This window comes from Rhineura floridana, chromosome 2, assembly GCF_030035675.1.
Source record: "Rhineura floridana isolate rRhiFlo1 chromosome 2, rRhiFlo1.hap2, whole genome shotgun sequence".
Classification (NCBI taxonomy): Eukaryota; Metazoa; Chordata; class Lepidosauria; order Squamata; family Rhineuridae; genus Rhineura; species Rhineura floridana.
In genome coordinates this window covers 36,528,893-36,673,071 of record NC_084481.1, presented here as the reverse complement: position 1 = coordinate 36,673,071, position 144,179 = coordinate 36,528,893, and the positions used below count along the sequence as shown (strand labels likewise).

Here is a 144,179-nt window from a genome sequence, read left to right as displayed (position 1 = left end):
TGCGTGCTATGTGCACGCATCCCTGACTGAAATGATAATCCACATCATCCAAGCACATCCGCAGTTGGCTGGTTACCACTTACTTTCATGTGGATTTTTTTAAAAAAAAATCACAATTGCTGCATTAATATGGAGAATTTAATCTGAGACTGGAAAAATGAGAAATGAAGAGAACTGAAATGTACAGAACCTTCCATTCCCAATGGCAAGATGTACTGTATTTCTAAGCAAATTATAGTCATTTCTAAATTTGCACCTATAAGCATATGCACATTTCATGCAAATCTGTCCTATTTTTGTCCCCCTTTTTGAGATGTGTTTCTTCTTTTTTGGTAATGTGTGAATGGCCACCCTGTCCATAAAGGAAACTTTCACTTGCTAAACTCTGTATGTCAAATACACAGAAGCAGATCTAGTAAACAACAAAGAAAAGACAACTTTATGCATATTTCATGGACAAGTCACAGTTTAATAATGCCTGGGAAGAGAGGCACTTCATTAGATCATTCCACAAGTGATAATTATCTTGCCGTGTGAGCTATGACAGTCCATTCTTTCTTGTGTCAGCAAAGATCCCAGTCTGCATCTGTACTGGAATTGTTTTTTAAGATATTTTTTAAGATTTTTCAAATATGTTTTTAAGATCTTTTGTTTATTATGTTTTTAGTGCTTTATCATTTATAATAATAATAATAATAACAATAACAACAACAACAACAACAATAATAATAATTAGTAAGCCAGTATAGCAGAACCATGAAGATTTAAACTAGGCTAGATTGTGGAACTGAGTTTCACCTTCCATAATTTTTGTCTTTAAAAAATACTGTGAGGTGGCCAGTTTAGAAAAGGCCTCTCTGAAGGGGCTTCACTTCCGTACATTTACAGACTCTTGTCTAGCTCTCTGGCAAGGAAACACAAAAAGAAAAATACAAAAATGATTAATTTGATATTATTCCCTGGAGGAAAACCATTTCTCTTTATCAGTTCGGAAATATCATAGCTATTGGCAAAGCACTTCAAAGCCTTATCATTTTTTTTTAATGGGAAGCAGAAGGAATGTTGGGAGCTAATCTGATTCTCTAATTGTCCTATCAACCATCATTTCTCATTTGCAGTAGCAGGGTGGGTGGTGGAGGGGTGGAGCTGTTGCCAACTATGTTGCAAAGAGGAATCTGCTCTTGACCGAGAAGAAAAAAAAAAAAGAATATCCTGAAAGTTGTGAGTGAAAATGATGAAAAACAGACCCAATTTGTCTGGCAATTTTATTTCCTGTTTTAAGAAATGGATTTAGAGAGGTCATGTTTAAATTTGGAACAACTTGAGAGAGCTTCATTGCAGTGAATGATTCGGACAAGAACCGGCTTGAATCTAAGTGAGACGGCTGACTGGCTTATCGGGAGGAATTTGCCTCTTCTCTTTTACTGTATGAGGTAAGTGTTGATTGATTGCCCTGACTTGTTTTTATATTTCACTAATTTATTTTGCAGAAAAACCCAAGCTGTTGAATAAGGATTTATTTATCTTTTAGCCATATATATCTTTAGCTTACTATATCTTCAGAGCTCACAAGCCTTTCTTATTGGGCAAACGGAATGGGAAAAAAGGGTGAAGGGGTAGAATTTCTTAAATAGAGTGTTGTTCAGTTGGATTGTGGGCTTTTGAGTTCAAATCACACAACTTGTGATTTGAAAACCAAGGGACATGTAATGTGTTACAAAATCCTATATATCTAGAAATTAACATATAACATATATCATATGTGATATTTCTGCATGTACATAAGTCACTGTGACAAATCACCTTGGGTTGTATCCAGTGGTGGCCTTTCCTTCATGGAAAGCACTTCTCTCTGATTTTTAACATCCCTTTCCATACTCACTTAAGCCCCTCACCACCCCACAAAAGCTGCTCCAGAGGTTTGAGGGACCCTCCAGAACACTATGGGTTATGGTGTGAAGGACTACAGCAGAGAGGATCTGTGAAAAGTGGGTGTTCTGACTTGTGTAAGTGGAAATGTTTCCAACTAAGGTAAATTGGACATACACCATTTCTCTTTCACTTAGCCGCATCTGGTGGAAATAGTATAGGGGAGGAGAGGATTCATGCATCTTTACAGATTGGGTAGCAGATGCAGTTTCAATGAATGAAGCTTCTCTCACCATCATAAGACAAGGTGTACCAGCCTCTTGTTTGTAGCTTTTCGTTTGCATTGGGCCAACGTATAAATTGCACAAGAAATGTATGGTCATTTTGAAATCTCTGTTGAAGGGCAATGCAATGGCTGCATGGACCCGCATCAGTGTGATAGCTGTGGAACATAAGCAAGCACGTCATATCCACCTGTTCCATATTGTTTGAAGGTTGATCACTGAAGTGTGACCTCAGTGGGATTTATTTCCAAGCAAGGAGGCTTAGAATTGTCCACACAAGTGCTCTTAAGTGACAGAGGGTCAAATGAGGAGACTTACAATCACTTCCTTGTCCTTCCAGTAATGTGAGTTCTAATAGCAATTAAAAAAAAAATAAAGCAAAAGAATGTGAAGATTGCATTCAAAGACTGTTGAGCAAAACCCACATATAATCATTAAGGTCTTGCGCAGCATTATGAGTGTATAGGTCCAGATTGGACTGGCTACAGGCTGGCAGCAGTAACGCTGTTTAAACAGACTAATTCTCTACTGAAATGCCTATTGTATCCTGACATAGAGTCGATCATTACTGCATGCATGCTTACGCAGTTCAGCATTTCATTGGGAATACATTAGGGTTTCATTGGAAATATTAATGAATAACTATGCAAAAGGAATATTTCAGTTGTGTTTCCTTTGTTCCCTGTGATTGATTGTTTTTTCCCCCTTTGGGAAGCTGAAATAAAACATTTTTAGTGCGTCAAGTGTCCAGGAAGGCACAATTAAAATCAGGCTTCCTTTCACCGCTGCCATCCTAGTCAAAATATCCAGAACTCTGAAAAATCCCGATACTTTAATCGCACTATATTATATTTTAAAAAGGGTGAGGATCTACTAACATTTTTTAGAGATGTTTTGTTTTAATATGTTTTTAAGGATGTTTTGTTGTAACATATTTTAAAGTCTGTTTTTATACTGTTTTAGAGTGATTTTAGTGCTTTTGCTTGCCACCCTGGGCTCCTACTGGGAGGAAGGGCGGGATATAAATCTAATAAATAAATAAATAAAATTGCAGCTTGGTTGTATCTTCTCTGCTTTGCTAAAACCACTGGAAATGACATTGGGTGAGTAGGGGAGGAAAAAATTTTGTCAGTTTTTTTGGAAGTCAAATATTTTCCTAGCAAGGCAAACTGCATCACCTGCTTCATTTTTTGCCAAGTTATACAGTTTAAGGAGCAACCTTCAGATGCAGTATGAATAGGAATCCTATCATTCCTCTAAATCAGGGGTAGGGGACCTTTTTCAGGCCGAGGGCCATGTTCTCTTTTGGACAACCTTCCAGAGGCCACATGCTGGTGGTGGGTGGGGCCAGAAGTGAAAGGAACAATGAATATAGATTTTACCTTTGTACAGTAGGCTGCTTTCTACACACACTCACATACCCCTTGCCTTCCTCCATCCAGGCAAGCAGGAGGCATTATTAGGGTTCCAGGATAGATTCCAGCCAAGCAAAACACTCCACAGCAGCCTTTCCCAAGCAGTGTGCCTCCAGATGTTGTTGGACCACAACTCCCATCTTTCCTGACCATTGGCAATGCTGGCTGAGGCTGATGGGAGTTGTGGTCGAACAACATCTGGAGGCACACTGTTTGGGAAAGGCTGCTCCACAGTATGAAGCAGGGCCAGTGAGGTGTGCAGCCTGAAGAGAGGGGTGTGGCCTGGGGAGAGTTCTCAGGGCCACACAGAGACATCTGGAAGGCTTCATTCAGGCCCTAGGCCTGCGGTTCCCCAGCCTTTCCCTAAACCAGCGTTTCGCAACTAGTGGGCCACCAGATGTTGTTGGACCACAATTCCCATCTTTCCTGACCTTTGGCAATGCTGGCTGAGGCTGATGGGAGTTGTGGTCCAACAACACCTGGTGGCCCACTAGTTGGGAAAGGCTGCCCTAAACTCTCACCTTGGTTAAAGGAGTTTAAGGGTCTGACACTGGGTGTCTCCAGACTGCCAGTATTTCATGGGAGGGATTCCCATGCACACCGGGAAATTTAGGTTCATTTAAAGTGGAATAAAGTACTTGGTTGCCCAAGTGCAACAGATCAACTTTTAGAAAAAGAGCCAGACTTTATGCAGTTAAGAAAGTGACAGGGAAATACACTAAAATGTGTGGAATAAACAAATGACTAACGCGAAGACATATAAACACCCCCTAAGCAAATCAGGGTGAATGAAAGGTGAATGCTCATTGCCATATAAGTGCCCTGCAAGCAAATCAGAATGAATGCTCAGTCAGTGAAGACCAGACATAGTCCAACCACTGTGTAAGCTTTGGGCAAGCAAATTGGGTTGAATGCTGAATAAAGAGGGCATCTGGAGGAGCCCACTGTCTTGAAATGTATTGAAACGAGCAGGGTTGGCACCAGGCATGACTGGGCCCTTGGACACCAGCCTGCCCTGGGCTCGTGGCTCCTGCCTGTTCTACCTCTCTGTCTCCTGTGTTGTGCTGTTGTGCGCACAGGGCTACAGAGGCTTCTCTAAGGGGCTGATGCCTCTCCTGCCATAAACCAAGCCTGGAAGCTCTGTCCCTGCAATCTGTGGCAGGGACCCAGCCGCGGATTGCGGAAGGGGAGCGCTACTCTCCCACCCGAACAGTGGGCCCTTCAGGATTCCATCTGAGCCACAGAGGCCCTTGGCCAGGGCCTGAACTGGCCACCCTTTCATGCCGGCCCTGGAAATAAGGCAGGGTTTTTGGAAACGTAGAAGGACCATTATATTATCAGTCTGTTTTTCATAGCCAGTGTGGTGTAGTTAGGGTTGCTAGGTCAGAAGCATCCCAAAACCTGAGGTTTTAGGGGCGGGCCCAAGTGATGTCATGGGGCAGGCCCAAGTGATGTCATTAAGCATGATACATCAAGCATCAATCACAGTTGCTTGGAGCGTACAATTAAAAAAAAATCTGACTGGAAATTAAGCTAGACATCTTAGCTAAAAGATGGAGCCTGGGTAGGGAACATTTACTCTAGCCTACTTGCTTTCGGCAAGTAGGGTTTAAGTGCCTTCAGACCAGGCCAGTCACCAGAAGGTCACTGTAGGAAGACAGGAGCCTAGTGTTGTGGAGATGTTAGATGGGAGCATTCAGGAGTAAAGACGGATGCCCCCGAAGGCTGCAATTCTAAACACACGTACTAAGGGAGTAAGCCCCCATAGAACTCAACAGGACTTACTTCTGAGTAGATATAGTTTGGATTGTGTTGTGGGTAAAGCTTGACTAGGGATCCTCTGCAAAGACATCCATATCCAAGCAGGGTTGGCAACCCCCTGCCTGGAATGCCCTGCCCTTATCTTTTAATGTGACTGCTCCAAACTCCTTTACAGATTTGACCCTTCACTTCAGAAAGAGGTCTGAGAAATGAGTAAGAGTAAGAAGATTCTCTACCCTTTCTGTCTGCATAGATGCCCTCGTCCTTCCCCTGTGCCCAGCAGAAGCTCTGGGCCAGACGGGACACAGTGGCATCTCATAGAGAACATCCTCCCCTTTCATGGAGTGTATGATTTGTCCTGGCCCAGAGCAGATTTTGGGGTGGGCACCCCCGTTACTTATTTTTCCTATATGTCTTTTTCTGCTTTGATTTTGTATAGATGCCCTCTTCTGTGCCCTGCACCCAGCAGAACCTCTGGGCCAGGTGTGATGCAGTGGGATCTCATAGAGGACACCCTCCCCTTTCCTGGGGTATATGATTTGTGCTGTCCCAGAGCATATTTAGGGGAGGGTACCCCCAGTTACTTATTTTTTTCTATGTGTTTTTGTCCATTTTGATTTTGCATTGATGCACCCGTGTATGCCCGGTGCCCAGCAGAAGCTCTGGGCCAGACAGGACGCAGTGGCATCTCGTAGAGGACACCCTCCCCTTTCCTGGGGTATATGATTTGTCCTGGCCCACAGCAGATTTTGGGGTGGGCACCCCCAGCTACTTACTTTTTCCTGTATGTTTTGGTCTGCTTTGATTTTGCATAGATGCCCTCCTCTGTGCCCTGCACCCAGTAGAAGCTCTGGGCCAAGTGGGACGCAGTGGCATCTCATAGAGGACACCCTCCCCTTTCCTGGGGTATATGATTTGTCCTGTCCCAGAGCAGAGGTTGGGGTGGGCACCCCCAGTTACTTATTTTTTATGATTTTATGACATCATAATATTTATGACAATATCAGAAGCCTGATTATTTTGATTGCATAAATGTATTGTTATTATTGACGGGGAAAGTCCCCCGATCACAGTGATATATCACACAGGGTACCCCAACATATATTGTGGGGTTCAGAGTTTGGTTTGAAGTTAAGTTTGGTTTGAAGTTGCTGTAGTTGTCAACTCTTCTTCTTTTTTAGTGTTTTGAACTTTCAAGCAAATAAGGAACTGGGAACTAGGAACCAACTTCAGCGTCATTATCAGTTAAATAGATTAAACAGTCTTGGGGGGGCTGATGTTTTGGTGTATATTTCAGGAACCAGACCACCTAGAAACTTAATTTTTTTAAAATTGAAGCTGAGAGTCTGGAGATTAAGGGGTGCTAGCCGGAGAGCCAGAGGGCCCCCCAAAAAACCGGAGACTCCGGCCAAAAAACAGAGACCTGGTAACTCTAGGTGTAGTGGTTAAGGAGTTGGACTATGACCTGGGAGACCAGGGTTTGAATCCCCACATAGCCATGAAGGTCACTGGATGACCATGGGCCAGTCACTGCCTCTCAGCCTCATGAAAACCCTATTCATAGGGTCGCCATAAGTCAGAATCGACTTGAAGGCAGTACACACACACACATCAGTCTGTTTTTCAATCCATGACTATAATGTCTTTTTGGTGTATAATGTTGCGCGCCTCCCCAATCTCCGAGCGGTGAGATTTCAGGGGTCCCTGCGCTCATCCTGGGTTTGGTTTCCTTTGGGAAGAAGGTCAGCGGAGACTGTGGGGTCTTATTGAATTATGGTTTATTTATTTACACACATTCCAACCTGAGCTTAGGATGGAGGGGTTCAAGGCATCAGAAGTCCAATATCTAGCTTTTCCATCAGTGTTACAGGAGGCATCCTAAAGCCATTGTGCAGAGAGATGGCTTCTCTGCCTGCCTCCAGTTCCCAGCCTTTCTCTAGACACCTCTAAACACACTCAAAGCACAAACTTCTGCTAGCCATCAGGAAGGGGGGAGAAGGTTCTCCTCAGAGTTTAAATGACAAAAGGATCTTCCTGGCCCATTCACCAGTTGCTGGGCACCTAATAGGCCCATTAACTACCTGGCCACACTATTAGCTTACAAAAGAAACTCCAGCAGAGCCAGCCGCTCCCCCAAGGCATAGGATTCCAAATCAGAGGCTGGAAGGGGACCCACAGGAATCATCCATTCCAACCCCCAAACAATATACTCTGATCGTCATTAATTGGGGAATGCCTCTCTTTCTGGTCCCAGTCCCCAGCAATCCTGTTTGAACCCTATTTTTTCCTGTCAGTATGCCTTATTAAAATGTGGCTAATGTCACTTTCTAGAGTAGGCATTGTTCTTGAATGCTAAGGCACTGTGTAGTGTGCAGACTGCCATGTCCCACCCTGAGGTATATCTTTTACTTATTGGTAGCTGTCAGGAGCCGCTGGATCAATGTGTAGCTCCTGTGGGATGAATCACCAAACTGCAGGTCTGAGCCCTGGATCGACTCCATCCATCCAGGCTGGCCATTGGGTCCTCCAGGTTGGGAGGAAGGACTATAAAAAGACTTCTTGTTCCAATTGAGCTTTGCTTGAGTAACAAAGTATTCTTGAGCTTGAGCAGGAATGGGGAATTTGTGGCCCTCCAGATGACATTAAACAACTCCCATCAGTCCCAGACAGCATGTTTGATGGTCAATGATGATGGGAGCTGCAGTCTGACAACAGCTGGAGGCATCCACAGCTTCCCCATCTGTGAGCTTGGGGATATTTTGGGCCTGACTCCTGGCTTGTTCTTCAGTCCTGATCCTTGGCATGCTTTTCAGTCTTGCTTCCCGGTTCTGACACACTCTTTGGTCCTGAGTACTGGCTGATTTCATGGTTCTGGAACTCAGCCTAAGCTACCGTCCACCATAGCTCATCCCTGACAGTAGCAGATTGTGGTGCTATTATGTTTTTCTTAACCCAAGAAACAACCTTAACCTGGGTTTTAAATTAGTGGAGGGCAGGCTGTTGCCGATGAAATAAATCCAACATACAACAGAGAGAGTAGAGCTTTCAGCAATTAGTAATAATTTACTATTTATTTATTTATTTCATTTATGCCCCACCTTTCTTTCCATGATAGAAACCCAAGGCATATGGTTTCCAGGCGGTCTCCCATTCAGACACTGACCAGACCTGACCAGAACTTGGAAGATTACTTTTAAAAAGTAATAAATTACAGTTACAGTTACATGGCTCAAAAAAGTAGTAATCACCATTACAATTACAATTGCTCTGAAAGTAACTGATTACTTTACTTTTCCTCCAAAGTAATCACTACAATTACATTTCAGTTACTTTAAAAAATGCCTGCAAGGTGCTGGCCTTGGCTGCTGCACATTTAAGTAGCCTAAAACAACATTAAAAATAAACAAACACATACAGAGGTAGTAGAATAATTATTTTTAGTCATAAAATAGCAATGGTGGTCTCTCCGCTGGTAAGGGTGGTGGGGAGGGAGGCAGAGGCCACTACTCAGATCTTTGCACATCAAACCAAGTGCACCCCCCCCACTCAGCCAGCCAGCATAATCTCTCTCATTTAACCACCTCCTGGACCCTGCCCTGCCACCAACTAAGGAACACTCACCCAAGCACACATTTTCCCCTGATATGCAAAAAAGTTAAAATACTGCAAATGCAGCACAGTGGCCAGAGAGGGTGGTGGAGGCCACTTTGTGTGCCAAGTGCAAACACACACACACACACACACACACATGTTGTCATCTTTCACCTCCATTCTGCTGCTGCCTCCTTCCCCTTTATCCATGTTCTTGACCTCTGGATCCTTTCCCCCTCCACTCCATTCTTCACCACCACTATCCATTTTTTAAAATAATTGTTTTCTCCACTCCACCCTGTCTCACTCTCTGCCTCCTCCCTCATCGCCTCCTGCCCATCCACAGAGCATGAGGAAAGAAGCCCAGTTTGAGGCACATGATTTTCATCCACAAATCAGAGGAGCAGAAGACTTCCCCTGCTCCCCCTCAAGTAATGCCCAAAAGTAATTCTGGAAACGTTACAATTACTCCACAAAAGTAGTAAAATTACTCCTAGTTCTGTTACAATCAAAATGTAAAGGAATTACCCACTCGTTACTCAAAAAAATAATGAATTACAAGTAATTCGTTACTTGTAACTAGTTACTTCCAAGCTCTGGACCTGACCCTGCTTAGCTTCAGCAGGGTGCTGGCCTTATGTGCCTTCAGAACATAGCCTGGGTCCTATGATGGAGGGGAGGCAATCCATTGTTTGAGAATAGGGATATTGCAAGAATCTCTCTATATTCATCTGTGAAGTGTTGGAGGGATATGATGTATTCATCCAGAGAAAAGCATCAGCTGCAGCTGCTGGTTAATGGGGGGTAAATGAGACATGATATAATTCTTCCTTGCCTTGTATTTTTAGTCCATAAAAAGCCTATCATACTTTTGGAATGTGGTTCTATTGAAGTAGTATTAAGGAGGGAAATCCTCCATGCTTAACCAATAGAGACATATGTTATTCCACACAGACACACCCAGTAGGCATGCAGAAACATGGGAGTGGAGAAAACAATGATAACATGGTTCTTTTTAGTGAATGAATGAAACTTCTTGAACCAACCTGTAATGGACAATTTAGTTTTGGAAGTACTTATAAAGGTTTTTGTTTTTGCTAACATAAAACAAAAAATAATTCCAGGAAACAGTTCCATCTGTTGCCTTCTCTCTTTGTTCCTTCTCACTCCCCCATACCTCCAATTTGCAAGTAAAACAAAGCATGGCACAGTTGGACTGTGTATCTGAGAAAGTTTTTTTTTTGACAGTTTTACATTCCACAGTTAAACTTTTCATTATTGGGAATTGGGGACTGGGAGAAATTCAATTCAGTTCACATTTAAAAGTGGACCTACAAAATCTGCACTTTCCAGAACAATGCATGAACTGAAACACTGCCATCCTGTGAAATTTGCACTTCTCTGAATTTTGAAATGCAGTTTTCCAGCTAAGTAATATGTATCAAAATGCATATACTAAGGTAAAGTGTGCATTAAACCGCATATATTGGTGAAAACAACATGCAAAAAAAGCATTATATTGCTTGCAAAAATATGTATATTAGGCAAAATTGCATACAAAAATGTGTATATTAGGAGAAATTTACTAGAATGGATTTTCATAAGGACTTTAAAATCATCATCACCACTACCACAAACCTATTTGGAAATATGGAGGACTGAAGACTGGAAAAATGAGTAACTGAGACAAACTGAAATTGAGAGATTCACCTATCTCTATTGAGAATGGATGGATTTGAATGGATTCCAAATGGAAGCTTCTTTATTTATTTAAAACATGTATAAAAGGTAAAGGTAAAGGTGTCCCCGCACTTATAGTGCAAGTCGTTTCCGACTCTTAGGGTGACGTCTTGTGACGTTTACTAGGCAGACCGTATATATGGGGTGGGATTGCCATTCCTTCCCCAGCCTTTCTTTACCCCCCAGCATATGCCGGTACTCATTTTACCGACCACGGATGGATGGAAGACTGAGTGGACCTCAAACACTTTTACCAGAGATTCGACTTCCTCCTTCCGTTGGAATCGAACTCCAGCCGTGAGCAGAGCTTCAGCTGCGTTACCGCCGCTTACCACTCTGCGCCACGGAGGGTCAAAAACGTGTATACCCAACCCTTAAAAAAACCTCCCAAAAACCCTACCCCAGCGCTGTTTACAATAAAACTGTAAAACACAATAACATGGCAATTATAATCAAAACTATAAGCAGCACAATAATCAATCCAGAGCAGCAGAGAAAGGATGGCATAAAACCAGAAAGAATGGCAGCTCCTCCAGTAGTGACAGCTGCCCTAGTTCTAATGCTGCAGGAATCAGCACCTATGCGGCAAATTCCAAGAGGCTTAAGTGTCGTCCTAACTCTGTGGCAAGTCATGGGCCGGACTGACCATAAACATTTGGCCCGAATGATTGTGTCTCAACATCTTGCTTTGTATTTCTGGGAAGACTCATCGTTTTGAGGTTATTTTTGTATTTCCTATCGCTGACTTCTCACTTGCTGAGCTGTCTCATGCAAAGAATCATGGTCATGAGCTCTTGTGTTTGTTTTTAATATGATAAAGTTAAAGAATAACTAACTGATTACTCTTCATATAATGTAATAACATTAAAACAAACATTCCTTGAAACTTGCCTCTGGGATTCCCAGCAAAAAAATTAATCAAAACCGATTCAAACTTGTAAGCAATTGTCAATTTAAATTTGCCTTTTGGTTATATTAAATCTTACAAAAAACCAAGGGCTGTGTCCAAGTAAGCCCATTTAAATTAATGGACAAAAGTTAGTTAGGGCCATTGATTTTAATGTGTCAACTCTGTGGCATAGTGGTTAGAGTGTTGGCCTGTGACCTGGGAGACCAGGGTTCAAATCCCCACACAGCCATGAAGTGCACTGGGTGACCTTGGGCCAGTTACTGCCTCTCAGCCTCAGAGGAAAGCAATGGTAAACCACCTCTGAATACCGCTTACCATGAAAACCCTATTCATAGGGTCACCAAAAGTTGGAATCGACTTGAAGGCAGTCCATTTCATTTTCACTCTTGAGTAGGACTTAGCTGGATACAACCCAAAGGGTTTAGGGTGTTCAAAAAATTTCCAGAAAATGTATAACAAAGTTACAGTAAACTAGATATCAAATTATAAAGTGTACATAAAACCAAATTATATAATTGTAGATTAACAAGATCAACAAATTATATAATTGCAGATTAACAAGAATTTGCTGTACAAATTTGTCATATAAATCTATTTACTTATAAAGAAGCTATGTGGGGAGAATGGGATTGGGCCCACTTGATTAGTGTCCAACTGAGTTTGTCTTACTCCTCCCAGCTGACCAGATACTTACTTATAAAGAAAGCAGAACTGCTTTGCACATAGAATATTATTATTACAAAACAGACAAACCAACCAGAAATCCTTATTCATATCCATAATACTCTCTCATTACAGACCATTTTATGGATTCAGGATATAAGATCAGCAGTCTTGTGTAACAGAATGCCTGAACTTTCTTCATTTGGACCCATGTAATGGGAAGAACATTTCTTGGTGACTATGGCCTGGTTCACATGCAACACTGAACCATGGTTAACATTAACCATGGTAATAACCCATAAGTAAAGCAGAGGCAACTGGTAGACAATCACTTAAACCTTGGTTTATTACATCACAGAATAGTTAAAAGCACCACCGAAAGTAGCTGAGTCTTGAGAGTGGCTTGATTTTTTTGTTGCTTTTCACTTGTGGCCCTGGAACTATTGAGTGGTGACAGCTTCTTAATCACAGTTAAAGCGGGGGTCTGGGATCACACATAACTCTAAGCTATGGTTAATGTTAACTAAGGTTGACTATGAACCTTGGTTAACAAATGACCTTTAACCATAGTTAATAAACTATAGTTAAGCAGTTGGGCTGTGTTCACACATAATGCTAAGCCATGGTTTAATAAGCTATAGTTTAATAAACCATGGTTTACCTGTATATGTGAATCAGGCCTATGATTAGTATTATGCGGGTCACATTTGAATAGCTAGAACGGCATCTATTGTTGAGAGCCAAGGCCTCTTAACTATTGGTCCTCAAGACCCTTTGTTTCCAATACACTTGACAAATGCCCTACATTGGAGCCAACCAAAAATTTGGTATGGACTTTTTAGTTTTTTGTTTTGACTTTATGCTTTTAAGACTTATGTATCAAACTCTATCTGTATTTCCATCATTAGTATTTTGGTTGAAATCCAGTACTGCTGTTCTGCTCATGTAACAGCTTTTGATCCAGCAGATTCCTCTGCTAACATAAAAAGCAGATTTTCACCTGTTGTCCCTTCCTGCTGCAGCCCCCTGTGCTCCCCCAAAAGCTGTTCTAGAGAGTTGAGGGATGCCCCAAAAGAGCAGTGTGGAAGGTGGCTACCTCTCTTATTTGTGGAGTTGTCCATTGGGGTGAGAGCTATTCCGCCTTCTGCAATTAGTCTTAGATCGTGCTCTTTTGAACTCCACATGCACCTATTGCATAAATATGCATATGGGAATCCAATGAAATGTGTACACGCAACATGTTGCTTGTGGGTCTCTGGTATGCTGAACAGGTGTGCCAATATATATATGGTGGGGTTTTTTTTCAAAAATACTAAAACCTATTTGGCATCCCTGTTTAGCATAGGAACATTTCTTAATAGGAAAATACAGAAAAGAGGCACTCTAGCTTCCTTCCTTCCTCTAGATGAGAACAAAAAAAAAAATCTGCCTTTTTAAATTCCATACTGAAGTGGCTTTTCTTTTTACAGCTGTTTTGGACATGCTACACCTTCCAGTGATACTATCCAGAAACTTATCTGTTTGGGTTACAACATTTTCTTACTTAACACATACTGTCATAACTTCCAGAGTTTGGCAGCCTTTTTAAACAAATATTGTTCCTGAAGATCCTGCTGGTTTCAGTGTTTCATTTTTTTAATGCTCTTGTTTGTCATTAATGGAATTCAGGTACATCAAACTGATCAAGAGGGAGAGGGCAGAGAAAGAAAGCCTTTAAACACGTAAGCAATGTAGCTAGGGACCCACATATTCTTAGTAACAACATAGGAAGCTGCCTTATACCATTGAATCATAAAATTGTCTGTTGGTCCATAGCTCAGTACTGCCTACACTGGCTTGCAGCAGCTCTCCAGGGCTCCTTCCAGCTAGTGGGGGGGGGAGGAATTTGATTCAGTTCTCATATAAAGGCAAATCTACCTAATTCTCACTTTCCGAAACAAAACATGAACCGAAACACAGCCATTCTTTGAAATATACACTTCAAATCAGCAAAGTGATGTGTACACAAATCCATGCAGTATAGTAACGTATGCATAAAATGGTATATATTAGTGAATAACTGCATACAAAAATGCATTATAAATGTAAATGTTAGGGTTTTTTTTTTGCAAAAATGTGTATATTAGGCACAATAACACACACTAAAATGCTAATGATTTTTCATGAGGTCTTTATTTTTAAAAAATTGTAAACTGATGCGGAGATTTAGAGAACTGAATGTAAAACTGGAAAAATGAGAAATGGAGAGGAACTGAAATTGACAGATTCATCCATTCCTTCTCCCAGCCCTACCCAGAGATGCCAAAGATTGAGCCAGGGAGGATTGAGCCATGTGAGGCAGATGCTCTAGCACTGAGCAGCTGCCCTTCCCCAAGTGCCATCAATCACCTGCATTACCAAAAGGGAAAAGCAACAGAGATTGCTTTGACCCGCCATTTGTCTTTGGCATGGCTTTATGTATGCAGGCTATCAGCATTCTAATGGCCTGTACAGTCTGATGTATGACAGGTTCTTCATACCTGTATCTTTCTCCCCAGGTTAGTAAACATCAGGAGCAGTACTGGCTTTTCTGTAATGTTTTTCAGCTTATCAAAGAAAGGGAAAAGAACCTGATTCAACAGTCAATCCAGTGTTTCCTTTATTCTGCCCTATGCATAGGAAATGCAGTATTGGGGAAGAATAGGAAATAGGGCTAAAATGTGTGGAGGTCTGCTGCCTGCCAGCTACAACCAGATTGAAAAAGAAAAGACCAGAAGAAAAAGAAGACAGTCCGAAGGTGATATCTTCCTGAAGGAGAGGGAACTCGTTAGGGTTACACATGTACCAAGATGTACAACACAGTCTCCATCAGTCACAGAAATGCTGCCTTCCTTCCTCCCCGCTCATCCATTCCATTATTTTTTATTGCCCTTTTGTCCCCTTTGTACCACTTCCTCTTGACTATCTATTTATTTATTTATTATATTATATTATTTGATTTATATCCTGCCCTTCCTCACAGCAGGAGCCCAGCGCGGCAAACAAAAGCACTAAAAAGACTTTAAACATAATAAAAACAGACTTTAAAATACATTAAAACAAAACATCTTTAAAAACATTTTTTTAAAAAGCTTTCCACCTTTTTTTAAAAAAAGGTTAAAAACATTGGGGTTTTTAAAAAAGTTTTAAAACCATATTAAAAAGCAGTTCCAGCACAGACGCAGACTGGGATAAGGTCTCAACTTAAAAGGCTTGTTGAAAGAAGAAGGTCTTCAATAGGCACCGAAAAGATAACAGAGATGGCGAATGACAAGGTGCGCCTGGCGCCAACACCGTTCTCTCTTCGACGCCAGGTCAAGACTTTCCTCTTCTCCCAGGCATTTTAGTATGTGTTCTTAAAATTGTTAAAATTGTTTTAATTTTTTTAAATTGTGTCTTAAATTGTTTTTAAAAGGTGTGTTTTAAATGTGTATGTTTGTTTTTGATGTTTTTAGTTGCTGTAAACCGCCCAGAGAGCTTCGGCTATGGGGTGGTATGCAAACACAATAAATAAATAAAAATAAAATAATAAATAAGATTTATCAGTGTCTATTCCTTTTCAAGTTGATAACATAAGGAGAACCCTGCCGGATCAGGCCAAGGGCACACCTATTATTATTATTATTATTATTATTACAAATATATAGACTGCTTCACAGCATGAAGCCATCAAAGCAGTGTATAATAAACACAAGCTCTATAAATAATAAAATCATTCATAAAACTCCAAAAGTAAGCAAACAAAAATCATAAGATATAAAATTGAAATTGCATAAATGACTGGGTTACACCGCAGGGAAAGCCTTCGAAAACAGAAATAACTTCAGTAGGCACCTAAACATCATCACACCAGTCTGGCCTCCTGTTCTCACAGTGGCCAACCAGATGCCTATGGGAAGCCTGCATGTAGGACATGAGTGCAACAGGACTGTTGCCACTTGAGTTTCCCAGCACCTGGTATTCAGAGGTATACTGTCTTCGACACTGGAGGAAGAGCACAGCCATTATGTTTAGTAGCCATCAATAGCCTTATTCTCCATGAAGCTGCTTTGCTTCCTCTCTCATTGCCAATCAACAATCAATCCAGCAGTGCTACTTTCTGCCACAAATATCTTTGGGCATTTCAACAAATCTCATCATTTCCCAGTCTTTGATGTCATAAACCACTTGATTCCTATTTTACCCAGACTCTCTTTCTTACTGATGTTATCAAAAATGCCCAAGTTAGGATCCTAGTATGCTGCCTCAGTATCCATAGGGATGAAGGATGGGCTATAAATATTTTAAATTGAATGAAGTGATTGGGGCTTTTTAGTTTAGAGAAAAGGCAAGTAAGAGGTGACATGTTAGAAGTGTACAAAATTATTCATGGCATGGAGAAAGCGGACAGAGAGAAGTTTTTCTCATTCTCACCTAATACTAGAACTCATGGATATTCAATTAAGCTGAATGTTGGTAGATTCAGGACAGATAAGAGAAAATACTTCTTCACACAATGCATAGTTAAACTGTGGAATTCACTCCCACAAGAGACAGGATGGCCACCAACTTGGATAGCTTTAAAACAGGCTTAGACAAATTCATGGAGAATAAAGCTATCAGTGGCTAGTAGCCACAACGGCAATGCTCAGACCCCACGACTGGAGGCACTATGCTTCCAAATGCCAGTTGCTAGAACTGCGGGAGGGGAGAGTGCTCTTGCACTCAAGTCCTGCTTTGTGGGCTTCTCATAGGCATCTGGTCAGCCATTGTGAGAACAGGATGCTGGACTAGACAGGCCATTGGCATTCACCAGCAGGATTCTTCTTATGTTCTTATGAGTGGCAGGAGGTAGCGCGTATGCATACCAGGATAAATTTTTAATGTTTTTAATTGTTGTAAACTGCCCAGAGAGCTTCAGCTACGGGGCAGTATACAAATGTAACAACAACAACAACAAAATTCACATAGGATGGTCCAGATGATACAGAAGATGAACAAAGTCTACACTTGTTTTTCTGGATCACAGTGTTTCTCCTACTTACTCATGCCCCTCTTAGACCTCTCTCGAGCCTTGTTTGCTTATTTATCATAATTATTATCTGTTCCCTTGGATATTTATTTATTTATATATATATTTATTTATTGAATTTCTTAGTCGCCCATCTGGCTGGCTATCCAGCCACTCTGGGCGACGTACAAAATAAGCATATAGATACAATAAACATTAAAAATCTGGACACAAGATAATAAAATCTAGCCCACCCCAAAAGCCGGCCTGAAGAGCCAGGTCTTCATGGCCCAGCGGAAACTCAGTATAGAGGAGGCATGGTGGAGATCATTTGGGAGGGAGTTCCACAGGGTGGGGGCCACAATTGAAAAAGCCCTCTCTCTAGTCCTCACCAGTCTGGCTCTTTTGACTGATGGGATAGAGAGAAGGTCTTTTGAGGCTGATCTTGTTGGACGGCATAGCTGATGATGCTGGAGTCACTCCTTCAGATAGACTGGGCAGAAACCGTATAGGGATTTAAAGGTCAAAACCAACACCTTGAATTGGGCCCGGCATATCACTTTCCCACAAGATTGTGCCCAAAGTGGCTCAAATGAACAGCAATAACCATTCAAAAAAAGTAAGAAAAACTACAAATAATCATAATGCCAACAAGTAAAGAACCATGTAAAAAATCATTCCACACAACATATTTCATATTAAACAATGCAAATAAACTAACCTAATTTAACAGCTTAAAACTAAACAGGAGAGAGAATAAAGCCTAACAGAAAAAAGCAGTAATATACTAGAAGCAGCAAAATGGAGAGATCAATCTAGTACATTAGTTTTTTAAAAAGAAAAACCCCACATGGTTTCCCAAGTGTCTTTTGAAATGCAGAGAATGTGGTTTAAGAGATGGAATAGAGGAAGTCCAAAGAAATGTAATGGGCGTTACATGTAATGTAATGTAATGGGCCTGAATGGGCCTGTTGTATATTCAGGGTGGAGAAGGGGAAGAAAGCAGGTTCCTGTTTTACAGAACAATTATATGCATATCTGCTCAAAATACATGCCATAGTACTCAGGAGTGAGTAGTATAGGACTGCAGCTTTAACCATTCAGAGGGACAATTTATACAATAGGACAGAATAGAGATTTTAAAACCTTTTATAGAATGAACTTCTAGACTTTATGTGTGTGTGAAACACAAAAGTCTTTTCACTTTAGTATTTTCAAAATGTATATACATATATTATCGTATAACCTTTATGTACAACATTGTACTTTGATTCCATTTAATGTTAGAAGAGAAAAACGGTTTGCCCTTTGAAATTGGTTCAGTTTATAAGACCACTTGCCAGACCTTAAGCATTTCAGTAGTCGTGTGTGTGCGTGTGTATTTAATCTGCTCTTTCTCCCAGAGTAAATATTGAGCTCGAGCACTGTGATATGGCAGAAACATATCTGATCTATTATGTTCAACCCTATTCTGGACTAAATAGTCCTCAGGTACTCGTCATGAAAACAGAGAGATTTGTTCTAGTACCTTATCCAGATCAACACAAACCGGTGTTTGGATATGACTGAGGTTTGTGTGCTGCTGTTGCCTAACAACCGCAGTCATGCGATTTGTCCATGTCCCAAACATGCCAACCTGAGGCCTAATTGGAAAGAAGTAGAAGAGAGGAGCTTAGGTTTTCTTGAAGGGATGGCACCCTGGATAAATTCTCTTTTTTTTCCATGTCCCCGTTGGCAGATGTCAAATGAAGGTAGTAGTGATAATGGGTACAAAACTATCAGAAGTGAATTCAGGGCCAGCTAAAGGCATTTTGCTGCCTGAGGTGAAGGACAAGATGGTGCCCCCTCACAATTCAAAATACAGAAGCAAGTTAGACTGGCAGTTGAATCATCCTTTAACACTGGCAAGAGAGCATTGTCCTCCACCAAATCTGACAGGAGCAGGCTAGCTTAAGGGGTGCATAGCAAGCTGTTCATGGCACACAGTTCTGTCCTCCAGCAACTCACCATCACTCCAGCATCTACCACCTGAGGCAGCCATCTCTCTCTGCCTAATGGTAGGGCCATTCCTTGAGCTGTGTGCACACTGCCTCTGTGGGAAGAAGGCGATGCCTGCAATTTGTATTCTTCTTTAAAAATAGAGGGGTGGAGGGAAACAAACATTCTTGCTGGCCTGGATATGCATTCAATGTCACATCTAGTTTGGCCTTTATATGTACAGTTTGGCCCTTATACATACAGTTGGGGGAAATGTTAGCAATGCATAAATCTAAGGTTTTTTTTAATTGATCCTGAGCACATAGTAAATTCCAGTCAAATCTATGAGAGTTTTTAGACCCACATGATGCTATCAGGGCCAGCAACCAGGCCTGGTGCCAGTGGGCAGCCAGGTCGGGCAAATCATGCTTTGCGCTGGCATGGATCACAGAGCAGGAGCTCCACCCTCCCAGACAACTCCCCCCATGCAGCCAGCATGGGCTTAAATAGGCCCGATTGCCCCATCTCCTGTGTTGCCACATCAGCACGTGTGCACACGTGAGCGCACCATGCTACTACATTGACATGACAGTGCAGGAGGTGGGGCAGCTGGGCCTATTTAAGCCCTTGCCAGTTGTGTAGGACATGTGTGTTTGTGCCCTACACCGCTCTACCATCCCATGCAATGGGTTCTCTGGTGCCCTCCAGATTCTTTGGACTCCAACTTCCATTAGACTTAGCCCACGTGGCCAATGATCAGGGATGATAGGAGTTGTAGGTCATGACATGGGGGGGGTATCACATGGGCAACCCCTGCCTAGGGAAGGGTGAATCTGTCAATTTTTGTTGCTCTTACTTTCTCATTTTTCTAGTCTTAAGGTCAGTTCTCCACATCAGTTTGCAAATTTTTGCTTTAGGAAGGCCTCATGAAAATTCAGCAGCATTTGAGTGTGAATTTCTCCTAATACTTCCCTTTGTGTATGTTGTCTTCATGAATGTATGCCTTTTAAAGGACTCTTAACCTTAGTATATGCATTTTTGTACACATTACGTGGCTGGAGAAATACAATCCTGGGAACTGTAGTTTGCTACAGGTGGTAAAAGTTCCCAGAATTCCCTGGGAAGGTGGCTTGATTGTTAAACCACTCAGGGAAGTGTAGCTCTGTGAGGGGAATAGGAGTCTCCTAACAATCCAACTCCCATTAAATAAATACATAAACACATGCATACAACTCTTGGCAGCCTTTACATACCACAGTTCCCAGGATACTTTTGGGGAAGCCACAACTGTGTCAAGCGGTATAATAGTGCTTTAAATGTATAGTGCAGATGGGGCCATAAATAAACACGCTTTAGATACTTGTCCACATTCACTGGCCTGCAAGAAAATTTCTCTTTACCATAATGGACATGAATAATGTAAACAGGAAAGGTGAACTGTGTGGAATCTCTTTGTTTGGCTTCTCCCAGAACATATATATATATGCATTTCTGAAAGGAAACACCTGCTGCAGTCCTGACTCTATTTTTAGCATGCAATTTGAAGCATACAAGGCCACCTGCCCAAAACTAGCCTTGACCTCCTCCATTTTCAGATGTCTGCAGAATGCATCTTATTCCCAGCTCTGGCACCCATGGATTTTTGAAGGAACTTTCATTTCTGTTTCATCACTAAATCAGTTCAATACTAAACCAAGATCAACAACTGAAATTACTGGCAGCTTTTTTTCATGGCTCTCAAAATTTGCTATCTGCAACATCCCCACGGGGTGGAGCAAATTAATCTGCCTCTTATGGACAGGAATGGCATAAATGTGGTGTCTGCATATCTGTGAATCCTTTTTAAATGGTAAACACAAGTAATCATGATTCATGGGGAGAGGGGGTTAACAAAAATCTTAACAAAAATCTTAACAAAAATCCTCCACACCTCAAAGCTATGTACCCTGGCTCCAATGGAAGCTTCTCCCCTGGAAGAAGACCATGTTTGTTGGGAATGTAGCATGGAAATGTTGGGAATGTAGCATTAATCCCTCCTTCCGATGCACCATGGTCCTGGTCCTGACTGAGTTTTCCCTACCTGCTGTTTACAACTTTAAAAAGATTTAAGAAATTGCATTTAACATCCCATGTGGTTTGGTCCTCTCTCTGTCTGCTACTCATCATGTGTCTCTATATAAACCATAATGGATTTGAACAGAGCTTCCTTCATCAAGGGTGCTCTGGAGCATGATATTAATGTCAAATATCACAGATGAATAGTGTGGATTTTATGAGCCATCATTTTCCTCAATGGATGAATTACCCTTGTGATTTCCTCTGTGTGTGGGAGGTTTACAGTGTTTTTGTTTTTGTTGTTGTTAGAATGATTTCATTCATTATTTTTAACTAGGGGCTTTGTTCCTTGTGCTTTGCACACCAACTCTCCCCACACACACACAGAGGGACTCCTAATACACCCCTGGGACACACACACAGAGAGAGAGAGAGCAAGCGAGAGAGAGAGAGAGACTCCCAACCCCCCCTGGGGGTTTCAAAACTGTGGGGAACGTTCTCAGCAAACGGGATGGAATAATGTTTTGACAGTGATTTTAAAAGCAATGATGCCACTGGTGGTTGTTAATGCATTTTCCTTCGTGTTAATAAATTCCAGGCTGATGTCCTTCTCTTGGATAAACCCTAGTGTAGATGAAGGTTCAGCTGAGACGGCTAATATTTTCTGAGATCTAGCTATGAGGCTCTGTTACTGATTTAGAACACCCTGTCCTCAAAGTACCTTTCATTCCTTTTCATGGTTAAAGAGTTGCATAGTATCCAATTTTCACTTTTGTATGTTTGCCCCTAAGCTAGTCTTAAAAAACCATCTGTACTTTATGGTTTCTTATTTATTTATTTATTCAGAAAAGCTTAATGTAATCTGAATCATGATGCAATTTTAAATTTGTCTACTATATTTCCCGCCCATCTGTCAAAGGGGGAGGGGAAGTTCTGGATCAGGTCCACTAGTTAGATCCAGTTCCACATCACTGGATTAGAATGAAGAGGGCAGTTAATTTTTTTTCTTTTTAATCAGGCTTTTGAGCCCTTCCAAATATTTTGACTACTGTGTTTGCCATAGTTTCTTTCTTTCTTTTGGTTATAATGTATTGTTTTTACTGCATGCTGGTCTGATCTCCTTAGGAAGAGCGGAATAGAAATGATTTATGGTGGAGTCACATTACCAGATTGTGCCATCATAGTTTGGTGGCTTTCTTCCGCTCAATATAATGAGATCCTAATGACATTAACTGACCTGAATAAATATAAAGAACTCTTTGTCCAAGCTTTTGTGCGCTTCTAAGTCAGCCTTTGCTGATCTGATGGTGTGTTTTGGACTACAGCTCCCATCAGTCCCCTAGCCCTAGCATGGCCAATGATGGGACTTGTAGCCCAATAACATCTGAAGGGCACTAGGTTGGGGAAGGTTGCTTTTTCCTTGGCAAAGATCCTTCCTCTCCTCCATTATGGATTGACTGCTGCTGCTGGGTGACTCCCACAGTCTTAAAAAACCCTTCCTCACTGTTATCCCAAGTCCTCGGACAGTGATTTCTTAAAACCTTTTATTTTGCTTTTACAATATTGGTATGACACATTATGTGAATTTGTGATACATGACAAATAAGAAGAATAGTTTTTCTTTTTCCTTCTCCTGTAACAAGTACCATTTGTAAAATAATGGTGTGGTTTTTTTTGTCCCAACCCAGCAAATCTCTCCATAAAAGTTAGATTAGTAGTTGGGGCTGAAGGTCTGTTTGGTTCAGTTCTGGCCCATCGCATGAGCCCAAACCATTGTCCATAAAACATGTTTTCCTGTCTTGATGCTTTTATTTGCTTTGACAGTTTTTCCAGTAAAGCATATTGCCCTATTAGAATCATTCTTGGATTGTGCCTCCTCATCCTGATTTGCAATTTCTTTCTGTTGTTTGTCTAGCAGCAGCCAAGAGGAAAGGTAATGTTTCTTTGTAGGGAATGTCAGTGTTTTGTCCATCATATATGGTCAGAAGTGCCAGTGAAGGTGTTACATCAATATGATGATTTTTACTACTACCTCATTCTGAACTGATTTTTTCCAGAATACTTGAATAACCCCACAACTCCACCAAATATGTGTACAGTCCTATTTCTAGACATCAGTGACTCCAGCAAAGGGGGCTAACGGAGGTATACATTAGACTTCAGTTTTCTAGGGATAAGATACCGAGAAAATTTTGAGACTGCTCTTCATAATTTTTGCCGAAACTGATCTTATGGGTTTTTTTTCTTCCAAATTTCATCCCAGTGTTTCTCTATAATTGGGTGACCTATGTCTCTCTCCCAGAAAGGTTTTAGACCTGTAAATTGTTCCACCTTGACATTTTGGAAAGCTGTATAAATGTTAGAAACTAGGCCCCTTACCTGATTTTTGTACTGAGTGTAATGGTTAAAGTGTTGGACTATGACCCAGGGTTCAAATCCCCACACAGCCATGAAGCTCACTGGGTGACCTTGGGCCAGTCACTGCCTCCTAGCTTCAGAGGGAGGCAATGGTAAACCCCCTCTGAATACTGCTTACCATGAAAACCCTATTGACTTTAATGCAGTCCATTTCCATTCAATTAAAATGTTCATGCTACTCAATGGCCTTGTTAGACAGGATAAATGAGGGAATCCTTTAAAAATGATTATTTGAACATAGAAAAATCTTAAACATCAACATCTTTCTTGTTTTGTAGTACATCATGGAATTACTCCAGACTTCAGTTCTTAGTGTACCTATAGTATAATTTGTTGCGAACTGAGAGCTACAGGAAGCTTTCCTAGATCAGTGAGATTTGCAAGCTATTTCCTTCATTCAGTCATTGCTTGGGGCAGGGGGCAGGGGAGAGTGAATGTTTCACCGTCTGCTTTCACTGAAATGCTTTGTATAAACCTTGAGACTTCCTCTGTGCCTTTCCATTAGACTTCTTGTTATATGCCTTCAAGTTGATTACGACTTATGGCAACCCTATGAATAGATTACTTAAATGTTAATCCAGTGGGTTCTGAAGCTTCTATTCCATAAGCAAGAGAGAGAGAGAGAGAGAGAGAGAGAGAGAGATGAAAGGCACTGACCTGAGAGCACATGATGAGAGCTAAAGCTAAGCAGGGCTGCCTGGGTAGGAGACTATTTGGTAATCCCCTGGCCTCTACTTTGCATTCCATTATGGAAGAAAGTGGGATAAAACATACTAAATAAATATTTGTTTAATATAAATTAGATAAATAAAATAACTAATGGTCACATTGGAATCTCCCCCTGCTTCATTTAGTGCCCATTACCACCATTCATGCATCATGCCTTTCCCCTTTTAAGTGTCATCACAGTTCCTCCAGCTGTCTGCCCCAGGTGCTAGCTCACAACTAGTTGCAGATGCAACCCCGTCACGATGTGAATGGTGACACCCAGACAGTGTGTAACTCTCTTTATTGCATTCTCTGGGCTCCTGCTGGGAGGAAGGGTGGGATATAAATCAAATAATAAATAAATAAATCCTTGCCCGCTTGCACAGTGGGTTATGTTATGCCCCTCATGCCCTGCTCTTTCTCAACTCTTGCTCCAGCATAATCTAGTGACGGAGGGTAAAATGGCATATGGTGTGGGAATGTTGGTGTGGTGGAGAAAGAATATGGGTAAAGCCCCAGGACTTTTCAGAGTGGGAGTGATGGCATCGTCTGCTGGAGCATCAGAATGCACCCTTCTTCCTCCATTGAGGTCAGGATGATATTTAGTTATTTATTGTATGTATATACCGCTTAATCATTAGCATTTCTAAGCGTTGTATGTAAAAATAAGCCATACAGAGAATAAAACAATAAAATAATAATAATAATAATAAACTTTATTTCTACCCCTCCCTTTTTCCAATAGGACTCAGAGCGGCTTACAACTAAAAACAACACCAATTAAAACATACAGAAGTATACTATTAAAAAAGAATTAAACTATGAGAAAAATTAAAACCATAAAAAATAGGTTAAAAACAGCGGACAATTTAAAATAATAAAATCATATAAAGTAGTCACCAGACCTATGACGCTTAATCCTGGTCGTTCTCCATCCCAAATGCCCGTTGAAATAAAACAGTCTTTACTTGTCGCCGGAAAGACGGCAAGGAGGGAGCTGATCGCACCTCACTTGGAAGGGAGTTCCACAGCCTAGGGGCGGCCACCGAAAAGGCCCTATCTCGTGTCCGCGTCATATGTGCTTGCGAAGGTGTGGGGAACACAAGAAGGGCCTCACCTGAAGATCTCAAATCCCAGACAGGTTCATGTAGGGAGATACGATCTGTCAAATAGCCTGGACCTGAGCCGTATAGGGCTTTGTAGGTCAAAACCAGCACTTTGAATTGTGACCGGAAACAAATTGGCAGCCGGTGGAGCTGTTGTAACAGGGGAGTTGTATGGTCCCTGTAACCAGCCCCGGTTAGCATTCTGGCTGCAGCTCTTTGTACCAATTTAAGTTTCCGAACAGTCTTCAAAGGCAGCCCCACATAGAGCGCGTTACAGTAGTCTAAGCAGGATGTAACCAAGGCATGCATCACCCTAGTCAGATCAGGCAGCTCCAGGAACGGGCGCAGCTGGCGCACCAGTTTTAGTTGGGCAAATGTGCTCCTGGATACAGCAGCAATCTGGGCCTCCAAATTCAAAGCTGAGTCCAGGAGTACACCCAAACTGCGAACGTGAGACTTCACGGGGAGTGCGACCCCATCCAGCACTGGTTGAATCCCTATTCCCTGATCTGCCCTCCGACTGACCAGGAGTACCTCTGTTTTGTCAGGATTTAATCTCAACTTGTTTGCCCTCATCCAGTCCATCACTGATGCCAGACACTGATTTAGGACCTGTACGGCTTCCTTGGCTTCAGGTGGAAAAGAGAAATAGAGTTGAGTGTCATCAACATACTGATGGCACCGAACCCCAAAACCCCGGACAACCTCTCCCAGCGGTTTCATGTAGATGTTAAATAACATGGGGGACAAAACTGAACCCTGAGGGACCCCATAGGTCAATGGCCAAGGGGTCGAGCAGGAGTCCCCCAGTACCACCTTCTGGGTTCAGTCCTCCAGGAAGGACTGGAGCCACTGTAACACAGTGCCCCCAAGTCCCATCTCAGCAGGCGGCCCAGAAGGATACCATGATCGATGGTATCGAAAGCTGCTGAGAGGTCCAGTAGAACCAGCAGAGACACTCTCCCCCTGTCCAGTTCTCTGCGTAGGTCATCCACTACCATCTTACAACCGAACACTACCTTAAAATGCCTGCTGGAATAAGGAAGTCTTTGCGCCTGAAGTTCAGCAAGGAGGGTGCCTGTCTAATCTCAGTTGGGAGGAAGTTCCACAGGCTCAGGCTCACTACACTGAATGCATGGCTTCTAGTCGTTACAAGCCGTGCATCAGAGCCATGGGGGACCACCAACAGAGACTCCCCTCCCCCCAAATCTCAGTGATTGGGCTGGGATAAAAGACATCAGGCAGTCCTTAAGATATCCTGGACCCAAGTTGTTAAGGGACTTGTGAATTAATATACGAACCTTGAACCTGGCCCAGTAACATATGGGCAGCCAGTGCAAGCTTTTAAGTACCAGTTGGCAGTAGTCTGTCCCCATCAGCAGTCTGGCTGCAGTATCCGTTATCTTCATGACAGCTCTGTGAAATAAGCTCAGACAGTTCCTGGTCCATGTGAACTTCATGTCTGATCAGGGATGTGAAGCCGTCTCCTCAACCAAAATCCAATATACTACACCAACCTTTGACAGCTCACTGTTCTACATCTCTCAGCTGATCCAAATAAATTGGGTACTGTGCTACTGTATGTATTGCGGCTCTTGGGAGGGTATAACCTATATTAAGGATGTGGGTTGGACCTTGATTCAGCACCTCATAAAACAAACCAATCCAGTCCAAAGTACTTTGGAGGCTACCCAATTTGATTTGGGTTTTAATCTGAATCCCAATTCATAAAAACAAAGCTTTGCACCTCCCCCATTTCATATGGGGAATTAAACAACAGCTATAACTCCCCCTCCCCTTTTGATAGAATTAGATGAAATTTTCAGGCATAGTAGGCCCTCCTGAGTGGATAAAGCCTGACAAATTACAAATAGGTTCAAGGATTTTTGTGCTGGGTATTTTTAAAGAAATCATCTGTAATTTATTTTTATTTGTGGCAGAATTGGATGAGATTTGCGGGCAGGTTAGCCCTTTCTGGTAAGGAAATTAATCTTATTAGCTTTCAGTAGGACAGCTACATGGGTTTCTTGCAAAATCAGCTTGTACAACTTTGTAACCCATTTGAGGTAGTTAAAAAGAAAAAAGGACTCTATTGTTTTGTGGGCAGCTTGTATGAAAATAGCATACATGAGAGAGGTGCCCTTAGGTGAGAAACCTGCCAGATTATAGACAAAGCAGTCCAGAGGTGTTGCTGTTTTGTGCTAAGTGCTTTTAATGTTGATTGGGTGGTGGTGGTGGTGGTGGTAGGGGGAGAATTAAAAGGGATTTGATCCCTTCACCCCGTGGTATAGCTGCTTATTATACAGCCACAAGAGTGGCTGTATACTATAGCCAGCATGGATTTTTCGCATTCTGCAATGTTAAATTGAAAATACCCCCATGCCATTCTGATGCTTCCCATAAGCTCATTTCAAAACAAACCCTTACAAAACTTATAGTCCTGAACCCAGAAATGCTTGCTTAACAACTTTCTAAATTTTCATGGTGATACACATGTTTGCACAGAGGCACGTTACCAAATTCTTCCAAGCTACACAGGAAGTGGATTGGACTGTGAAGAACCAACCCAAACTGTGTTTGCAGTTTTACAAATTTGTAGGGCAGTACAATATCTCAGAGAGGGGGTCAGGTCTCCTGCTCCCCTGGTGCATTCACTATAGCTGCCCAATTTTCCTGCTTTTTAAAGTTTCATAGAAATATCTGTGGGCTGTAGATATGTTCTTAAACCGCAAGGGGGTTTTTTTGGGCCTATTAGTAAATATATTTGGATTCTCCCTGGGCTCTCATGATGAGCTCCTACACTTCACCACTATCCACTGCTTGGGAATATGACATTTGGAGTTTCCAACATCTTTTTCTTTCTTAAAAAGAGGTGGGGAGATTTCAGTTGAGGCTATGGCATGCCACAGTCCCAGTTCCAATCACACATACCAACAAAGCTGCTGTGAGCTATAGAGGGAAATGTTTTCAGAGAACTGGCACAGCAGCAAAGAGCTAACCTCCCCTCTCCACAATATGACCATGATACAAACTGCATCCCTCCCCACCTCCCACCTACTTTTTCAGAAAGATGATGATGATTAATAATTAGGTTTCTATCCTGCCCTTCCTCCCAGTAGGAGCCCAAGGTGGCAAACAAAAACACCAAAAACACTCTACACATCATAAAAAAAGACTTTAAAATATATTACAACAAAACACCCTTAAAAACATATCCAAACAAAACATCTTTAAAAACACTATTTTAAAAAACCCTTAAAAGCACCTTTTAAAAAAAAAGCCTTAAAAACATATTAAAAAACAATTTCAACACAGACGTGGAAAGATAAATATCTCAGGTGTTCCAAACCTGGCTCTCCCACATCATGGGTTGTCTGGCCTCAAATTATGAATCAGGAAGTCCCCACTTTGAATCTTTCCTCTTCCATTGATTCCCAAGGCGGGTTTAGCCAAGCAACTCTCAGCGTCAGTCCACTGCCTACCCACCTACAATATAGAGATAAATCCTACCTTACAGGGTTGTTGTAAGGATTACAAGAAGACAATATTATGAGTGCAAGAAGAATGCTCTTTGGAGTACTTTGAACACTGAGTATACTTAGCATTATCATGCTAAGCATGATAATTAATCAGTCAAATGGGACTTGTGTTGGAGTAATGCTTGATGGATGCATCTGAAGAAATGCCAAATTTCCAGCGCAACATGAAATTTGCACTCTTGAGTCTTCCATTCCTTTAAACTTCTATTTTACTGTAAGTGGTGCAGCAGACCTCTGGCTTTTACTTGACATATTAAACTGTTTAGTAATAGTAGCTTTATGTGCAGCTGATGTATTTTGTAGCTCCAGGGAAAGAAAAATCAAGGCCACCTTGATATTGGTTCAGGTATAATAATTCATTTCTCAGAAGTCTACAGGCCATTAATAGCAGGAGCATATCTCGGAATGTTTTTCCAGCTGGCCCTTTCTCAGGTACTGTGTCAATTACAGCTAGTTAATTATTACAGTGAATTTGCATCACTTCAGGAAAGAAACACACAGGAATATTATTTCTATGGGATATACTCTTTTCTGTTTTATGGAAATTGCTTTTGCATACCATTCTTAGTTCCTCATACTGTCTAATGTTTTGTTTTATCTAGAATTATGCTTCTCTCTTTCTCCTTTCATTGGTTGGCATATTCTGGGTTAGAAGTAAGGATTGGTGGGCAAACAGAATGTTAATGTTTAATTTAATTTAATTTTTGTTAAAAAAAATCCCTTTTCAAGAAGGTTATTGGCCATCTTATGTTCAAAGGAGAATTTCCAATTCTAAAATCAGCGGTAGATTTTAGTCCTATTATACTAGATTGCTGCTTGGAATCTTCCTGTTAATCACCAGGAATATACTTCTAGGAATTGGGAAATGAAAGGCAGTTGGACAAGGTGCTAGTTAAATTATTCCCTTGTGTAGCAGACACCAAGGAAAGGGGGACTTCAGACTGATGATTACATTGAACTTTAATTCTACTAGGAGAATGTTGGGTAGCAGGATTTTGGTTTAGGTAACCATAGAATGGAAAGTTTGCCCTTGAGTGTAGTATTGCAAGCTGCTATGATAATCTGTTGTATGTGAGCTATTTTAGTATTAGTCATTGTCAGGATGACTTCTAGAGGTTGCTGCTGTAACATGCAGAGTCAGCTTAGCCTGGAGGATAAATACAGTCAGTTAATGGGTTCCACTTTTGGCCCTGAGTGACACAGACACACCATGTGGCCTTGGGGAAAGTCACAGCCTCCCTGTCCTTCCTTTTCCATTGTCCTTTTTGAGCTAGGTGCCTTTAATGTTGATTGGGGGAGGCAGGTGCTGAGAACTAAAAAGTATTTGTATACACATTGACTTTGCAGGAATGCAGAATATGATTTAATCCACCAGGAAGCATCATACCAGCACTTGTATCACACATCAGCACCAAGGCTGTCTAGAGTTAAGGTTGGGATGACGATCTAATGGAAGGAATAGTGAAAAACAAAGGACAGACATGGAGAGGGGTGGTATTAGGATGGGGAAAATGAGAAAATGATGGTTACTCGAGTTCATTGCCTCTTTATTTATTGCCATCTCCCAGGCACTTGCATTATGTTTTATAATACGATAGCCATAATTTTGTGAGGTTCCCCTATTGCTGGCTGGGGGAGGAAAGGATCTAGGTTTCATAAGGGTTTTTCCCTTCTACCTCTTGCAACTGCAAAAGGCCACTCCACACACCGATCCAATGGAGTGCTTCCTACATGCATAAGAGTTCTGAAGGAAGTTATGGCACAATGGCTGCTCTCATTTGGCTGTGGTCAGCTTATCACTGCTTTCAGAAACACCCATTATGTAATATATACACCCAAATAAGGTCTGCACAACTTTGTGGCCCATCAAATCAAAGGAATCCACTGGCATTGTTGGGTCAAGGTCCTTGACCAGGGATGGGGAACCTGTGGACAAACTCCCACCAGCCCTGGCCACCATGGCCAATGGTCAAGGATGACGGGAGCTGGAGTCCAGCAACATCTAGAGGACCACGGGCTTCTGATCCCTGGTTGATACCTTATGCCAGTCACATGAATGGCATTTCAAAGCACTTCTCTGTGATGTCTACTTCATGTTGTGAAGATAAGTGGATGTACCAGTTCAGCAAATGGAGGGCCTCCTGTATCTCATGGAGGCTTTCTATATAATTGATCCATGTTCCCAGCAACTCATGTTGATCACTTAGAGCCTTATGTGATGCAGGGAATCCCTGCATCAAGCTCATCTTGAAATTATGCCTACAACTGGGAGAGGTTTCCAGGTGAAAGATGTTTCAGCTAGCTTCTGTGTGGGTAGGCACAGGGCCAGTGCCAGAGGGGGGCCAGGTTGGGCCCTGGCTGAGGGCCCCGGATCTCAAGGGCCCCCTGAAGGGCAGGTGGGTGGTGGTAGCTTCTGCAACCCGTGGCATGGATTGTGGGAGGGAGTTCCGAGGCACCTCCCCACTGCCATGCAGGCCCGTGATGGCCGCATGCAACATGCCCTGCCTATCTCTCAAAGTAAATGCTGGTCATCAGGGCCCGTTGCACTGTAGGCTTAAGTCTGCCGTCACCAAGTTGGCGAATGAGGTTTCCCAAGGGGCCTGATGCCTCTGCTGCCATCTTGATTGATGGCAGAGATGCGCATACTTCGAGAGGTAGGCGGAGCGTGTTGCAGGCAGCCGTCACGGGCCATGGCAGCAATGGGGGGGTGTTTTGGAACTCCCTCTTGCGATCCTCACTGCAGATCACAGAAGCTACCACTACCCACCCACCCTAAGGAGGAGCCCTTCAGGGAGAGGTAGGTGGAACGGGCATGCATGTGCGTGGGTGTGTGCCAGGGCCCAGAGCAGGCTGGTGCCCAAGGGCCCTGGCATGCCTGGAGCCGGCCTTGAGTAGGCATACACCATCTAACAAGATCCTCAATATCCAACAATTCAGTTGTTATAAGCTGGTTGAAGTAAATATCTGCCTCCAGGGAGCATCATCCAGTCCCACCCCCAACCCCAATAGAAATATATTGTTATGCTGTCCCTATTTCTCTGGATAGTGAGAACTTGCAGAGGTGCTTGGGTCTGGTTTCCTTTGGAAGGAATGTGTGTGTGTTATTTATAAATAGACAGAGCATAGATGGTGGATGCACAGCTTAAACCTTTAACAGATAACCCAAAGTCCTCTGGTCCCACATCAGACCTCCAGAGAGAGGGGTCCTGTATTCACTGATGCTGTTGTCTTCAGACCTGCCAAAAACTCAGCTCTCTGTGTGCCTTTCTCTGTGCTGCACTTGAAAACTGCATTATTAATTGCTTCTTTTCACCATCCTTAGTGGAGAGATATGTTCCCTACCCCCATTTCTCATCTGGTTGGCCACTGTAAGAACAGGATGCTGGACTAGATGGGGCATTGGTCTAATCCAGCCGGGCTCTTCTTATGTTCTTATGTTTCCTATACAGAACATTGCAGAGTGGTCCTGTATTAAGAAACAATCATCTAAAAATGTTCCCATGAAGGCACATCACCTGAACATCCTAGGCCAGGGGTCACCAGAATGGCACCCATGGCCATCAGTGTGCCTGCCACTACTTCCTATGCTGCCCAGGGCCAGCTCCAGGCATGCCAGGGCCCTTGGGCATCAGGTTGCCCTGGACCCCGGCATATGTTGAGCCCAGGGGTGTTGAGCCCAGCCTCTCTCCTGAGGATCAAGGGGGGGAAGGCATGAGTTGCAGGCGCCTCAGCTGTCAGCGGGCATGGACGATCCAGCTGTTGTTGAGTCTAGTCCAGACCTTGAGGAAGAGAGCGAGTTAGCCGCCCCGCCAGTTCCCACGGATGGCCCTGCCCCTCAATGGGACAGCGCTCAGCCATCAAGCACCCCCACGGAGCCGTTAGGGGAGGATTCTGAAAGAGCAGTAACTCCTCCTGTGCCAAGCAGTATCCCAGAGACACCCGACGCTTTCCAGCCCTCTGCTTCCCCGCCTGCAGATAAGGACCCTGTTCTGTCAGATGAGTCCGTGGAGACTCGCCCCGCTTCACCGCGCTCACGACGTAGGGAGAAGCAGACAGGGCAGAGGGCGTGTGTGCGAAGGAGTGAGAGGTTACGCTCCAAGACCTCTCCTATTTAAGACTGCCGCGCTGTGAATGGGGCATTGAGTCAACTTTCATCACACGTTGCAGAGCATGTCTAGAGGGTAGTTAGGGACTTGCAGTGAGTTAGCATAGGGTCTTTTCTATGAGGCGCTCAGCCTTTGATGTATCCATTACGTTAATAAAGCAAGAGTTCCTTGCACCCTCATCTCCGACTCATAGTTCCTGCTCTGAACCGGACAGTGTGTGCGTGTGTGTGCATGTGTGCGCGCATGCAGCCCCCCACGCCCCCCACCTACCTGTCTGCTGTCTTTAACCATTGCCCTTAACAAAGATGGCGGCCGCAGTTTCCGTAAGGGGATGATGCCTCCGCCACCATCTTTGTTGATGGCACACGTGCGTGCTATGTGCGTGCATCTCTGCCATCAACTAAGATGGCGGCAGGGGCTTCAGTACCTTAGGGAAACCGTGGCCGCCATCTTCGTTAAGGGCAATGGTAAAAGACAGCAGACAGGTAGGTGGGAGGGCATGGGGGGCCACGGATTGCAGAAGGGGAGTGGAGGGGCGGCTGAGGGGGCCCCTGTAGCTCCAGGTGCCATTGAGCCAGTGCCCCACCTGGCCGCCCTTTAGAACCAGCCCTGATGCTGCCCACAAACGGTCTCAGTAAAAATCCTCTCAAAACTGCACAATGCACAAGAGAGTGTTTGCTCTTCCTGCTCAGTTCCTATTTGCACTGGTTCAGCCTCTCCAATATTGAATACCTCTCGAAATGCCAGCATTTCACTGGATGGCAGGATTGAACACCCACCCTCCCATCCATTCTGAACAGAGGAGAAATGCAAAAGGTTTCTCTTTGTGAATGACACTGTAGTGCCTTTCCCCTGATTGACAGGGTGGCTGATGTGGGGGACAAGGGCACGCCTGTACTATTTTGAAGCCCTATCTCTTTTTCTGCTCTTTTAGATGTAGCAGCCATTTTGTGTTATGCCATATCGTCTTGGTAGCTATTTTGTGATTGGCACTCACAACCCTTTCTCAAAGTTCCTAATGTGCCCACTAGCCCAGAAAGGTTAACCTTAACACTTCTCTTCACTCCTTTGTCAAGTCCAAGGCTCTTACCATAACTCTGTTGAGGGCTGCATTTCTTTGGGGTCATCTATCAGGGGGCTCATCTCAACTATAGATTTGGGGTTTACTATCTGATTCCATTCTGTTTTTCAGTTCATCAAATGGGCTGCCAGGTCCTATTCGCTGTAAATTGTGTTCCGCTAGTTATTGTGATTCCAGGTTCTCCCTTTTTTTATTTTTTATTTTAAAAATTACATAATTTTCTCAGTTATTCCTTATGTTGCTGCATATTTATATAATATATACAGCAGCGGCAGATTACAAAAATAATTATGTAAATCATTATGTAATTCTTGCCGTGGTTTTTTTTTTTTTTTAATTACAGTGTCGCTAACAGCTGCAAATGCACGCAAAGAGTGGGAGCCTGTTCAACGATGAGGCAAACTTGCGGATTATCCCAGAATTCGATACCAAATCCAATTTTGCAAATATTCTACACTATCCCAAGTCAACTGCGGGTGGGACAGGAGCCAGCAGTGGCTGGAGCCATTCCTTACTGTGGGTGGGGCCATCCTTTTTCTCTCTTCCTCCTTCTTCCCACCTAGCAGGCTGCCAGAGAAGGGGCAGATCACTTTTGCTAGAGGTCTGACCTGAGCTTGCAGAGGACTTTTGAAATTAGGCCAAGGGCCACATGTGATTAGGCTGAGGGCTGTATGCAGTGCGCATTGCCTACTCCTGCCTTAAGGCAACCTACAGGGATTGGTTGCATTCAGATTTTGATTCACAGATATCTGATGGCAAACTCTGTGTTATCAACACACAAAATAAAATGATGGAGTTTCCACCAATGGGCTTGGAATTACATCTTTGTAATGCAGGCCAGCCTCAGCTAATGTGATTCTGCCTTGATTGCCTCAGCATCAATGTATGAAAGTCTGTGTCCAATATTCATGGACCAATATAGTATTAGTGCATGGTGAGGAGTCACCAGTTCTTGACTTTCAGGAGCTGAGTGCTTTCATAGTAGCACACCAGTAATAATGTATCATAAATGGTGCAATGTTGCAACACAAAATGGGATAATGACTTCAAAGGAAATAATTAGCTAATGACTTTTTAATGGTAACATATCACACAAGAGAGAAACAGTTGTAGCAAAAAACTGTGATATGTTAAGGAACAGTTGTGCCATTTTTCAGAGTGTTTGGGGGTCTTTTCTTTTAGGAAGAACTGAGAAGATAGGCTGTACCTTTAATTTCCATGAAGTTGCCCTTCCCCTTAATAAAGTCAATTTCTCTCTCACACACACACTTGTTATATGATGCAAAAGATCAGAGAAACAGCCTTTATCGTTGGTTGGTTGGTTTTTTTATAGTCATCTAACTGCAAAAATTTCTACACCACCAACATTAAGAAAGAAAAGTCACTAGTGAACAGCATAAAGTCAAGAATAAAACGGCATTCACAAAACAAGCACAAAATACATCACAAATCAGTAGATCAGCTTAATACATCAACATAGCTGGATCACCCCTCAGGGAAAGCCTGGGTTAGCAGATGGGGTTTGTAGCAGGTACCCAAAGAATCCTTGAGTGAATGGCTCCCCAATGATTATTGTGTCAAACTGCTGCTAAAGTCAGGTTACCAAGCGGATTCCACAAAATACTTCCAAGTCAGGCTTCTGAAACTCTGATCTAGAGCATCTGCCAAGGTTAACAAAGCAAGATTCAAGACTCCTGTTGTACAACTGTAAGAAAATTAAGACTGTGGCAGGGGTGCTGCTAGGTACTTAGGGCAGAGGCCAAGGATACAAATTTGCCCCTGATAATTTATATGTATATATGCCTCTGGGAAATTCATATGGTGGGTGACTTAGGATTTCACCAGCAAAACGGTCTTATATGCAAAGTTTGTCTTTTTTAAAAAAGTTTTTAAAATGGGAGAGGAAGGGGTGGGAGAACTGGGGCTTGCTGCAAACACCAAAGAGCTTAGGCCTCCTGGGCGGCTTCCAAGAATGGGGGAGAAATGCAATTCACTTTGCATTTAAAGATGAATTTGCACTTTCAGAAACAATATGCAAACTGAAACACAGCCATCCTTCGGAATTCACACTTCTCCAAATTTTGCAGTGCAATTCTCCGGCCAAACAATGTGTACAGAAATGCATATACCAGGGTAAAGAGTGCAAAGAAATGTACATATTAGTGCAAATAATATATAAAATGCATATATTACAGGAAATTGTTTTGCAAACAATGTGTAGGTTAGGCAAAATTGAACACAAAAATGTGCATATTAGGAGAAATAGGCACTAAAATGCTGATGAATTTCAATGACTTAAAAAAAAAGATTGCAAACTGATGAGGAAATGTGGAGAACTTGAACTTAAGGTTAGAAAAATGAGAAACAGAAAAACCGAAATGGTCAGATTCACCCGAGCTGACAAGATTTTTTAAAATGTCAACACTCACTGACCTAATGCTAACATAACTGAAATATATAGCGAACAGAATTAGGGACAGAATTAAGCCAATTTGGAGGCCTTCACTATATCCTTTATTTTGACATGCCACACTTTTCCTGATACTTTCCCCAACTTTGCAAAAAACAAAAGGTGCCTTCAATGCACTTTCTCTGACTTTCAAAAGATGGTGTAAGCATTTAATTAACACCTCTCTGACAAGTGTTTCCCAATAGCAGTTCTGCCAAATCAGAAAGGTGGAGCTCTGAGCCATTATTTATCAGATTTTATAACTGCGTTGGTGCAGTGATTAGCTGAGACATGTTGAGTCAAGTGGTATCTGCTTTCACTCATCCAAATATGAAATCTCACCATAGAACCGTTTATTAGTCTGCTGCTCTTTAGTTTAGTGAACCTTTTGCAGAGTTGAAACTGCATTGCGGGTTGGTTGTTGGGTTGGTTGTTGGGTTGGTTGATTTAAAACCAATGGTATTTTTACAGCAGGGAGGGGGGAAGCTGTGGCCCTCCAGATGTAGCAAGACTCCATCAGCCCCAGCCAGAACAGCCAATGGTCAGGGATGATGGGAGATGCAGTCCAACAACATTTGGAGGGCCGGAGGTTCTCCGCCCTTGCTTTACATAAAGTAGCACAAAAATCTGCTTTCTTTTCACCAGAGGAAAACATGAGTGTGTTCAGTGAATATTCAGAAAGGAGAGTTAACTCCGGCAGCCAGCAACACAGCATATATAACTGTAGCCATGGGTCAGTGAACTACAGGCAATCCTTTCATACATTATGGAATTCTTTATTGTTTCATAGTTCACCCATGTGGGCCTCATATAACAAAATGGGTCAACTGTCTCAAAGGCACCAGTCTTTGAGGATTCTTTCCTTGTTTCTTGATTCTAGTGGCCCTGAGTTGATATCCTTCTCAATTAAGTCCCTGTAACTTAAAATAGGGAGAGGTGAAGGGGGTGGGGATGGAGTGGATGTCAAAAAACCACACATTGAGCATCTTGGCCAACACAGCCCGTGCTTTCTCATGAATGTATAACGCAGCGATGGGGAGCCTGTGGTCCTCCACTTGTTGTTGGACTACAACTCCCATCATATCTGACCATCAGCTATGCTGTCTGGGGTTGATGGAAGTTGGAGTTCAACAACATCCAGAGAGCCACCTATTCCCCAGCCCTGAGACGACAGTTTATTAACCCACCAAATTGCAAAGGAAGCTTCTAAAGTTGTAGCTTTGAAGAAAAGACAGAATGAGCAGCTGAATGAACTTGTAAGATTCTGCAGACAAACCTGTGAAGGTTGAAGCTGCTAAACTTTTTTTTTAACTCTAAGGTAATGGAATTGCTTCACACCCACAATAGTACATTTCCTAGTGTACTCCATGCTTGGAGTCATAGCAGGCTGTTAAAATATGACTGACTCATAAAGCAGGCAATGAGTCAGAACTGCTTCTTTTAAAATGTCTCCCTCAAAGATAGCTTTGTTCAGAAGAAATGTGGAGCATGTGATGCATTGGTGGATGCAGTGCCAAACAATGTGGTCTGTTAGAAAATCCACAACGGTGATTATCAGCAAGCACTGCACCTTGCCTGTGGTTTTACACAAATATTGGATAGTATTCTCCCTTATATCGAGGCATGCTGTTTGCAAACAGTGGGGAGGTGTTGGCTTCATCTTGGGATGATGGTGGTGATACAATTTCATTTATGAATTGCTTGCCATAAGGCAACCAAAAGCAATTTCCAAAATAGTAACAATGAGAAGGCTGTTGCATAGTGACATTTTCTTTCCTTTCTGTTGCGCTGAGACTGCCAAACTCACAACCAATCAATGTTGTGCACATCATCCCCATCCTGAACTGAGATGCTAAATACCTTTTACTAGTTGCTGCACAAAGGTATTCCCCATACATTGGTTTGCATTCATTTATGAGATTCATTCATTCCTTGTTTCTTTTCCCTTCTTGCTTTTTTGTAATCCAGTCTTATTTGAGAAAAGGAGTTTGAACTTTATAACTTTTGCACATACTGATCACATTCACTTTTGTTGATTCAAGCAGATCAGACAGAACTGATCCTGAAAGTGCCTTGCCTCATGAGTGTGTGGCTGATCTTGAACCCAAGTTAGACTGGCATCACATTTTGGGGTAGAAAGCATGGAAAGAAACTGAGGGGACTCAGGTGATGCAAGGCAGGAAATCCAGCTGGAAGATGACTGGACAGGATGGTCTGCCCCTGCTGCAAAGAGGAGCTGCCAAGAACCCATGGTTTGTGCCCCATACCTGTAATCTCTCTGTCGTCCCCTTTGCCACCTCTAATGGCACCCAAGATAGGTCTCCTAGAGCAAACTGCCTCACCTTGCCTAATGGTAAGGTCACCCCTGAATCCCTACATAAGTAAAAATGGCTTACTTGCTCAAGAAGAGGGGGATCAGAGCTTGAAGAAATTTGAAAGCAGGTCAACAGTCCACTGGTAAGACCAAGAACTCTTGGCTCATCTCCCCCCCCCCGCATCCTGAGATACAGGATCATCATTCTAAACAATAGCAGAGTCATTACTTTTGGCATGCTATGTTGGCAGTTCCAGAGTCTCAGATCCTAGGCAATTATTTGATGATGATCCAGTGTAATTGAAGAACGCCTGCACTCACATCAACCTGCCCAGATGATAAGATCTTCTGCTGAGGAACCTCACTGGGTACCCTGCCATCAGATATAAGGTGACTAGGGTAAGAAGAGGGATTTTTTCAGCTGTGGTGCTCCAGTTATGGGACTGCCGCCCCAGAGAAGTACACCTGTTACCATCTATGTTATCTTTTAGGTGCCAGGCAGAATTTTTTTCTGTTTTCCCTGGCTTTATAACTCTACCTCTTATATACTTGTAGATTTATTACAAAACTCATGGTGTTGTTTTAAGTGCTTGTGTGTTTTAAGTGCTTGTTTGTGTTTGTATTTGTGTTTTTTTTAAATCATATTTTATTATTTTTAATTTGTGTGGTAAACTGTCCTGGGAGAGATATTATAAAAAGTAGCACATAATTGATCTAAATTAATGAAAAGTGAATGAGATGACATACCCTGGAGCTCTCTGACCCATGGCTAGGAGAAAGCTCTGAGTTTTAACTGTTTAAGCAAGCCATGCAATTGGATAATGGTGGAAGGGCTGTAGCTGAGTGGCAGAACATCTGCCTTGCACACAGAAGTTCCCAGGTTCAATCCCCAGCATCTCCAGGTAGGGCTAGGAGAAAATCCTCTCTGAAATCCTGGAGAGATGCTGCCAGTCACTGTAGCCAATACTGAGCCAAATGGACCTATGGTCTGACTTGGTATAAGGCAGCTTCCTATGTTCATGTGTTGATTCAGAATCAACAGCATAGATATCAGTGCTTTCATGCTCCTCAAAGAACTATCTCAATAGGCTTCTTTCAAAGGCTGATGTACACAGTCTGAATAAAACAGGAGGCTGGGAAAAGGCATGGATGGATTAGGTCCAACTTCAGCTAAAGCAAACAAAAGAAGGGGACGCTTGCATCATTTGTCTTTGGGACTTGTTTTACAAACAATAACTGGCAAGTTGGGGGAAGAAAAAAATGACTTCAGTACAACTTTGTTTGGGTTTAATAGTGCCAAGCTGACAATTGTCTACAACATGCAGGTATATTGTAGGCACCTGGTAGTTTTTTCTTAACACACTGATAAACAGCAGACATCTTAAATGGGGATTGCTTTGTTTTACAAACACTTCAATCTATTCTAGAGCAAGGGATGGAAAATAATATAAGATATAAAAAGAGTCCTGCTGGATGAGTCCAAAGACCTATATAGTCCACCATGTTGTCCCCAAAGTGATCAGACAGGTGCCATCCAGTCCACAAAACCTTACGCCACAATACATCTGTTAGTCTTTAAGGAGGCACAAGAGCCTTTGCTGTTTTTACTTTATTTTACTGTTTGTATTTATTTATTTTAAAAAGCTTGGTATTGACTTATCTTGAATACCCTAAGGCTGTGATCCTCTATACATTTTCCTGGGAGTAAGTCCCACTGGACTCAGGAGATCTTACTTCTGAGTAGAAATGAATGGGATTGCACTGTCAGTGAACCTGTAAATCAGGGGTGAGGGACTTTTTTCAGCTCAAGGGCCACATTCCGTTCTGGGCAACCTTCCAGGGGTCACATGGCAGTGGTAAGCAGGGCCAGAGGCAAAAGTGAACAGAGCGTTAACTGTGAATTTTACGTTTTGAACAGTAGATTCACTTCTTCACACTCACATAGCCCTCTCTGACCTCTATCCAGGCAACCAAGAAGCATTATCAGACTTCAAGGACACGTTCTAGCCAGGCAAAAACACTGAAGGAGGCTGCCAAGCAGGCCTGGTGAGGCACATGGCTTGGAGGGTGTGTGGCATGAGGAGAGCCCGGAGGACTGTTGACCCCTGGGCCTGAGTCTCCCCATTCCTTCTGTAGGCCTTCCTTTCTGTAGACTTGCTTGAATAATAAGAATGTAAGAAGAGCCCTGCTGGAACAGGCCAAAGGCCCAGCTAGCTCAGCATCCTGTTTTCACAGTGACCAACCAGATGTCTATGGGAAGCCCTCAAGTAGGACATTTGTGTTCCCCATTTGTGTTCTCCTGTAACTGGTATTGAAAAGCATGCTGCCTCTGACCAAGGAGGTAATATAGCCATCGTGACAAGTAACCATTGATAGCCTTATCCTCCATGAAAATGGCTACCCCCCCCATGAAAATGGCTAACCCCCTTTTATGGCTGTCCAAGTTTGTTTCCCTCATTACATCCCTGTAGTAGTGAATCCCATCATTTAACTATGTGCTGAGTGAAGAAGTACTTCTTTTCTGACCTTAAACTTCTATCATTCAGCTTCATTGGATGACCCCAGGTACTACATTTTGTGACAGGGAGAAAAACATCTCCCTATCGACTTTTTCCACACCACACATAATTTTGTACACCTCTATACTCATCTTTGTTTTAAACTAAAAAGCCCCAGATGTTGTAACCTGCCCTCATAGCCTAGGGGACCTGCTCCACCCCTCTGATCAGTTTAGATGCTCTTTTCTGCTCCTTTTCCATCTGGCCTGTGGAACACTGACAGTCTCTGGATTAGTTGATGGGCAAAGCCATGCAGGGCCTGTTATATCATCCTCTGAATGTGATATCAAAGAAGATGAAGGATTTGGAAGTTCAGTGACAAAGAAATATCTCAGCAGATATGATGCTAGCACTGTAATGAAAAGTCCTGGGTTAAAATCCTGTTAAGTGATGAATTTATCTAAGATTCTTAGCCAATTCATTCTGTCTCTCTCTCATTCTCTTCTCTCTCTCTCTGCCTCAGTTGTTATCCTGATCTAGAAAAAAAATGGGAACATTAGCAGCAGTTGTCTACCTATCATGCAGGGCTATTGTAAAAATTACAGTGCAAACATATGCATGTCTGCTCAGAAGTAAGCCCTATTGAGTTCAATACCTACCCAGGTAGGTGTGTATAGGGTTGCAGCCTTAGAGTTGAAAACACATTATCACCAGCTTTGCATGGTGTATCTGGTGTTGGATTGTAATATTTCAGATTACAGGAAGGGGCTTAAATATTCTCTTTTGTAAAGGTGCTGTGGAAATTATTCAAATCAGTATCAAGTGCTTTTTAACACATGAACTCAATTTTCTGGCCTAAAGCAGCCTCCTCTGGCCTGGTGTCCTCCAGATTTTTTTTTTTTTGCACTACAACTCCCATCATCCCCCACCATTGACCATGCTGGCTGTGGGTGGTGCAAGCTGGCTGTGGGTGGTGCAAGCTGGCTGTGGGTGGTGCAGGTTGTGGCCCAAAACCTCTGGAGATCACCAGGTTTGGGAAGGTTGTCCTAACATTAACAGAAAGAATCAATTATTTGTACCATTTTCAGAGTGATAATTCTCCAGCTGCCATCAATGTACTCTAAACCGTATCAAGATATGGATGAATAATCTCGTGGTTTTGTTTCCATGAACATAAGCCACAAAATGAGGACTGGCATAAAACACCTCATAGAATCATAGAACAGTAGAGTTGGAAAGGATCTCTAAGGCCATCGAGTACACCCCCTGCTCAATGCAGAAATCAATTGATCTGCAGAGACTGTCAACAGTTTGTAGAGCAGTCTCAGGCCTTCCTCTACTCCAGGTATGGGGAACCTGTCATCCTACAGCTGTTGTTGGACTACAACTCCCATAACCCTTAACTGCTGACCCTACTGGCTAGGGTTGATGGGAGATGGAGTCCAACAACATCTGGAGGGCCACACGTTTCCCTTCTCTGTTCTGTTCCAAAAGCTCCTTGTGATCTTAGAGCAGACATGGGGAACCTAATTAGGCCTGTGAGGTCATTTCAGCCAAGCCATGCTCACCTGCCCTATGTCATATGTGGGGCAAGCAAAGACCTGGCTCATCTGAAAGTGGGTTTGCAGGCATATGAAATGCCCTATGTAAACTGCCGTGCACAGGGCTTCGCAAGACCTGACAATCAGATGGTTGTGGGGTGTTGCGAAGCCCCTTGCAAAGCACTCTGCAAGACTGTCTAGTCTTGTGGAATGCTTTGCAAGACCCCCAAATCAACTGGTTGTCAGGTTTTGCAAAGCCTCTTGCAAAGTGCTCAGCAAGATAGCTGAGCATTTTCCAAGGGGCTCCACAAGACCACCAGTCAGCTGATTATCCTATCTTGTGAAGTCCCTTGCAGACCACTCCACAAGACTCAACATTCAGCTGAGGGCATGTCCACCATTTACCAGCTTCTATGAAAAGGGTTGGCTAGTGTCCCAAATAAGGGAATGTCTCTAAATTACAAAGTATCACTATAGGTAGGGCTTGGAAAGACTGGATGAGAGTTGATGTATGCTTCTGCCATGAAAGTTTGTCACCATCCTACTTCGCCTGTGCTCATTCTTTCCTGAATAGATGTAGGGAGAAAGGATGAGATTCAAATGTATAGGTATCAGCAGGATGAGGGATTCTCACTTCCACGATCTTTTTTTCTCCTGTGAAAAGGAGTCAAAGGGAAAGAAGTGTTGAATTTGCAGGTCCTTCGGAATCATACCAATGAAATATGTATATATATTTATCATATGACATAATTTTAATGCAGTCAAGGCTGGTGGCTCCATGTGTCCTGCCCGAAGCCAAGAGATGCAGACACACATGGTTCTCTTTTTATTAAGGTTACAGTTATGTCAGAAGCTTTCTGAGTCATTCATCTAACTATGCTTCCTAGGAACTAATTCCCTTTCTATCACTGACTAAGCATGTCTTCACAGCCACAGACACTGATGCAGCAACTCCCCCCCCTTCAGTGTCCACTTAAGTAGGCTTCTCTTTTGCACAAAGATGACGGCTCCTCCTTAACCTTGGCCATTGCTCTTTGTGTCTCAGAAGCCGCTGGGAATGGGGCGAAGGAGGCTGGACCTAGCTTCTCCCTCTGCATGATGGGGGCTAACAGTCTGTTCCAGCATGGGAAACAGCTGGGTGCTTCGCTGGGGATCAGCAATTTGGCAAGGCGGCGTTCAGACGCGGGCAAGGGGGGAGTGTCCAAAGCAGCATCCTCTGACAGCTCAGGTTGCACTTCTGTGGGGGGGCGGGTGACTGGGAGTGCTGCAAGCCCTCCTCCCTCAAGTCATCTCTCCAGTCCTCAAAGTCAGAATCCCCTCCTTGAAGCCCCCCCCCCGGTCGTGGGTCATAACACAATGTGAGTGGGGGAGCAGAATCCACTCAAGGTTTTAATCTCAACTTTCTACTCTGGGTTTTAGTCTGAACTTTCAGCACTTTGGACAGCTCCGTGAAAGTTCAGACTAAAACCAGGAGTGGATTCCACTGCCCCACTCACATGGATGGACATGGACTCACAGTGATAACTGTTTTTATAGAGTAATCAGCTTGCATAACAAGCTTATGAAACTGCACTCCAACTACTGGAAGTCAACAAAGATACTTTTCATTCACTGAGAATCTGGCACAGCTGGATGCAAAGGCATTAATTGCTATACCTTTGGAAGAAGCCTAGTCACTCCTCTTTCAGGTATAGTGTTTGATCTAGAGAAACCAATTTGTCCTTGGAGCCATGAGCTCATAAATCAGGCTCATCCAGCCTTTTTGCAACTACAGATTATAATTTTCCCATTGTAATACGAAGACATTTCCCACAGAAACTGATTATCTCATGAAGCAAGAAACAGCTTCTCAGCCTGTGTTACCCTATGAGAAATGAGCTTGTTGAAGGAAGATCTTTTTTCACCATTCACAGCATCGTGTAAGTTCATGGCAATAAAACACTTTTGAGGAAAAGTAGATATTGAGTGCTTTTTAACACATGCAAGTCCACAAATTTTGAAGCTTAGAAGAAACAGTGGTGAGTACTTTGGTTTTGTCTTAAAGAAATTATTTTATTCATACTTTTTTTCAGGGGATAAAAATGGGGAAAGACATCTGCAGGGGTTATAGAGGTCCAGCATTTGAGGATGCTGAAATTTTGCATAAAAATATGAAATCATAATGCTTTTCTTAAAAAATCCAAATATATAAATATAATGTTAACCACAAACATACAGTCATATTCAAAAGAGATCAATTTAGAATGTCTTTAGTTCATCACAAATAGCATCATAATTCACATTAAGTCAGAATAAACAAATGTGTTATATCTTCCCCTCATATATTTTACGAGTTTATACAACCAGGGCTCATTTGTCATGTATATCAGGGTTGGGAAACTTATGGTCCTCCAGATGTCGTTGCACTCTGCTTCCCATCAGCCCCTGCCTGCATGACCAATGGTTAGGGATGAAATGGGAGCTGTAAGTCAAGCAACATCTGCAGGGACACATGTTAGCCCCTCCCCCCATGTATACTCTCCAGACATCTAAAGTCTTTTTATTTGGACTTATATGCAGTTATCTCTGCCATTTTAATAGTTCTCAAGATTTTGTTCGATTATCCTTTTTAAAAAAAAATCCTTTTTATTTCTTAATACCTTGCATATATTTATTGTAGTTTATTTTATTTTATTTAAACTATTTCATCAAAATGATCTCAGGGCATGGTGCAACAATGAAAACATACCTATACAATAGCACAAATGTAATACCACAAGAGCAAACAAAACCTCTTCCTCTGTATTTTTGAGAACTACTTCTGTAAATAATAACACAAAATTAGGACTTACTAGGCACAATGTGCAGATGGAAAATGGGAAGCTTGCAAGAAACATCTAACAGTGTGGCACAATGGTGCTGTAGTATAGCACACATATCCTGGTACTTGGGGAAGGGCTGTAGCTCAGTGGTAGAACATCTGCTTTGCATGCAGAAGGTCCCAGGTTTGATCCCTGGGAGAGATGTCTGAAACCCTGGACAGCTACTGCCAGTCAGTGTAGACAATCCTGAGCTAAATGGAACAATGGTCTGGCTCAGTATAAGGCAGCTTCCTATGTTTATTAATTTAATTATTAGATTTATATCCCGCCCTTTCTCCCAGTAGGAGCCCAGGGCAGCAAATGTTGCTACATATATCTAAGATATCTTTGGAAGAATAAAGGACTGCAAACTAAGCAAGCAGATACAATTTACATATGCTACTTAACCAAATTTTTAAAAGGGATAGTGAAGAATAATACAAAACAAATCTATGTATTTATGTTTTAGCAGAGTCAAGGTTACTGTTATATATTGCTATTTCAGTTACAGCCTGAAACGAAATTATTTGGACCCTGTTTTTCTTGATGTGGGATGATGCTTGAGTCCAGTTTTATGTGACGATTCCCCATTATATTATGTTATGTTGTATTGTATTACATTATACTTGTAGCAGTAAAGCCTCTGACAGCTGTTAGCTAAACTGAACATTTTAACTACTTGTGAACAAAGTGCTTTGGGAATATTTGCTGTCCAAATCCTTTGAGGGAAGAAAAAAGTTGTCAGTTTGGCCCAGATTAAAATCTCATGCAATTTGTAGGTACAGAAGCTCAGCCTATGCAGCTGATAGGTCCACGACCTGACATGCTTTATGGAGCAGGCTGAGGACTGGGCAGCAGGAAGGTGCAGAAGCAAGGTGGCTGAGTAGGCAATGGACTGATGAAAAGGAACCTGAGAGAAGAGCAGGGAAGGAGGTTGGGGAAGGAAGGAAAGGCAGGGAACTGAGGCAAGAAAGAGGAAGATCAAAGAGCCAAAGAATTGCTAGGCCTCAAATCTAGATCCTGCAGTAACGTTGCACAGAAGAAGTATTCTGACCATTTTGGCTTCCACTTGCAACCCTATAGAGGCAATTATGGCCACATAGCAGGGACAGGGGCTACATTTTACGTATTGATTCAGACTAATCCTGGGGCTACAGGCTTCTAGTGCAAGTGTACCATGGGTATTGGGGCAAGCAGCGTAACTGCATGCTGATTATCTCAGGAATGGAGACTCTACTTATAAACCAAGCACTCTTTTCCATATCTCAGGTTGATTCAAGCAACCAGTCCCATGGAGACATTCCCAGAGAAATGCTCTATAGGCATGACACAGGCAAGAGGCCATACACTCAGAGACAGAAGTTCTGGTTCCTTGCCAGATCCAGGATTCTGGAGATCCTGGGTCAAGAAAGGCTCTGTGTTCCCTACCACAGATTGAAAATGGAGAGTTCTCTCATGCTGCCTCAGACATTCCTGGGGGCTCAATGAAAGGGAGTGGTACAGGTGGGACAGTGGGCCTTTACTAGTCTTGAAGCAACTCTGCACAATGTCACCTGCATTCCTCTGGAGCCAACTGTGTTCTGGTTTTACAGAGCAAATGAGAATCTTATCTTGGGAATCATGGCAGGATGTATCCTAAGAAGGGAAATAAATGTTGTATCAACTAGTTTTTATACGTTTTGTGATTTGTTCTTGGTGAGCACAGAAAATGCTCTAGAAGTGGTCAAGCTGATGAGCCTGACTTTAAGGAGTGCTTGAATAATTTAAAGAGCTGGATTAAACTACTTGCCACCCACCCCATGGATTCAAACTCTTCAGTGTTTCAGTTGACCAACTACCAAGCTTAGACTATTTGAGCAGATGCTGCTTTATTGACCTGACTGATGTGATGATATCTTCTGGGACTACACTTGTCAGGCAGGTTGCTGTTTTTACATACATGAAATACTGAAATGTTTTGTGATCCATTTAAGAGTTTGTATTTGGGTTGTACAAATAGTTGTTTCAAAGCCATCGTTTGGCCCAAGAGATTGTTCATTTTCTGAAAAGGAACTATTTATACTTCAATTAGTAAAACATACTGAATTCATTAACCACACTGGCCATAATCCAGAGATGCACACACCCTGGATTGTGGTGTTCAACAATGATATTTCTTCTTTTTAATCACAGCAGGCCTCCACCACAGTCTTCTATATATTGTACGCACTTTTTAAACTTAGGGTTTTTCTTTATTTACTTACTTACAGACCCCAACACATAAAGTCAAAATACTGCATATCAGTCAATGCCAGGAATCTTTGGTTATGCATGCAGCTGCCCTGTGTGTCCACATTTTATCTAATTCACACTTCCCAAAACCAAAACACAGCTATCCTTTGAAATTCACACTTATTCTAATTTTGCTCTGCAGTTGTGCAAGCAAATAATGTGCACAACAATGCATATATTAAGGGAAGGGATATCTCTGTTTGTGAAAATAAATGCAAAAATGCAATGTATTAGGAAAAAATTGCCTATAAAAATGTATATACTGAGAGAAATGCACATTAAAATACCAACAAATTTTCATAAGGACTTTAAATAATAGCAAATTGTTGCAGAAATATGGCAAACTGAACTGAAGACTGGAAAAATGAAAGAGAGAAAGGGGAATAGAAAGAAACCTAAACAGAAAATGACAGATTTGTCCATCCCTAATGGTGAGCTGTCAAAACTATAGCTTAGAATGTTTTCATGAGTTGCAAGGTGTTCTCAGGCTCTGGACTGGCCCTGCCCACTCATACCGGACATTGGGGCCTCTTGGACAGGAAAGGCTATAAAAGGCTATCAAAAGCTTCCTGTTTCAGCTGAGACCGTGCCTGAGCAACAAAGTCTTCTAGCTATGGTGTGTTTCTGGATGTCCCTTGGCTCTGACTCAACTCTTGGCTCACCTTCATATTGCAGCATAATCAGATTTGCTGTAAATAAAGAATATATGTGACTTTTGCTTAAGAACTGGCTAGTTTCCAAAACAGCCAATTCAAGCTAAGAACAAAGAGACTGATAGTACCTTAAAGCTAACAGGGTTTTTTTTGTGTGCTGTAAGATTTAATGGACGAAGATTGCTTTGGTGTCCCAAGTTTGCAAAAACTTGGAAAAGCACTACAGCCCCGTAAATGGATGATTGGCTGAAAAGGATCTTGAATGTTATGGCAATGAATAAAATTACTAGCTATATACAGTTATGGGAGGGTAGAGGTCAGAAAACTGAGATCTTTCACAAGAACTGGATACTGTTTAGTTTGTATTGAAATCAAAAGAATATTGAGAAAATGGCTATTATGGATATGTTAAGCATGATATGATTTGTATTGATATTGTAAACAAAATTAAGTAATAATAATATTAAACATCTGAAAAAATTGGAAGAGACTAAACAGATTTTAGTGATAATGTAACACTTCTTGGTAAGATTCTAGTCTCATGCATTTCTTAACTAAGAATGTCTAAACTATCAACTCCCAAAAGGATTTAAAAATTATTCTAAAGCAGATAATTCAAATAGAGGCTGGTTGCCCAAAGGACCAAATCCTCCACCATATATTGTTGGCCCAAGTGGCAGCACACTGTAAAGGAATTGCTACAGGTCACAGTTGTAGTTATGCTGAAATTCATTCCAGTGGATTACGAAGATTTCAGGTTGGATTGATGATCTGAAGACCTGATGCACAGTCCCATGGCCAAAGGAGGGCTAGCCCTACCATTAAGCAGAGTGAGGTGGCCACCTCAGGCCGCAGATTCTGAGTGTTATGAAAGGGCAGCAAATGGATATTTATTTATTATTATGCTTTTACTACCACAGAGGGGGAGAGGTTCTTGTGTGAATTTCTGTCTTAGGTGCCCAAGTAACTTGGTCAGACTTGAGTTCCATGTACTTTAACTTGGGGAAAAGGGTGCCATTAGTTGCTCCACCTCAAGAGAGCCTTCTGTTGTATTCCAACTGTCTGTGAGCTCTATTTCTGATAATACTAGAACTTACAAGTGCAGGAGAGGAGTTCCAATGATTAGTGGGGTGTTTTGCCACCCATATCCATCTATTTCTCATTCAAAGCCATACAAATTCTCCCACAGTGCTGATATTTACAGATTCTTTTGCAGTTGTTGCTGGATCTTGAGATTCTGAGAATATCTAATTAAATTATGGCTGTTCCTCCATTGAGAATGATTGCATTGCATGGCATGTGTCTAGTTTTCTTCTTCTGAGTAACAGCTATGAACCTCTAGTTAGGACTAGGATTGTAGTGTGTGTGGAGGTTAGCTGTAGCTCCGTGGTAGAGCACCTGCCTTGTTTACAGAAGGTCCGTCTCAGGTTCAATCCCCGACATCTTCAGTTAGGGTTGGGAGAGACCTTTGCCTGAAACTCTGGAGAGCTTCTGCCAGTCAGTGTAGTGAATACTGAGCTAGGTGGATCAATGGTCTGACTCGATAAAAGGCAGCTTCCTGTGTTACAATGCTTCCCTGCCATGTCCCAATGAAAGCACCACCCTGAAGTTCCTATTAGATCCCAAAAGCTAATGCCATGTCTAGTTTTGCCTTTAAGCCAATTTTAAGTTTTATCTGATGAACTGAATAATCATCAGTCACATTTGCATCAATTTGTATATAAATAAAACAATAGTTCTGAAGAAATAACTTGTTTTAAAGGATGTGATGCAGGCAGGCAGCTTCTTAGAAAAAAAGTTCCTTGTATATGAGAGGGAAGGAGGAACGGCCCTTCTAAGATGGTCTCGGGCCATTTGCCCACCCTTAGAATAAATCAGCTTCCCCATTAACTAGAAGCTTCTTTTTAATCAGTCAAAACGTCTCACATTCTGAAAAATGTAGGCTCTCAAGTAAGAAAGTAGAATCATTTGGTAGTATGGGTATCCTATACTGATGTTTCTACCACTACCACGCCTACACTGTGCTCTGCATTCATGTCCAAAATGCATATTAGGACAAAACATTTGATCACGGCCATTGCGATTATATATTTAAAATATGTATAGCCTGCTTTATACTTGACTCTAGACACATGCACCCTCCAGGTTGGCTGACAATGAGGGAAAATATATAGATAATTAATGAAATATTTTTTTAAGGCAGTAGTGATTTATGAAGCCATGGGGTGGAGGTGGGGGCAATGACGGAAAATGCCCCTCTTCATACCTTCAGTGTATGCAGTTGCTGATGCTGGTGTGGTTATTGTTATTGCTGCTCTTCTACGTGACCCTAGAGGATGATCTTCCTGCCCCCCATACATTCTATGTAGCAACTAGGGACAGGTAGCACCAGATGATGCTGGATAACTCCCATCATTACCAAACACTGCCCATGCTATCTGGAACTGATGGCAGTTCAATAACATCTGGAGAGCTACAGGTTTCCCATTGCTGCCAAAAACGTTGCTTAGACATTGTCAGTTATTTAATTTGGAAATTGGATATAAGTTTATATTATGGCAGTGGTGGGTTTTTCTGGAAGCTCCAAGTTTCAGATTTAAGAAGCATTTGTTCTCAAAAGGAATCTGTTTATGTACCTCGAACTCAATGGAAAAAACTAAATATGGCAATTGGTTTTCTGTGCTTCACCTTCATCAGTGGTGGTTGTACATGTGCATGTTGAAACAGAAAAGTGCCCAAGCATGTGCATGCTAAGACATTAGCAACTGCAGACTACCATGCAAATTATCTGGGGACTGAAAACTTTTCATGCTCTGGTTGCTGGCTTGTGAAGTCGGTTGTGTCAAACACCACTTGCTACATCTCTGAATGAAAGCTATCGTCTTCCTGACAGAAGTGAAACAACAGGTGCTTGCCAGATAAATATTTGTCATATTCCCCATAGAGCAGAAAGACTGCAGTCAAAATGGCTCAGGATCTTCTGAAAGTGAGGTGGAAAGCAAATATGCACAAACTATGCCCATTATTGTGTTTTCATAGATAAAGCCAACAAAAATACGCTGTAAATCCTCAATGTACAAACATAAGAAGACCCTGCTGGATCAGGCCAGTGGCCCATCTAGTCCAGCATCCTGTTCTCACAGTGGCCAACCAGATGCCCATGGGAAGCCTGCAAGCAGGACCTGAGCTCAAGAGCACTCTCCTCTCCTGCGGCTTCCGACAACTAGAAACATACTGCCTCTGACTATGGAGGCAGAGCACAGCCATCGTGGCTAGTAGCCACAGATAGTCTTATCCTCCATGAATTTGTCTAATCCTCTTTTAACGTCATCCAGGTTGGTAGCCATCACTGCCTCTTGTGGGAGTGAATTCCATAGTTTAACTATGTGCTGCTTGAAGAAGTCCTTTCTTTTGTCTGCTCTGAATCTACCAACATTCAGCTTCATTGGGTGTCCATGAGTTCTACTCTAATGAGGGGGAAAACTTTTCTCTATCCACTTTCTCCATGCTATGCATAATTGTAGACACTTCCATCATGTCGCCTCTGACTCCCCTTTTCTCGAAACTAATAAGCCCGATAGAGGGGTTGCTGATAGGGGGGTTCTTCCATGAGGGGGTCACTCCATTCCCTTGATCATTCTGGTTGCCCTCTTCTGAGCCTTTTCCAACTCTACAATATCATTTTTGTGGTGAGGCAGCAAGAATATGGTAGAAGGGCCTTTGGATGCTGAGGGTGAAACAAAATATGCATTTATTTTCATGTGTGATATATACATATGTGACTTTATATATAAAGTAAGGGTGTGATGGGGCATACTGTAACATTTCAAAGAGCTTGTTGGAGAGGGGAGATTAAACATCTCGTGCACTTTATCACGGTCAGTAAATTGCTCCAGATACTTTTCTTCATTCCTGGATCACTTCCAGATCAGAGCCAGGAAGGAAGAAAAGGTAGCTGGAGGAAACAATTATGGGAAGGTAAGGCATATGGGGTGAGGAAAGATTCAGGACCCCTCTCCCACATGCTAAGAAGGGATCATGTGTCCCATTTTACAGAGGACAGTCCTTAAAGGGCTGCCTGATCCAAGTCTGCTTTAAAGATAAAACCCTAAGAAGGGACAGTAGGGCCCTTAATGTTATTCATCTATGGCAGGTGTGGGGAAGCTTTGGTCCTCCAGATGTTGCTGAACTACCACTCCCATAAGCCCTAGCAAACAAGGCCAATAATCAGGGTTGATGGGAGTGTTAGTTCAGCAACTTCTGGAAAGCCAAAGTTTCCCCACCGGATCTAGAGTTAGCACCTGGATGGCTGACTTCGTGTAGGGGCACAGGTCACTTGGTCACAGTCTTCCCAATTATGGTGATATGTATTTTTTTCTATTTCATTTATAGAAATCACTTCTAAATTTGCATTTATACATATTAATTAGCATATTCAGATTTTATGCAGATAAGCACCATCATTTTTAGTGATGTATAATTGGACATCATACATCAGGGGGCACCAATGCGGCACCTGTAGGTGTCACTGTGCCCCCCATTACCTTCTATGACACCGCAAAAGGTCTCAGTAAATATCTAAAAAATCCAGAATGCATGAGACATTGCTTGCTCTTCCTGCTCAGTTCCTGTCTGCATTGGCTCAGCCTGTCCTGCTCTGAACATAGCCCTTTAAGCATGCCCACATTTCATTGGATGCCAGGATTGGACACCTAGTTACCCATTTCCATGGTGGGAAATTTGCTTGATAGGGAGAAAGCCACAAAATGGAATATTTTCCCTGCGCTGATTAAGATGATTATGCCACAGGATTCCCCGATATGTATTTTGGATCTATTCCATCTACCTGTTTATCTAGCTTTATACTAACTTGCACTTTTAATTTCCATGCTTAATTGACTCCCTCCTCCAGCATGTGCCATCACTATTACAGTTTCGGCACATACTGAAGACCTTCTTATTTACCCTAGCATTTGCTAGTCCTTGATGCCTATTATGGTGAGTCTTACTTTTATTTGGAGTGGACTACTGAGGGTATATGGATTTTTTAATGTTATTGTATTACAGTGCCTTGTAAAAGTAGTCACACCCCTGACCAATGCTCTCATATTACTGAATTACAAATGGTACACTGTAATTTCATTCTGTATGATATTTTATTCTGAAACACTGAAACTCAACATCAATTATTGTAAGGTGAACATTGGTTTTATGTTGGGAAATGTTTGTAAGAAACATAAAAAATGGAAACATGGTGCTTGCATAAGTATTCAACCCCTGTGCTGTGGAAGCTCTCAGTTTATACACCACCCAGGCACTGCCAGGAAAAGGCCATCCCTCAAAACTCAGCACTAGAACAAGAAAGAGACTTGTGAGAGAAGCCACAGAGAGGCCAACAATCACTTTGAAGGAGCTACAGAGTTCAGTGGCTGGGATTGGAGTAATGGTGCACCAGTCAACCATATCAAGAGCTCTGCATAGCACTGGCCTGTATGGGAGGATGGCAAGAAAGAAGCCATTACTCAAAAAGGACCATCTGAAAGCACATCTGGAGTTTGCCAGAAAGCATGAGAGTGTCCCAGCTGCGACGTGGGAAAAGGTTTTGTGGTCAGATGAAACCAAGATAGAGCTTTTAGGCCAAAACTCAAAGTGCTATATGTGGTGCAAACCTAACACCGCCCATGCCTCAAGACACACCATCCCTACAGTGTAGTATGCTGGTGACAGCATCATGCTGTGGGGATGCTTCTCATCAGCAGGGACTGGGCATCTTGTTAAAATTGAAGAATGGATGGAGCAAAATACAGGGAAATACTGCAAGAGAACCTGTTTCAGTCCACTAAAAAAAATGAAGCTTGGGAGGAAATTCACTTTTCAGCAGGACAGTGATTCCAAGCACAAAGCCAAAGCAACACTGGAGTGGCTCAAAAACAAAAAGGTGAATGTCCTACAGTGGTCCAGTCAAAGTCCTGATCTCAATCCCATTGAGAATCTGTGGTGCTCTTTGAAAATTGCAGCAGTATTTCAGCAACCTATTCAGAATGGATGGCAAGAAAATATTTGGGATAGAGGTAATTCCCATCAGACTCTTACTATATGACTATGGCTTTGACAGCAAGATTATTATGGAATACTGATAATGGAAGATTGGATACTGAAATTACTGGACTTAACAAGACTACTGAAGATGGAAGATGGAAAATGGAACTAATAGGGATAATAGAACAATGGCTACTGAAATTACTGAACCTAACAGATTCTGATGTGATGGATTAATTGAAATGTTTATTTTGACTATGGTTATGACAATAAGATTATCATAATTAGTAATGAGATGGATTAATCGATATGCTTATCTGGAAAAAAAAATTGATAGATATATTTCTTAAAGAATTGAAACCTCTCTTTGACTTTTTGTGGAAAGAATAAAGTAATGTTTATGAGATTTGATGATTAAGTAAGATAACTACTGGAGGAAAGTGATTTTATAATATGACTTAAGAGACAGGATTGTTATATATTATAGACTTATAACTGATTTGATCTTTGACAAATGGGAAGTCAATATTTTACTCTTTATTTTTTATTTTTGTTTTTTTTTTTTCTTTTTTTCTTTTTGTTTAACTATTTTTGATTTTGTTTTTTGTCTTTGAATGTTTTATGATTTCGTCTTGTATGTTTTATGAAAATCTGAATAAAAATTATTGAAAAAAAAAAAAAAGAAAATTGCGGTCCACAAGCGACATCCAACTAACCTGAACGACTTGGATTGAATCTGTCAAGAAGAATGGGTCAAAATCCATCCGACACTGTGTGCAAAGCTGGTACATATCTACCCCAAAAGACTTAAAGCTATTATTGCAGTGAAAGATGGCTCTACCAAATATTAATGTGTGGGGGCTGAATACTTATGAAAGCAACATCTTTTAGTTTCTTATGTTTCTGGCAAACATTTCCCAACATAAAACCAGTGTCACCTTACAATAATTGATTTTCAGTTTCAGTGTTTCAAAATAAAATGTCATACAGAACGAAATTACAATGTATCATTTGTAATTCAGTAATATAAGAGCATTGGTCAGGGGTCTGATTACTTGTTGTTATACACTGCCTGAAGATGCTTGCACGACAACTGGCATATCAATATTCTTAACAAATAAATAATTATTTCTCTTGGGCAACAGATAACTTCTGCAAAGCTCAGCTCAGACAAGAACAGGCATATTCCTGAAATAGGTAGTGGGACAAGATGTATGTCTTGAGCCCAAGAAAGACCTCAACAGTGTATTAGTGGAACACCTCCAAAGTAAGATTTTTGTTACAACCAAGCATTCCTAGGCCTTAAGCCTCATTTCTGCCCAGATTTGGATTTCCAGAAAGCATTGGCTACTTTAATCTGCTTAAGTGCAAGTTTTAGGGATATTAAAAGTGTCTCAAATGAATTCAAATAAGAATTTAAAAGATTCCAATTGCCAGCAGTTTTATGGAGTGCTGACAAAAAAACCAGAAGAGGATTATCAGACTTTAGCTCTTAGCAATGAACATGCAGCAGTAAGTCAGGCTGACTCAGGCAAAACTGTTACACTTATTCACCTTTTAAAAATTAATTTGTTCTCGTTGTGGAATCATTGCTTTGTGGGGGGGCTTGAGATATTTTGCTGCATGGAATGGAGAACCAAGTGGTGCCTTGTCAGCGCTGGGGCCTATACTTTTTTTCACTACCCCAGCAGATTCCCAACCTTTTGCTGACTGGGGGTACATTTGGAAATCTAAGAAACTGTCAAGGGCAACACAAAACAACCTTTCACAGAAGACACCCCTACATCCCCTAAAACCCCTACCACGCTTGAAACAGACAAAACAAGCAGGTGATTCCCACCCCAAGAGACAAACAATCCCCAGAAAAGCCTCAAAAGTTTTTTAAAAATAATTGGGAGAGTCAGAGAGTCTTGGCAAGGTGACAAGGGTATGTGTGGGAATGTGGTGGTGTCCTCAAGCACTAGACCATTCATCCAGAAAGCAGCTCCTGCCTAAATTCTGCTACCTGAAGCAGCTTGTCTCCCCTTGCTTCCTGGGAGCAACCAGCCCTAGTACTGTACAATCCCAAAAGTTGTCCTTTCCCGCTTTACCTTTAAAAGGAAGGTTGCTTCCACACTAGCACTTTTCTCTAGTGTTATTCCATATTTACCTGTGAGCCCCCATTATAGAAGGATCCTAGTCCACGTAGGGCATTGTTAGACAATATACTTTTGGGAAAGCAATGATAGTGCTTGTATCCATGGGTACCAAAGGTGTGCCGGTGCTCTTGTGAATTAGCCCACAAGCCCTGGCCCTAGACACCAACGTGCATGCCAGCCACACACCTCTAACCAATGCACAATTGCTGTCAAGTCTGAAGGGGGCCTATACAAGTACAGGTATAGGGTTACTTGGGGTTTGGATCTCTCTGTGGGAGCCCTGTGTGTGCAAATCCAAACCTGCAGACTGACACAGGCTGTTTGTCACTCAGGGGCGTGGCTGGCATGTCTGGGGTGGGGCTTGCAGGCTCAGTCATGAGAACATCTTCAAGTATTCACACTGGGCACCTGAAAAGAGCCAATGTCTCAGCAGTGTAAAAGGGCTCTAGTGTGGATTCAACTGAGGAGGATGATACTATAGCACCCTAATAAAGCACAAACTTTTTTCATGCAGAAGGTTCTTGCTTTTTGGGAAACTAACTTGTCTGGGCCAGGCAGGATTGATCATGTTCACTTGTAGAAAGCATCATGCAGTAATCATCACAATGAGCATTTCATACTGTTGGTTCTGTCTAATTGCTTCTAAATGATGCAGAATGCAGTATAATTATAACATTTGCATTGAGATAATATAAGGGTGTCACCTGGGCAGCTGAATCCCATTTTCCCACAAGGTTAAAAGAACTTACTGTCAGGAAGTGTGCACAGGACTGCAATATTGCTCTGTTTAATACTTCTATAGAGTCATCTCCTAATGCAGCACTCTCCAGGCAGATGTGTTTAGGGCCAAAAGCTAATGCTTTTTGAACACATACACACACTTTAAAAAAAACAGTATCGATGCAACTTTGATCGTTCTTGCAATTTCAATGTCATTGTTTTTATGATGGGCATTTGTGACACACGCCTTGTCGTTCTTCGGCGCTTTAGATTCTTCCAGTGGAAAGCTGGGATCGAAGTACTTTACAATCAATCAATCAATCAATCACCAACACATCCCGGTGTTTTTTTTTTTTTTTTTTAAATAGATAACAAGTTAGGCCGAAATTAGTTTGGGGTGGGATGACGGAGAGAAACCATTTGTAATGAAACTGGGCTAGGTAGGTGTGTGTCCGTCTGTCCATCCATCCGCCCCCCTTTTTGCCTTCCCGTCCGATCCAGCGGAAGGCAAAGCTGCCACCCTTCAGTTTTACTTGTTTTTCAAGCGATAAGGCCAGGAGGAGGAGAAGCCAGTAGCACAGCTTGTTTTGGGTCCCCATCACGTGGGCTGCTGCCGGAACAGCAGCAGCGGCAGTCAACTAGCCTCCCAACAGCTGCGGTATGAGGAAGTCAGGGAGAGGCGCCCTCGCCTCGCTGGTCTCCTGATCCCGAGAGCAGCGAGGGTGGAGAAGCCGAGGACGTGAGTACCGCGCTGTCCCAGGGAAAAGCGGATCTGGCAGGGATGGGGTTGGCAGTGACTTTCCTTCCTCCGCAGGAGGGGTTCTTCCTTTGCAGCAGCGGCGGTGCTGGTGGTTGTATCCCCTCCCGGTGTTATGGCACTACGACTACTTCAGCACGGGCGTCAGTAGTGCCTCCTCCCTTCCAAACTCTGTCACTCAGAAGACGACGGAGGAGGAGGAGGAGGAGGATATTGGCCCCCAAACCCTCTCTGCAGTCCCCTTTCCAAGGGGGAAGAGGAACACCCCGATTGTTGATAAACTCTCCGGTTTCCATGGCCTCTGCCTCTTTTTAGACTCGGTCGGGCCTGATTTTGCTTCTGTCGGTAACGCTGGCTGGGCTCTTGTGCCATTCTTTTCTTTGATGCCCCGCGAAAGTTGTTTCTTCCGTGGGCGGGCCCCGCCGTGCTTTGGCCGACAGCGTGAGGTGGAGTGTGGAGAAGCAGCTCCTTCAGTTGCAGGCGAGGGCGGCTCGAAGATATTGGGGCAGCCGGGAGCTATTAAACGTAATAATTAGTTGTTCTCCCTCCCGCCTCCCCGGCGGATTTGCTTGCTGCTACTAAGTTGCAACTGGAGGGGAAGGGGGGGGGAGAAAAGAATTCAAGATTTTTGTTTTATAGCCCTGGGAGTCAGGGGGGTGGAGTAATGTTGGGTGTTAGACATGCACTAGGGGAAGGCGGTGTTGCTGGATGCCTTAAGCCGGACGTGCTAGGCAGCTGTTGGGTGGCCCCCTCAGCTTCTGCCGCTCCCGGCGGAGCTAATGCGCTGGTAGATGGTGAGTCTCTCATTCTTCCGCCTCCTGTGCAACTTTTGCACAACTCGTACATCGCCACCGACTTGGCGCGCGGCGCTGGGTGCTACTGAGCTGTGCTGCTTCCCGCAGCCCGGCTCCATCGCGCTCAAGACAAACCCTCCTCCGGATTTTTTTTATTACTTTTTGGCTTCCTGCAGGTTGGCGGCGTTCGTCGGCAGCAAGTCAAGTCACCGTGTGAGGGCGAGTGAGCGAGCAACTGACCGAGCTGGCGGCTTCAAGAGCAGCAGCAGATCTGGGGTTCCCGATGAAGGAGGAGGAGGAAGAGGTTGTTGCAGTTCGCGACGAGTGGCAAGGGGTTGCCCAGAAGAGAAAGGCCTGGGCTAAAAGCAGGGACTCGTGGCAAGCCTCGGAGGCCGAGCGGCTCTCTCCAGAGGCAGCTGACCTGGCACCGGAGCAGGAGACCGCCGGTGGAAAGTTGCCCTTGACTGCGGAAGGAGGTCGGTCTTACTAGCAGCGTGGTTCCTCCTCCCCCCCCCATCGTCGGTCCCAGCATTGCTCGTTATACCGAGCACTAGTCCCCCAAGGGACATGCCCAACGTCCGAAGGGCCATGTGGCACCTGAAAGGTTAACACATCTATCTGTGGCATCAGCTTTTGTGTGTTAGAGGCCATGGCTTGTGTGTCTGATGACGTTCACTGAAGCTCATGCCACAATGAAGAAGTTGGTTGGCTTTTCAAGTTTGACAGGATTCTTTATTTGTTCTTGCTGTAAGGACAACCACATAATTGATGGAGGCTGGAGCTGGTCTTTAAGGTTGAGGTCCTAAGCGCAAAGTCTCATGGACCTCTGAGAGTCTTGCTTCCCACTAACAGGATGCTACTGCAATATTACACTTTCCCTAGAAAGAACATCCAAGTGAACTCACAGTGCAGTCCTATAAGCATGTTGGTTTTCTGAGTTCAAAGGCACTTTCTCTCTAGGCTGCTAATCCTAATCTTGTTTACCTGGGAGTAAACCCCACTGAATTCAATGGGATTTACTTCTGAGTAGACATGGTTGGATGGCAACCTTAGTAGACTATCTTTAGGATTAGCCTGCAGAACTCGCAACTGGCCGCATCAGGGCTTTCCTTGAAAAAGTTAGGAAATGTTATGAGCTTTGCTTTGCGCCCCCCCCCCCCCAAGTAACTTGATATTGTGCATTAGCTTGTTTATATGTCATTTAGTTCAGTGGGATTCTTGAAAACCAGCAGGAAAGATATCTTGGTAAACTCTTGACTACTTTTTTAATGTGTTGCTCATTAATTGTAACTCCTTGGTTCCCCCCCCCCTTTTCTATTTGTCTCTGCTTCCTTCCACCTCTCCTCGGCAGGCACTATTCCAAATGAAAAGATTGCAATATGGCTTAAAGACTGTAGGTAAGTACTGCTGTAAAGCATTATGCAATAGTTAAATATGTCTGTCTTTCCTGATTCCTATAAGGTACCTAGAACTACTTTGGCAGAAAGGGTTTTTGAAATGCCGTCAGCAGCTCAATGTTCTCTTGTCCCCAAAAGTGCTTCTTCATATTAAGTCCCATTGATTGGAACGGGACTCCCCCCCCCATACATGTTCAGGACTGTTGGCCACAATCTAGTATGTGCTGTAATCCTTTGCATATTTCTTTGCAAGTAAGCCCTACTGAAGACAATGGGACTTAACTCTGAGTAAATTCGCACAGAATCAGGCTTACAGAGTTGATTTATTTTTACATACATTAATATGGGGAATTCAAGCACTTCTTTGTGTTGGAATGGATTGTGGCTAGAGTTGCAGTTTTGTGTGTGAGAGAGAGAGAGAGAGGGAGAGAGGAAGATGAAGGAAAAATTGCTATTTGGGTAGAATTTTATGTTTTTCAGGAAATAGCAGCTGCCCTTTCGGGTTGCAGGTCCTGTTGTGATAAAGACACAACACACAATGCATAGACCGGAGTGTTGTCTGAAAATACAACCTTTTACCAGAAACAAAGGAAATGTTTCATGCTGGGTCTACTTTGTGATTTCAGCTGAGATCTTAAATGCATTTAGGTTGTAATCCTAACACTTGTACCAGGAAGTAAGTCTATTTGCAACCAGGTAGATTTCCTTCCATATTTGTAAACAAGTTTTAAATCTGGCTGTCACAGCTGTGAACCTGCTTTAGCATGATGCCTTGCGTAGGGTAAAAACATACTCACTGTTCTGCTGGTTCCAGTGTGTCTTCACATCTCTTTTCTGAAAACGGGCACATGATGCTAGTCAAACCCTGCCCCTTTTTATTCTAAAACCTGGTGGGAGCAGGCTGAGTGTTTTTTTTAAAAAATCAGTTTCAAAGATTTTGCAGCTGATCTGCAGATCAACCCATTCCCTCTCCAGGTGTGGCTAATAGAAACACTTTGTTCTGGTGACTAGTGTTTACAACCTTAGCAGAGAGAGATGTTGAAATCAATTTTAAACTGGTGTTTCTCAAGCAGTGGACCAGAACTCCCAGGTGGGCCTGAGTGCCACTGCCTGCCTAGTGCCTGCTCACTTGCCTATCCTACACCATACTCATGCCATAGCTTGGGGGTTCCCCAGCTGTGATCCGCAGGCTTAATTCAGGTGGTCCATGGCATGTCTGCATGTCATATCCATATTGATTTTTAATTATTTTTTATTGTTTATTTTATTTCTTATACTGTATTTTATTGACAAATTAAACCAGAACTGTCACTAGAAGCTAAAATGATGAAACTGAGGTTACCATACTTTGGACACATAATGAGAAGACATGATTCACTAGAAAAGACAATAATGCTGGGAAAAACAGAAGAGAGTAGAAAAAGAGGAAGACCAAAAAAGAGATGGATTGATTCCATAAAGGAAACCACAGACCTGAACTTACAAGATCTGAACAGAGTGGTTCAAGACAGATGCTATTGGAGGTCACTGATTCATAGGGTTGCCATAAGTCAAAATCGACTTGAATGCACATAACAGCAGCAACATTTTTTACAGTTTGGATTTTGTGGAGTACAAATTGTAATACAAAAAACACAAAATGTAAGAAATAAAAGAAGCAGTTAAAAAATCATACAGCATCTAGCACAGTACATTACAATTGCCACAACAGACTGAAAAATTAAGTGGTACGCAAAGGCCATCAGCAATTTTCAAGCAATCCGCGGGGGATAAAAGTTTGGGAACCACTGCGATGGCTTTTTAGCTGGACTGATGCCAGCACCAGCAACTCCTTGCATGCTGAGTGAAGATGGCTGGGGGGAGGGAAGGAAGGGGTGAAAGGCCCAGAGGAGGTGTTGAATGATACTGGACAGTGAGATAAAGGTTGGTGTTTAATTATAAGCAAACTGGGAATAGAAAGGAAAGGGATGAGAGAAGAAAGCTGTCACATTCACTTCTTCATCCTGTAACGGGCCAGGGAGGAGGGATGAAAGAAACGTGATAGTTTTGGGGCGCAGGGGTGGGTGAGAATAAGGTATAAGATAAGTGTGAAAGGAGACTGGGAGAAGAACTTGAAGGACAGAAGTAAAAATACTTGGAGAGACATGTGAGGCTGGGAAGGGGAAAATATAAAAGAATTATCATTTTGCTATATAACAAGGAGGATTTTCAAGATCACAGAAGCCTAGAAAAAGCCACATGAAATGAAGCAATTAATTTTTTTGTAGGGTGGTGGTGGTGAGGTATATTAATTTATAACTTATTAAGAGGCTTGCTGCTTCTGCAGGCTCAATTCAACAGTAGTCATACTTGGAGTCGATCCATTGAAATCTTCTATGGACTTAAGTAACGCAAGTCCATTAATTTCAATAGGTCTACTGAGTACGGTGTTGGAGATCATTCAGTATTTCTAATTATACACAGCCTATTTTGTGCCTTCCTCACTTCCATTCTGCATGGCTTGCTGTGATAAGATTTAAAGCAGGGTTGTGGGGCAGCTGCTCCCTCCTACTTAGCAGTGCATCATGTACAAAGTGTGAGCTAGATATTGTAGCACAGAAAAACAATGCTTGGGTTTTAATATATTTGAGAAGAAATCATGACCTCATTAAGCAGGGATGGAGAACCTGGTGCCCTCCACGTATTGTTAGGCTGCCTATTATCGCTGACTATGCTGGCTGGGATGGATGGGAATTGTAGCCCAACAACATCTAGATGTTCTCTTTCCTTGCCCTCAAGGCTCTCCATCTCTGCTTTAGAGTATTATTGTACATTTCCCTCATGTCCCAAACATTTTTAACACGTAAGTTAGTTGAAGTTACTTCTGTTACTAGTGAGGGGTCTAAAGAACAGTACAGCTAAATTCCGCATTCTCAGGCAGAATTCAAAATGGCGCCTCCACACACAATGCAGCAAATTCCTGTTTAAACTGAAGCCTTTGTATGAGCCTGAAGTAGAGATGTGAAGGTCGGGGGGGGGGGGGAGGAAAATTCATTCATTAAAAAATGTTTTTCCCCTGTTTTTTTTCCTTCAAAAAATTTTTTTTTTCTGCATTTTTCTGGGGGTTTTCCAGGCCTTCATATCTCTAGTCTAGGCTCTTTTGGATATTGGCTATTATCTTAATGGATTTCTCCAGTGTGCTGATGTTGATATCTTGAGGGTGTTCTAAGCAGTTAGTTTACTGATTTTTTTAAAAAACTAGGGGTTTGCCCCTGTGCCCTTTGCACCCCCTCAACAGGAACACACACAGACAGAGGAACTCCCAACACACACAGCTGGGACTCCCACACAGACACAGAGACACACACACAGACACACACACAGAGGCAACTCCCAAAATGACCCCCTTGGCACTCACTGTTGCCCCATTTAGGCAGCTTGCCGGCCTCCCACCTGCCCAGGCTGCTGCCGCCCCCCCACCTCAACCACGTTGTTGCTGCCACCTGCTTGCTGCCCGTGCCTGCTCACCACCCATCCTTGCTTCCCTTACTCCCTTGCCTCACTTGCCTGCCATCTTGCTGCTGTGCTCCACCCCCATGCTTGATGTCATGACAGCTTATAAAAATATTATATAGTTGGAAAGCATAGTTATATGAGCCGGTGAACCCTGTCACTGCAGTTCTTTGACGCTACTCTTGCTGTAACGTGGATACTGACTGCTGTTTCCCTTGTCGCACAACTGGGAACGAATGAATGACGACTCTCTTTCCACCAGCCCCGCCCCTTCATTCTGCCTCATCCTTTTGGCTAGAAATTATCCAGGTTTTGAGCTATAGCCGTCGAAAAGAGCTCATCATTTTCCTCTGTGGCGTTCAGTTGGAATCATTTCCTAAATTAAATGTGACAATATGCTTCACTTTCCAATTTGAAGAGGGAATTTGAAACTCTGCAGAGTTTCCAGCAAGGTAGTATTAAACCTATCAAGAAGCCTTGCAAAACTTGAAATGCTACTGTTATTTCTCCTTCAAATTCAGAATTGGCTAATCTTGTCCTTGCAAAGTGTGGAGAAAGTGGACGGAGAACAGTTTTTCTCCCTCTCTTGTAGTACTTGAACTCGGAGACATCCATTGAAACCGAATGTTGGAAGATTCAACCCAGACAAAAGAGAGGACTTGTTCAGACAGCACAATATGTTCCCCCTCCAGTGTGAGAGGCAGTATGCTTCTGAATATTAGTTGCTGTGAATCATGAGTGTGGACAGTGCTGTTGCACTGAGTTCATGCTTGTGGGGTTCCTATAGACATCTGGCTGACCTCTGTGAGAACAGAGTGGTGGACTAGATGGGCCTCCGGTCTCATTCAGAAGCTCTTCTGTTTTGTGTTCTTGTGTTGTGTCTATGTGCAAGTTGTGATCTTTATATTTTGTACATGATATATTGACAGATTTTTCTCGTGCAGTTATCCCTAGTGGCTTGCTTTCTGTGTCTGCAGAATATGAATCCATGCCATGACCTTTAGTGCTCAACGTCTATATGCCCAAATCCAATTTTCAGATTTATTTAGGAGTTGAGTCTTGGATTCTTGGTTTTCAACGTTAATCTAAGCAGAGTTGCTTGAGATGAAAAATTACCTACAAAGTTAGCAGTCACTCAGCCTATTTCCTTTGTGCAGGAATGGGCAGATTTCAAGCTTGTAGGATCTACTTTCTTTCTTTTTTACTAGAACCCTGAGATCCACTAGCTGGAGCCCGATATAAAAGACCTACATTTAGAATTAAAAAATTCTGAGCCCATCAGTTTGTTTTTTGAGTTCCAGAAAACAGTCCTTCCACACAAAAATCTGCTCCTGGCTCCAGCTTTCTTCATTTCAGGGAGAGTCATTTCACTGGTGCCATTATAAAACAATTGGGAGTCAGAAATCCTAGCTGATTACTTCAAGTCAGCCAGAGATCCCAGTATACTTTCCACTTAACCCTGCCTTAGTAAACCCAGTGAATGGTCTCTGAGTGTTTGATGTTGCAGCACTGCGGAAGCTAAGTGGGTGTAAACTTGATGCGTCCCTTGGATATGAGGCCAATGCGAGCCCTATGCAAGAGATCAATACAAATATCATAAATGTATGTTTAAAAGCCTTCTTCCTCAGCAGTTAGGAACGGGAGCTACTGTTTTTGTAAATAGCTAGAAAAGATGGCTCCAATATAGATCTCACATTTTCATTTTAGGACTTTGTTAGCAGGCTTGTATCAAACACTGGTTCATGAATCATCCGGTTAGACAGAGGGTTCTGGAATTAAAAAGACTTAATGTTTGCTGGGCTTGATGTTTGCTATGCACCAAAAGCTTGGAATTTAAATCTGGCATGTCTCACTGATTTATATCTTAAGTGACTATTTCATCTAGAATGTGCACATGAGGGTAAAAATGCCATTTAACATTCTGTGATTTGCTGGCTTGTTTGAAAGAGAATTACTGTTTTCTGCCGATCTTGGTGGTGGGGCCTTCGTAGCCTGAAGAGGAGCAGGTTTGTCTTCTCCACCCAGTTCTGTTCAACCAGTGAGAAGCAAGGCATTTCTCGGAAAGGAGTATTATTCAAATAGCATCTTGCCTAGCTACAGAGCATCAACTCCAACAATTAGGATAAGGATGGAGAGAACCTGTGGCCCTCCAGACATTATTTGACTACAGCTCCCATCAACCCTAGCCACCATGACTAGTAGTCAAGAGTGATGGGAGTTCACAACAACTGAAGGGCCACAGGTTCCCCATCCCTGACTTAGAGGCTTCTTGGTAGATCTAGAAAGAAACACTCTGAATATCAAGAGGCTCACAGTTGTGGGAGCAATTTGAAACATACTCCCTGTTTGTTTGATCAGGTGGCTGGGTGCCCCACCTCCTGAATTCTACAATATCTACTTTGGGTGGAATCTTCTCCTTCTCACCCACCCCCACTTTTACTCTGGATGCTGTTTGGTTATCAAAGGAGGAACCTGTTCGATGTATAAAGTGGTGGTGTTTTTCAAATGAATTTCTGCAAAATGCATGTTGAACACAAAAGAAGGTAACAAAGTGAGAGTTTGCCTATTTTTTATAGCAGTGCTAATTTTGTAGTTTGTAGCTAATGTAAAATGATTTGCCCTGGCTATAAATCCTGTTTTGATGCCATGTAAGGCTTTGTTGTACTGTGGGAAGCCCAACATATATCGTACCCTTGAAATCATTCTAGTTCTACCCTGGGGATAAAGAGGTATTGGCAAACTGTTCATGCTTTGCTTTTGAAGTTGTTGTGAAGGTTAATTTCATATTCACTAATACGCAAAAAAACCTTGCAGTTTAAGAATGTACCTATAGCCCACAGATATTTCTACCAAACTTTAAAAAGCAGGGAAATTGGGCAGCTATAGTGAATGCACCAGGGGAGCAGGAGACCTGACCTCCTCTCTGAGATATTGTACTGCCCTACAAAGTTGTCAAAATGCAAACACAATTTGAGTTGGTCTTTCACAGTCCAATCCACTTGCTATGTAGCTTGGAAGAATTTGGTAACATGTGCCGCTGAGCATACGGTGAGTGGTGGCAACACCTGTCATCTCCAAAGATGGAGAATTACATGTTTATATCTTTGTTGGTGTTCTTCTTATTTTGCTTCTTTCCTGTGTTACTAATGTTTCTACAGAGAATCTAAACTAGAAAATTTCCCCCCTCCTTATTCATCCTAGAAATCTGTGTCAAATGTATTTTTACTAATTTCAAAGCCTTTTTATTGGTCATTGTCATGTGATGGTGAAGACAGCCTTTTGTGTTTTATATTGGAGGTTATGTTCTATCTCTATTTTGGGTGTATTAACAGTTGAATCTAAGACTGCAGTTTGATGTAAAATCAGACTGATCACAATATGTTGCTACTTCAGCAATGACTCTAGCTGTTGGAAAAAAGAGGATGCATGTTTTCAGCCTGCTATGTTTAAACCACTTTATTTAAGGCAAGGTGTTCACGATCAATTAAAAACATAGAGCACATCTAGAATTTTGCTAGAATATATTTCACCTTCCACTGTCTTATCTTGTGCAAATTGAGATACTTCTGAGGTCCACTGGAGACTGTTTTGCAGAAGTCAGTGCCATTATTCCACAATTATGTTTGGAGTTATTTTAGTATAAATTTTGCAAAGTGTTGCTGTACTTCACATATTCATAGAAACAAAAGCAAAAGAAAATGATTTCCTGTAGGAAACTTCACTAAATTTGCAAAGTAAATCAGACATATTTAAAGTGACCATCTCAACTATATCAACTGTCTTAATAATGTTGCTTCCTCCCGGCTAAAACAAGATCAGCGCAGGACATATCTTCTTTCTATTATTTGGGCTGATTACAGGTGTTGCCACCACTCACCATATGCTCAGAGGCACATGTTACCAAATTCTTCCAAGCTACACAGCAAGTGGATTGGACTGTGAAAGACCAACCTAAATTGTGTTTGCATTTTGACAACTTTGTAGGGCAGTACAATATCTCAGAGAGGAGGTCAGGTCTCCTGCTCCCCTGGTGCATTCACTATAGCTGCCCAATTTCCCTGCTTTTTAACGTTTGGTAGAAATATCTGTGGGCTATAGGTACATTCTTAAACTGCAAGGTTTTTTGCGTATTAGTGAATGTCCTTGCTTTTTAATCCGGGAGGTAAGAAATGGGATCCTGCGCAAGTTTGCTGAGAATGGATTGATCATTTGCATGCTTATTGCGTTAAGTGGGATTTACACACACACACACACACACACACACACACACACACACACACACACACACGGCAATCATGCTTAGGATAGGTGAAACTGACCACAGGGGATGGGGAAGGGAGGAGGGGGAGGGGGGAGGAGGGAGGTGTGAAAAGGCAGAGGGGAGGACTGGGATGGGAGCAGGCAGGAGGGGGAGGGGAGAAGAAGGACAGATGTGGTCATTTGCATGCTTAGTGCGTTAAGTGGGATTTACACACACACACACACACACACACACACACACACACACACGGCAATCATGCTTAGGATAGGTGAAACTGACCACAGGGGATGGGGAAGGGGGGAGGGGGAGGGGGAGGAGGGAGGGGTGAAAAGGCAGAGGGGAGGACTGGGATGGGAGCAGGCAGGAGGGGGAGGGGAGAAGGACAGATGTGGTCATTTGCATGTTTATTGAGTTCAGTGGGATTTACTCCCATGCAATCATGCTTAGGATAGGTAAAACTGACCGGGGGGAGGGACGGAGGGCTAGAGTGGGCAGAGGAGGCGGAAGAAGGAAGAGGGCAGGGGAGGAGAAAGGGAGAGGAAAGGGGAAGGAGGGAAAAGGTAGGTCTGATCATTTGTATGATTATTGAGTTGAATCGGATATACTCCTATGCAATCATGATTAGGATAGGTAAAACTGACCAGGCTGGGCCTCGCAACCAAGATGTCTTCTGTATCTTTCAAAGTTGGGCAGGGGGAAGGGAGAATTCTACTTTGTGGTTTTTCCCATTACATTGTTGCAAGAACACCTGCCCTTGGCTGACTTTCTCTTCTACTAAAGATACAGGATCAGTCTCAGGCCCTGAACCTGGCAACCCTACCTCCCACCCAAATTTAAAACAAAGCTGTCCCCGGCCACATCCACACCAGGCCTCTATTACACTTTGGACAATCATTATTTATTTATTTAATGTATTTATATACCGCCCCATAGCTGAAGCTCTTTGGGCAGTTTACAATAACTAAAAACAATAAAAAGAAATATACAAATTTAAAAACACATCTTTTAAAAACAATTTAAAACAATTTATCATGGCTTCTCTCAAAGCCATGGCTCAAAGCCAATGATGGCTTCTCTCAAAGAATCCTGGGAAGTGTAGTTAGTGAAGGGTGCTGAGAGTTGCTAGGAGACACCCTGTTCCTCTCACAGACCTTCAATCAGAGTGGCTGACTGTTAACCATTCTCTCGGGAATAGGAGTCTCCTCTCAGCACCATTCACAAACTACACTTCCCAGGATTCTTTGAGGGAAGCCATGACTGTCTCAAGTGAAATCAAGTCTGGTGTGGGTGTGGCCCCCTGATTAGCCAAGCCCAGCAGCTGTGAGGCTTTTAGAACACTGACAGTTGGTCCTTACTGAGCATGCCCCGCGTTATAATAGGCTTCCAGCCAAAATTTCTTAAATTAATTAAAAATCAACCAGGCATTTTTTTAACTTTTAAACTGCAGTAGATGAAGGTCAGAGTATGGGGCAAGGTCAGTATTAGGATTACAGGTACTCTGTGAACATGGCTGATTTTTAATGAATTTCAACAGATTATGAGAACTCTGGCAGAAAAAAGTACAAAAGGGCTCTGAGGTTTTTCACTCTCTTTTTAGACTTTGAACTCTTGATTCTCTCTGACTGTTTTGTGTATCGCCATGAAAATTGACAGGGTTGTTAAGCAAGCGTTTCTGAGTTCAGAACTATACGTTTTGTAAGGTTTTGTTTTGAAATGATCTTATGGGAAGCATCAGAATGGCATGCGGGGGTATTTTCCATTTAACATTGCGGAATGTGAAAAATCCATGCTGGCTATAGTATACAGCCACTCTTGTGGCTGTATAACTTCTGAGCTGCATTTGGCCATTCTGCAGCCCAGTCTTGCCTGTTTACACAGAAGTAAGTCCTGCTGCAAATCAGTGGGGTTTGCCCTAAATAAGACTTGCAAGTAAGGATGGCAACTCTGATGGTGGAGGAATGGGGTGGTGGTGGGGAAGCGGTGATCCTGAGAGGTGCAGATTTCTGTCTAACCTAACTGCATTCTGTTTGGGAGTTCTGGTAAAGTCAATGGACCTACATAGAACACATGGAGTTTAATGTGACTTCTAGCTCTGTTTCTAAAGGAAATGGCCTAAGAAGTAGCTCCATTGATTTTGGCTGCAATCCTATACCCCCTTCCCTAGGAGTAAAGCCACACTGAACTCTCATTCAATGTCGGCAGCACTATCCCAGGATAAAGGTTTCAGGGCAGTTGAATCCATATCAGATCAGGGACTGATCTTATGGGAACATGCTCCCTCTAGGGAAATTCCTGGCCTCTTCAGCTTCCATTTTTTAAAAATAAGCTTCGATTCTTTATTTACAGATACTTACAAAAGAAAATCAACCAGTTGCTCAGTGAGAGGTAAATCTACTTCTCTGCCAGTGAGGTCAAAGTTAGTGGATTAATCAGTAGCTGGGCATCTGGCGCATGTGTTAATGAAATAAAATGAAAATGAAAATTGCAGTTCTCTAATGTGTGTGTTTTTAAATTTTTGTTTTATTAGAAAGCTGTGTTAGGCTGCAATCCAATATGTCTATTCAGAAGTAAGCTCCATTGGGTTTAATGAGAGTTACTCTAAAGTGAGTGTGTATTGGATTGCGGCCTTAGTCTGTTACAGTCTTATGGCACCTTGAAGTCCTAACAGATTTGCAGCACACCTTATGCATATTGACTCAGAAATTATTCCCATTTGGTGTAATGGGATTTACCCCTACTTAAGTGTGTTTAGGATTGCAACCGTGTTGTAATTATTGGATTGGGGTATATGTGTGTGTGTGTATGACTCTGCATCTAATCCAAAAAAAGTTTGCCACAATAAACCTGTTAGATTTGAAGGTACCACAATATTCTTTGTTTTAATTTATTATACTATTTGTATTTTGTGGGCATTGCTTGTTTTTTTTATTTTGGCATTGACTTACCTTGAATACCCTGAGGCTGCAATCCTTTACACACTTTCCTGGGAGTAGGTCTGATAGGACTCAGGAGGACTTACTTCTGAGTAAACACATGTATAGGATTATACTGTAAGTGAACACGGAAGTCTGCCTTCCTGTGGGCTGGCTTGCATAATGATGATAATCCTGCTAGATCAGACCAAAGGGCAATCTTGTCCAGTATCCTCTTCTCTTGTCAGTATCCAACCAGGACCTGAGCACAAGCGCACTCTCTTCCCTCCTGCACTTCCCAGCAACTGGTTTTCAAAGGCATACTGACACTGGAGGTAGTACGCAGACATCATAACTAATAGCAATTGATAACCTTAGCCCACATGAATTTATCTAACCCCCTTTTAAAGCTTTTTAACAGCAAATAAGCCTTTTACGTAGATACCTTTAGCCAGTCTACATCTGTATTGGGGTTTTTTTTAGGTTTTTTTTTTTTTTAAATATACTTTATGTCTGCCTCCCTGGGCTCCTTCTGGGTGGAAGGGTGGGATATAAATTAAATAAATAAATGTGTCCAGGTTGGTGGCCGTCACCCCATCATGTGGGAGCCAGCTCCATCAAAGTTAAATGTTGGAAGACTCATAACAGGCCAAAAACTAAGGTGGCACTTCTTCACACAGCGCATAGCTAAACTATGGAGCTGGCTCCCACATGATGGGGTGACGGCCATTTAGCTATGCGCTGTGTGAAGAAGTGCCACCTTAGTTTTTGGCCTGTTATGAGTCTTCCAACATTTAACTTTGATGGATGACTCCAGGTTGTAGTATTATGTGACAGGTAGAAAAAAACTTCTCCTTGTCCATGTTCTTCACACTGTTCATCATCTTATACACCTCTATCATGTCTTCCTTTACTCTCCTTTGTTTTCCAAGCTAAAAAAAAAGCCCCCAATGTTGTACCCTTTCCTTACAGGAGACTTGCTCCAGTCTCTTTTCTGCGCCTTTCTCACCTCTACAATATCCTTCTTGAGGTGCGGTGACCAGAACTGCACAGGTACAGTGAGGTTAGTTCCCCTCCTGTGCTTTTACTGCTGAAGAAAGTATGTAAGGCACAATTTATATTAGCATGCATGGGTGTGTATAGATGCCAAGAAAAATATATGTAGGTATAGTCGGAGGCTCAAGCCACTAAAGTCTGCTGCCAGAAATGTGGCTGGTTAGTCATTTCTACGTCTCTGTTATGGTTGTGTTCCACCCTTCCTCCAAAGAGCTTTTAAGTGGTGCGCCTGAGTGTTGTCTCATCTTATTATATGTTAGAAAATGTCCTGTCATATGTGAATGTGTCATCCTGCCACCACTCCCGGCTCTTTTGACTGTTCTGCAACAGAAATCTAGAAGCTGCAAGCTCTCGTTGCTTCTCTCTCCTTCTCCCCCCGCTTTCCAGATAGTAGCAAACAATTCATTCTCTTCCCATATTGAGTGTTCTTTATACTCTGCTGCGTTCCTTCTGTGCCCACCTTTGTCTCTTGTTTCTGCATCCTTTATCAGGCCATAGGTGCACGATGCACTTAAAGCAGTATCATGCCACTTTAAACAGTCATGACTTCTCTTATTTGTTCCTCCATCTCCTGGGTCCTCTTAACCTAGTTCTTATCGGCACTGCCAGTATAAAGTCATACTGATTTTCTACCCTGGGCTTTCACCATCGATATGCCAAACTGATGGTATCATATATCCATAAAAGATAATGGTCAGCGGTTGGCTTTCAGTTGCATAGTGGAAGTTGAGGCCCACATAGCTTGTCCTCTTACCTAGACCTTGTGTGAAGTTTTTCTAAGCCACCCTGACCTTTCACTTCCTTTAATAGCTCTGTTGTATGTCATTCTATTGCGGACAGTTTCCCCCTTGAGCAAGTACAGTATTAGCAAACACTTTATGACATCACAGTTGCTCAGCTAATCACTATGATTAGCTCTCTGGCAGGTGGAAGGCAGATGGCAGCCTGTGGCTAGCCCTTTTTTATTTGCCCAGGATATAATCAAATGGTACCCCATAGCATTTCGCAGATGGAAATAGCTGACACTCCTGTGCGTGAGTGGGTGAGACTATGGGCAGAGTCCACCAGACCAGCAGTGGCCCAGTGCAGAATGGCAGTGCCAACAGAATACAGACTTTCATGTTGCCCCAAGGAGAAAGTGAGAACTAAAAGTTCATGCAGGAAGATGTCTCTAGATGAGAAAAGTAGAGAGGCAAGTCACAGCCTTCAGGGAAGGTTTAAGATACATGAAGGACATAAACATACATTTCATTTCATTGATGCTATTTGGAGGACGTTAGCTCTGTTGTACCCCTTTAGAATTATGAAACAGCACTTATAGAGTGAGGCCACATCTCCTTTATGAGTTAAAGCCCCAGTACTTCTCTGTTTACAAAGTAAGCACAACTCTACTTCTGTGGTCAGCAAACTGTATTCTGTACTCCTTCACACAACAATCCACTCCTGGTTTTCCCCTTCACTTTCCTTCCAGCAATTCTTCACAAAAACAGATATTTTCTATCTCTCTCACCATCCTACTCTTCATCCTCCCTTTCCTTGTTATAGGAAAGCTCCCCCTCCATTCCTTGCTCCTAGCACCCTAGGTTTAATTTATGCCAAGACTGATCATGACTCAACCCCAGTGTTAAAAACAAATTCTTGGACTGAACCCTGGAAGAAGGGTGGAAGAGTACCTCTGAGGTCAGACTGCCTTTCTTTAGTGGCTCCTTCCATGCTTGTAATAAAGGAGCATCTTGCCTGTGAGCACATTCTTATCCATGGGTTAGTAAGAATGGAGGGTGTGGTTTCACCCAGAGTTGGGCTCTGTCAATCATGGCTGTCCTGGCTGAATCTGATCTAGTTCAACATGCTGATGTCAGGGAATGGATGGTTGTGGTATGACTTTAAGGCTGGGGGCTAATGGCCAGGCTCCACATATTGTATTTTATCCTGTTGGTGTACGTCGCCTAGAGTGGCCGTTAATTTGGCCAGATAGGCGACTCAAAAACAAACTTTTATTATTATTATTATTATTATTATTATTATTATTATTATTATTATTATTATTTCCCATAATCTGAATTATTAGTGTGGACAGGGGGCTTTAAGTAAAGGATGGTAAATGCTGGGGGGGAAATTCTGCGTGGGTAGCAAAAGATAACCTCTTTTAAAGGAATTTGGAATATATACAGCCTCCATACTGCTAAGAAAAAAACATCTGAATGAGAACATTATTTTCCCTCTGTTTCTCTCTCACAGCCCAGCACAGAGATTAGGAGAGCTTAACCCTATTTTTTTTTTTTAAAGGCGTTTAGGTGCGTCTAACTCGGCATAGTTCTACCCATTTGTCAGCAATTTGTGCAGCTGGTCACCACCCTTTCCTACTACAATGAATGAGGGTGTCTGCTTCCCCTTAATAGGCATTAGGGAATTTTATATGTGACAAATTTAACACATACTGACAAACACTGTTTTTCCTGTGTCAAGAAATAGTGGCAGAGAGATGTGAGTGAACGGGTGGCAATTAGGAAGCAACTTAACTTTCTCAAATGTGGACGCCAAGCTGACCATTTGTATATGGGCGTCACTCACTGTGCAAATTCAAATCCCCAGTTTTCAAAATGTGTGGCTTCCCTTGCTGCACTGGACGGTAAGACAACTGTCAGGCAAGAGGTACTCACCCAGTTGAAATGCAGTTGTGCCTTTGCTAACTGAGAAAACTGGGGACTGTTGCAACACCCCCCTTTTTATCCCCTCCTCCCTTTTGGTCCTGAAGCAATGGTTCATAAAGCAATGGTCCGTGAGTTTCCTGTAGTCTTGCCATTGTTTAAAAAAAGTATTCCATTTGCCTTATTTGGTAATAATACCATCCTGTAGTGCTCTTAAGTGTTCACACACCAGCCCTCTGAGGTGGGTTAGTATTAGTCTCCCCATATTGCAGAAGGGAGGAGTAGCTTCAGCAAGGCCTTCTAGTGTAGGGGAAAGTTCTGCTTATTTTATTTTACTAGATTTCTGAGATTCCCCCAACTGGAGCCTGGGGCAAAAGTTAAATTCTGAGCCCGGAAATCTGTTTTGAGTACCAGAACTGAATGGGACTCTGTTCTTCCCCATAAATTTTCCACATAAGAATTCACTCTTGGTTAGCCCAAGCTTTTTACATTTCAGCAGTATAATTAAGATGTGTGTGGGGGGGGATGGGACGTTTTGTTGGCTGCTATTGCTTTAAACAGCTTGAAGTCAAAAATCCTTGCTGATCTACTGCAAAATCACCCAGAGATCTGCAAGTAGATCCCAATCTGCTTTCTGCCCACCCTTGATCTAGTGAGTAAATACCAGCGTGAGGTTTGAACTCGGGTACTATTTGATTCACAGCCTGTTCACATAGTTTGCTTTGAGACAAAGCATATATTGAGCAATCGTCCTGATTTGTTTCTACAAAACCAGCACGGAAGTCATGCACTATCACCATCAAGTAGTTGTCCTGTGCTTTCCACTGTAGTTTTCCATCACTTTTCTTCCTGCAAAATGTCTGGTTTATTATTTTTGGAGAAATGGACTTGTTGCTCAAGAGCACTATTTAGCTGTTGCTATTTGTCACAATATACCTGCTTTCTTTATGGGGAGTTATGAAGATGCACTCTTACTGTGCAAAGAGCATACAGTATGTCTGAATGTGTGAGAGATCCACACAAAAATGTGACAGGTTGGAAGTGCCCTGAGGCTGTAATCCTGGACACATGTCCTTTGGAGCTAGTCCCTTTGAACTTGGTGGCACTTACCTCAGAGTAAATGTTCATAGGATTGGGCTGCCTGCTGCTGTGTTCTGTTATCAAAAACCGTATTAATAAGGTGGCCGGGTGCCAATGGAGGATAGCATAGCTTGCCATGCAGGAGTGAGAGAAACTAATCTTGCTGTAATTTTTTCTTGTGTCCAATGTACAAAAAACTTGTCCTTTGCATCTGGTCATTCTAACCACTGTTGCCTTTGTATTTGGAAAGAGGGCTTCTAGCCCTTTTTTTGTTTTTCTTCTTTCGGTAAGATGCTTGTCCTACCCAACTTGTGACCTTTCAAGCCAAAATACACATAGCCTTGTGTGTTGACCTGCCAGGAGCTTGATAAACCTGTTCTTACTGCTGGCTGGACTGCAGAAAAAGGTGGTGACATGGTGACAGCAGGGTGGTTTTGTTGAGCCACCTGGCTGGCCACTACATACACTTAGTGGGTCACAAGTTGGGTAAAATGGAAATGGACTGCCTTCAAGTCGATCCTGTATGGCTACCCTATGAATAGGGTGTTCACGGTAAGCGGTATTCAGAGAGGGCTTACCATTGCCTCCCTCTGAGGCTAGTCCTCCCCAGCTGGCTAGAGCCTGCTCAGCTTGCCACAGCTGCACAAGCCAGCCCCTTCCTTGTCTGCAACTGCCAGCTGGGGGGCAACTGGTCTCCTTGGGTCTATGCAGCTTGCCCACTGCTGCACAGGTGGCAGGACATCTAGCCCCTGAGCTACTCACTGTGCAGTGATCTGTAGCTGGCCCTTGACACCCAGGAGACACGAGCGGGGATTTGAACTCACAGACTCTGGACTCTCAGCCAGGCTCTCCTCCCCGCTGTGCTATACCAGCTTTGTGTAGGCTTCTTTTAATAGCTGCATAACAGGTAGATGTTCAACAAGTTGAAGTTCTTCTGCACAAAGATACCAAGATGGGGGAAAGCATTGCCTGTTGAACTTTTGCCTGTAATAAAGCCATTAAAGGAACAAAAGCCCTACTGCAAATGGTGGGAGAGAATCGACAATTCTACCTTTTAACAGCTTTCAGTTTTTAAACATTTATTTTAAGTCTCGTGAATGACTTAGCAAAAAAAACCCCAATAGTCTAAATGTTTTTCCTCTGACACACATTGATAATGACACGAAGAATTTTGACTTTTAAGTGAACTTCTTACTTAACTTTTTAAGGACTTTAACTTCGTATGCCCATCTCAGAATCTTTAAGACAGAGAACCTTGTAAGCTAAAGCATTTTGGGAGTGAGACCCTAGTAATTGCTCTGTTGGATTTCTAGGATAGTGATTCTGGTAAATGCTCATTCAGCAGTGCAGTAGCACATTTGTATTGTGGTACTATTGTTAATGTTCAGTGTAAAAGAAATTGTGCAGTCTGATCCCATGCAGAGTTAGTTGTGCAAAAGCCTATTGATGTCACTGGGCTTATATCATGCAACTGTCCATAGGACGTAGCTGTTAGTGTAGTTAAATCAAGGTGACCCTATGTTTAAAAGCTTAGGGTGTTATCCACTAAAATTTAGCATCCTTAAATTATATTTATTCTCTTGGAATATGTAGGATACTTAATTTGGCAATCATGGGCACCCTTGCTTGGGAGTAAATCCCATTGAACACGGTGGAGAATGCTTCTGAGCAAACATGCATAAGATTACACTAAATCATCTAGTTATTTGTTTATTCATCTTTTACGTTTGTGTCTTGCCTGTCCCATCGAATGTCTGCATCCTAGTTATGTCCTCAGTGTATTGAGCTAAACCTGTGCCAAAAGATGTTGGACAGTCTAATTGGTTTCAGTCACTTGTCTTTTGTGTGCTGAGGTAAAGAAAATGGGACTGTTTGCTTATTCAAAGAAACCTTATCCTTGCCGGAATCTAAGAAAAACAAAATCTCTGAATTGTTCTGCAGTTCACACAGGCATTTTTGATTTCTGTAATGCAAGTTTTCTATTCTGCGTCAAGTGTAGTGTTCTTCTTGAAACCGGTATCTAAACAGGATGGGAGCCAGTGACTCCATAAGACAGATATGAGGAACCTGTGGCTGTCCAGATGTTGCTGGATTACCCTCAGCTTGGCCAATTGTCAGGGCTGATGGGTGTTGTAGTCCAAAATACCTGGACAAAACAGGTTCCCCACACCTGCTGTAAGAGGGTTACACTGGAAATAGAAACTGCAGTTTTTCTGTGGGATAGTTATTTATTTATTTATTTATTTATTAGATTTATTTCCCACCCTTCCTCCCAGAAGGAGCCCAGGGCAGCAAATAAAACACTAATAACACTCTCTAACATCATAAAAACAGACTTTAAAATTTATTACAACAAAACGTATTTAAAAACATCATTTTAAAAAAGCTTTAAAAACCATCTTAAACAAATTCCAACACAGATGCAGACTGGGAAAAGGTCTCTACTTAAAAGGCTTGTTGAAAGAGGAAGGTCTTCAGTAGGTGCCAAAAAGATAACAGAGATGGTGCCTGTCTAATATTTTGTTGTTGTTAGATGCCTTCAAGTTGATTATGACTTATAGTGACCCTACGGATCTTTTTTGGATATATTCATAGGGTTTTCATGGTAAGGGGTATTCAGAGGTGGTTTACCATTCCCTTCCTCTAAGCCTATGGCACCCGGTATTCCCAAGCACTTTCCCATCCAAGTACTAACCAGACCTGACCCTGCTTAGCTTTTGAGATCAGACGAGATTGGGAGTGTTCAGGGTAGTATGGCCGTAGGTCTAATATTTAAGGGGAGGGAATTCCAAAGGGTAGGTGGCACTACACTAAAGGTCCACTTCCTGTGTTGTGCAGAACGGACCTCCTGATAAGATGGTATCTGCAGGAGGCCCTCACCTGCAGAGCGCAATGATTGACTGGGTATATAAGGGGTAAGACAATTTTTCAGGTATCCTGGTCCCAAGTTGTATAGGGCTTTGTACACCAAAACCAGAACCTTGAACTTAGCCCTTTAGCTAATGGGCAGCCAGTGCAATTCTTTCAGCAGTGGGGTGACATGTTGGTGATAACCTGACCCAGTGAGAAGTTGCATTGCCCCATTTTGCACCAACTACAGCTTCCAACCCAACCTCAAGGACAGCCCAACATAGAGCACATTTCAGTAATCCAGCCTGGAAGTTACCAGTGCACAGACAACAGTGGTCAGGCTATCCCGGTCCAGAAATGGCTGCAGATGTCTTACCAGCCAAAGCTGGTAAAGGCACTCCTAGCCTCTGAGGTCACCTAAGCCTTTAGTGACAAAGATGGATCCAGGAGCACCCCAAGACTATGGACCTGCTCTTTCAGAGGGAGTATGACACCATCTAAAGCAGGCAATTGACCAGTTATCTGAACTCGGGAGCTACCAACCCACATCACCTCCATCTTCCTACGATTCAGATTGAGTTTATTGGCCCTCATTCAACCCACCACCAAGTCCAGGCACCAGTCCAGGGCTTGCACAGCTTCTCCCTATTCTGATGTTACAGAGAAATAGAGCTGTGTATCATCAGTGTACGGCTGACACCTCACCCCAATTCTGCTGGTAACCGCTCCCAAGGGCTTCATATAGATGTTAAATAGCATTGGGGACAAGATGGTACCCTGCGGCACCACACAGCACAGCTGTCAAGGGGCCAAAAGACAGTCACCCAATGCTATTATCTGAGAGCAACCTTGGAGATAGGATCAGAACCACTGTAAAACAGTACCTCTGATACCCATCTCACCAAGTTGGTTCAGAAGGACACCGTGGCCAATAGTTATCAAAAGCTGCTGAGAGATCAAGTAAGAATAACAGGGTTACACTCCCCCTGTCCTTCTCCCTATAAAGGTCATCCATCAGGGCGACCAAGGCCAATTCAGTCCCATAACCAGGCTTGAACCCAGACTGGGATGGGTCAAGATAATCTGTTTCATCCAAGAGTACTTGCAGTTGCTGCGCCACAACCCTCTCAATCACTTTCCCCAAGAAAGGGGTATTTGTGACGGCGGGGTAGTTGTCACAAACCAATGGGTCCAGGGTGGGCTTTTTCAGGAGCAGTTAAATCACCACCTCTTTCAGGGTGGCTGGAACCTCTGTCTTCCACAACGATGCATTGACCACACCCTGGATCCTCTTGGTCAAGCTTTAATAAGCCAAGAGGGGCAAGGGTCGAGAGGACATGTTGTTGGCCACATCGTCGCAAGCATCTTGTCCACGTCATCAGGCCTCATCAACTGAAACCGATCCCAAGAAGTTGCAGCAGACATAACACTGCACGCCTCACTGGGGACTACATTAGATGTGGATGAGGCATCAAGATTGCTATGTAGGCGAGCAACTTTACCCTCAAAGCACCTTGCAAACAGTTCACAGTGGGCCTCTGAAGGGTCTCAAACTCCATTTCCTGGAGTTGATGTCAACAGACTCCTGACAATACGGGAAAGCTCCACCAGACAGCTACTTGAAGATGCAATAGTGGCAGAGAAGTGGGCCTTCTTCACTGCCCTCACTGCCACACAGCAGGCACAGTTATGTTTCACTCATGCCCAATCAGCCTCAAAGCATGTCTTTCCCCACTTGTGCTCTAGCTGTCATCCAGCCTGTTCATTGCCCTTAGTTCACTGGTGTACCAAGGTGCAAACGTGGCTCCACAATGCCAGAGAGGGCGCTCAGGGGCAACCATGTTAAGAGCCCAACATGCCTCACTGTTCCTCAGCGTGACAAGAGCTTCAACAGGGTCACCTGGGAAAGTTAGTCTTTTTAAAATCTAAATTTATAATGTGTTTCCTTGTATTGATATCAGGGCTGTGCATAAGTTCATCTTTTGTTCTTGCTTTCTAAATTTGTATACCTGTTGTATAGAATGAGCAGTTTGAGTGAAACAATCTTTTAACTTTCCTGAAAATTAGAAAACGCTGGTGGTTTGATAAGGAATTTCTTTTCTAGCATGTTGTGCAAAATGCCATATAGGCAGCATTTAGGCAGTAGGAAAAAAATAATCCTGCAAAACCTATTTCTGAGTAAACATAACTCTGTAAAAAAAAAAAATCAAATGCTTACCCACCTACATAACTGAACTTGCAGTGCAGTCCTATAAATGTCTACTCAGAAGTAAGTCCCATTGAGTTGAGTTGGGCTTATTCTCAGCAGTGATGTGGGGCAGAAAATTTCCCATTTCTAAAAATTCATTGTTTTAATAGCATTCATTAGTAACAGCGAATTACTGCCAATACCATGACTTGGTTCACAAATAACACTGTGCCTATTGTTTATTGAACCATGGTTTGTTTGGTCATCCAAACCCTGCCCAGCAGCATAACTATGATTTGCTTATTGCCAGTAAACCATGATCTGAAGCCATAATTTTTGTTGACTTATGAACCTTGGTTTGTTTTAGCTGTGGCTTAGTATTACATGAAAACCCTGCATCTTCACCATTCTTTAACCATGGTTTGTTTGGCCATCCCATCCCAGAAGCGAATCACACTACAAAAGCATGAGATGAGAGCAGCTGGAAAACAAATCAAACTTTAGAAAAACAAGCCATGGTTTGTTTGACCATTTGTGGGACAACTTGAGTTTAACTCATGAATTGTTAAACAAACCATGCTTAGTGTTATGTACAAACCAGGCCAAATCAGGCAACCACTGCGGTTTAAAAGTTATTAATGTATTTCATGTGTTTAAGAGAGTACATATATCTTTTATTAGTGTGTGTGTAAAATCAAATCAAAATGAAGTCACAAATACATATAACAATCAAACCAAGAATCCTAATTGGCTGTGTGAGTCCAATCAAAACTAGAGATAAATTTATTGTTTAATCTAAGATTTGAAGTTTTTTAAAATTTTGTTTACTAAAAATAAATCAAATAAGCATGCTAAATCGGATCACACTCTAGGGTACAGTTCCCAATCTTTCTAGGTCTTGGACACATTTAGAAAACTGAGAAACTGTTGTATAATTCTGTTGAAATACCTATTTCACAGAAGTAAAACTGGCGATTTTCAACACCTTCCCCCATACCCCCAAAAGTGGAAAAACACCTACACACACTCCAAAACAAATGAAACACAAATGCAAACAATTTCCCCCAAATCACCCCTCAGTTAAAAAATTCGGAGGGGCAGAGGGCCTGGGGCACTTAGAAGGGCGTATAAGGATGTGGTTTTGGGGGGGCAAGATTTAGGAAACTGAAAAAAAAGATATTCAAAATTTTCAGAACACTCAACATCACTGACTCTCAGGTGAATGATTGTCTAATTGCAGCCTTGGACTACAATCTTGTGCATTCTTACTAGGGAGTACACCCCACTGAAATTAGCGCGTAGGATTTCACTGTAAGTGATCTTAGGTAAGTCATGCATTCAGGGTAGCTGTGAATCTTGAAAACTGCTATTCTGAGCATGATATGGGGAAAATGGAAGGTCTTTCTTTTTGCCCAGTTATGCTTATCTTTTTGTGCACATGCATATACTGTGCATTCATTTGCAGAAGAGAAAGTTAATGAAACCTGGCCTAGGTTTTTAATGCTTGTGTTCAGAACTGAGTCACATGTTTGTTAGGAGTGTTGTGGGTAGCCATTAGAAAATTGTCTGAAAATCCTGCATGTGCTGGTTCCCTTTCTGTGGCAAGCCAATTGTATCGTTTTTGCCATGTGCAGGATTGAGCTTTGTGCATGGCGTGACATGTGCTTGATAATGATTTTTAGTAGCATGAGAAAAGGCCTGGAATAACTGCATGTTGCTGTTGGCGAGCTGGCCAGTCATTGTCAGGGTGCTGCCACATGAAGGATTTTCTAGTGGCCTGCTGTATACCCAATAGGACTATCATTTAGGAAAGATGACTGGATGAGGCCATTTGAATGTTATAAGCCAAAATGGTTCATTCTGTCACATTTTAAGGCTGAATACTCATTATGAGCGTGTGGCTGTTTTGCTAGGATGATGAGCACCTTAGGCTGCAACCTTGTATATGCCTTGTCAAGTCCCTATTGATAACAGTGGGGCTTACTTCTGAAGAAGCATGCATAGGATTGTGCTGTTAGTAATTAATTTTCAGAAGTGTGTGAGTGTGACCCTCCCACAAGGGTCGTTGGTTTATGGCCTAATCCTTTATGTTGATGTGTACAGGCAGCGGCTCATAGAACTCATGGCCAGTGTAAGGGGAAAAAAAACCTGCTGGTGTTGGTACCCATGTTTAGACAATGCTCTGGGCCTGCTACACCTTACCTTCTATTGTTAGTGGAATAGCAACTATGTGCTGTTGCTTCCTGGTGACAAAAAGAGTTTGTCAGGGCCTCCCTTCCAAAGCATGCAGCTTCAGATGTTGTGGTGCCAGCCATTGTTCTTGGGGTTGCCAGCTTTTTTGGGGGGGTAGAGTTCCTGTGCCTTTAATAGCTGCATGACAAACAGAAATTAAGGAATGTTGTCTTTATCATTCACTCATAATGATGAGTAAAGCTTTGCCTGTTTGATTTCTTCGTATTTTGCAACTGTTAAAGGCACAGGAGACATGGCAGAATTTTTTTTGACAAACTTAGTTGTTTGCCTCATAACAGTGGAAGTCAATATGTATGGTTGGTCAAGTTGGCAATAGTGCATTGTGATTTTGGTGTGAATGTATTATCTTAACTGCCACTTCGATTCTATTTGGTTTCTTTGCTTTCAAAGGCAGATGGTGGAAGGTGAGATGTGGTTGCCGACTTTGGTGGTTCGTGTCCTTCCCCCCTTTTTTTACTGGCCCTGTTTTTGTAATTTTTAACAAGCATCCTGGCATACAGAAATTTAGCAGGTAAAGCAGGGAAGGGGAACCTGTGGCCCTTCTGCTGCTGGTGGACTCCAGCTCCCATCAGCCCCAGCCAGCATGACCAATGGTCCAGGATGTTCAGAGTTGTAGTCAACAACATCTGGAGGGCCATAGATTCCCCATCCCTGAGGTAAATAATTTCCTACCACTTCTCTCCCTTGTCAGGAAAAGCTGCTAATTTTTCTTTGCCATGTTTCTGATTAAAGACACAGGAACAGGGCTAATTAAAAAAGAAAAACTGACACCTGTAGATTCCAGAGTAGGAAGGAAAGAGTGCAGCCCTCGTATTGATGGAGTCGAAGTCTAATGCACAGGTTTACTACAAGGTACCACTGAGTCGTCATCATCTGTGCTTTTTTGTGATGATACTCACTGCTGTGGAGAACTAGCACCTCTTTTTTTGCTGCCATTGGCAGCCATTTTGTGCTGACACCCATGGCACTTTTATCAAGGTATGAGTACTGGCACCTCATTTTTAAAAATAGTAATATACTATTATATCATACTCTATTGTGACCAACCAAAAGTGACTGTGGAAAAGCTAACTCTGAGATGTGTGGGCATTTCACACAGAAACATAAACAAGGAAATCCTCTAGCCCAAGCCTAGGCTGATTCTTATTGTCTGAACTCAAGTGCTTTTTTGGGGAAGGCATTCATTGCTATGGAACGGCGAGGGATGAGAAGAAAGCATATTTTGGTTGATAAGCACACAGGAAACTGCATAGGTCTTTCAGGAAATGGGGAGTTTGTAAAATACCAGAGAGAGAACAGATTTAATTTCTTAATTGTAGTCTGGTAGCCAAGTTACAGTTCGTCTTTTTAAAAAATGTGCAACTTTGGTGCCTCTTTGAAGCACTGTTTGGGTGACTCTCATCAATTTATTTATTTCATTTGGAGCCACTATGATATAAACAAGCACACTTGGGCACACCCCTTTCTAGAGCTTTCTAAAATACGAGAAGTGTTCAGTGTTCCTCAGTGGAGTCTTGTCAGAGTGCTTTACTGCATGTGTTTTCGTGGGATTTTCTTGTAAGTTGTGTGACAGCCGGAAATGTTTAGGTTGTCTTGGCATGGGAGTGCAGTGATGATGAAAGGAGTACTCGTTTACCTCTGCCTGCCTTGTAGTTGTTCAGCCTGACTCAAAGTAAGTAGCTGCACCCTTCACCTGTGGCAGGTGCAGATTGCAAATAAAGATTGTAAACTGAATGGGGATGGTGTCCTGACTCTCTCGTCCTGTTCTCTCTCTTTATCTCCCCCTCGCCTGAGTAGTTTATGTGCCATATGTGACTTGCACTGGTATGCATTGACTTGAGGGCTAGTAACTTCTGTGAACTTGTTTGCAAGGCTGTTGACGATGAAGATGTAAGGAAAGCAAAGAAGTCCTGTCACGGCAAGAATACCTATTTAGCAGATAAACTGGCTAGACTGGGCTCTTTTTGTGTCACAGCCTTGGTTGGTGCGCATTTGTTGGGGGGGGTGAGCTATTTAAAGCAAAGCAGTACTTTGTATAGCTCTTCTAAAGTGCAAATACTTCAGGGTGGTGGTGGTTGTTTTAAACTTTGGCGCCTCTACAGCAGATTCAGGTGATGTATTGCTGCTGTTCCCATTTTCTGTATGGGAAACTAATATTGGGGGGAAAGTACCTTTCCTAGCTCTGTAGATATAGTAGCTGGACACGTCTATTACTTTGGGGGGGGGGGACAATGAAATATGAAGGATGTTCGCTAAAAATTGAAGACAGGCTGCCTCTGAGCATATACTTGGGCCAGAACAAAAATCCACTCTGGGTTTTCCCCTCATGCTCCCTTTGTTGTATTGGCCTAATTTAGGGCAGCCAGGGGGTGCCTTTTAGAAGTTACTGTTGTTTGATAGAAATCCTTGCTGATTTACTCCAAATCCCCCATAGATCTACTAGTAGATCCCAGTCTATCTTATGCTTGTCCCTGGTGTATATATGATGGTAAGTGTAACCATCAGTTGTGCCAGCACAATATCATCAGATAAGATGCCTGCTGCAGATAAATGTGGCACAGGAGATGTTGAGAACAGTAATACCAAATACTTTCTGCCCCCTTTTAGCTATGTTTCAATTTTTGCAATAGCCTCCCCACCATCACCCATAATGCTTGCTTAACCAACAGCAAAGGAAGTCTTTTTCTTTCTTTCCTGTGCTTGTCAAATGAGTTGTTTCAGTGCATGCAAGATAACCAGAGCCTCCTTCCAGAATCCAGGCTTCCTGTTTTGCACTATAACTCACTTCCAAATAGACTTAGCTGAGTCAAAAGGCCTCGCTGCCATAAAATAATGGCTTTCCAAATGTCCCAGTTGTTCTTCCGTTGGGACCTGAAGGGCTTTCTGTGCTGCTAAATTGCCTGGATTCAAATACACATATTCCCTCCACCCCCTCCAGGACTTTGTTTGTAGCAGGATAAATTACAGTGTTGTGGGTATGTACGAAATGTAAGCAGCAGGTTGTTTGACAGAGCTGTTTCATTGGTAGCTCTTAACAGGCTATAGAGGTGAAAGGGTTAGCGCTTAAGAGTGCCAACTTTGCTGTTCACTTACCATTTTCCTACCAGCCAACTCATGTATCATTGGCAACAACCTAGAAAGGATGTAGAAACACTGTCAGGTGCTCAGAAGCGACTGCTGAGGAAGCAGAGGAAAAGAATGGTAAAAGAGCCATTAAAAGCCCATGCAATAAACAATAAGCACCGTTGTTTAAACTCAAGCTTTAGAAAGACCATCACTTGAAAATGTTTAGCAAAAAAAGTTTTCCTCCTTCCTCTGATCTTTCACCCTTTGATATGCAAGTGCTCCAAGATTCTGTCAGATACAATTTTTCAGAGATTTGTTTACTGCCTGGCACCTATTCCCCTATTTGAACTGCCCTGATGCTTTTTATTGGCTCTCCACATTCAAAAGCACTCATTGCTTGAAGGTTTTGTACTCAATCTCCCCTTAAAGAGAGGGGTGGCTGTAAGCTTCTCATACGATAGGGATAGGGAACCTGTGGCCCTCCAGATGATGTTGAACTACACCTCCCATAGTCCCTGACCAACCACAGACTCCCCATATGTGTCATAGAGCAAAATTCAGTAGGGGAAAGATATGGCACTTGGATTTTGTTATGGGAATTTACTTTGAACATGGGATAAATGTTCTGGGTTAGACCCAGACTAACTGAGGCTGCAGTCTTAATCCTGCATACCTAGGAGCGAGCCTCGTTTCAACAGGAGTTACTTCTGAGTAGACATAGTTAGGATTGCACTGTAAGTCACACGTCTGATTAAAATCTGTGGGATTTAAGTCATGACTAACTTTTCCCCAGTAACTTCAGAGGGAACCAAGTCCGAGTCACTTATGCTGCAATCCTAACCATGTCTACTAAGAAGTAAGTCTTATTGAATTTGAGTTTAATGAGGATTATGCCCAGTTAAGTGATATTACAATTGCTGCCTTAATCTGGATCCAAGTCATTACCTTGTATTCATTTACAATGCTTGGCCAGATTTCTCAGCTTTATCTCATCAGAGAAGGGCTGTAGGTCAATGGTACAGCGACTGCTTTGCAAGCAAAAGGTCCCAGGTTCAATGCCTGGCATCTCCAGGTAGGGCTGGGAGCGTCCCCTTCTTGACACCCTAGCGAGCTGCTGTCAGTCAGTATAGATAATTCTGAGCTAGGTGGCCTAGTGGATTGGCTCACTTTCCCGTGTTCTTATTTAAAACCTTCAGGATCCCATTAGAGATGGCAAGGGTTTTATTTGCAGCTCTGCCTTTCCCTGCTGCTGACAGGAGACTCATAATGAGTCTCTGCCCCCATCTTTCTCTCTGATGGGTTCTGCAAGGACAAAATTGAGACTAAGGAGGAGAGAACAGAGAGCCAGGACTACTCACCTCCTGGACAGATTGTAAGGAAGCAGGCAGGTGGGTTGTCTGGTGGGACAGTGCCCCATTTGTCCTAATGGACCAGCCTCCAATTATATTGTCCATCTGAATACATGCTCAGTTTTTTTTAAAGGTGCTCAGAGCGTAAAAGCTGGTCAGTACTCCAGCTCTGAAAGCCCCACAGATGTCATTAGGCACAAGGCTGTTGCTAATAACCCTTTCCTCTGTTTCTCATTTTAAAATGTGGGCTGTGTGTATTCAAAGTTCATTGTAACATCGACTGCTAGCATCCAGATCTTTAAAATGCATTCTGCACATGTTTTGTCTCCTTTATTCTTGTAGAGCAGGTTCTTGTTTGCTGTGACTTTGCTTGATACCGCCGATACGTGGTGTCCCTCAAGAAGATGTAAACTTGTGCTGTCTTCCATAGAGATATGAAGGCCGGGGGGAAAAAATCCCTCTGGAACAACAAAAACAAAAAAGGCTTGGGGGGGTGGAGAAAGGAGAAAAACCATCCCTCTCCCCAATGTTTCATTCCCCCCCCCCCAACTGGCCTTCACACCTCTGCTCGGGTAGTCAGATCAAAATGTCAGAAATAAGTGATGCTACAGAGCTGGCATACATTCACTATGTGTAACACAGTGGAATTGTATCATCTCTGCTGTTCTGTTGGATTGGCCTTTTCTTAGCTTTCCCCAACTGGGTGCCCACTAGATGTTTCTGGACTACAACTCCCATCATCCCTGACCATCAGCCATGCTGGCTGGGGCTGATGGCAGTTAGAGTCCAACAACATCCAGAGGGCATCAGGTTCCCCATCCTTGCTGTATACCTCCATGCCATGAGAAGCTCTACCTCCTGATTTCTGGGCATCAGCGGGTGAAGCGTTTCATAGCACAGAGGTAAATGGCAACACTTACTAACATCCAAACACCTAACTGCTGTCAAAGAGACAAAGGCAGACCAGGCTCTTCTTTCACTTTCTCTTCCCCTACCCCAAGTCAATGGGCAGCACTATTCAAGGACTATCTCAGGGTCCTGCCTGTCCCTTTAAAAGTTCTAAGGCAGCAAGATGGGATGCAGCTGTTGTATTTTCTTCTCTGCCCCACCAATTGCGGGGACAAAAAAGAAAGTATATGCTATAGCAGGGGATGAGAGGGCTGGTGGAACAGAAGAGTGTGAGACCTAGCTCCCATCTGCACTAGACATTTAAAGCAGCATCATACCACTTTAGACAGTCATGGTTTACCCCAAAGAATCCTGGGGAACTGCAGTTTGTTAAGGGTGCTAAAAGAGTAGTTAGGAGGCCCCTATTCCCCTCACAAAGCTACACTTCCCAGAGTGATTTAACAATAAATCCCTCTTCCCAGGGAACCCTGAGAATTGTAGCTTTGTGAGGGGAATAGAAGGTCTCCTAACAACTGTCAGCACCCTTAACAAAGTGGTTTAAGATTGCACCCTAAATTAAGCTGAGAGAGAGAAAGAGAAAAGTGTTTTGAAACTATTGCACTTGCTCTATATTTAGCCAAACAGCAACTTATGTATATGTATTGTGGAGTCTGGAATGTGCTCATTATGCCCACGTTTTTGGAATTGGGTATAGATAAATGGATGAGAAATGTTTTAAAGTGTGAAATGAATTTCAATTAAACATAGTGCTACAGGTCTCGTTACTCACCAGTTAATATTAAGTATGATAAAAAATGAGGCTTTTAAAAAAAAAAGACTACCGAATCACATTAATGTTCTTGTGCAGTTAAGGTAGCATGTATAATCTTATGCACCCTCATTTGGGAATAAAGTCCCACACAGTTTACTTCCAGCATAGCAGCAGGCTGTTAAGTTGACAGCTGTTACTGCTTTGATTGAACAGCCTTTTCACATCTTGTGTGCCTGTTTAGGGGCTTGGTTTTCTCAAAGCTTGCTTTGTCACTTGTGTGTGTGTCCATGCACAAACATTTTCGGGAAGAGGAGGTGGCGGATGTGAAAGAAGTGTGACTTTAAGGCAGGACATGAAGAAGCAACTTTTTAAAGACAGTCATGCATGTTTTGATCTCTTCTGTGGTTTTAGAACGCCATTGGGAGCCTCCCTAGATGAGCAGAGCAACCCAGCTGTAAAGGGTAAGAATCTGACATTTTAAAGTGCGTTTCTGTTTTCTTGCTTGTTAGTCTGGAAAAGTACAAAAATTATAATTCAAATGTGGTTGTGAGCTGGTGGTGCTGGAAGCCGCTCACAGAGCTTCATTCCTTTACATTATTTCTGAAGCAGCTTGATAGGAAAGGAGAAAAATGGCCTGTGATATATTTTTTTAAAAAGGTAAGAAACTCTTAACGTTAAGTCTTCCCTTGTGGTAAAGGTAAGTTATACTGTGTGCATGTGTGTGTGTATTAGAGAGAGAGAGAGAGAGAGAATATTGTTAGGTACTACGCAGTGAAGTAGGTCAACCCCTTTCAGTACAATCTCTCTTGGCTTTCTCTGACTGAACTTGCCACACCTGAAAAGTTATTACTTGCACAAACCAGAATGCAAAAGTTCAAAGTACAACAAGAATCTGCAGGTAGTGACAGGGCAGATACGAAGACCTTTCAGTAGCTGGAGCTCCTTTCTTTTAATGTGCAGGGAATGTTTGATCCAGTGCGTTTTGTAGGCTTGACACCCCTCGGTCAGATACCTGAAGTATAACATAAGATGCAATCATATTATGTGTTGCATGTTGTACAGCTGTAACCAAAGCAGTCTGAGATTCATGGATCTGAAATGGCCATTTTCTTTAGCTTGAAAGCAGAGCTCTTTAGAAGTAACCTTAATCCTTATTTCTGTGTATTTTAAGACCTGCTCTCTGTGTTAAGAATACCAATATCTCTCAGCTTGAAGCAGACTATGAGACATTGCAAAACATTGTCCAAAACCTCTCTACTGGCTTTCAAAGAAGAGAATTTTATATGAATGATTATATTTGGTGTTTTGGGTTTAAGATGACAATCCAGATTACTGGAAAGTAACTGTGACAGTAGATGTTGATCTTGTCAAATTGACATCTTTTCAGGCATGCTAGTGAGAAATGGAGGAAGCTTTGAAGATGATTTATCCCTGGGAGCAGAAGGTGGGTGTGGCATTAAAACACATGATTATTTTTTTTTAGATCGAAATAAAGCTGGCTGTTAAACCCAAAACAGTGTGTGTTGTTTGATGCAAGGATGGGGAATTTATGGCCCTCCAGATGTTGTTGGACTACAATACTGGGGCTGATGGGAGTTGATGTTCAGCAACAACTGGAGGGCCAAAGGTTCTCCATACCTGTTCTACTGAAACCATATTGGACTACATTGGATGACAGGAGGGAGAGAGGATGGAAGATACCCTTGGAAAAAATATGCATATTTTTTAAAAAATGTACTAACTTGGTATACCTACGGACCAGTGTTTGAACTCAAAGTGAGATGTGTATGTTCAGTGTTATGATTCAGTAAAGCATTAAAATGTTAACACTTTTTGGATGAAATGGGAAAAATAGTTATGGTTCAACAGGGACTTCCTGGTTTAATATTGTTTAATATTGTACCTTGTAACTGAAGGTTCAATAGGGACTTCCTGGTTTAATATTGTTTAATATTGTACCTTGTAACTGAAGGTTCAATAGGGACTTCCTGGTTTAATATTGTTTAATATTGTACCTTGTAACTGAAGGAGTGAAGGGGCTGATTTTGCAGGAAAACAGGTTATCTCTGCTTAACAAGCCGCTATATGATTGTCTGAACTAGGCCAATATATCACTTGGAGTCAGATGTGTGTATTGAGGAGCTGCACCTCAGCCAAATGGGCTTTTCAGAACCTTGAGCACTGTATCAACAATAGTGCCATCATGCAGATATGCCTATTTTCTGTTCCATTATTGACACTGGATTTTTTTAGTGCAGATTTTGTGTATAGCTGCGCATAAGATTACAGAATCCTGTCTGAGTGGATACCATCACATGAGAGGAGTGGGAAGGAAGAATAGCTGTATTGCAGGCAGTAACTGCAGCAGTGAACCTTTTGTACCCAGGATCCAGTGGCTCTGCAGACATCATGTGTTAAGCAGACCCATGGAAGTATTTGCAAATGTACAGGAGAAACTTGAGAGATGTACAGAATAGATCTGAACCATGCAGGAACTGACCAGCATGTTAAAGGCAACCTGTCATCCTCCGTATACTATACCCAGTGCTACTCTTCCAGGTTTATGGGCTTCCTGTTCTGCTGCTCAGTTTTATCCTGCCCATAAAGGGATGCTGCTGTTATCTCGTGGCAGAAATTATGGAAGGAACATTCCCTGTTCTCCTTGTCCTTCCATTTCTCTTTCTCCATATACATTAGTTTTGGAACATATTCTCAGTAAGTCTTGGAGTAGGCTCATGTGTAACCTTCATACTCCTACCTGATTTATATAGTCTGCTGCACATGTTAAGACAAAATGTATTCATAGCACCATACGGTAAAAAATCAATTGATTGTTGCTCTGTTAGTGACTGCATATACTCTCGTGTGAGCAATTTATATATATTTTTCTTCCCTTTCTTTCCTTCAGCTAATCAGCTGCATCAAAGCAGCGAACAAATGGAAATCTGGTAAATATTCACACTTCTGTTTTGGGAGCAATGTCTGGCATGGGTTTAAGCTACAGGGCCATTATATATAAAGCATCAAATTCTCTAATGGATTATTATCAAGAGTGGTTCTTTTCTGGGATATGTGTGTGAAAAGTAGTTATCAGACCATGTGGGATCTGAATTAAGTAAATACCAGAAATTGACTTTTTTTTTGTTAATGTAATGATCTTAATTCAGAAGGTCCAGACAGTGATCAAGATCCCTACAAATGTATGTCTCCCACTGCCAATTATAAATGATAGAGTTCCACACATGTAAAAGAACTCTTTAAGATCTAGCTTGCTGAGATTCTGCAGTGAGGGGCTGTCTGTGCCATGATTATATGACTTACTGGACATGTTCCATTCATGGTCTGAGGCTAACAGTTGAATTCAGTAGTTGGAAGGAGACAAAACTACAGCATAGAATGCTTCCATATTGATATCATATATATAAAGAAGCTTCTGAGCACATTCCTATCAAATACTCATGTGTATTTTCCCCCCTATGAGTCAGCTATGTAACTTTCATATATCTGAACTCTTTCAGTCACTGGTGAGGCTTTCCACAGCAAAGAGAAAACTATAAGAAGACCCCAGATATAAAAATGGTACTTTATTGTACTCAAAGTATGAATATATATATATATATATATATATATATACACACACATACACACACACACACACAAAACACATCTAAGAAGACACATTGTATATTGTTTCATGTTACTGTTATTTATTCAGTTTTTGTTGTGTATGCACTTTGAGTACAATACAGTACCATTTTTCTATTTTGGGCCTTGTTACATTTTTTCTCTGTTGCCAAGAGGCCCTTGTCATTGGTTATTCTTCATCTTCAGGCTCTCCACAGGCCATTTTATTCTAATAGTCCCACAAGCCTACCCATAATATACTGATGACTGTTAATCAGTGAGTTTACTTGTAATGAGTGGCATTGTCTTTTAACGTGTGGCCTTCTTTTTTGTTGTTGTCTGTATTTTTAAGTTTATTTCAAAATACAATTCCATGTTTTGAAACTGTTTAATGCAACAATGTCCCTGAACATTGTGAAGAACTGAACGTTGGCTTTTCAACAGAGGAGATACAGAAGCTCAGAGAAGAGGGCGAGTTGTTTAGAGGAGTCATGATCCTTGAGGGTGGACAATACTATAGCTGTCCATTTGAAGTGAAGGGTGTGTGTGTTCCCCAGCCCCCCTTTTTGTATTTATGCAACTGTTTTAAAAGCAAAGTGTTCTTCAGAAAAGAGAAATTGTACAGTCTTGGTTTCTTGGGGTGCTCGTAAAAGAGGAAGGAAGCTTGCTGTTCTTTGAATGCTTGATTCATTTGTGTTATCAGTAATGGCATGTTGGCGAAGGACAAGAGACTTCAGTTTCATCAGAAGGGGAGAAGTATGAATTCCACTGGCTCGGGAAAAAGCAGTGCAACTGTTTCAAGGTAAGTACAGTATTGATAGTCTTGTACTTAGAATAGGTGCAGGCCTGGCATCTGGGATTGGCATCATCGGGCAGTTGCCACTGGCCTGAGACCTTAGGTAGGTCCACTGCCTAACCTGCTGTAGACCCGAAATCCTGACTGTTGCAACCGTGACCCAACACAGTGCTGGAGCCTGGATGGCTCTGCCTGATGCCTGCCATTTTTAATCCTCCGACAATATATCTAGGGCCCCAACATAGTGTCATCACAGAGTAATGTTTTTGCTCTGAGTTTTGGTCCTCCCAAAAATTTTCCCTGACGAGGATCACCAAGGTTTTTTTTTTGCTGATGGCCTGAGTGTCTGCTTTGTGTCCCTTTGAGATATATTCAGCAACTAGCAACTCGCCAGAGTTTCATAACCTGTAGGCCACACTAAACATGATAATGACGGCTCTGTTTGCTGTTCGAATAGCTGCCTTTTTCACATATACCTGATTTTAACACCAAAAGGGGTCCACAAATGATGAGAGCTGAACTGCTCTGTGACTCCCTGCTTTCTCCCTTTCTTAGGCACTTTTCTCTAAGTCAGGTGGGGTGAAGAAGAAGTGCCTGTAGAGAGGAAGAGGCATTCATTCCCTTCATATGTGCACCCCTTTAGAAGTTAAAGAAAGACCCTCCATCTACCACTTTGTACCTGAACAGGACACAGCATGTGAACAACAAACATGGCTACTCCCTTCACATGTAGTCTTGATTCTGTTTCTGTGGCTCCACAGGATTTTTGTAATGACCACTAAGAGCTGTGCATTGTTTTGAGCAGCAGAGAGTACTATAAAACCACATTACTGGTTAACCACATTTATTGTACTTGATACTAGCAAATGTTATGTGCTGTGGCTCCTTTCAATATCCTAAAGCAAACACCAGAAATTTAATAATTTGGATTTGAGATTGCAGTCTCCTACTCACATTCCTGGGAGTTAATCCCATTGATCTGCTGTATTTCTGAATAGATATGCATAAGATTGCACTGTTCAGTCAGTTTGGGTGGTAGTGAGCATAGCACTTGCCTAGAAGTATGTTCAAAATCCATTAGACTTCAGTGATGATATAGTGGGAACCTAAATACTAGTTTTGCATACTGATCCTAGACACATTTCCTTCAAAGCCAGTCTTGCTTTGATTTTGAAGTTCCTTCAAAGTCAGCAAGCTAGAGATCTCCATGGCATGCCACCTTCAGGTGTTACAATGAAGAGTTAAAAAAAAATGAGTGGGAGGACAGTGGGGGATGAGCACACTAGTTCTGCCTTTCCCCCAGTTGTTGTTTCCATTGCTTTCCAACTTACAGAAGGCAAAGATCTGAAGGAGGGAACTATCTTCAATTTGTGAAGCCTTCCTATCTGTAGCCCTGCACAATCAGGGTTCTAAGATGTGTGGGGAGCCTCCACAAATGCAGAAGTGTCCCTGCTGCAGATAGATGCCCTCCATGACTTGAAGGATGAAAGGAACAATGATTTGTTTGGAGGGTGGGGGAAACTAGTGCCCCTCTCCCACCGCCTCTCTCATGTGTATTCACCATCAAAACACCTGAATAGGCCAAATCCCTCATTTCTCAATACATTTTCTTGGAAGTAAGCCTTTGGAGAATCCAAGAAATACATTCATCTTGCTTAAATGCTTAGAATCGCAGCCTAAAACTAGTTGAATCTGAACACTTCAGTTTAACCAGGTGGTGGATCTTGCTTGTACTTAAGTGTGAATCCTAGCAAGACTGAGTCTCTGTGGGTTGCTAGTTCCTTAGTTCGGATAATTGGTCAGTTGCCTGCTTTGGATGGGGTTGTACTCCCTCTGAAAGAGCAGGTCCATAGGCTGGGGGTGCTCCTGGATCCATCTTTGTCACTAGAGGCTTATGTGACCTCAGTGGCTAGGAGTGCCTTTACTAGCTTTACCTGGTAAGACAGCTGCAGCCGTTTCTGGACCGGGATAGCCTGACCGCTGTTGTCCACGCACTGGTATCCTCCAGGCTGGATTACTGTAATGTGCTGTATGTGGGGCTACTCCTGAGGTTGATCCAGAAGCTGCAGCTGGTGCAAAATGAGGCAGTGAGACTGCTCACTGTGGCAGGGTATTGCCAATATGTCACCCCGCTGCTGAAAGAATCGCATTGGCTACCTATTAGTTACCAGGCTAAGTTCAAGGTTCTGGTTCTGGTGTACAAAGCCCCATATAGCTTGCAACCAGGGTACCTGAAAGATCGCCTTACCCCTTATATTCCCAGTCAATCTGTGCTGTGCGGGTGAGGACCTTCTGCAGGTACTATCTTATCAGGAGGTCCATTCTCCACAACATAGAAAATGGATCTTTAGTGTGGTGGCACCTACCCTTTGGAATTCCCTCTCCTTAAATATTAGACAGGTGCCATCTCTGTTATCTTTCTGGTGCATACTGAAGACCTTCCTCTTTCAACAAGCCTTTTAAGTAGCGACCTTATCCCAGTCTGCATCTGTGTTGGAATTGCTGTTTAATGTTTTTTAACCTTTTTTTGAAGATGTTTTAAAAGATGTTTTGTTTTAATATATTTTAAAGTCTGTTTTTATGTTTTAAAGTGTTTTTAGTGCTTTTGTTTACCATCCTGGGCTCCTGCTGGGAGGAAGGAAGGGATATAAATCTAATAAATATATAAATAAATACTTAACCAAAATGAAGGCATTGCATCCAAGTGAAAGAGGGCAGAAAGCAATTATATGTTTTGTTTTTGTTTAGTGTATCTGAACTACTGGAACTATATGAGGAGGATCCTGAAGAGGTCCTCTACAATCTTGGATTTGGCCGTGATGAACCAGATATTGCTTCTAAAATCCCATCGAGATTTTTTAATTCATCATCTTTTGCCAGGGGGATAGATATCAAAGTGTTTCTGAATGCCCAGTTACAGCGCATGGAAGTGGAAAATCCTAATTTTGCTTTGACCAGTATGTATACTTCATTGAAAGCATGGTTTTAAAATGGTTCAAACTGCATTGTCTGCCTCAGATGTTATCCACAAGGGATAGGATGTTGCCAGATGAACCTCTTGTTCCTCAGGTTATTGAAGTAGGGGTTGTAAAAGTGCTAAACAGTTTGAATCCCAATTGTTGTAAGCCCCTGGCCTCCCAGTTTTGAACTTTTCTGAGCCTGGACATCCATGGAGAGGGAGCCATCAACCAGGTTGGCTGTTCCTCTTCCCTGCCTTACTATTTGCCTCTTGCTCTGGAGCTGATCAAGGCAGTTTTTCAAGATGACAGAATGTCTAAATGGCACTTCCATAATGAAGCACTGGGTATTCTAGACTAGAACAGGGTGTGGGGAACCTGTGGCCCTCCAGATGTTGACGTAGTCAAACTCCCATCACTTCTGACCATTCTGGCTTGGGCTAATTGGATTTGGGAGCTGTTGTTGATCTGGAGGGCCACAGATTTCCCACACCTGCTCTAGAATGACACTTAGTGCCAGCTTGAAGACAATTTATCACAGATGGCAGAGCAAAGGGATAGCTGTAGGTAAAACATGGTGTTGGAATGGGGGAGAGGGTCAAGAGAAAAAGGTGTGGGAACTGGTTTTAGAAGGGTGGGGTGAGTTAAGGGGGCAGGGGCTGGTCTGGACAAAGGGGGAGGAAAGGGCCCACACTTCCCTCCCCCCTCCTCCCCCTCCAAAACCTTTTTTCATAAGAACATTGCTAGATATGCCCAGAACACATCGTTTCCTTCGCATGTCTTAAAAGGCACAACTATTGTCAATTGGCAGTAACATCATTTTTCTTTTTCATATAATAGTCAAGGTGATATTCTAAAAATGACATCCAAGGGTATGGAGTACTGGCTAACATCTCAGTTCACGATCATGAACAACGGTTCTTTAAAAGCCAACTTTTTAAAATCAACCAAATTTCAGGAACCCAAGGTTATGGATGCTTCTTAACAGTGACATCTGAGGGTTAGCAATCTGTCATGGTCTTGGCTCTAACATACTGTTCCACTTGCTGTGTTTTTGTTTTTACCTTTGCAAGTTCCAAGTTATCTTGCAGCTTCATTATGGAATCTTAAAATGCTGCCCATTGTTCTCCTTGTCATCTCTTGTTGTTTTGTCCTTTTGCCAGGTCGCTTTCGTCAAATTGAAGTGCTCACTACTGTGGCCAATGCATTCTCTTCCTTGTACTCCCAAGTTTCTGGCACTCCACTGCAGAAAATTGGGAGCATTAATTCAACGGCTTCCAGCAAAGAGGCATCCAGCCCTCCTCCTCTGACACGGAGCAACACTGCGAGTCGCTTTATCAAGACCCTGTCTAAACTCAATCTTTATGGGAACCCACTGGCAGGGGAAGGGGGCAGCAGTGCAGCAGCCTTGCCGGCTGAGAAGGGGAAAACTGAAAATGGGACTGAAGAAGCTGAGGTTAAAAACGAGCCCAAAACTCCAAAACACTTCAAAGCTTCTCCGCTGGCTACAGTGAAAGAGGAGACACCAAGCAATCAGCCCACTGTTGTGGAGGGTCTCAGTGCTTCAGAACTTTCTGCTGGCGAGGACGACTCTGTGTCTCCTGAAGATGAGCAAAATAAGGACTCTCTTGGTCACTCAGATGGACGACATGAAAAAGCTGCTGTTACGAACTCTGGTCTAGAAAGTGATATGTTAGAATTGGCTGGCTGTGAGCTCGAAGGTAACACTGAGCTGCAAACTCCTTCTCCAGCATCGGATAAAGAGCTCTGCGTTCCAATACCCAATCCATCCATTGTCAATCTCATGTTGCAGCAGAAGGACTCCTTTGAGATGGAAGAGGTAAGTGGGAAGACATTTGTTTTGCTATGCACAGAATTCTCCTTCCTGTTTGACACTCATGTTGGAAATGATGAGTTAAGACAAATAAGACTGAAAAAGCAACTAAAAGTGCTTCTTTGAAAAGCAGCTTTCATGCCTGAAAGTCAAAGTGAGACAGTGGAGACATGGCAGGTCTTAATTGGGATTTTAAACCAGTCTCATCTTGGTTAAGAGAGGACTTTCTTTAACCTAGGCTAACTGCAGTGCTGTTGGTATAAATTGTTTAAATAGAAACAGGGTTTTATCCATCATTAGTCATATTCTGAGTAGACATACTGTGAAGTTAATGAACATGAGAAACTTAAGTCCCTTAATTTCAGTGGGTCTGTTTGGAGCAGAAATTCGTTGGAGGTAACCCATGGAATTTGCAAACAAAAGGAAATGGAAGGGGCTGTTGGGAAGGAAACATGAGCTTTCAGGATCTACTCCTGTTTTCTTAATTGGGTTTAAGAGATTAACCCAACGTTACATCTGACTGCAGTTCATGGCAGTTTATATAAATCTGGCCTTTTTCTGTCCAGATCTTCTGTCTGAATGTCTTTCATGATTTTGAAGTTGAAAGACCTTTGAAACTGTTTGTTTATTTCCCCCCCCCATTCTCTTCTCTAACTAGTCATGTAGTTTCTGGCATTTTTAATTGAAGAATGAGAGGCAAGTGCAAGAATAACTTTAACTTTGCAGGGCGGCTTCTTTTGTAGAACAGTTTCCCAGACTATTTAAGGAGTGAGAATTAATGGGCAGCAATGACAGCTCTTTAGATGCTGCCAGACATGAAATTCAGATCTAATGTGAGCAGAGCACATTAGACAGGACATGAATGCAATAGCCCCTTTCTGATTATTCATAAGCATGCTGCCTCTGAATGGCAATTTCTGGGAATTGCAAGTGGGAAGAGTGCTGTTCTGCTCAAGTCCTTCATGTGGGCTTCCTATGGGCATCTGGCTGGCCACTGTGAGAACAGGATGTTGGACTGGATGGGCCATTGGCCAGATGCAGCAGCTATTACGTTATTATGTTCTTATGCATCTGATCTAGAGGTAGCACCCTAACCACCATGACTACTAGACAGTACCAGTGAGCAAAGTACAGCTGATATTCCGGTTATAGGCATTTCAATCCATGAGAGTGAGAAAACCAGCTTTCCACAACAGGAATGAGACTTTCTGTTTTTCATTTGTGATTCTAAAAAAGGCATGTAAAACAATGAAAGGGCATTGGGAGTGGCCAGGGGCCTTCTTGTCTGCCTCTTTGCAAGTGTTGCTTTGGGATGTTTTCATAAGGCATAGCATGGCAAATAAGTTGAATGCAGGTTTTTCCGTGCTGTCCTGGCCCCTCCTTTAGGATGTCTGTTGCTGTCAAGATAGTCAGCATGGGAGTGAGTTAGGGCAAAGTTTCCTCAGGAGCCTTGGCCTCCCTGTTCTCAGCCAATCAAGAGTCTCTGGAGTCTGTATCCCATATTGATATTGGCTAAGAAGTTGCAGAGGGGTGGAGTGGGCAGTGGTTGCAAGTTAGCAGGGTACAAATTCAGGCAGGGCTTTGATCCTGTGGTCCAGGAAAGGGCGGCTGATGAAAGAAGATTAGGCCCTTCCCCTCTCAAAGAATGCAACCAGCAAAAAAGGAAGAAACCAAAGAAGGTCAAATGTACTGACTGGAAGCAAAATAGACCAAGGCAACTTCTCTGAAATTCCAGACCTAGCAAAAGGCTTGTGAGATCAGCTTTTTCATATATGTTTGATTTTGTAGGAAATTGTGTTAAGCTGTTTATGTCATGTGAACACCAGTATGTTTTGGTTTGGTGTGTGTGTGTTAATGGTATTGAAGTAAATCTGTTGCTACTGCAGTTTAGATTGTGACACTTGTGCCAGACAATGATGCGTGGCATATATATTTCTTATAATTTGCAAAGCTGGTGTAGCCAAAGAGGCTAACTTTCTGAATAGTTTCAAATTCTGGACGTTTGGCTTCAAGTGACTTCCCTTTAATTCAGGAATGTTTTTTTTAATGTTTCTGACCTTTGTCATGTTTACAGAGATACATTTAAAAGTGAAGCCAGTGTTTGATGTGGATCCTGAAATTAGAAGGTGTTGGGGATGGGGGAGGACTTCCATTGATGAGGGTAAATTACACTCCTTCGCATATGTCTTGCCTTTCCCCATAGAGCTTTCTATTCTCTACCTTCCGCTGTGGGTCACTGCCTCTCCATTTATATCCCACTCTGTGCCTACTATTGCAGCATTTTGTAATTAGGACCAATGGCACTGGTTCAAATTCTATGTGACCACTTCTTCTGATGCATGCTGGAATTTAAATAATCAACTTTTACTGTTTTTCATTCCATGCGGAGGGAGGGGACTCAAATGCCATACTACAAACTTGGTTGCGGCCTATTGCCGAAATAAAACACAGACACCATTGCTTGGGTAAATGATGGGCCACTTTATTTAAACAGAATCAATTGAATAATGAACCTGCAGAAGGGAGATTAAGGGCGGGGCGTTCTGGAGATCCAGGCAAAGCCTGTTAGCAGCTATCGGGCGATCATGCCCTGCCTGAGCCTGGGGGCTGCCCTGTGCCAGCCCCCCCAGCTCCAGCCACACCCTGAAGATGTGTAGGGGGTCCAACCCGCATCACCGCCCCTCGGAGCCCTGAAACTCTGAGCGGATGAGGCACGTTGGCCCCAAAGGCGGCCCGTACCCTGTCCCCGGGCCGTGTAGCCCTGAGCTGCAGGCCTCCGGACCGCCTGTCACCCCCAAAGGTGCCTAAAGGTGTCACCTAGCTGCCCTTTCCCTTTAACCTTTCCCCGCACTTCTTCGCTTGCATCCAAAAGTGACCGTTAACAATACAAACTAAACAGCCCAATCAGCCTATTGACCCCCAGGGGCACCCGTGCTAACCCTTGACCCCTCCCCCCAACCACAGTGTGGAGTAGGCAAAAGAAACCTGCCAGCAAAGCGAGGCAGGCAGGCCAAAAATTCCTAGTCGGCCCCGTAGCGACCAAATGGATCACACTGCAGCAGAGGGAGGGTCGGGCGGGTGCCGCCGAAATTCAAACTGGATGGCGGGAAGCAGGCGGGGCGGCCTTAAATAGCCTTCAGCCGCCCCGCCTCCCTGCCGCGTCACACGACGGCGCGCCAGCGCGCCGTGTGTGCACGCATCCCATCCAAGATGGCGGCCGGGACATCGACAGCGGCCGCAAGCTCGTCCCTCTGCCCGGTAGGTCCCAGGCGCGGAACGGGATTGCGGCCTATTGCCGAAATAAAACACAGACACCATTGCTTGGGTAAATGATGGGCCACTTTATTTAAACAGAATCAATTGAATAATGAACCTGCAGAAGGGAGATTAAGGGCGGGGCGTTCTGGAGATCCAGGCAAAGCCTGTTAGCAGCTATCGGGCGATCATGCCCTGCCTGAGCCTGGGGGCTGCCCTGTGCCAGCCCCCCCAGCTCCAGCCACACCCTGAAGATGTGTAGGGGGTCCAACCCGCATCACCGCCCCTCGGAGCCCTGAAACTCTGAGCGGATGAGGCACGTTGGCCCCAAAGGCGGCCCGTACCCTGTCCCCGGGCCGTGTAGCCCTGAGCTGCAGGCCTCCGGACCGCCTGTCACCCCCAAAGGTGCCTAAAGGTGTCACCTAGCTGCCCTTTCCCTTTAACCTTTCCCCGCACTTCTTCGCCACAGAAGGGGGACAAGCCTCTGCTTAGTCCCCCTTTACCCCACACCCGATAAGAATCTGGTGTAAACCCTTCTGCAGGTCCCTTAGAAAGATGTCGTTGCCCTTGTCCGTCAAATGGACGCCGTCAGGCCGAAACAGCTCAAGCTTGTTGTGGCCCACCTCTGGGTGGTGGATGACAGAACCTCCTAAGTCCCTAAGGGCCCTCTGAATTTGCCTGTTCACCTTTTTCCGTGCCCTGTCCATCCCTCGTGGGTCACCAGCACAATTCCACCTCCTGCGCGGCAGGATGTCTGACCACACTAAGTGCACCCCCGGCCAGCGACGTGCAATGGCCCGGAGGTCACCGCATGCCTGTTCAATTAGGGCCTTGCCCTTTAACAGACCCAAGTCGTTGCCCCCGAGGTGGATCACCAGCACCTGGGGCGCTGCCACTTCCACAGCCGGTTGAAACAAGGCTGGCAGGAGCCCATCCCAACGCATCCCCCGACGTCCCAGCCACCGCACTGCGGCCCATTGACTGAGCCCCAGCTGCGTGCCGAAGCGAGACTTCGCCGCCCTGCGGCCTGCCCAGAACATCATACTGTGGCCACATAGGAGGATGCGTGGCAGCTCCGATCTTGTCCGGTGATCTGTTGAAACAACAACGACATTGGGTAACAATGGGGGGGGGCCCTGGGGGGGGGCAAAATCTAGCCGCTGGCGCCGTGTGTGTCAGCAAGTGGTCTAACGTAGGCCTTGTACGCGTCCGAGGACCACCCGCCCACGGCCTGAAGCCTGTCTTTAGTAAAGCCCAATAGGGCCGCCGTGGAGGCCGCGCCTATCCGGAAGGAGTGTGTCCCGAACTTACTGGGGTCCACGCCTAAGTTCCCCAGTGCGGCCTTCGCCACGGACCAGAACTGGTATCTGCTAAGGGGCTGGGAGTTCCTATGTATAAATAGGTACCCTGACTGCGACCCCCTCGCTGCCACAAAACCGCGCAGGGCTGTTACTGGGCAGAGTTCTTGCTGCCGGCATGGGGCTAATACCACCAGGCGCCCCTTACCATGCTGGTCCGTTTTAGACCGCCTGAGCCGCAGGATGGCCCGCTCTGCCCTCCAGCTGAGGTCGGAGACTAGCAGGGCTCGGAGGGAGTTATCCCTCTTGGAAGCTGCCACCACCTCCCCGATTCGGAAGGCCCCAAAAAACAGAGTGAGGGCCGCAGCATGATATAGCAGGGCCTCGAAAGGGGAAGAACACAAGTGCTTCCACTGTCCCTGCAGGCCAAACAATAGCTCTGGGGAAAAGGGGAGGCGGGCATCCGGGGGGCAAGGGCGCTCGCGGGACCAACCCTCCAGCATCCGGCGCACCCTAAAGTCACCCGTGTAGTCCTGAAAGCCCCGTGCCTTCGCTAGGAAAGCGAGGCCTGAGAGCTTACCTTTGATGGTCCTGACTGAAAGGCCTCTCCGTTTCCCCTCCACGCAGAACTCCATAAGCTGCTCGACCGGGATGGGCCACTCCTGGACGTAACCCCTGGACTCTCTGAAGTTAGATAGATCCCTACCTGCCCCCTGGTAGCTGGCCAAAGTGCTGGGCGCCACAGAAAGGCTTATGGCCCTTTCTGATTCAATCCTCCAATCTCCCATAGCGCTGGGGGGAACACCTCCGGCAGAGCCCTTGCCCACGGTGCCAGCTGGCGAAACTTCTCCATCTGGTTCCGTGATAGAGCATCAGCAATACTATTGTCAATACCCGGAACGTGGCGCGCCAGGAACTGAATATTATAGTGAAGACATTGGAGCACGAATGCTCGCACCAGAAGCATAACGTTGGGGTTTCTAGAGGACAGGGTGTTAATAACGTGCACTGTGGGGAGGTTGTCGCACCAAAAGTGGACTGCGGAATTACACAGCTTGTCGGGCCAGAGGTGTACGGCCACGACGATGGGGAAGAACTCCAAGAACGTCAGGTCTCTGGTCAGGCCCGCCAGTGTCCAGCCCTGTGGCCAGCTGCCGTGGCACCATGAGTCATGCAGAATGACCCCAAAACCGAAGGCACCCGAGGCATCGGAGTGCACCTGTAGTTCTGCCTCCAACAGGCGATCCCTTCTCCATAGGGAGACCCCATTAAAGTCCCGCAGGAAGGTGGACCACACTGTCAGGTCAGCCCTAAGAGCGGCTGTCACCCGTGTGCGGTGGTAGGATCGTGATAGGCCAGCCATGGCATCATATACGCGCCGCAGGAAGGCGCGGCCGGGCGCTACAACCCTGCAGGCAAAGTTCAGCTGGCCTGCCAGCCGTTGGAGAGTGGCTAATGTCACCTTGTTAGAACTGACCACCTCTGAGATCTTCTCCCTGAGGGCCCCCAACTTGTCCTGAGGAAGCCTGCAGCATTGGGCCACCGTATCTATCTCGATGCCCAGAAACGTGATAGCCGTGGATGGGCCCTCAGTTTTTTCGGCCGCGAGGGGGACGCCCAGCTCCCCAGCCAGCCCCGCGAAATGTGCCATGAACGCCCTGCAGGTGCCTGAGTCCGCAGGGCCCGCAAACAGGTAGTCATCTAAATAGTGTACCACTGATTGCAAGCCTGCGCGCCTCTTGACCGCCCACTCCAAGAAGGAGCTGAAGCGCTCGAAAACAGAGCATGATATAGAGCAGCCCATAGGCAATGCCCTGTCCACGTAATATTCCCCATCAAAAGCCAAGCCCAACAGCTCGAAGTCCTGTGGGTGGACCGGGAGGAGGCGGAAAGCAGACTTGATGTCACACTTTCCCATAAGGGCCCCGACCCCGCAGTCCCTGACCATTCGCACAGCACAGTCGAATGATGTGTAGCGGACTGAGCACAGCTCCGCTGGGATAAAGTCATTGACTGACTCACCCTGTGGAAAGGACAGGTGGTGTATCAGGCGAAATTCACCTGGTGCCCTCTTGGGAACGAGGCCCAACGGGGAAACTCTGAGTGAGGGGATGGGTGGTGCAGCAAAGGGGCCCAGAACCCGGCCGGCTACTACTTCCTTCTTAATTTTTTCTCTCAGAACTGATTCCATGCCTTCCACTGACTTAAGGTTGCAGGACATGAAAGGTCGCCTGGGACCTAAATAGGGGATCCGAAAACCCACTGTGAAGCCTTCTAATAAAAACTGGGCATCTAGGACTAGGGGGTAAAGGTGGAGTAAGTGTCGGAGCACGGCAATTTTAATTGGGCTGGGGCCCCTTTCCCTGAGCTGCGCCTGCAGCCCCTGTCCTCCTTGCGCCAGCCGAATCCCTGTTTCCACCCCTGAAGGGGCGGCCCCTGGGGCAGCTAGTGCAGGCGTGGGGGCCCCCACATATGGCACATTCATGTCTGAACCTGCACGGGCTCCGACCGCAAAGGCCACGCGAGCTGAACTCCCAGCAAAGCAGGCGGGGTTGAACCCCCTGCCCCGCAGGCCCGCGGGAAGCAGTTGCTGATGCCTGGCGCGCCAAGAGATGGCCGCTGTCCGCCCTATCGCCTGCCATGGGTCTAGAATGCGCCATAAATTGCAGCCACAGGTCAGCCTCCTTCTTGTCCCAGGGGAGGGATGTATCAAAAGCCGCCCTCATACGGAACGCCTGGTCGTAGTCTAGCCATGCCGTCCCTTGAAACTCCGAGTAGCCCCGGTATATGATATCGAGGTATTTGATTAGTACCGAGGCCCTGTGAGGCTGCCTCTGTATTACCACCCCCATGTAGGTAAGGAATGCAGGCAGCCAGTTAGCCCAAGAGCGCTCTACCCGTCGGCGCTTGGGCCTATCGGGCTCTGCATGTTCTCCTTTATCCTTGTCCTTCCCAACCGGCTCCCTGTACAGGAGCGAGAATAGGTCCACATACTCTCCCCTCCATATTCTGTCCTTCGTAGCAGGCAGAAGATGAAAACCCAGTGGGGCAGACGTTTCCCCAAAAGGTATGGCCCCCTCTCTGACTGATCCCAGGGGGTCGGATATCTCTGCAGGGGGGTTGGCAGACAGGGCGGGCTGCTGTCCTCCTTCCGTCGCCGTCCCAGCAGCGAGGTGCCAGACCTGCTCGCAGGCCTCCCTTAGGGGATGCTGCTGCTGTGGCGTAACCTCCCCCCCGCAGGCGGAGGTCCCTGCCTGCCCATATCCCTCGGTTACCGCTGGTGGGGAAAAGGGCCAGTAGGGGTACCCCCAGGGGGCCCAGCTCCACTGCTGCTGTCCTTGTTGTTGTGGCATGATAGAGGACTCACCCTGTGTGCTTTCCGCCGAAGGTCCTTGTGCGGGCTGCATTGTTGGGGCTGCTTGCAGGGTGGGATTTGCGCCTGGCTCTATGCTGGGCGTCCTCGCCTCAGCCCTGAGCCCGGCCTCCAGCACATCCAGTCGCGCTAAGATGGAAGCAACAGCCCCTGCATCAGCACTGTTCACTGGCCGCTGTGTTTTCCCCCGAGACCGTTTGGGTGGTGGGTCCTTCTTCTTCCCTGTCACAGGCTGGTCCCGGGGTGCATTAGGGTGGCTTGAGCCATGTTCTAGGGCTTCCAACCTGGCTAATATGGCCGCCCATGGTGGCCCCTCCCCACTCCTTGCCCCCTCCGCCGCTGGGGGTGGGCATCTCCCCCCTGCTCTGGGGGCCTTTCCCTTCCCTTTTGGCCCCCCTTGTCCTTTCTTGGGCATACTAGAGGGAGATAGGGGGCCCCGCTTGCAAAAAAAAAAAAAAAAAAAAAAAAAAAAAAAGGACGTGATTACAAAGCGTTGTGAAGGAGCCCGCCTGCTTATTCAATACCCCCACCCGGCACCCAATTATCCTGGAGGGTAGCCTAATTGCCCTGCACGTGGCAAGGGTTGATGGTTGGGGTCGTGCCCCACCTCCCCCGCGTTAACTAAAATTAACAATTAAATTTAAAAGTTGCCGGCCAAAGGCCGCCTAGCCTGTGGTCCTCGCCGTGCTGGATCCGATCCTGCGCTGCCGCCTCGTCGTGACTGCCCCAGGATCCTCGCCGCCTAGGCCTTGTTGCCCGCCGCCACTGCCTCCCTGTCTCTCAATGAGGTTGGGGGGGGGGCGCTCGATGCCGCCCAGCCACCCTGGCCACGGGAAGCCTCCGGAGGCCCACGTGCGCCGGCAGAGAAGCCGCCGCCGAAGCTGCTGCTGCCGAAATTGCGAAGCTGCTGCTGCCGCGATCGCTGCCAAAGGAACCCCGCCGAAGCTGCCGCCAAAGGAGCCCGGCCGAAGCAGCCGCTGAAGGAAGCCGCGCCGAGCCGAAGCTGCTGCTGCTGCGGCTGCCCCGATTGCCGCCGAAATTCAAACTGGATGGCGGGAAGCAGGCGGGGCGGCCTTAAATAGCCTTCAGCCGCCCCGCCTCCCTGCCGCGTCACACGACGGCGCGCCAGCGCGCCGTGTGTGCACGCATCCCATCCAAGATGGCGGCCGGGACATCGACAGCGGCCGCAAGCTCGTCCCTCTGCCCGGTAGGTCCCAGGCGCGGAACGGGACTCTGATTGCAGTGAAGTTGCAAGAGATGCTGAATTCTGCTTATTGAATTGTAACACAACAGTCTTTCATAGCAGAGGAATGGTGGTTGGTAATGAAGAGGGATAGAATAATTTAAAGACTGGTTTGTGAAGGAGCTTTCTTTTCCTGCCGTCCTTGTGTGTCTTTCTAGATGCTCTGGTCCAGCCTTCCCCACTCTGGTGCCCCCAGAAGTTTTGGATTATAACTGCCATCTTCCCTGGCCATTGGCTTGCTGAGGATGACAGGAGTTCAAAGCATCTGGAAGGCACTAGGTTGGGGAAGGCGGCTGTCATCCAAAAGCTAATATTTCACAAGAGAGCTGATATTAAGCAGCATGATTTAAATAATTAAAGGCTGCTGTAAACCCAAAGCACCCATCTCTGGGAGGTTTGTTGCTGCGTCTCTGCCTTATATTAGCCTTCCTTCCTTCATTTCAAGGAAGCCTTTGTTGAGGGCAGGCAATTTTGCTTACTCTGTGTGATGTGTGTAATTGAAGGATACAATAACTCCTCAATAGAGGTTTCTAGTACCTCTTTGTATGAGATCCTGCCCAGAACAGTCAGATGGCCTGCAGATGCCCATCACAGATTTCAAGGGTGTTGCTGCTGCCTTCTGCCTCTGTAGCAAGCCCAAAAAGTAGGGCTTGTGCCTGGTGGGGGCCTCCATCATTGTGGAGCACAGTGAATGGCACTGCTGGGGAGGGACTTCCACATCTGGAATTTGTCTTGCTCTAGTGTGCTGTTAGCTCCATCCTTAAGCAGGGCCATAAGTCCCCCCATTATCATTTCCTTCAAAAAAAATTGATATTATGACAAATACATGCAAAAATGCCCTCATTTTGTTTCCTTGGACAAAGCTCAAACAGTTTTATTTCAATAGCATTTAATCAATTTCTTTTAAGTTGTGATAACAGGGACACAATGCTTCAGCTTTGTATTTTGAAAATATGCTGGTTTCCTAAAAGGAAGTCCTTTGATATTAGATGTTTCTATTTTAATAAACTAGTATTAAGTCAGTAGTTTGTTGTGTGAGAAAAGACAAACCAAGCAATTTTATCACTAAAGAACATCTTAGAATTGAGGAAATGTCTGAAAGTTAGGTAGTTGTGAAATCAGCCACTTAAAAAAAGAGAGAGAAAGTAGCTGACTGCACTTTGATGGCTGCTCCCTTAAAGCCAAAAAGAAAAATGACACTTTGTTTTAATGGTGATTATTCCAGCATTTTATTTTTTGCCTCCATCTCTTGTATATGTTCTTTTTTTTACACAACCTGTTTGAGCTCTGTCCACGTATTACTTTGAACACACATACAGGTAGAGACCAAGATCACATGCATTTTAGGATGCTGTCTGAAAAAAACCTGCATGTGTATGTGCATATGGTTTATATTTGTAAATGTGATGACCCTTGAACAGGCAGCATCCCTAGTCACACACACAGAGCATAATAAAGTATGTACATGCCACATTTGCCCAGATATCTCTACTAGGGATGGAAAGATCTGTCAGTCTCAGTTCTCTGTTTCTCATTTTTTGAATCTTAAATTTACATTTCTGCAGCTGTTTGCGGATTTTTTAAAAATCTGCATGAAAATTCCCCAGCATTTTAGTCAGAATTTCTCATAGTAAACACATTTTTGTATGTAGTTTTGTCTAATGTACACATTTTTGCAATCAATTTCTCATAATATAATGCATTCTTGTATGTTATTTTCACTATTATATTCATTTTTATGCATACTTTTCTCTAATATATAAATGATTGCAAACACTGCTTAGTTGGAGAACTGCATTATAAAATTTGGATAAGTGCAAAATTCAAAGGATGGCTGTGTTTCAATTCTCATGTTCTGGGAAGTGCAAATTTGATAAACTCATCTTTAAATGTGAACTGAAGTAAATTTCTCCCCCATCACTAATCTGCACGTACACCCTCACCCGTGTCTTTCATTCATGTTCATGGAAAGCTGGGGGGACTTAAGCCATAGGGATTATTGCAGTGGACACAGTTACTTCAGAAATACCAATAGTTGTCTTGCTTGCTTGCTTGGGGGAATTAATAAGGACCAACAGATGCCACTCTTAATGACCATATATTGTTTGTTAACACATTTTTTTTTTAAAAAAAATGTTTTTAACCTTTTTTAAAGATGTCTTCAAAGCTTTTTAAAATACGTTTTTAAAGCTGTTTTGTTTTAATGTATTTTAAGGTCTGTTTTTATGATGTTTTGATGTTTTTAGTGCTTTTGTTTGCCGCCCTGGGCTCCTGCTGGGAGGAAGGGTGGGATATAAATCAAATAATAAATAAATAAGTAATGAAATGACGGGCAGTGAGTAAAACTGCTATGGCTTGAAGCACTGATTCAGACATTTTAAAATAGCAAGGTTGTTAGTGAATACAAATGACATAAGCTATCCAAACCCATGTTACCTGGACCATAAGCTTAAACAGTTCCTGTTAGAGAGGTAAATGGAGTGTAGGTGTGTGCTAGGACAGAGTTGCAGATCAGAGACAGGGAGATTAGGATATAAGAGAGGCAGAGAGAAGCAGAGGGGCAAGATACTAATAATTGTCTGTCCCAAGGCAGGGAGGGCAGGCAAAGAGAAGCAGTTTAGTTTCTATGTGACCTACAGGTACATGGTCATGGGGTTACGGATGAAGACTAGGCATGAATTCTTTGGTGACACCGGTAGAGATGGAAGGATCTGTCAATTAAAGTTCTCTTCATTTCTCAGTTTCCCAATCTTAAATTCAGTTTTCCACATTTCTGCAGCAATTTGCATTTTTTTTTAAAAAAAATCCTTATGAAAATTCTTCAGCATTTTATTCTCCAAATAAACACATTTTTGTATGCAGTCTTGACTAATGTACACATTTTTGCAAGTAATTTCTCCTAACGTAATGCACTTTTGTATGTTACTTTCATGAATGTGTTCATTTTTATGCACACTTTCTCCTAATGTATGCATTTTTGTGGTATTGTTTGGTTGGAGAACTGCATAAAATTTGGATAAGTGCAAATTTTGAAGGATGGCTGTGTTTTGGTTCTCATATTGTATCAGAAAGTGCAAAATTGATTGGGCTTCAAGTGAGAAGTGAATTGAATTTCCCCCCATCCCTAGTGACCAGTCTGCCTCGAGGTTAGATAACTAACTTAGCTTTCCTCAGTGTCAAGAAATATCCAGGAAAATGGTTTTAAGGCTCAAGCTATGAGGAGGAGGCCAAAGGTAGGCTAGACTTTGTAGGACACGCTTTGGCTAAGTCTGCTCACTGTTCTGGATTCCCTAGAACCATGGTACAACCATGCTTTTTCACCATTTGGTTCACAGGCTGATTCCAACTTAAATATTGTCTCCTGACAGACCATACCTTGAAAAAAGACTCTGCCTTAAAGCTTTGTTGTATTCTTCCTCTGGTGGCAGAGAGGTTGCTGTCCTCCCTCACGTTTACCACTTTTTGTCTTAGTCACTATATGTAAAAGAATGATCCTTTCCCCTGAATATTTTTTGAAAAGAAAATGCATATTTTCTTTGTGACCAAGCAGTGCAGTTTACAACAGATTACAATTTATAAAATCAGTTCTAAAACGGAACATGAAGCCTTTTCAGTTGTAGCTCCCTGACTGTGGAGTGCTCTTCCTATTGAGGTCCACTTAGTGCCTTCACTGACATCTTTTCAGCACCAGGGAAAGAATTACTTTTTCCCCCCAGGCCTCTCATGGACTGAGCTGATTCTGTTCTATCGTCAGTGTGTTGCCCAAGCGTCCTGTGGCTGTTGTGGGTGGGGGTGGTTTTTTGTATGTTGTATTGAAATGTTAATGTTTTATACGATTTTTTTTAACCTCTATGGTATACTGTATTTGTTTTTAAATATGTCAGTTGGAGGCCTTTGAATAACAAGCGACTAATTAAGTTTAATAAATAAATAAATAATCCAGTGCAAAACATGAAGACGGACTTAACAAATAAAGCCAACTAAAACAAGGGATCAGTCCACTAAAAACTGCAACCTGGTCAGTTCAAATGCCCTGGCAGATAATAGTCATAATAAATATTAACGGTTGGTAAGTAATCTTTTGAAACAGTTGTTTCAGATTTGGGATTGGGTGGTTGTGGGAATCGCTCCACTTCTGAGGGAAAAATCTAGATCCTTCTCCAGATAAATAGTCACTGGTGTTTTCAGTTAAAACGACTACTTGTAGATGAAAAGTAATTAAAGTTTCTTCTTCATAGCTTGTCTACAATTTGGATATAACGTCTGTAATTTAAGGAATGGCTATTTATAGTTTCCTATGGCCTAGACTTCAGAGTAACTTTTTAAAAGCAAAGCCATGTTTTTCTGCTTAGGTAGCATTGCTCTGTTAAGCTGCAATCTTATGCATGCTTAAACGGCAGTAAGTACTGTTGGACTTAGTAGTGCTTGCTTACTTCTTGAGCAGGCACGGATAAGATTGCACTATAAGTCTCCTTTGCAGGTCACCCAGAGTTTTCTTGTAAACACATCTATATTGTAACCCTTGCCATCAAAGCCAGTCCAGACAAGATATTTATACAGTCTCTCTGGTAAGCAGTGAGCAGACTACATCTGAGAGAGTGTCTCATAATTAGTTGACAGACAGCATCATTGGCACTATACATTTAAAGCAGTATCATATCACTTTAAATGGTCATGGTCATGTCTAAAGAATCCTGGGAACTGTAGTTTGCTAAGGGTGCTGAGAGTTGCTAGGAGAACTTCCTCACAGAGCTATAGCTTCAGAGTTCTCTGAGAAGAGGGATTGACTGTTAAACCACTCTGATAATTGTAGCTCTGTGGGGAGAATAGGTGTCTCCTAACACATAGTCCCCTTAACAATCTACATTTCCCAGGATTCTTTGGGGGAAGCCATGACCGTTTAAAATGGTATGCTGCTGCTTTAAATGTCTAGTGCAGATGGGGCCTGAGAAAAACTATTCTTTGCCCCTTTCCCAAGTGTCTGGGCTTGACAGTTCAGAGACAATTGCTAGACTGGGCAATGTGCATACAAACTTGGGGATAGCAGACATTTTTGCATGAGCGCTTGTCTGGACCGGGGCCCGGTTATTTTGACACCAGCTACTTCTCATATTGCTTTTGACAAAAATGTTGACCTGGAGCAAGGCTTCAGACACTGTAGAACAGGGTGGTCAGTTTTGCATAGGTAGCAAGGAGGGGAAAACTGGAAAAGAGAGGTTGCAAAAAGAGAGAAAAGGGGATGGCCCACCCGCCTTTAATTCTCACACCACCCACTGTCATTATATGGCCCCTGACAAAGCAACTTGAGAGAATGTGGCCCTCTTCATAAAAAGGTTTGCCTACCCCAGCTATAGAACTTCAGCCCCAGCCATGTTTTAAGTTGCTTGACTTTGGATTGCCTGTTTCTACGTTGATACTCCAGACTGCATACAGATAAGGCTGACATGCCAGATGTAGTTCATAGTCACACTCTTGAATATCCTGTTTATATATGAGTTCAACACAAGCTGGGTTATGTACCTACTGCTGATTATACGAATCTCGTAATCAGTTGAGTGCCTTGATCTACCACAATCAAGGCAATTCAGTTGTATTGTCACTTTTTGGGGGGTATTAGATTAGATTGTGAGGCTTATGATTATAAATAATACTCATTTTCCTCTTTTAGTTAGCTAATGGTATGCTTTCTCTTTACTTAATTTTGAATTTAATTTGATTCTTAGTACCTCTGGGATGGTTTTATTTTAATAGTCCCTAGACAAATATCTGTGAAATGACTCTTGTTGTGTGCAACAAGAAATGACTCTTGTTGTTGTGTGCAACAACCTTGAGCAGAACCTTTCCTGTCCAGTCCCCCTCCCCCTTTGTTGCCTGAAAATAATCCTCCACAAGAACTGCTTATTTAGCAATTAATTTAGAGTGGCTTTCTTGCTGTTTAAACAAAGAAGTGACAGAACTGTTCTTCAGGCTCAATGTTAAAATGATTTGGACTGAGAGGGATAGTAGAATACTTGTAGAGGGTATTATAGAAGTCCTATGTGCACTATGTTTCAGAGCTTAAGATCAGAAGATACTGCAGATGGGTCTTATACAATGCTTTTTACAATGTTTTTTTTCCTCCCTCCTTCCCTCTTTAAACACAGAACCTGAGGAAGAGTTCAGTGAAATTCACAAGCTAGCTTTAGTTGGTCCTAATACTTGTCTTATGATACTGGTCTGTGTTGATTTCCATCACCACCACCAATAAACCAACATGGCGGTCTGTCTTTTTTTAAATTGGTTTTTGCCTAGAAACAAAAAAGGATCTTCCCAGGATGATTGTGATGATGAAAAATGTAATTGCTATGCAGTGTCTGTCTCTAAAAAGCAAAAACTTTATTGTCCCTGAAATACTGACACAGGGTCATAGTCCCCCAGTTTATCAAGTTCTTTGTGTTCCAATTTAAGTACTTATTTGCTGGTACAGGAAGTCTGAAAGGGATCTACAAATTGTAAATGGCAATAAATGATTACTTTGGATTGCCAAATTTGATTGCATTGGATTGTTAATCAGCTTAAATAAGTAGCTATGCAGGGTATGCAGTTTCACATAAACTGACCAGCTGGGCACACTGTCTGTTAGGCATGACTCAAAAAATGCTTTGATTTTTCTTCTACTGCAGATTCAAAGCACAGAGGGGGAGATTCCACATGCTCTTAACACGAGCCAGCTGGCTTTAACCAAAACTAGAAAAGGTGAGTAGGTTTTGTTTTATTTATTTTTTGCCCCCTCTGAAACAACTCTGGCACAGTCCATTTGTTTCTGAGAGTACTGATTGACATGTTGATTCTAGTAGTTGAAGCTTTTTAAATCGCAGCCCACCCAAAAGATTCTTGTCTGCTTCTCAACTGGATTTAAAATCATAGTGTTTTTCTTGTGAAGTGGCATCTTAAATGAGAGGGGATGAATCATGCTTGTAACCTTAATGAATGTTTCTGCTTCTCTGTACATTGGTAACGGGTTGGAGAAATTGAAAGGATTTGGATGTGTGTGTGTGTGTGTGTATGTATGGAGAGAGAGAGAGAGAGTCCTGTCATTTGAAATAGCCATTTTTAACCTTAAAATTACATATTTTTTTAAACCTGAATTGTGTGGCACCATGCTTTTCACCACATGGGTAGTCTTCCATTACAGTCCTGTGTACATCTTAAGTTCCTCTGTTCGGCGGGGCTTGCTCCTTAGTAGGTCTCCTTTACTGTTACATCATCTTTAGTTTCCCAATGGCAACATGGTGTAACTGATTAAACCAGACATGCCTCAGCATAAACCTTAGTCTCTTTTGGGTGCCCACCATGTTGGTTCATCCATCACTCTCTGCTCCTTGGGCCAGGGAGACCCTGTGAAGCATCAATTTCCCTTTTCTCTGCCAGTATATGGGCAGTGGCATCACCCCAGGGAAGAAATTAAAGGCACTTCGGGATTTCCTGATACAGCCTGCACTACCACTGTTGGACATGAAAGAAAGCATTACCAGAAAGCACAGTTCTTTTTCTCAGCCCTGACTTGTACTTTGAATGTAGAAAGAAGTGTGCCTTCAGTTTTAATCCAGAGAAAAACTATGCCACTCATATCAAAAGTTTTGGGAAACACTGATGTGGTGTGTATGTGCACCTGGTATAAAAATTTAAGTACATACATGCATATGTGAGTGTGTGGGCTTTGTTTAGTTGCAAGCCTGTGCTCTATTTAGTAATCAATAAGCTTATTAACAAGCCCAGATTTTGTTTGTTAGTTACACGAGTCCTTTATCCTCCAACCTTCTTCAGCCTCACATGAAAGCCCTAGCCTTGCGTTACAGGATGTTATCTCATTTCCATCAACCTTTTTTCCATTGCCTGTTTCCAAATAACAAAGCGGGGTCCAGATGCACCTTTCATATGTGTGGCTTGTGACTCTCAGTGGCTGTTTTGATGCCCGTACTAGAACTATGCTCTTTGACACAGAATGTTATGCACTTGTAATATATTTTTAATGGCCATTGTGCCTCCAAAGAGAAGGTCGCCATTACTTTTTGTAACTTACTGCAGTCTGAAAGACATTTTAACAGGGATGCAGTGAAATGTACAATATCTCATTTGTTTTTATAGTCTGTCTTTTTTTTAAGCAAGGGGCAAACCATTCTTAGGATTTTTATGTTAAATGCTGTTAAATTTTACAACTACTGTACCATGTATTAATGCAGGCTTTTAAAATTTCATTGTACTTTTTATGAAATGCACTCTTTTGTTAAAAAAAGCAATCATTTGTCATAATCTTCTGCTTCTTGAAAAAGCAATGTGTTTCAAAACAGTCTTCCCATACATATATGATGTGCTTTTTAGGTGATGCATTTTAATTGCCACAAAATGAGTTTATCTGGTGTGTTCAGCACTGGCATTTGTTATTACATAACCCAAATGGAGATAAGTTTAGTTTTCAGGATTTCTTTCCTGTGAAGTGGCTGGCCATGCCTGGGACAAAACGATTCACTTGCTCTGTGCTATAAAAATGGAAGTGTTGCTGAAATGTCCAGTATGTGCAATGCCATTTAGTTGAAGGAAGCTCATTTCAGGAAAGCAACACTTTTCCCTTACTCCCCCTTTGTTCAGTGATGGCCTGCAACTTAGGGCAAAATCAGTATAGGGTGGATCTTATGCAGATGTTGGAGTAAGACGTCAGAGACTCAGGTTCATATCCCCTCTAAGCTATGAAGCTCACTAGGTGACCTTGGGCTAGTCTTGCCGTCTTTCAGTCTAACCTACCTTGCAGGGTTACTGTAGGGATAAAGGTGGGTTTAGCCAATAAATAAATAATAGTCCATTTGTTCTTACTGTAATCCCAGCTCTCATTTAAAAATAAGTCTTTAGCGAATTAAGAGCAAAGTTAAAAACCTGAGTGTCTTTAAAGCTCAGAAATCAAGGATGACCATATGAACCTGCCTTACAATGAATCCAGCAATATGATCATCAGATATTTATTTAGCATTGCTATCCTATTTATTAACTTAAAAGATTTATATTACTACTACTACTAACACCTTATACCTGTCTGCATCTGTATTGGAATTGCTTTTAAAGATGACTTTTAAAGCTTTTTCAAAAAAGATGTTTTTTAAAAACGTATTTTAAAGTCTGTTTTTTTATTATGTTTTAGAGTGTTTTTAGTGTTTTTGTTTTCCGCCCTGGGCTCCTACTGGGAGGAAGGGTGGTATATCAATCAATGCCTTCAAGTCGATCCCGACTTATGGCGACCCTCTGAATAGGTTTTTCATGAGGCTGAGAGGCAGCGACTGGCCCAAGGTCACCCAGTGAGCTTCATGGCTATGTAGGGATTCGAACCCTGGTCTCCCAGGTCGTAGTCCAACACCTTAACCACTACACCACACTGCATTAAATTTAATAATTAATAATAATACATTTATATCCTTCCTTTCCTCCAAGGAGCTCAAGGTTCTCTTCTCTTCATTTCATTCTTGCTACAACCCTGTGAGGCTGGCTAGGCTGAGAGATTATGACTGGCCCAAGGTCACAGAGTGAGTTTTATTGCTGAATGGGGATTTGAACCCTGGTTTCCCTGGACATGGGCCAACACTCTAACCACTGTACCACATTGACTTTCAAATATGCTACCATTCAGCAATGCTTCCTGGATGGCTTTACAATAGCTTTTCAGTTGAGGATATGAAAACCTGCTGGTGTCCTCTAGAAATGTTGAATCGTTCATTATCACAACCCTTTTTTTCATATTTTTTAAATTTTGCAGCGGGTGCTTCTTTCTTTTAACACTTACTGATTTTAGTTTGGGGAGTTAGTTAATACAACCCTTAGTCACAGGTTCAGTACACAAACAGTTCAATACACAGGGCCAGCAGCTGTTCTCCAAGATCTTGGAAAGAGGTCTTTCCTGGCCTTGTTACCTGAGAGATGCCATCAAGACTGGCCCTACTGACCACCTTAATTAGCAGATACTGGAGGGGAGCAGTGACAGCCCACCAGTCTTTTCTGCTGAGCACACCAGCTGTTCCCCTCTGCTCACCTCAAGTCTGGTGGAAGGCACTGGCCCATTGTCAACATCATAGAGCCCTCTTTAGTGGGGAAGAGCTACCTTATCCAAAGCCTTGCACCAGAGATAGGGGACCTGAGACCTGTGTTGTTGAATACCAGCTCCCAGCAGCCTTATTCAGCTTGGCCAATGATTAGGGATGATGGGAGCTGGATTCGAACCACACTTGGAGGGCCGGAGGTTCGCCGTCTCTGCATTAGAATCAGTCGATGATAAAATAGATCACAAATGAAGATCCTGCTCTTCCAGCCTCAGTTAACTTAAAGGTTGAGTGGAATGAGGCTATGCCATTAACTCACTCCTGTTTTTCTGGTTTCAGCATTAGATCTGAGTCAGCAGAGTGTAAAATTGACTAAGGTAACAGGTTCAAACCCGTTCATTTAGAGGATAAGAATTATTATAAATGGGAATTTGCTGATGTTAACTCTTAGGATCTAGTTTAAGAGTGTTTTTGAATTCATGTGCCCTTTAAAGCATCTAGTAAGAGCATGTGGTGTGCGTGTGAAGTGTTCTGGTTATTTGTTTCTAAACATTGTTTGCCCTGGGCCTTCAGGTGTAAAACAGGCAGCTATCCACATGCATGTGGGTGTTAAATCTTACTGTTTAGATGCTTTTTAATTTGGTGGTTCACAAAGGCCAGCTTAATGAAAACTTGCAATCGCAACTATTTTGGTCACCATGTACTACTCAGTGATCTGAAGATCTCACTGTCCTTTCTGCATTTGAATATCTGGCTCATAATCATCGATCTCATTTAGATACGTTAGTAAGGATTGGTGGAATATTTTTTTACCATCTTTTTGTTACATTTGCAAATAAAACCCAACTACTTTGGTTGCCTATAGGGAAGGAGCCATAGGTAAGTGATAAAGCATATATCTTAATATGTTCCCAAGTTCAATCGCTGACATCACCACCTTTTAAAAATTATCTTCTCATAGGAGAGAGCATTACGTTGGAATCCTTCCCCCTAAAAGTAGCCACTACTCTGAACAACATTTGTGTGAAACCATCAAATTATTAACACTTATGAGCAACAAATGCAATCAGTAGAAATTTTTAAAAGGCTTTCTAAATGCAATCCACTTCAGCAGTTTGGACTCCCAATTTATTTATTTTCTTACATGTGCAAGTTTGTAAAAATGTTCCTATCAGCTCCACAAAACCTTTAAAAACGTTTCATCAACCTTTTAAAAAATTCCACAGGTCCATTATCAGTCATTTCTTATAAATTATACAATTTCTTAAGACAATTTACTTGGGGGAAGAGAAAAGTCGACTTGCAGTTGGGTCCTGCCAGAATGTTTACTCTAGCTGTAAACTTTCATTTCTCATAAGACCCTGAGACCTGTATTGTAAAATGCCTCTTTGTGGCTTATGTTATTTATGACAGGGCATGCAAAGTATATTAAGGCCTGCCCCTCAGGGGATGCAGGCTGCCTCCAAAAACACTAATCACTCCACAGTGTTCTCACTCCACTGGCATATGTGACCCATAGGAACACAGAAAGCTGAGTCAGACCCCAATGGTCCATCTAGCTCAGTATTGTCTGCACTGACTGGTAATGGCTCGCCAAAGTTTCTTTCATGCAAGAGTTTCTCCTGACCTTGTTGTTTCATGGTGGCCACAAATAATAGCTGATTGTTAAGCTGAGCCTAAATCTGTGTCATGAATACTGTCCCTGAGTACAATATCACGTATGTCCGGATCAGCTTTCCCTGGGCATAAATAGGAAACTGCCTTATCCTGAGTCAGACCATTGGTCTAGCTTGATCAGTGTCTACACTGGCTAGCAGCATCTCTCCCAGCCCTACCTGGAGATGCCAAAGGTTGAACCTGGGACCTTCTGCATGCAAAGTGGGTGGTCTGTTGCTGAGTTATGGCTCTTCTCCAAGAAAGGATGCTGAGCTTATCTTGGATTTTCATGAAATGCCCCGCTGCAGCTGGCTGTCATAGGGCATTTGTGCGTTAAAAGCCAATATGCACTAATCATGTATTGGTGGTACTCTTCATACAGCCTACAGCCTCCTTGATGGCTAAATGGGATTGGGGGGAGGTTTTTTTAGCTTGCACTGAGTAGAGGAAGTTGTGTGAGTCTAAAGTCTAGTAGTATTCAAAAGAATGAATGTTTTAGTTTTGCAAGGGAAACTGTAGCTTATCAAGCCTGTCTGTATACTGATAATTTTGTCAACACTTTTTGCGTTTTTTTTTTTTGCTTTGTCTGAAATTGATGTGATTTTTGTTACCCACCCTATGCTTCCTTTGGGAGGAATAAAAGTACAAGGAAATAAATATAATAGCCAACTTCCAACATTGCATTGCACTCCAGCATGACCAAGAAAGTGGAACCCAGGATGGGCTGTGCAGATAATGTTCTTAATGGTTGGGGTCACTCGTGGGGAAGAAACAGGTTTAATTCATAATTTTAGTAGGACTTTGGGACTGTTATATCTTTCTTTATTTGACTGCTGCATTTCAATTTGTGTCCAGGTTTAACATCCTTGACCTGGCATGAAGCTGTATAAATAACTTAAGCTGGGCTGTTTAAACTGATCAAGACCCACTGAAGGCAATGAAAATAAATCAACTGAAATTCACACACTCTTGCTACTAGATCAGGCGAGCACCACTTGTGTTCCATCAGGTGGAAGGCAGCCTTTGTTGAGTTGCTGGTGGGCTTTGGCTCCATGGATCACAAATAGTATAGATCTGTGCACAGAACTGGTGGCTAAAGAATCTTCTAAGTCTCTACAGGCTGTAATTGGGGGAGCCCAGATGGTTAGCAGTGCCTGCCTTGGCTGCATAATGCCTGTCCTGGAATTCATACGAGTTGTGTTTGTCTGACCCACAAAACAGGAATGAAAAGCATGACAGATGGCTTCTATCGCACCACCAGTAGAAATTTCACAAGTACAACCTTTTCGAGAATGTGCTATTTTGGGTGTTAGCTCTTGTGATTTGGTGTGAAAAGAAAAATCATTGCCTTATGATGCTTGCAGTGTGATTTGCTAGTGATTTTAAAATTCCAAGCTTTTGGGATGAGACTGACCAGAGATCTCCGTTCTTTAAATAAGAAGCATGTGTCCTTTTCATGACTGAATGCAGACTTGTGCGTGTTGGTTTTCAATACTTATTTCAAACAAGTATGTCTGAACTTTCTTGTTTTTTTTCTCTCCGTAGACCAACTATTGCGATCAGCAAGTCAGCATTCCGACAGCAGTGGCTTTGCAGAGGATTCTTCCACCGACTGCTTCTTGCTAAATCAGCTGCAGGTAAATTTCCCCCGCTGTTGAGATGTGTTCCCCTTCCTAACCTTCTTTTTGTACTTTTCCCATACTTAGCATTTTGCAGTATGTATGAGATATACCTAGCATATTTGGGAAGAGATGGGCGATGACTTGCTTTCATTCTTTTAACTAGGACTCAGCAGTGAACTACTTCTGTAATTAAATTATCTGGTAAGGCCTTCTGACTTCTTGATGATGATGATGATGATGATCTTTGGTGTATAGTTGTTAATTACCTGATAGCCATGGATGCTTCAGTTTCCTTTTACAGTGAGATAATTGCAAGCCAGAGCTTTGTTTCATTTTATGAACTATTGTGGTTATCTGTCTCCAGACACCATGTTCAAAGGTATCCTAATGTTACCGGCTGTTTCCTTCAGTTCTTTGGCTTTCAGCCAATAACTTAATTTTATTTATCTAATCATTTATATCCAAATTTCTGTACTGGATTAAACCCAAAGTAACTTAAAAATTTAAAATCAGTGAAACATTTAAAAACTCACCAAATTCAAATATGCCAACATCACAAGATACAAAGCCAATGACAGCAGCAGCATAAAAATATCAGCACTCCAACTGACTATTGGACAGACTCTAGAAAGTTAAGCCTCACCAGCTGAAAGCTCACTGCAAATGTAAGGTTTTCCGTAGGTGCCTAAAAGCTTATAATTTTGAGGCCTAGGTGAACCTCTTTGGGAAAGCTGTTCCACTGGCGCTACTACCAAGAAGGCCCCAAAAGGGGGATCCCTGCTAGGCTTCCTTTGGCAATGGCACCCAAAGCAAGGCCTCTCTGGCACTGAGTAGAGTGTATCAGGCCTGTAGCCAGAGAGGGCAATGGGGGCGCTGTTGCCCTCCAAGCTGTGCTTTACCCTCCCTATGATTTTGGGCAGAAATTGTTTTCTTTTTAATTTGTGACATGACAAACAATGACAACCTCCATTTAAAGAATGACAGCTTGTTTTAAGATCAGGAGCAATTTAAAAAGAGGATCCTCTGAAAAATTCAGTGAATAAGGCAGGGTGAGTGCACAACAAAAGCCTCATCTGGAAGAGCCCCCAAAAGTCTGCTCACTGAAGACTTTCCCTGACTGAGGATGGATTTTTCATTATCACAATCGCCCTATAATTACTTAAGTGATCCTGAAAAAGCCAGCCTGTATAGGAACATGACCCTTGAAGAGTTAAATATTTGAACTTTTTATTATTGGCTTCAGTTAAGAGTCCCCCGCCTTTGGACTTTCCTTGGCTCTGCATTTCAAGTTTCAGTTATGCTGTCTACCTAGCCAGCAATAAACAAACATGTTTGTTTGTCTGCAGTAAGAAGTAAAGAGTTTGTTTATTCTGCAATTACTATAATGAGTAGAGCAGGATTGGGTGCTTTATTGCTAAAGGGTGAAATAAAGAGATAATTTAAAGTAATCTGAAAAAATGGCTAAAGAAATAATTTAAAGTGATCTGAAAAAAGGGCCTTTACTTTTTTAAAGCATTCACCATACTCACAATCATACTGGCTATTTTGTTCTTATTTTTCTTGATTGCTTGATGGGAAAGGATGAAAACAGCCCTAGAGGAATAGAAATATTGCTGTGTACACTACAGTTAGCTGGCTGGCTGGCTGGCTGGCTGGATGCCTAGGCTGTAACTGAGACCTAGCCACTGATTTTCCCAATATGTGCAGCTCAGCATAGGACTTTTCAGGGTTTCTGGACAGAAAAACCCCCAGCAACCAGCAAAAAAATATCTAATAGCTTTCCACAATTAGTTTCCAATTGCTTAGTTCGTCCTTTATATAGCAGCCAGTTAAAAGGTTTTCCCTTCATTGTTCAACAGGAAGGAAAATCTAAAGGCTAGGAACAAAACTAGAAGGAGAAAATCTCAAGGAGTAGTTAGCAAATACACCCTATAGTATTTATTTTCTCTGTGCCCTTTCCTAAACTTCTAGTATAGACAAGTTTGTTTTTCAGGAGGAATCTAAAACTGAGATACCTAATGCATCATCACAGCCAAGCTCAGGAGCTCACTGTCTTTAGTTCAGTTGATGAAGGATCAGAACACAGGTGAATGGGGACTGTAACTATAGGCAAAAACAAGTTTTTGAGTCTGATATTCTTGGGGATCTCTCAAAAAAGGGTGAGGCAATTCAACAGATTAAACTTCATTCATGTAAGTTAACACACTCTCTGGATGAAGGAAGAGTTAGGAGGCAGGTCACTGCCTTTCCCTTCCCCAGCCTGGTCCTCATATCCTCTCCACCAGTATGTGTGGGGGATTGGCTGGCGCTATGCACTCTCCCCTCCAATGCCCCTCTTAGAAATGTGGCTCCCCCATCTAACAAGGAAGGCTGGCTACAGAGCTGGAGTGTATGTGGGGACACAGAAGAAGGTATACCTTCAGATAACCTGGTCCTGAACTATTTAGGGTATCAAAGGTCAAAACCAACATCTTTTTAAATTAAGCCCAGAAATAGGCAGCCATGTGCAGATCAAACAAGAACATAATAATAAGCATATTATCTGTTGAGCTTTCTATAGTGTACATTTTCCCTCTACCTCTTGTTAAGGACAGGAGCATATAAAATTCTAGGCATATTTTAAAGTTCTTTACCAGTGCCTGGTGGCTGAGTACCAGTCTCAAAGTTATGGCTATTACGTTTTCCTAGTTTTTGTAGTTTTGCTACTAATGTTGCTTACAAATGATATAGTGAACTCTAATTCATTGGCTAATTCTTGGTCTATTTACATAATATGTAGGTTAATGACTATATTCACAACTATCCTGATCCCACTGTGTTTATATATATTAACTTTCTTTGTACATGAAGATCTTGAGCATAAAATTGTCTTAAGAATCACTTTGTAAATGTATACTTCTGTCCTTTTTTGCATATGTCTCTTAAATTATATTATAAAATCACTTTCCTCCAGTAGTTATCTTAATTAATCATCAAATCTCATAAAAATTACTTTATTCTTTCCACAAAAAGTCAAAGAGAGGTTTCAATTCTTTAAGAAATATATCTATCAATTTTTCTCCTAATAAACATGTCGATTAATCCATCTCGTTAATAATAATAATAATCTTATTGTCATAACCATAGTCCAAATAAACATATCGATTAATCCATCTCATCAAAATCTGTTAGGTCCAATAATTTCAATAGCCATTATTCCATTATCCATATTAATTCCATCTTCCATCTTCAATAGTCCTGTTAAGTCCAGTAATTTCAGTGTCCAATCTTCCATTATCAGTATTCCATAATAATCTTGCTGTCATAACCATAGTCATATAATAAGAGTCTGATGGGAATTTCCTCTATCCCAAATATTTTCTTGCCATCAATTCTGAATAAGTTGCTGAAATATTGTTGTAAAGTCATATCTCTGTTCTTCTTTTTTACAAAATGCACTGGCTCATCTCTTGAGAGTTTTTCCATTGTCACATGGCTGCAGTTAATTCCATAGATTTTCTCTATATCAAGCTCCATCACGTCATTCCAGTCCAGAAGATTATCCAAGCCATTGATAACTTTATCTCTAATATCTTCATTAATTTCTTCAGAGATAACGTTAAATTCCAAACAGTAGATTTTATTTCTAATATCCATAAACTCCAGATCTTTTTCCAATTCCACATTTGTTCCAATCTCCAGGGCTTGTATCTTCCCTTTATTTTTTCTTTTCTCATCTCTGATCTCATTCTCCTCTCTCACAGGATCCCCTATTTCTTTAAGCTCCTGCGTCATTTTGCTCAGTTCAATTTTCAGCTCCTTACTGCCCTGTCACAGGGTTTGTTTCGTTATCTCAATCTCATCCATTATTTTCTGAGACATAATTACTTCCAGATTCTCAGCCACTTTCTTGATTGCCATTTTTAAAACCACCAAAACAAAACAAAACAAAAATAAAGAAGAACCACTTCTTATTTCAGCAACAATTGGGTTAATATTCCAGGCTTGATGACATCACAGTATAAACAGAGCAGCCTGCCTTATCTCTCCATGTTCAAAAATACAAAACAAATTTAGTTCCCAGCATCAAAACAGTTAGTGGCGTCGTGAAGAAGCAGATTCGTCAAAATAAAATAGACCAAAAAGAGAATAGTCCCAGACAATATAATGTTCCTCGGAATAGAAATCCCTCTTCTGTTTATATCTTTAGAATGCACTTCCAGGACAGCTTTTTGCAATAGAAACAGAGATAAGCTGTTCATTTCGTGAATAACAGAGAAGAGTTATAGCTCATCCAGAAGTTCTTTAAAGCTGATTAATTTGACAAATCTCTTTTTGCTGCAACAATTTAAACCAAGTAAAAAAAATAATAGAAAGAAGGGTTCTTGCCTGTTAGTCTGTTTTCTCTTTGAAGAAAAGATAAACGTATCGCATTAAACAGATAGAGCTTGTTCGGAAGTCCGTCCGGCATTGCTGGCTGGACCTTTTCTCATAAATTAATGAAATCCAGTCCTCCCAACAAAAACAGGCTTTTGAGGTTGATCTCTACGTTTCTCCCTGCCCGGGAGAAATTTCATCAGTCAAAAAAAAAAAAATGTTCTGACTGATTTATATCTGAATAAGCTTCTTTTGAGGCGGGAGCCCGTCTCAAAAGCAGGCACAAGCGAAGTCACCCTTCCTGGAAGTGATCAGTTTTACATTTTGTAACAGTACAGAGAAATATCAACAAGGTTTTTTCTTCTCTTGAAACAACTGTTATTGCTAGGCTTTATTATCAGCTGCCTGCAACTACTTGTGGCTGACAAAATACAGCAGACATTCATTCCAATTTTCTTATGGGTTGCTTTTTGTATTTCTTCCTTGTGTGTGTCTGTTAGGTAGGGATGGAAAGATCTGTCAATTTCGGTTCTTTCAGTTTCTCAGTGCTCCACATTTCTGCAAAAATTTGCGATTTAAAAAAAAAAATCCTCATGAAAATTCTCCAGCATTTTAGTGCAAATTTCTAGTAATAAATTTGTGTAGGCAGTTTTGACTAACATGCACATCTTTGCAAGCCATTTCTCATCATATAATGCATTTTTGCATATAATTTTCACAGATACTCATTTTTTGCACGCTTTCCCCCAAAATATGCATTTTAATAAACATTTGGTTGGCAAACTGCATCGCAAAATTTGAAGAAATGCAAATTTCAAAGAATGGCTGTGTTTCGATTCTCTGATGGTTTCGGAAAGTGTGAATTTGATAGATTCGACTTAAAAGCGAACTGAATTGAAATTCTTGCCCAACCCTACTGTCAGGCATGTATCTATATGTATGCAGGACGAAAGGAGTTAGGATGACCTTATTTCATTCATGATGGTATCATGAATTTTCATCTGCCATGCTTTTTCCAGAATACCTTTTCAATATGCATGCATGCACACTCCAACGACCCATCCACCTGGAGTTTTCAATTTCAGATCCTAGAAATGGTGTAGCCTGTGTTCCATTCTCACACAAATATTACTGGTGGAGTATGTGGAAAAACTCCTAGTCTGACCACAACACACACAGCCATATTTCTAAAACTGCATAAGGGAATGCATTTATAAGGCCAACCAAAATATCACACACACAGACACCCCCCCCCAAAAGGGTGCAAGCTTTTGAGTTCTCCAGAACTCTTCATTAGGCTAGATGATAAACAAAGGGGGGGAAGGGGATGGAATCTTGGCTGATGGTGACGCCAACATTTTCTCTCTCCTCCACCTCTTGATTTGTTGTACCATCTAGCCCAGCCTTTCCCAACCAGTGTGCCTCCAGATGTTGTTGAACCACAATTCTCATCTTTCCTGACTATTGGCAATGCTGGCTGAGGCTGATGGGAGTTGTGGTCCAACAACATCTGGAGGCACCCTGGTTGGGAAAGGCTGCTCTAGCCTGATGAAGGGTTCTGGAGATCTTGAAAATTTGCATACTATTTTGTGATTTTTGGTTGGCCTAATAAGTACTATCCTAATATAGTTTTTGAATTCTTATAGGCCAACACGGATACCTTTTATTTCTTGTTGTGAGCCATATTTCTATTCTACTTGAGAGCAACTGTATGTACCACTCTTTCCCAGCTCTGACATGTGTTTGTGGAGTGTAGGAATGGGCTTTGTTGGGCCTCACACTGAGATGTAAGCTCACTATTTTGCTTTTCTGCACACTAGGACATTTTGTGATGGGAAATATTGACGTTCCCTTTTTTTAAAAAAATTGCACTTTTAGAAAAATAGCAAATTGCTGAAGAAATGCAGAGAACTGAGTAAGAAAGACTGGAAAAATGAGAAGCTGAGAGAACTAACATGGAGAGATCCTTCCATCCCTACTGCCAGATGATGGCCAGCTTTTAGTCATGACATGTTAAAATTAATTGAGCTCAAGTATGATAGCACTCTTCAAGTACATGAAAGGCTGTCACATAGAGGAGGGCTGGGATCTCTTCTTGATCATCCCAAAGTGCAGGACACGGCATAATGGGCTCAGGTTGCAGGGAGCCAGATTTTGACTGGACATCAGGAAAAAATTCCTAACTGTCAGAGCCATACGACAATGGAATCAATTACCTAGAGAGGTAGTGGGCTCTCCAACACTGGAGGCATTCAAGAGGCAGCTGGACAGCCATCTGTTGGGAATGCTTTGATTTGGATTCCTGCATTGCGCAGGGGGTTGGACTTGATGACCTTATAGGCCCCTTCCAACTCTACTATTCTATGATTCTGAGTACAGTGTGTGTGTGTTTTGTATGAACTGTTACAATAATAACTCCTAGGAGCTCAAGATAGTGTATGTACGTCTCCCCCCTCCCCATTTTATTCTCACAATAGCCCTGTGAGGTAGGTTAGATTGAGAGATTGTGACTGGCCCAAGGTCACCCAGTCACCTTCATGGTGATATGAACCCAGGTCCTAGGCCAACACTCTAACCTCAGCACCACACTGGCTCTTTATTATGCCTCTTTACTAAATGAATAGCAGCCTTGGGATACATGTCTGTATGGAGGAGAGGATATGTTCTGTGGCAAATATGGTCACACAAGGCCACTTGATTCACTGTTGCAGAGGTTGGAAATTTAGGGCTGCATCCAACTAAGTTCTTCTTGGAAAAGACCCACTGAATTAATGAACCTAAGTCAGTCATGTCCACTATTTTCAGTGGGTCTACTGTTAAGTAGGACTACCCTTGGATATAACCCATATTTTTCCACACACTCAGAATCCCTCGTGAGTGTTCAGGTTTCATAATAAAGCTGATGTCATACAAGGACCTGTTTCTCTCAGGCACAGCTTTAAATATAAATCATATATTTACATTTACTTAATGCATGCATGTTATACACAAAATCCAAAGGGCAGGGTAATATTTTCAGTGTGGAATCTCTCTTACAACTTGAATACATTGTTTATTTTACGAATAAAACCACGGACAAAGATTTCCACATGCCTTGTTTTTAGATTAGTCCAGGCTACCAAAGGTCAGATAGAACTTGTTTGGAGGTTGGGATCTGGCCTACTGTAGTGGGTGACCACTCCTGCTTTATATTGCCCATGAATTGTTTGATGCCTGTTCCTGCAGTCCACCCATTTAGTCTTATAAACTATTGCTGCTTATTTTTATCATTATTATTGTTAAGGTACAAATGTCTTGGTATTTTCCTTGTCTTTTCACTCCGTCCCTTTGCATTGTATTCTTGACAGGGACACGAATCATTGCAGGCCATGGGAAGCAGTGCTGACAGTTGCGACAGTGAGACAACAGTGACATCTTACAGTGAAGAACCCAAAACACCAATAGCTGAACAGTCCTATTTTAATGAATTTGATGAGGAGAAATTCCTCCTCACGGAAGTGGAGCAACAGAAGGAGGCAGCAGTTTCTGAGACCGCCAGAGAAGGACAGAAAATTCTAGAATACAAAGCTGGGCAAAGTGGAGATGCTATGGCATTTGGCCAAGGAGATTATATTAGGGGAAAAAAAGAAGCTTCTGCACAGGAGGCAGAGTCTGAAGTGTTGGAGGAAGAAAGTGAAGAGAGTGATGAAGATAAAAGCAGTGAGTGTGAATTTCCTGAGTATAAAACACACCACATTCTTAAATCGGTGTCCTCTATAGAAAGCAGTAGTTCATCTCCTTCATCTGTTGAGCGGGTTAGCATTGCTTTGCAAAGAGCCCAAAGGAAGGTCAGTGGTTCATCTGATTCCAGAACTAGCCGCTCTTTGCTCAAGTCAAAAGACTTTCTTCTCAAGCAAAGGCATCGAATTGGTGACCTGGACTTTCCTCTGAGGCGGTCCCAGTCCCTCCCCACCACACTACTAAACCCAGTGAGAGTTGTCTCCTCTGTAAATGTCCAGCTAGCTCCGGGAAAGCAAATTTTATGTAGCCCACCCTCTTTTACTTACAAATACGACACGCCTGAAGAGGATGGAAAGGTGGAGAATGTAGAAGAGAAACCCTCTGAGGAGGGCGACAACAGTCCTCCCAGGTGTAAATCCACACTTTTCATTGCACCTTCATCCATTAAGAAAGAAGCTTCCCAGCCTGAATTGAACAAGGTGGTGGATGAACCATGTCGGAACAGAATACAGAGCTGTCCTTTGCATCTCCCGGCTCATATGTCTCAGTCATCATGTTCACTGCATTCGCTACATTCTGATTTTCAAGAGAGGCCCTTCTGCACGCATATGAGAACATGTAGTACCCATAGCATCCCGAGCACCCCTGGGTCGTCCTGCAGCAGTTTGCCTTCCCCATTTGGCTGCCTTTACTCACTGAGGCATGTTGGGCACCCCCACCAGGTTCATTCCATAAATCCACCCTCCACTGTTGAAATGCAGCTGAGGAGGGTCTTGCATGACATTAGAAGCTCTCTGCAAAACCTTTCGCAGGTAAGAGAGTTCATTGTTGTAGCTTGTATACCTGTGTACGTGACTGTCTGGGGAATACATATTTTGGTGGCTTAAGACTGCTACAAAGCAAGATGGCATACCCAACTGGTGTGTGATGGCTTATTTCAATTTATAATCCCCATGGCACTTAGCAATGCTTTCACATGCCATTCATTGTGATGAGATGACAATGAAAACACATGCCAAAGATCAGAGGTAGCCAGCATGGTGCCCTCCAGAAGTTGTGAACTAGAACTTCCATGATGTGACTATTGTACACTATCCAAGATTTGAGAGGACCATCAAGCATTTCTGCCACTGGAATTCCAGGAGAAGCTCAGGTGTCATCATGCTTCCAAAGCTGGAGGAAGAAATTGGTCAGAATGAATAAGTCACAACACCGCATGCACACATTGGTCATGGTGGTTGAGATTGATGGGAATTGTAGTCTACAACATCTAGAAGGCACCACACTGGCTGTCCTTTCCTAAGACAATCTAGTGAGTCCGTTGCAGATAACTTGAGATTGGTCGTTCTAGGGTTATGGTCGCATTTTTCATGTGTAAAACAGCTAATTTGAAAACTATGAACATTTTATAGTTCTTTAATAATTTTTTTATTAAGCAACCTCACTTTCACAACCTCCTTCTAAAACCAATTCCAGATTTTTCTCCAATTGTACTTAATAGCCCTATCATATTCTAGAATGCTTGCCGGATGTAATAAGCTATGTTCTGGGGCTGGGGGAAATTCACCTTTTTTGTTTTATTTTGGAGATGCTTTCACAATTGGAAATCTCATTTTATCATATATAAATGTCGGAACTAACATAATTATTTTCCAAATGGGGGTTTCCCAAGGACCTATCATGCAGACATAGCATTGAATGGACTTGGCCAGAAATTATGAAATTCTGTTGATCATGAATATGATACAGCTTTACTCATTCCATTTTGTGAAATTTAAACTTTCCCATGGTATCCGTAGTTAATAAAACTCCTAGACCTATACTGGACTTGCTGCATTTTCCCATGCTTAAGCATGGGACATTAAGCATGGCATTGCCACGGTGTGTGCACTTCTATTCAGGCATATTTTTGCTTAGAAAAGCAAAGTGGGCAAGACCAAATGGTCTACAGTGGGGTAGCCTACTTTGTGCCCTGCAGAGGTTGTTGGACTGCAGTGCCCAACATCCCTTATGATTGGCAATGCTGGCTAGGGCTGATGGGAGTTGGAGTCCAACAACATCTGGAGGACACCTTGTTTATCTTGTTCTTTCAATGTGTTCATGATTGGCATACTAATATATTATTACATATTGGTTTTATGCACCAAGATGTTAAAATGTATCTTACTAAATTTATGTTCTGGTCCTTTTCTCCTCCCTCTAGAATGCTGTTACGAGAAGTCCTGACATTACTACAGCCTCTTACAATACTCAGAGATCATCCATTCTACCTCTCTATGAAGTAAGTGGGACTTTTCTCATTATCCATATTTTGTTCAGGATAAAATTGTAACTATGTATAAATTTAAAACATTCTAAATCTATAGGGAATTGCTTCTCTTCTCTCCCTTCCATCTCTAGTAGTAGAAAGAGATGTTGGGGTTGTCTGCTCCATATATATTCATCCCTTTCTCTCTCTCTCTCTCTCCCTTCCTCTGAGCTGTTTTCAAGGGCAAAGGACAGGGAGGCTATGAGGGACTCTGTAGGTGTGGTGTTGAAAAGAGTGACTCAGCCCATAGGTTGTAAGTTGCTGGCCTCCAGTCCAGAGCCTAGATTGTGTCCACGAACATTTATTGACAGATCTGGTTCACAGAATTAATGGAAGATCAGGCTATCAATTGCTACTAGCCATGATGGCTATGTACTACCTCCAGTGTTGGAGGCAGTATGCCTCTGAATATTAGTTGCTGGGAAATGCAAGTGGGGAGAGCTCTTGTGTCCTCCTTGGAGACTTCCCGTAGTCATCTGGTTGGCCACTGTGAGAACAGGATGCTGAACTAGATGGACCTTTGGTCTGATCCAGTGGGGCTATTCTTATGTTCAGAATCTGGAGTTCTGAGCCTAAATACTTCTTTGTCTCTACCTATCTAGAATACCTTCCAAGACCTTCAGGTAGTGAGAAGGAACCTAAACCTGTTTAGAACACAAATGATGGACTTAGAACTGGCCATGCTGCGCCAGCAGACAACTGTTTATCAGCACATGACAGAAGAAGAGAGGTGAGTGGGGGAGTTCTTGCGTAAGCAAGTGGTTTATTATATTTGTGCTTACCTGTTGAGTCCCTTTCATATTTGTACTAAAACCTTGCCTGACAGTTCTCTTTCATTCTCAAAAGTGCTGTTTTTTTCTTGTAGATGTGCAATGTTGAATTAATCCTAAATCATGTTTCTTCTCCTTCTCATCCCACATCCGAGCAGGTTGGCAGGGCTCCTGCTCCTTCCTCTTCTGCACATTTAGAGCTGCCACTTTACGTTGTGCCTCTACCACTCTGCTCCTGATTGTCACTGCCATTTAGACACCTGCAACTTTCTCCATGCTGGTCTTTCCATCCTGCTACCTCTCTTCTCTCTGCTCAGTTCAGAGTGTTTCTGCCAAGATCAGCCTTCTGTCCCATTTCACTCTAATCTCTGTCTTCTTGGTAAAATCCTTTCAATTTGGGGTGGGGGCATTAACTTCAAGTTCCTATTCCTTAGGGCTCTTTCACATTTCCGAAGGGATGGTATTTTCATTTCATCTATTCATTTATTATCACATTTGCATCCCACCTTTCCTTCAGGGAGTTTGAAGTGCCATACATGGTGTCCCCCTTCCCATTTGATCCTCACAACATCCCTTTGAGGTAGGTTAGGCTGAGAGGCTGTTACTAACCCAAGGTCACCCAGTCATCTTCATGGGTGAGTGGGGAACTGAACCCTGGTTTCCCAGGCCCTAGTCCGGCACTCAAACCACTACATCACACTGGCTGATACTCAGATTTCCACCCCTCTCCCTTGATCATATGGTTGACTGTTAGAGCCACCATGTGGTGAGGTTTTGAAGAACTATTTTTTCCTGAAATTTGCTTTATTTTATTACATTTTTAAAAAAAAAATCTGTCCTAAACAGATCAAGGTGTTGCGTGTCCTCTCCTCACCACCCTATTTTATTCTTTCAATAAGCCTGTTACATAGGCTTGGTTGAGAAATAGTGACTGGGCCCAAGGACACCCACTGTGCCTCAGGGCTGAGTGCAGATTTGAACATGGGTCTCCCCAGGCTTAGTCCTAACATGCTGTCCACTTGTTTCTTGTCTGAGGTCTGCTATGTGTATTTGGAACCCTTCAATCAGTCTAGATCCACTGAAATTCCATGTCCTTTCACTGTAGACTCTGATTGAAGGAAATGGTTGTTTCACTCTCCCCTTCATGCATACTCCATCTGTATGACCAACCCTCTTCCTTTCTTTATATAACATGCTGCTCCCAGTGCCTGGACCACAGCCAAACTTATATATAACATTTAATTTACAGATCTGCTAAACACATACTCATTAAGCTCTGGAAGTCCTGTTCACTGTCCTAGGGGGATTAGGCTTCTCACTAATTTCAATTCCAGTGGATTTTCCTCGTTACTCTGAAAAACAAATTCCCTTGTGCTTCTTTGGAAGTGATTGTGGAATTAAGTTTCTCCCTTTCCCCCCTTCTTTCCTCTTCTCTTGCTGCTATAGATATTTCATGTGAACGTACACACAGCTGCCTAACACTGGGCTGATACGTTACTGGTCCTTCTGTTGCTTCAGATGATATATTTGTTTGTGTTTGTGTTGGTGTTGCTAACAAGTTGATATATTCCCTTTTCCATCCCATTTGTTTCTGATCTAGATATGAAGCTGATCAGCTCCAGACCCTGAGGAAATCTGTCCGCATGGAGCTTCAGGATTTAGAAATGCAGTTAGAGGAACGTCTTCTTGCTCTTGAAGAGCAGCTTAGGAGTATGCATGTATCTTCACCTTTCAGACAACAAATGCACATGGTATGTATTATTTTAGTTAAAACAGTTTATTCCATGGATAAGTCTGTGCAAGGGACATAAAAGTACTGGGTGGATTAGGAGTGGCTTGATTTCCTACACTAACAGAGCCACTCCAGATCTTTGTTATGCCACCAAGTGTAGAACAGCTGAATTGAGTATTCTGTTTTGAAATGGAGTGTGTATTCACACGGATTCATCTTCCAAAGGCCAATGGAATTCAGTAGTAGACATACCGGCAAATTGTCAAGCCAGTGGCATCAGAGCCAATACTTCAGAGTGAACAGCCCAGAGAGATGGCCACTAGCCTACAGCCTCAGAATGGTGAGATCATGTAGATTCAGTAGAGACATTGATTCCATTCCATGGGTATTAGTGTGCAGGTGATTTTTTTATTATTCAAAAGACTTAGAGACAGCTCAGCTTGGAGTTGTAGGTTGAGGAAAGGTTGGGGTTGCGTTTCCCAGTCAATACCGAAAAGTCATGAAACAGAGGCTGTGTTCTTCCCTAGGCTCTTTCTCAATTTTACCATGCATTTTAGGATAGCATAGCCTTGATGTCCCAGTACCACTAACAGTCCAGTTCTGTACCTACCGACCTTCCAGTTCCCTGATTTCTCTGGCATTCTTGACATGAACAAACCTGAGAAAGAGAAAGTGGCTGTGTTTTACAGCATTTCACTCCTGGCTTAATAAACGAGGCAGTCCTGGCTTAATGAACCAGGATACTTCCGAGCTTCATGCACCCACTTGAAGCTCCTTTGCACCTCTCTTCGCATGAGCAGGGAAACAAACCAGAAAGCTGTAGCTAGCCATAGCTTCTCTTTTTACATGTGAATGGGGAACTAGGGTTTGTGGCTTCCAAACAAGCCTGGATTTGGAAGCCAGCTACAAACCATGGTTGATTGTCCTTGCTTACACGAAGTGGGGACCAAAGGGGTTGTGTGCGAGTGCACAAAGCTTGTACATATGAAGGATTTAAATATATAATAGCTTGTATTGTTTTTGAATAAAGGTTGAATAAAACTAAGGAGCATGCAACATGTCCTAATTCTTTTTTTTGCTTGTTTGTCTGATGGATGAGATGAGGTTTCAGTATTTCTGGATAGAGTAGCACTGTTGACGCTTGCTGCCAGGTAACCAAATTGTGCCCTCTGCAGAGCCAGATTGCTTGTCTTTTGAGGAGGAGAATCCAAGTCATAGAAGGTGGGACGGGGGAGGGGGAGGTGATAAAGAAGTCATGCTGAACAGATTCATTGAAACCGATGGTCTGCTCTGAGTATCACTAGCATTATCCATCACCTCTAAATCCTTACAGCTCTTTAAATATTTTTTCTTCCTTACTGCAGTCTTAGAAATATGACAGCTTCTAAGATACAGAAGTAGCATAAAATGTGTTACTCTTTTGGTTGTGTTTTTTAATCTCTGGATCCTCATTTTCTCAGAAGATGTCTGTGCACTACATGCCATTAAACAATTTTTAAAAGCATTAAAAATCCATATTTCTATGGCTTGTTTTTCTTCCAGGGTATGTATGGAAGCAGAAGCACTGATAACTTGTCGTGCCCTTCTCCGCTGAATGTGATGGAGCCAGTAAGTAACCCTAAATAGCCAAGGCAGAAATGTGAAAAGTTACAATGCAGCTGATTGGTCTTATATACACTTGGCTGAAGAATCCGCCTTCAGTTACAAGCATTAGTAGAGAGTGATTTAAGGACCCCAGCCTTGGAACACAGGAAACTGCCTTATATGGAGTCAGATCAGTGTTCCATCTAACTCAGTATTGTCTACATACACTGATTGGCAGTGACTCTCCCCGATTTTAGGCACGGGACATTCCCAGCCTTACCTGGAGATGCTGGGGATTGAACCTGGGGCCATCTGCGTGCAGAACTACAGCCCCTTACTTTAGGGGAGAGAGTGTGAAGGTGATGTTATTGACTGCCCTTTACCATAAGTAGGGCTATGTATATATGGCACAGTTTATGTGGGGAAAGCCCAGGAAATGATCGTAAGATACAGAACTTAGTTTCCTGAGTTCCCAACAGAAAGAGAATTCGAATGCTGCCAATAATACAGCGAGTGTACATCAACAGAAACAAAGTATGAAAGATTACTTTACTTAAAACAACGAAGGATTAGAAAAAAGCTCATGTAACAAACGATATGTAATGATATGAACTAAGTACCCACCCACAACAATACCCTACCCCCCCCCTTGCATGGCGTATGAATGGGAAAGATACAGTGGAATGAATTTGAACTTCAGTGAGGGATTTGCTCACATAATGAAGATAGCGACCTGAGAAATGATGGATAGTAAACCAGGGCGGAGTGGCAGAAATATAGAGAAATGGTCCAACATGAAATGGGAATCCAGACCAAATGGCAAGAAGATCATCGTAGCTCACACAGATAGATGGATAGTGGGTTGGTGGAGCCTGGCCATGGTCCGCCTAACAAACATGTGTTACTTATAAAACTTCTTACTTTGCTTTCACCACTTCAGATATGCAATCAATGCAGTGTATAATTCCATACAAGTCCAAAAAAAACCCACCACCCACTATAAAGCAGCTTGTTTTGGTTAGGTGGTGTTGGTAGCCAAGCTTGCAGAACCAGAAAACTTTTTACTAATGCCTTACATATGTGTAATGAGGCCCATTGTTTGTTGCCAGCCTTCTCAGTTTTCCAGGTCAGTTTGTCATAGGAAACAATTCATAAATAGAAATTAAATAAAATATGTACACAGTGTATAAGATAGTGGAATGTGCTATCAAATTCATGCTAGGCCTGAAGGTATTCTAGAATGCATTGCGTCCTAGTCCAATTAAAGACATAGCTTGTGGCTCCAGAATGAGACTCCATCCTATAACAATGTACACTTTGGTTTTTGCCCTTATTGCGTGGCAGAGAGTAAAGCTGTTGACTTGTCTTTCAACCCTTCCCCACCCCCTGAAACCCATAGGTCTCTGAACTCATCCGAGAACAGTCATTTCTGAAGTCTGAGCTGAGGTTGGGTCTGGGAGAACTTGGAATGGAGATTCCTCTGGCAGATGGTTCAGAATCTACATTCGATCATGGACATTCTGATTCCTCTTCAGTATGTTCTAGCCAAGCTAGTAGAAGAGATGGTGCATCTGAGATGATGGGGAAGTCCAAGTCCCAAAGCAAGACAGTCTACAGAGCGTGTGTGGCCTTGATGCCTTCTCCACCAGCAAGATCAGGAACAGGGCAGCCCCTTGACTCCTCAGAGGGGCATGCAACATCCAAATCGGAGGTGGAGCAGAAACTTGAAAAGATGTCTCTTGCACCTACGGTTGAAGAAATTCACAGAAGTGTAGAGAATGATGAACTGAAGCAAGTCATACGAGAGGTGAGGGGCAGGCTGGCTAGAAATTCCCTGCTCCCTAGGAGCATTTTCTCTCTCTCCCCCACCTCTTTTTTTAAAAAAAATCTTCTGTCACATGAAGCTTTAAAGCAGATGAGATTTAGCCAGAGCCTGAGTAGAAGCTTGGTAGTTCAGAGATGTCAACAGTGAATTAACCTCAGTGAAAAGGTCCATAGGGAATCTTTGAGTTTAGGGTGTTTGGCTAGTCAGTCAAATATACTTGCATAGTTTCTTTGGATATAATGAATGTTGGCCAGTCCCTGAGGGAGCCTGGGCAGATGTAGCACTATAACAATTTGTTTCCCCAATAACTCAGTCCAGAAGGAACCTTAGGCTAACAGAGGGCCACGGCACAGGCTTTCAAAAAAATATTAAGACCTGAAAATATATTTTCATACACACATGACACGTGCCCCTATTCATTCATTTATTTATTTGTTAAATTTATATCCCGCCCTTACTCTCAAAAGGATCACAGGGTGGCAAACAACAAACGATAAAACATTAAAAACATATTAAAAACAGTTCCAGTGAAGATGCAGACTGGGAAAGATCTGTACTTAAAAGGCTTGTTGGAAGAGGAAGGTCTTTGGTAGGCACCAAAAATACAACAGAGACATATCATGTGCACTCTCTCTTTTTTTTTCTCCCTCTCAAATGTATGTGATACAGTCAGAGTGGGCTTGTTTAGTGCTGGCCCAAACTTAATTCAACATACATCTTTGTGTCTCATAAATAACAAAAATTGTCTGCCTTGCATTGCTTGCTTCCAAAAGCAGAATGAATCCATTGCAGGAAAATCCACTAATATGCATTCTTGGTATTTCTTCACAAATGTTAAACTTGTGGCTTGCTGAATAATTCCTCTTTTTCTGTGTACATGAATTATCTTGTTTTGTAGCAAAAAAACAGCATAAACAGTGTGCAGTGTTTCAGAGCATGCCTGAATGGACTGTAATGTGTTTGAGCTTTTGACCTGTAACTATTTACTGGAATGAAAAGGAACCCACTATTCCTTCAGATAAATGACTAGACTCCCACAGAAGAAAATTTACACAAAAATGTCAAGCTACTTAACTCTGTTCTCTTGGTCTTAGAAACATAGTCTGGTCTCTGATTTATGAACATAATAATGCTGAACAGTAGTAGTAATAATAATAATAATTGCAGCAATGTCCTCTACTTAAAAAAAATGAATCCTCTGATTTATTGAGGCATACTATCTTGAAACAAATTGTTTGACTAATATTTTCATCTTACCTTTTCAAGACATTGACATGACTTGCAAAAGTTCACCAATGCCTTAGCAAGTGGAAGTAATGTGATCATGTCGCACCTCTGGGTGATATCCAACATTAGTCATACTCAGAGTACGCTCATTAAAACTATTGGATATTACCATTTGTTTTGAAGAAGGTTCTCTGGAAAGGGCATGCCTGCATTATGTGCATGTCCAGTGCTGTTTCTGAGACGTGATGTTGACATGTGGTGCTGCTGTTTTGTTTTGTTAAACGCCCTTTTGTAATAAACTCCACTGCAAAGCATTCAAAAAATGTCAGATTAGTTGTGGGTCCACTGGTGTTCTTACATGCTACCTTCCAGGTGAGAAGTTGCATTCTTTGCAAACATTATTTAACTGAGTGCAGCAAGTATTCCTTATTGCAGCGAGCAAACTTGGATGCAGAGACAACATCCTGCCAAGGTCACACAGGAAGCATGGCTGTAGCAAAGCCAGGAATAGAACACAACTTGCCTGTTCCTTTCCAGACAGATGAATCCTTTCTTTTGTTTGCTCATCCATCATCTATGCTAATTTGGCAAGCCTTTATCACTTTATTTCAGATTTCATCAAATTTATTCATAGCCTTGCATTCTTCTTTTGTACTGGGTGAATAGCAATTTTCCCTGAATGAGGATTGATTCTATGCACAGCACTGCCCTTGTGGTTTGGAGCAACTTCCTGGGCATTAAATTGTTCCCAGGCACTAGATTGGTCCCATACCCCACTACCCATTGGATCCTCCTAGACAGGAAGAACTATAAAAAGACTTCCTCTTTGGGCTGGGTTCATCCTGGCTCAAGTATGTTTCAGTTTGTTCTTCTGCTTTGGCTCCTAGGTTCTTCTTAACCATTGACTCCTGACTTTGTTCCCCAATATTGACCTCTCCTTCAGCTGTGACTCCAAACACAATTCTTGTAGGATTAACAGCACAGTAGAGAACTTAGGTTACATCCACACCATATATTTAAAGCACATGACTTTGCCCTCAAATCTTGGGAACTGTATTTTACCCCTCACAGAGCTACAGTTACAAACTACAGTTCCCAGGATTCTTTGAGGGAAGCTCTGTGCTTGAAGTATGGTGTGAATGTGATTCTAGAAAACTGCCTACATTTCCCCAATTCCATATAGGAAAAAAATGCATGTGATTGTCTCAACCCATGCGATTGTGCTTAGGCCTCAACCATTTTACTCAAAATGGCAATTGTGCTACTGCCCTGTGGTGCGCATAAGAAGTGATCCACATTTTGTCCAACTTTGAAGTGGCAGAAGAGGATGGAGATTGTTCCAGTAGCTGTGCAGTGATCCCTGCCTTCCATTAAGCCAGGACTGCCTCGTTTATTAAGCCTGGGTTTTTTGTTTTTTTTACCAAATCTTAATCTTTGGGCTGCATCTAAATAAATATCTGGGAAGTGCTGTAACGTAGCCAAAACTAAAATCTTGTCTTGTTTTTAGATCAAAGAATCTATTGTTGGTGAAATCAGACGGGAAATTGTGAATGGGCTGTTAGCAGCTGTCTCTTCCCCTAGCAGATCTGCTAATGCTAAGCAAGAAACACAACCGTAAATTGGTACTACAGGTAAATACTTCAGGGTTGCTGTATGCCAATCAGTAATGTGGGTTTTCTGGAAAATTTTCTAATACAAATCACCTTGGAAAATGTTCTGTTCGCACTGGAAAATTTTCTGATGCCCTAGAGCTGGGGTACCCAGCATGTGCCCTCCAGATGTGGTGACTACAATTCCCATGTTCCCTGGTCATTTACCTTGCTGTTGATGGACTATTTGGAGGGCACATGGCGGCTTCCCCTGCTGTAGAGTGATCTAATTTAGCGAGTTTGTTTTACTTGTATCTAGTAAACAAAGCTAAAAACTTTGAAACTGCCTAATATTGTACTTTCTGCTAATGAAAGTAGGAAATAGAAATTTTTCCATGGAAAAATAAAGCACAAGAAATCCCATATGCCAATTATTTATAATCTGTACTAACTAAAGGAAAGTTTTAGGAGGCCTTTTCACTGTGTATAAGACGTGTGTTTTGAATTCTCAGATCATTTGTAACTATTTCTTTGACACTTTTATATTCTCTTCGTTAACGGGCATCACTCTCCCCTCTCCTCCCCCACTTGTTTTTATCCCCACAACAACCTTGTGAAGTTGGTAGTGACTAGCCCAAGGTCAGGACTTAATAGGGTTTTGAACCTGGGCCTCCCAAGTTTTGATTGGACACTTTAACCACGGTTACACCATGTTAGATGTTCTTTTGGCTGCTCACTTCATAAAAAATCTTTGTTACAACTTCAGGCACATAGAGTTGCATATTGACACCTCTCAAATATCCTCTCAGTAATACCATCAGGTCAGGCTTTTGGGACAGAAGTGCACCCCCCCCCCTGTAGAATGAGTGGGAGGGCCGCCCAATGTAGCAGCGGTTGGCCTGCCACATTTTGAAGTAAGTGAGATGATAATATATTGCCATCTAAAGATCCCCTCCCAATTTGGTAACACCATGAAGTTCAGAGTCTAGAAAATGAACTGCATTGCTGGGTTCGTATCTCAAAATGTAATCCAGCAATTCTGCTTGGCCACCTGCCGGCAGATCCCAAACCATGATCCATGATGTATTGAGCTATATGTTGTTCATTTTCATAAGTAAGCATGTTGCTTCTGACTTCAAACAACAATCATACAATAACTTTTTTTCTCTCTTTCCCCTACCTTGGCTCCTCTTTAAAGCTTGGCATGTGGTCTAGGGACCCTGTGGACGTCTCCTTTTGAAATGATAAATGAAAGCATCTGTCTGCAGTCGAGAGGACAGAAGTGAACGCTACTGTATACAGTCCTTAGTTGTATGCTGCATAATTTCCTACTTCAGCTCACTGTGCCATAATTGGGACACACTCTACATCTTACTACTGCTCATGAACTATCAAGAGAACTATGGCTATCTTGCAACTCTTAATATTTATTTGTATGTTCCTACTGTTCATTTGTGCATAGTATTTTATTAATATTATAAGTATTTCTGTGTAGAGGTGTTCCTCCTAAGACTTGAAGATTTCTGAACCTCCCAGTTATAAATGGTCTAGGATTGTTTTTATTTTTTTTTAAAAAACCCACTGACCTCTGTGAGGTATTTAACTGTGCAATAACTGATTCACTCTGAGAGCTTGAAACAACCAATAACTATTTTCACTGCTGTTACCGAGTGCCACTTCAAAAGAGGAGAATAACCTGTTAAAAAAAAAAAACTCTTGGGAGAAACTGTTGTTTGCAAAGAGTTTAGAGAATTAAATGAATTCATGTAAAACTACTAAAGATGCTTACACTGAAAGCCTTATCTTTGAGCAGTAGACACCTTTTTAAAAATAAAAAAATTCTGCTTCTTTAATCTTCCCTTTCTCTTAGGGAATGTGCCTTGTCTCTTTAATATATATCTATATCTATGAATGACTTCTCAGTTATATCAGGAGGTGATCTTTTTCTCCTTTTAATAAAACAAGTCTATAAAACACTAGGTTTTTTAAAGTGATATTTAAAGCGGATAATGCTGTTATGGAAAACTTTCTCTGACGTTTTACTATGGCCCAAGGACAATGGCATTTATCAGAGCACATGAAATGAGAAGTTGGCAGAGTTTTTAACATGTTCTTTGTTTGTTTTGGTCTATGGGTTGTTGGACAGTTGAGGTTTAATAATGTGTTAATGCCACTGGGGTTCCTTATGTTTTTGTGGTTGTTGTTTTTTGAAAAATCAGCTAATAAAATTGTTCAGATTGTGTTCAATACATAATCAACTAGTAAACCTATAACAATCTTGTATGAGAAAAGTTGAAGAGTTGAATTGACACAAGGGCAGATTGTTTTTTAAAGGGTCTGTTATGCCAATAAAATATTTATTTTGCCTACAGGTCAAGTATTGTTTTGAATTTATTTTTATGGGTCTTCTCGTGTAAATAGGCACTGAAGTATTCTGGGGAGAAAATCCATGTGAATAGAACCTTAGGCATTTGAAAGAAGAACCCAGCTTGCAAATTTATCCTGGTTTACATATGCAGCAAAATAAGATAGTAGAACCCAGAGTTGGTAGAACAGACTTGAACCACTTCAAGCAACAGATGTGTGTTTATGAATGTTCGTCGACATTATAAGAGAGACACAAGCCCTGTCCAGGAGTTGTATTGTAACAGAATTGCAACAATGAGTAGATGTTGTGGGCACGCCTGCTCACAATGTGTTTGCACCTGTTCCACCCTTCCCACACTGAGCAAAAAGATCTGAATGGGGTTTCAAAGCAGGTTTGGTTGGAAGCATGCAGGAACCCTGATACCATGCTAACAAAACCCGTTCCATATCTTGCTGCTTGATGTGGGAAGATTGGGGCTGGTGCAGGTGGGAATGGGTGTGTTTGGGTTGGGGGCAACATACCCACTCAGTGCCCATAACTCATGTTGTGATTCCCTGTTCGGGCATAAAGCTTGCAGAGGATTACAGAGAATTAAAGAATTTGAACTTCAGGGGAAGAATGTCTAACTAGCCCATACTCCTCCCTTCTATGCTAGCATTGTTGAGCATGGGAGCATTAAAAGTGTCATCCCCACCAATTAAAGTTATTTTGGAGCTTTTGGTGCAACAAACCTGTTCTCCCTCCCTAAAAAAATCAGATTGATTTTTTACTTTTGTGATAAAGTGACTGGAAAATGTACTGCAGCGTGGGATAACATTTGCTTGACGTTGTCTAACCTCCCTGCAAATGAATCGAAATGAATGCTCAATAAACAGATCATCCGGAAGTGGCCTATCTGTGTAAGGAAGAGGTACCCATACTGCTCCTCCATCATGGAAACCCAGCACTGGTCCAGGTGTCACGAACAGGGAAAGAGCTTACCCATCCCAGAAGGAAACACATGAAGGTGGTAGATTGTGCAAACAGCCTCCTTCAATATTAGAAACTTACTATTGATTTTTTTTGTACCACAAACCTGGGTTTTTCAGAAAAATTAGGTATACAACCAGTGCCATTCATCACCATCATATAGGAGCTATTAACTGATGTGTTGCCCTCCCACTTTATCAGGCTGAGCTCTGTACTTTTAATGCTTCGTTGAGGATTTTTATTAGCTGAAATCTGAATTGTAAACAAATTATTCTGTATTGCTCCACATTTGAGACAGATTGCACTCCTCCCTCTAGAGATAAGTAAAACATCAGCCACCTTCAACTGTACATTGCAGTATCTACATTAGCAATAGCAGCAGCACTAGCACTGTTGGAATCCTTGAAAGATGAAATAGATCAACCTAGCATTTCTTTCTGAAAGCTAGCAAGACAGTGTGTTTAAAAGAACTTGGTAGCACTCAGGCTGCAGCCTCAGTGCCAATACAGAGAAGGCCCTGTGCCTTTCTATGATACTATTCTTACTTTCCTTTGT

General features: G+C 42.8%; 1 protein-coding gene and 1 pseudogene across 3 annotated transcripts; one reads left to right on the top strand and one right to left on the bottom strand.

The window, feature by feature from the left end:
* Window positions 1-58,159: 58,159 nt before the first annotated feature.
* ITPRID2 (ITPR interacting domain containing 2) lies at window positions 58,160-142,658 on the top strand. Of its 3 annotated transcripts, none has more exons than XM_061608286.1 (19): window positions 58,160-58,433; window positions 59,422-59,721; window positions 60,597-60,642; window positions 89,869-89,918; window positions 90,845-90,901; window positions 92,366-92,405; window positions 93,785-93,883; window positions 96,626-96,834; window positions 97,998-98,674; window positions 114,500-114,572; window positions 121,100-121,191; window positions 128,880-130,064; window positions 131,456-131,533; window positions 132,163-132,290; window positions 133,931-134,081; window positions 135,605-135,670; window positions 137,046-137,453; window positions 140,206-140,329; window positions 141,486-142,658. In XM_061608286.1, the coding sequence occupies exons 2-18, from the start codon at window positions 59,529-59,531 to the stop codon at window positions 140,314-140,316; spliced, it is 3,663 nt and encodes a 1,220-aa protein (XP_061464270.1). In that variant the 5' UTR covers window positions 58,160-58,433; window positions 59,422-59,528; the 3' UTR covers window positions 140,317-140,329; window positions 141,486-142,658. The 3 variants fall into 3 exon arrangements, with proteins under 3 accessions (XP_061464270.1, XP_061464271.1, XP_061464272.1); XM_061608287.1 differs by lacking the exon at window positions 58,160-58,433 and adding an exon at window positions 59,058-59,245; XM_061608288.1 differs by lacking the exons at window positions 58,160-58,433; window positions 59,422-59,721; window positions 60,597-60,642 and adding an exon at window positions 72,346-72,370.
* On the bottom strand, window positions 78,738-78,856 carry LOC133378566 (5S ribosomal RNA; annotated as a pseudogene).
* Window positions 142,659-144,179: the final 1,521 nt, after the last annotated feature.

Coding starts and splice junctions, on each gene's coding strand:
- ITPRID2 (XM_061608286.1), top strand. CDS start 59,529: ATGAAGGAGGAGGAGGAAGAGGTTGTTGCAGTTCGCGACGAGTGGCAA. Junction 93,884..96,625: donor AGCAGTGCAACTGTTTCAAG/GTAAGTACAGTA, acceptor GTTTTTGTTTAG/TGTATCTGAACTACTGGAAC. Junction 135,671..137,045: donor CGCTGAATGTGATGGAGCCA/GTAAGTAACCCT, acceptor TGAAACCCATAG/GTCTCTGAACTCATCCGAGA.